General features: G+C 40.2%; 2 protein-coding genes across 6 annotated transcripts in view; one reads left to right on the top strand and one right to left on the bottom strand.

Annotated features, from left to right (window-relative positions):
• The window catches only part of PDGFRL (platelet derived growth factor receptor like), a 21,715-nt gene extending 3,518 nt beyond the window's left edge, over positions 1–18,197 (top strand). Inside the window, exons 2-6 of the mRNA XM_086464410.1 lie at positions 3,876–4,170; positions 11,455–11,606; positions 13,050–13,343; positions 13,664–13,788; positions 18,009–18,197. Coding sequence (XP_086320536.1) covers positions 3,876–4,170; positions 11,455–11,606; positions 13,050–13,343; positions 13,664–13,788; positions 18,009–18,197 — 1,055 coding nt within the window. The remainder of the gene's footprint in view (positions 1–3,875; positions 4,171–11,454; positions 11,607–13,049; positions 13,344–13,663; positions 13,789–18,008) is intronic.
• A 6,260-nt stretch (positions 18,198–24,457) lies between these two features.
• MTUS1 (microtubule associated scaffold protein 1) lies at positions 24,458–114,900 on the bottom strand. Of its 5 annotated transcripts, none has more exons than XM_009955965.2 (15): positions 112,846–114,900; positions 110,396–110,591; positions 98,429–98,611; positions 94,599–94,733; positions 92,414–92,503; positions 91,123–91,170; positions 53,257–53,474; positions 40,074–40,140; positions 31,318–31,532; positions 30,675–30,780; positions 29,605–29,678; positions 29,405–29,500; positions 26,925–27,041; positions 25,515–25,612; positions 24,458–24,674 (listed from the first exon to the last, which is right to left on the bottom strand). In XM_009955965.2, exons 1-15 carry the CDS (start codon positions 114,898–114,900, stop codon positions 24,458–24,460), a joined length of 3,915 nt encoding a protein of 1,304 aa, XP_009954267.2. The 5 variants fall into 5 exon arrangements, with proteins under 5 accessions (XP_009954267.2, XP_086320323.1, XP_086320324.1 ...); XM_086464197.1 differs by having other exon boundaries at positions 98,429–98,605; XM_086464198.1 differs by lacking the exon at positions 91,123–91,170 and having other exon boundaries at positions 98,429–98,605.
• Between the last annotated feature and the right edge of the window lie 29,279 nt (positions 114,901–144,179).

Genomic DNA, 144,179 nt, shown 5'->3' with positions numbered 1-144,179 from the left:
CAAAAGGGATGAAACCAGCCATAAATCCTTTTCTTCTGATGTGCTGGGGTGGGGCAGGGAGAGATGGCCGCAAAATTTGTGAGGCTGGTAGGAACGGGGTTAAGAAAGAACACTTACAGAAAGTAAAACTTAAATTAAAAACTCAATTATTCATGTGTACCCATGTTCACTATGGAGGTGCTTAGGGGGGTTTTAATGGAAGATGGTGACATGATAAGCACATCAGAAACTTGTGAGTGTGGTACCCTACTGAGCACCGTAATAGCAGGCTCCAAGACAGACTCTTTCTCCATGGGGAGAATCATTAGAGGACATGTCTCAATATGCCAATAAAAGGCTGTAGAAAAAAATTGACAACATGAACAAGTGCCATGATTTGATGATACACACCTGAAAGAAATTTCAAGGTGAAATTGCTGAAGTCTTAACTCAGGTGCATAACCTATCAAGTAACTGCTCCTTTCCAGGAAAATGGAAATATGCCGGTATTGTAAGACTTTTTTTGAGGGAGGTACAGGTGCAAAGCCAGATCTCTGTATTCTGTAAATTGAACTTGTGAATAAATAGGCATGAATTACAGAAGAGTCAGTATGGCTTTGTATGGCTGCTTTATTTTTATTTTTATTTTTATTTTTTATTTTATTCCCTTAAGAAGTGTGTTTTCTGTTGCAGATCTGTTGAAGTTCTCTGAAGGACTTTATAAGAGCGTGGCCATGGATGAGTTGATTGAGGTTCTTGGATTCCCAAAGGCTTTTGATAAGCCTGTTAAAGACTCTACAAGAACCAAGGTGCTGTGAGACAAGGGAAGACCTCTTGTGGAGCAGTCACTAATAGGAAACACAGAGTAGGAGTTAGTCTTCGGTTTTTAGAATATGGGCATAGAATTGTTTTTATGCAGTTGAATTTCACAGGGATCTTGTAAGGCATATGCTTTTCAGCATATTTATAAATCTGCTAAAAGAAAACTGTCAGTAGAGTTGCAGAAGGATCTCTTCATTTTGAAAGGCTGAGCAGTGAAAATAGGACTTGATATTTTATGTTGGTAGGTGCAGAGTAACACAAATGAGTCTAACTTCATGTACGCATTGATGGGTTTCTGCTTACGAATTTCTAGCCAGTAATTCCTACTTAGGAAAGTGATCTTGGAGTTACATTTGATTATTCTAGAGAAAGTCAGCTCCTAATACAGCTTTCTTGAAAAGTAATGAGCTATTTAGACAGGAAAGAAGGCATTACTAATATGTACAACTGTGATTTGACCGTATCTTGAACCTGGTGTACAGTCTGCTTTTGTCTTCTTTCTATCACTCAAATGTGATGCAACTGAACTGTTATAAGATGCATATTCTTTACAAGGAAGAATTAAGTAGAGTAGGACTTGTCAGTCCAGAAAGAATATGTTTGAAGGACACTTAAGTTCTGTAAAAGTACAAGGACCACAAAGAAAGTTGTTGGAGAAACAATGGATATTTATTCACTTGATACCAAAACTAGGAGGCATCTACTATTTATATATAATTTGTGTAGTTTTGAAAATTGACCAGACAAATTAATAAAGGAAAAATCCACCAGGGACAATAAAATGATGGCAACTGTGGCTCACAGATCCCTTGAGCGAAAGGTTTTTGGAAGCTAGGATACTAGTATCAAAGGAGCAGAGATGGTTGCCCTGTTCCTGGTTGATATCTGACACTGGCCAGTGTCAGTGCAAAGATGTTGGCTAGGCAGACATTAGGCATGACCCATTGTAGCCTTTCTAATGTAATGCAGGGAAAAAGTGCTCCTGCACCAACTGTTTACCCCTGTAGTATATGCACTGTGTCACTTGCTCGGGTGATGTGCTCTGAATAACTAGAAAAAAACTACTTCATGGTCTTCCCTGGGAGGCAGCAACCACTTCTCTGAAATTTTCCTTTGTTATCATCATTCCCCCAAGCTTGTCAACTTTGCATGGCCAGTGGCATCGCAGGCAAGAGGAAAAATTGGAAGCATAAATTTTTGTTTCACTCTCCCTTCCAGAAACTAGAAAATTTATCTTAAAGTGTCATGATCTTTGGAAGGCATTTCCGTTTGAACTCTTCAGTTTGTGGCTCATTTTAAAGTGCTGGCCCATCTTTGCAATCAGCGTCACCAATGCTCATAATGTCGAACTGGGAAAAATGTTTGTCTTTGTGGCGGCAGAGGGATGTACCTTAGTAATGCTCTGTATGCCTCTCAAAAAAAAAAATTACTCTTATTATCTCAGAGTCCAAAAGAGCTCAAAATGCATTGGACACACTAAGATGACTACAGCATTGCTGTCTTCCAGTTTTATTTTCCAGTTGGTGCGAGACCAGAAGGCAAATGCTCCTATACAGGCAGCCTTTCTCTGCATGCTGAGATCACAGAGTCACAGAATGGCTGAGGTTGGAGGAGACCTCTTGGGATCATCCAGTCCAACCCCATGCTCAAGCAGGGCCAGCTAGAGCAGATTGCCTAGGGCTGTGTCCAGTTGGGTTTTGAATATCTCCATGGATGGATATTCCACAACCTCTCCAGGCCACCTGTGCCAGTGCTTGACCATCCTCACAATAGAAAGCGTTTTCTTATGTTGAAGTTGAATTTCCTGGGTTTTAAATTTGTGCTCACAAGGCTCTCTGCCATTTAAGGGATGTGTACATCAGCCTGGACTTAGAGAAGTGGAAGGCCAAAGCAGTGCAGGGTGTCCAGCCAGGGTGTGAGGAACACCATGGGAGCCATCAGTGGCTGGAGTCTGGAAGTGCTGCTGTTCATGCTGCAGCCAGTACCAGTTTTAGTTCACAGAATCACAGAATGTTAGTTCGTGTTAACTCCGTATACAGCAGGGCTGTTTTTAATTCCAGAGGGAGCTTGTTGATTGATTTGTACAATAAAATACCTGAGCATTTTCATGTGGAAAAGATGTGTTCAGTATGAATTAGCTGTCAGGCACAGTTAGTGGAGCTTTTGGTGTCTGGGGACAGCAGTTTTAGGCTCATCTCACAAAAGATCCATGCTTCCTGCTGTCAGTTAAAGTGGGAATATCTTGATTTTTTATTTTTTTTTTAACTTTGAGACCCCTCACTTTTTCTTCTCCTTTCTGTTTCCTTTACTTTGTTTTTAAAGGCAGCTGGGCATGCCTGTTGTGTCTAGCAGGTAATAAAATCTCTTACCTTTTGCCTCTAAATAAGGTTCTGTTTTCATCTGGACTGTCAAAACAAATGTCTGTTACAGCAAAGTGATTAATTAAATACTGCTGAGTGACTTAAGTGCCATTTGTATTTTCACAGTACTTACTGTAAAAAAATAAAATGCATCACTATCAGTATTTTATAAATTGTCATGAAGTTCCACACTTGCCATTTTTTTTTCATGCATCTCTTATGGTAACATGGTGTCTGAAAAGGTTATGCAGAATTGATGAGTGCATGACATCCTTATGAAGACAGGAAAACTTGTGTAGCTTTGTGTACTAAATGGCAGTGACATAAGGTAGAAATTACTAAAGTACCTGGAGATAGAAACACTCTATTTCTTTCCCTTCCCATTTGTCAAGTTCTCATACCTTACATGGTTGTCTGTTTATGTGAACTGTAAGTACAGATTTTCCACATGTTGTTGAAAACTCCTTTTTTTTTTTTTTTTTTTTTTTCCCCAGGAAAATGGGTCATGCCAGAGACTTCAAAAGCTTATGGAAATTAATTTTTACTCCTTTTTATGCATCCTTTATAGGAAGAACAGAACTTTAGTTATTCTTTGCGATAAGTGTTTGTTTTTGGTTTTTGGTTTTTTTTTTTAGCAAAACCACTATATAACCTTTTTCTAATCAGTAACGTTGCCTTCTTTTCTTGCTTACTTAACTTTTCTTATCTTACTAGTCATTGGACAGCCTGTGAAGAGTAAGCGTCCAAAAGAACCTGGGGAAAACAAAATTAAGCCTGTTAACAAAAAAGTAAAACCCAGAACCCCCAAAATGAAGGAGAGGGAATCTGCTGACTCCTCTTTGAAGTCCCAGTCCATACTGACACAGGTGATGGATAAAGGTCGTTTCCAGAAACCAGCTGCCACTTTAAGCCTGTCTGCAGGAGAAAGCATAGAACTGCGATGTAAGGGGAGTAATGTCACTTGGAACTATCCTTCATACTTAGACACCTTTAAAGACACCAGACTCAGGTAAGCTATTCTTCATTTTTGGGGGGGAAAAAAATAAAGAAATAAAGAACTCTTTTTTTATTTATTTTTTTTATTTTTTTTTTTTTTTACCTACCACTTGCAACACCATTGGGATTTTTTTGTTTACATTTTTACAATCAAGATGTTCCACCTAGTGGTTTCTAATGTTAACGAAGAAGGATGAGCGTCTTTCAGTCATCACCAATTACTACCCTGTGATTTGCACTGTGGAATAGTCTTGTAGCATGTGAACAGGATTTCCTTCAGATGAATTCAAACTAGAAGATGTGGTCCAGTGGGATACCAGTGTGCTGCAGCCACTAACAGGGAACCACATTAGAGCTAGTCTGAAGTAAAACTCTCAAAATGTGTGAGTGTGGATGTCAGGTACACACTACCAACTCTGTTGCTCTACAGAGACCTGCTCCTGGAGGGTTGTACTGGTTGCTAATGTAGCTACAACCTGAAACGCTAAGATTAAGTTCCTGAGGAGGCTCAAACCACATCTCAGCTAGCAAAAAAAATACACCAACTGCCATGATAAGGAGCAAGCGAGAGTAGTCTTTACTTTGTCAGTCAAAGTTACCTTCCTGTGCAAAAGGGAATTGCAAAGTTTGTGATGTGACAGAGTTTAATGCTGAGGATAGTCACCTTGGGTTTAGGAAGACTTTTTCTTTCTAGTGATGTCTTAGTGGAAGCTGCATAAATAGTTAGAGCAGGAAGAGGGACTGAGGACTCCTTCCCCTTTCTGTGCCTCACCAGGTGAATCTCCTGTTACTCTAAACATCTTCTCCAAGAACCCATACAATTGTCTGCCTTCCCAGTTTTTGAGGATAGTACACATAGCTAAATATAGATTAAATGTAGTAATTTAGTGCTGTATTTGAAAGAGGAGGGGCATATAAGGAGATTAAAGATGTCTTCCGCAGGCATTTTTTTGCCATGCATAGTGTTTGTTTTCACTGTCTTTTATGGAGATTTGTGTGTCTGCGAAAGACAAGGAGTGAGGAGACTGGAGCACTGTGGATGATGTCCTACGAAAGAGCTGTAAGGAGCTTTTCTTGGATTATTAGGTGAGAGGCATAGAGATATGAGCAAGCGTACTAACTCCTATTGTCCTTTTCTTCCCAAATTAAGTACAAGTGTGTATGCTTTCTGTAATTACCTGAGGTTATCCGAATATCTGTGATCATATCACTTATTTACAGGTATGATGCTATCTTAAGATCATTCCTACTTAATTTTTCAGATCTAGTCTTCTCCTTTCCCATTCTCTTTTCAAAGAGGAGTGTTGAAGATTGGCAGTTATACACTGATCACTCTAGCATATCCTTCTGAAATTCGTGAGCCAGTTCTTCTGTGAGTGTTTGTTTGCTTGTCCCCTGAAGGCTAAGTTCAGGAACTACACTGGCTGAATAAACCTCTGTAGCTAGTGCAAGGCTTCTGTCGCAGTAAGTTACAGCAGCAAGCTTATTTCTGCTGAGGGCTTATCGCAGCAATATCTCTCAAAAGAGCCTGTGGTTGATTTAAGCTACTACTGCTTTTTCTTTTGCAAGAAATAGTGTTTTGCCTGGATTTATTCCAGTAGGTGGCGTTTATCAGCTGCAATACCAGACCTGGCCTTGCAGCAAGCCCAAGCTGGATGTGCAAACCATACCAACAGCAAGCATGTGTCTGTGGTGGTGGTGGCTGTCGTTTTCAAGTGTATGTTACACTTTGCACATAGGTTGCTGTCATGATTTGGTCCTGTAGGTTCACCAGGTCATGTTATTTGAGTGTTAGCATCTGGCATTGAAGAAGGCAAGGCAAGTATTCACAGTTTTTGGAGAGGAATCCAAATGCTGCTTCATTATTTGTTTGACTGTCTATTCCTCTCTTGCACAATTAAGTACTCTTCTAGTGATTCACATGGGACAATATATAAGTATTAAAGGTAGTTTGGGGAAAAAAAGATACGCATTTCCTAAGTGTGGTGTTTGGCATTTTGTAGTATTGAAGTAGTTTGAGATTTTGTTGCCTCAGCAATTTGCCCTTCTGTTCTCCTTCAAGTTCACAGTATTTGTAATATTTTAACCATATAACAAAAGTTAATAATGTCACAAAATAAATGCTATAAGACATTTTGGCTGGTTGGATATAACATGCCAAAGTGTTTATTTTCTTTTAGAAGTATGTTAGGCTTATATTTAAGGGTCTGTTTTGAAATATGGCGATCCTTGCTTTAGAAAAATTATTTTGAAATAAGTTATTGAAGCAGTAAGGCTGAGTTAGACTTCATGAACAATTTTAAATGTAAGCAGAAGATCCTGTAATTAGCTAGAGAAATTGAAAACGTAGATTGGTAGCACACTTCAGAGTTATGGAATAGTAGTAATTTGTGGAGACTTTGACCACAAAATCTTGTGCAGTTATATTTTCATCACATTTTTAGCATGACTTTGGTAATTATCTCAAGATCTCTGCTGTAGTGCTAATAGATGCATATGAAACAGTAAGCTTTATAAAATGTGAAATATTGAATTTATATTCAATGGTTTTAGAAAGCTTTGAATTTAACTGGCAATATTGTAAAGATAATGTTATTTAGATAGTTCAGTTGGTAGTGTTTGTAAGTGAACTGACAGCAGAAAAGGTTATTAACAATATTGTTACCTTTCAAGAGGAGCTTAGATCTTCCTCACTGCATACAAAAGACCATGCACCAAACACCAACTACAATAGGCCAATTTTAAAATTTTATGAATACATTATGCTCATTATTTTAAAACAAAATGCTGAATATAGGGCAAAGGGGAAAATCAGAAAAATGTATTAGCAAATCATTAGTTTAATCATCTAGATAGATGTATGTCCAGTATCTTCTAACATTTTTTAGTGCGTAAAGACCAAGTATAAGGTAATCCCTTCGTTACCAGTTAGTGAGGTGTGGAGTGAAATCCAAGCTAATTAACCGGGCTCGGCTTTTTTACCTTGGGTTTCCACACTGGCCTTGCTGGAGGTGGGGCACTGGTGCAAACCAGAGCAGCAGCAGGTGGGAAGTGGTTCGGGTCTGAGGAGGTAATAGTGAAGAAGGAGCAGGTTGCTGGCCCGGAGGACAGGTGAGGAGGAGGCGCGGAGCGTCGAGACCCATGCAGTCGCTGGGAACTGATGAGTACCATTCTTTTCTTCATTTGTGTGTCCCTGCAGCAGGAGATGCTCATGCATCCAATTCCCAATTTTAAATAATAGGAGGGGGAGGTACGAATTTAACTGGTCTGGTGGGAATTTTAACAATAAGCAAGGTGGTTTACATCTCCTGCAAACTGCTAACATCCTCTAACTTGACCTGCTACAAGAGGAGGCTTTAAGGGCCCTGGAATCTAACAGAATTGCGGTTGCGGGAGGCAGAAGAGACATAAGGTTCAGGGCGGTGAGGGCATTTGTAGCTCAGTTGGTCAGAGGGTTTGTTAACAGCAGAGGTCCAGGGCAGGAGGTGACACTGAAGAGGCTCACTGCGTTCCGTGTCCTGTCTGTAGTTCTGAGAGAAGAGGGTGTTTTGGTTTGCAAGTAGCTAAATTTAGCATCCACATAATGTATTTCCTATGGGTGGCTCCAAACAGAAGTAGGGATAAAAGCCAGATGTTTTGTCTTCATGCTTGTCACGTTTTTAACTCACCCATGTGGTAAGGAGAATAGAGCAGCCTGGAGGACAATATGACTTTTCTAAGAAAGATGAGATTATAATTAGAAAAGCCATTTCTGTAGTGTTAGTGGCTATGCCTTCTTTGAGTTTGTAGGTATACTTTACAACCTGGTAAACAAAACATTTTTGCTTGCTGTACTAGAGAATCTCAGGTTTTTAACAAGTCTGTAAACTGTTAACATATGCTAAAATTATAATATAGGAGGAAGACTCTTTGGCTGTTTCTTGTTGAGCCAGAGCAGGAATCCTCTCCCCACTAACCCTAACTGGAGTAAATAACAGTACACACTGAAATGATTTGCTTAGCTTTAGAGACTGTTGCATGCAGTGCAACTCTGGGGAGAAAGCTAGAATCGCACGAACTTGGCTCCTGAGTTAAGGACGCACACCAGCTTGCTTCAGGACTAGTGTATTATCTGTAATGCTCTCTTGCCTTGTGCAGCATAAATACACCCTGCAGATAACTTTTTGTCTGAAAATTTTGTGTGCTCACTGAACTGGCCAAAAATCTTGGTGGTGTTAAGGGTCAAAGTTAGCTCGTGCACTTCGAGGGCAGAAGGGCTGGAATGCTGTTTTGTAAGACTGCGTGACAGATTAATGACTGTAGGCTCACCAAAACTGGATCTACGATGTATGAGAAGGATTGAAACCTGAGAGGGATGAAAGGTCTTGTGTTAAACAGTAAGATGATATGCCCCTCGTCTAGTGAGCTTGTATTTGAGATAAGCTCTCTTTTGTCAGTATGAATGTAGCTGCTTGAGAGGAGTTTGCTAGATGTTTTTAGAGTGATGCTATGAACACTGTCATTTTGTCTTTTTCTATCTTTTTTTTTTTTTTTTTTAGCTTCTAAATTTGGCGTAGTTTTTCTGGCAAAGATTTTTTGAACTTCAAATAACTAAAGCTTAATAAGATGAATGTATGGAATAAGATTCTGGTTTCTTTAAACAGTCTTGAAATGTTTGCATATACAACATTTTTACTTTGTGATATGTAGAGCACAGTGAAGTTCTGGCTTTTTAGTCAGATTTCCCGGCATCTAAAATACTGATGAAATAAAAATTATTCTGGAAATATTTGTCAGCTGCAGGATTTACCATTTATAATTTATTTTATGTGGCCTGTTCTGTCTGCTTAATATGGTCAAGTCATAGATTTCAGCACTGCCACTCTCAGTTGCCAGGTTTTGTTAGTGCATGTTTGTGTATGACTACCTCGCTAGGCTATTTCCATTGATTACTGGATAGCTTGTTCTCAGTTAAGTAGAACACACTGTACAATAATTAATTAACTCTGACCTTATTTTTCTGTCTGTTGGGATTTTGAGCTATAGTTCAGTGTCTGCATTAATGGTTGAAGGCAAAACTGTTCTGACATAATGGTTTCTCAGTACGGTTGACATTTAGTGCTGGATGCTTGCAAAACATTTTATGCTGATGTAGTCATGTAGCCTATGAAATGTGAACTGTGAAACTAAATAATAATAATGCAGACTAGGACATGTTTTGGATTTCTCTTCCTGTTGGGTATGATACACAACAGGATCTCTTGCACGAATAGGAATCTCTCAAAGCTTACCGAAAAACTGAAGAGGATTTATAAGTAAAGTAGTGCATATATTAAAAATGAAAATGCTACTACTCCATGATTACATGATTCCAAAAAGTGGAATTGGATGAGGTCATGTGGGACAAGCACATTAGTGGGTAGGAAACATGATTTGCCTGTTTCCTTAGTCAGGCTTCAAAATTGCCCCGTGGTGGATGACTGTAGTAATGGTGTCCAAGGGGTTTAATGGAAAAGATAATTCTCAGTTAGCCCTGTTTGGGTTGTGTATTTGGTGTGATTTTAATTTGTAAGCTTCTAGACTTGGCTGTTGGCCAAACTTTGGGTTATCTGAACTGTTGCTTATGATTGCTGGTAGTACTGCAGACTGCTAGCAGAACACCTAGGGAGTCAGGCATTTTGGGAAGGACGTGTAGCTGGAAGTACTGACTTCACTGTTTAAGCAGTTATTCTGCCTGCAGTGGAAATGTACACAAAACAGAGCATTTAGAGCATACATTACAGGCAGGCAGGTCTATAGTACTGCTGGTACGCAGCGATAAGGTGTTCTAGAGGATAAGAATTTCTTCAAAGTATGCTAATCCCAGAAAAAAAATTATTCAGTTGGGCATCTGCCTTACAGAATATCTGCCACTTTAATAAGAAGAAATAGGATAATAAATATTCAGAGAACCCACAGTTGAATAAGAGTATGGGAGCTGTTCAGACTTCATGCAAGCTGTGTATTTGTCCAGACCCTGTATGAAATGCTGGAAAGAAGTTAGCTATCAAATGTCTGAAACTGGAAAAATCTCTCCTGAATTGGTTAGAACAGAAATGACCTTGTAACTCAATGTCTTCCAAAGGAAAACAGGAGACCTTTGTGTTCTGGATATGCTACCATGTAAAGGCAGGTGCTTGAAAATAACACTTTTAAGGGTCAGAGCAGCAGTGGAGTGCATCAGTACTGCCACACGACTGTCCTGACAGGGTTCCCCAAGGACTGGTGCTGTTTGACCATTGCTTTTGCAATCCATCAAAAGGCAGTGCAGCAGACTGCCAACTATAACGTCATCTGACTGCAAGAAAGAGCCAGAAAAGCAAACCTTAAAATAAAAAAAGAACAAGATGAAATTTTAGCTGCTGAATTTCATAGGTAGGACCTTTGATCCTTAGAAACATATATGTATCTACATATTTATGTATGTGCACATTTACAAATGTCAAGCCACTGAGAGATGTATCTGGGAAATTCAGGAGAAGGAGAAAAAAGCAAGTGAAGTCCGAAATAATCACACAGGCACACAGGCTGAATTTTGTGTAGTTATGTGATAATACTGCCAGTATACCTCCAGCAGTTCTCAGGGTCATGCTCTGAAATAGGCAAGGGGTGATGAGGAAACTCCAGTGAGAGCCTGGATGCCAGTGTGGTGGCTTAGGGCAGAGGCGTAGGCAATGCAAAATGGCTTACTTGCGGAATAAATCCAAGCTGAGGCAGAAGCTTTTTATGATGGTGTTTGCAAGTGGAAACTTGGACCGGTGTGTTAAAGATGGGAAAGCGTTCACACTGAAAGCAGGCATAAATCATCAAAGAAACTCTTATTAAAAGTACCTGCTACTTAGTACTCCTGAACTATCTTTATTATATACCTTTGAAGCAGTGCTACAGTTAGTAGTACCAAAAAAGGACCGAGATGCATGCAGGTTGACTTGGAGTGTGAAAATACGGGATATACATGGACAAACTGAGACAAAACAAATGAACATACTGTCTTCAGCAGTCACAACCCAGTTTCAAAATGGGGACTGAAAGGAATCCAAGAATGAACTGTACAAGACAAAAGCTTGCAAGTGCTCGTGTGTAGCTGGAATCAGTAAAAATACTCATGATAGCAGGTCTTTGCTGGAGCAAAAGGGAAGTTTACAACATAGCTCTGAAAGTGAAAGGTTGGTCCCTTGCAGAGTAGGAATAAAAAAATCAAAAGTAGAAGCAAGCTAACAGAAATGTATGAGGAGACACATCTGTGCTTGTCTGTGCCTTTTGTTTTTCTTCTCCCCAGTATAAAGCAGCTTGACAGGTATGGTCAGCTGATCCTCGCAAACTCCACTGCAGCAGACACCGGTGAATATAGCTGCTGGCTTCAGATGTGCAGTGGTAACAAATGCAGGAAGGATGAGACTAAAACAGGTTCAACGTACATCTTTTTCACAGGTAATTAACTCACTGGGGGATTATTAATGGAAATATATTTGCTAGTAAGACAGGAATAAAGCTACATCAGCAATTTCACTGTAAAGATTTTTCTTCCTCAATTTTCGTCTTTTTTAGTGGATGTTAAGGAAGATGGTGCTGGTGAGCAGAAAATTACTTGCTTAGTGTGATTTATGAGTCCATTTTCCCTATGGATTATGCTAGATGTGCACCCAAAATAATGCATAATGCAATGGAAAGGAAATACCTTTGAAAATACTAACAAACATTCTGAGGATATTCTGCAAAACAAATTAAAAATGTTTAATTTTTGAAAATGTGTCTGGATAAAGAAATCAAATCTGTGCAGAAGATTGATTTTTGTCATGGCATTCAGATGACCACATGGACCCTCCACCCCCGCCTCCTTCCAGTTACCTGCACTGACTTAAAAATCTTGACCTCATTGACCTTGGTAGGGCCACAATTTCTCCCAAGAGTCTATACAGCATGTGGAGAGGCAAAACACTCTTAACAGAGCTTGAGGTTAACTGTAGCCCGAACACTGCATGGATAGGGTCATAGGAGGTAACTGCACAGTTTACTGCTACTTGGTACAACAGAGCTGAAATCAAATGGTTAATTTGTTCTTCTCATGGAAAATATTCTGAATGGTAAAACAACCTTCACTGCCTGATTAGAGCTAAAGCATCCTGGGCTAGCAAATATTTCAGTACAAAATGCTAAGATAGGATTGTTAGTGATATGTTTTGGAGCTAAATTAGACCATGAGACTGTGCAGAAGCCATTTATCAGAAGTGGTTAATGTTCTGAGGATACATTCCTTTAGAAAGGCTGGGATAAATTTTTCAGTCAAGTTGTTATGTAAATGCACATGCTAGAAAGAGGAATTTCAGCTTTCTGTTTGTAAGAAGCATGCCAGATATGGAAATACTCTTTAACTGTTATTCCAAAAGCACTAAATATTTCAGCTACTTAGAGCAGTAAATCAAACATTTTGCCTAAAATCGTATGCATAAAAAGGCTGTAGCCCCACAGAATATTTCTTTCCAGTAGATCTTATCTTTCTAGTGGTGGTGGTTTTTTTCATGTGTTTTACCCTTTAAAAGTGGGCGAGTGAACAGAATTAGATCCAGATGAGTATTTGGAAATTTATTAAGAAGGAATTCCAAAGATGTTCTTAAGACTAAAAAAAAATATGATTACAGTGAAGAATACTTTTTCTTGATTTAATGTTTTTAATGCAAGCTATGTAAATATCTACTCACAAGTTAGAAAAGTGGTTTTGTTTTTTTTTTCTTTTGTGTGTGCATATTTTAAGCAAAAAGCTTTGGAATAATTTTTAATGTTGCTCATAGCTGTTTTCTCTTGTATGTGCTTTCTCTTCTCTCTATTAAACCAAGATGTAAATATTATTCTAACCATATCAACTCTTCTGCACAGATAAAGAGGAACTTTTTGTACCTACTCCCAGTTATTTTGAGATTGTCTACCTGAACCCAGATAAACCTGCGGTCATCCCATGCCGTGTTACTACTCCTTCAGCAAAAGTAACTCTACACAGGGAGTTTCCAGCAGAAGAAATTGAAATAGATGGAACTGATATTATATATGATGTCAAGAAGGGTTTTGTCTACCAGCACCCTACTTCTGATCATAAAGGGATTGTCTACTGCAAAGCAGAGTCACAGGGAGCACCTCAGATTTCCATCAAGTATCACCTACTGTATGTGGAAGGTAAAGTGCCATTCTCTGTATGCTTACACTGACTCTTTGGTTTTTTTTGCTGACATTGTTTAGAAAACAATTTAATTAAAAAAAAAAGTAAAGTAAGTCATGTAACTGCAGAGTTTTATAATCTTGATCAGAAGTATATATGATAAAACTTTGTAAGTTTAAATTCTAGCAGTTTCCCAGTGTGGAAGGGAAAGTTGCAGGTGTACATCACTTACCTGTTGCATTAAGCAAACTGAGGCAAAATTTGACTCTTTAAGTTTTATCAGTTAATTTAACTTCAGAAACTAATTTTCTGCTTCCAAACACTGTCTTTCTGTCAGTTCCCAAGGGCCCGCCCTCAACCACAATTGCAGCAGAAGTTAGTGACAGCGTTCGTGTAATCTGCACAGTCCTTGGGGAGCCAGATGTAGATGTGACTTTCAGGTGGCAGTACCCAGGGCAAGAGGTAAGAGATGTATGCCCTGGCTGAAATGGTTTGTTCTTCATAACGGCAATGCTTTGAGTGCCAGTCTGTCTAGATTTGGAGTAAAGATTCAGGTTGTGGTGTCTGCCTCATGCTAGCTCAGGCATGCTGGCAGGAGGAGGCAGCACATCCCTTCTGAACTGCAGCCCACCTTTCCCTGAGAGCCTAGAAGTAGCACAGGAATGAAGCTGGAGAGCTCTACCCATCTTGGCAAAAACCAAGCCCAGCAAAGCTCGCTCCTCCCTCAGGTTTCCATTCCAGAGACACTTGGCCTCTGGCAGCATTTACAGATAAAAGCCTCAGACAGGGTCAAAGCCAGCCAGCGTCAGGAAGCTTTTCTAGGGCAAGCCACAAAGCCTCACTGATGCCTCTGCGTTTGATATCCCTTCCATCTCCATGGCTTGGGCACATGAATCACTTCAGCACAGAAATTTTAAGCTTAACTCTTGCCTACATCCAGAAGCACAGAAACCTGCTTCTGCCCAGCCTCATCTGAAAGAATCCATTGGAAACATCCAGTGAATCTTAAACTTTGTTGGTCCTTTTTCTTGCACGAAATAAGGTGTATCTGACTAGCATCACTGATGGTTCCCTCTCTTCTCTGTCTCCCCACTCTGACCAGTTACAGTAGGGACTTGTTTCTGAACTAGTCTCAACTATACTGCTGTTTATCCTGAGCAAGCTAGGAGCAAAGGAAGGGCTGCTGGAAGATGGAACCCTTGCCCAGAGGCAAAGGAATCCTCTAGGACCTGAGGGTCTGCATTTGTATTCTGTTTGCCAGCCCTGCTGGTGCTGGGTTGTCTAATAAGGTGCTTGTGTCAGCACTGGTCTCCCTGAGCCAGTGTAGAATTAAGTCATTTAACAGCAGAGGTAATTGCTTAAGTGAGTGAGTGGAGGTCAGTGCTTACTAGGCTTGAGAAAAAATCAAATCCAAAGTCCCAGAAGTTTGCTATAGCCATTAAGAGAGAGACTGTAGCACTCCTGTCCTGTGTGTGCCTCTTCAGGAGAAAAACTAGTGAGGGAGCAAGTGAGCCCAGAAGGGATTTGAACTGCTGGTGAGGGCACTGGGCACGTAGAACCAGTTTTCTAGTCCTTGCTTAGGTTTAGTTTGTTCTTTCACTTTGCCTTCTCCCCTCCACCTCTTTTATTCTTTCTTTTTTTTTTTTTTCCCCTTTTTTCTCATTGCTGCTTGTCGTATTTTCCTGCTGAGACTATTAGACTATTGAAGTCTCAGAGTTTGTGAGCAATTACCAGCTTCTCCTCCCTGCTCTGTCCTGGCTGTTAAACAAGGCAGCCTCAACTGCATTTGGGGAGGGGCTTGGTACTGATAGCATGAATTAAGTCATCTGAAGAGTAACTCACTGGATGGAGCACTGGAAGAGTCTGGCAGAATTCCTGGTGTCTGGTGTCCATTTGAAGTTAGGAAGGAAAGGGCAGATACCTAAACAAGTGGAGAAACTTGCAGGTGTCAGTGAGGTAAAAAGTAAAATGCAAGCACCTCCAGGTCTGGGAGTTGCAGAGCAATAGTGTTTTTTGAGTTAAATGCCCAATGTCTTCCTCTGAATTTAGCGCTTAGCGTTACTTTGAGTGAAATGCATCGACAAATGTCAGTGTCTATGCCCTTCAAGATGGGGCTCTAACTCTGGCCATCTTACAACAATTCACTCTCTTGGGTGGGGAAGAGAAGTGCTCCTGCTGCTCACATTAGCTGTGTTGATTGATATGGTTTTGAGGGTTTTTTTTGTGTGTGTTGTTTTTTTTTTTTAATTTTAAGCTTCCCTTAATATCTGTATTGGACTGCAGTAACTGGCTATACAAACCCCAATTTTATGTCTTTTGTAACTAACTGTAATTACTAAGACCAAACAATTGAAGGAATTAAATTCTAGACTCAGCTTGGACTTCCAAAACTCTCTATCTTAGTAGTGTCCACCCCTTTGCTACCTTTACAGCATTCACAGCTGAGTGGTTGCTCAAGCCTTGTTGCCAGCTGTTCTTGGCCCAGTGGCTTCCAGTGGTCTTACAGCACCTGATGCAGCGCTGGCATGTGCGCTACAGTTATGCCTCTGTAGCACTAATTGATTATAAAGAGCTGAAGACATGCAAATCATCTCGTGTGCTGTGGGTGCTGCGGGTGCTGCGGCTGCCGTGCAGGGCACATGTGCTACCAGCAGAGGACTACACCCTCTCACTGCTCCTGCCTACAGGGGCTGAGAGACGGGCTTTGGCCTGTGGCCTGCATCTGCCCTGGAAAGGGCTGAGCTTATCCACTGGAATAAACAGTCTCAGCTCCAGCTGTGCCTGGGGACAGGGAGGGAAGAGTTGTGTTTGCGTTTCTGCCCCAACGAAATGATTAAGTAAATGTCAGAGTAGAAGCACTGTGTGCTTGTTGGAGACTTAGCATTTATTAAGGAAGTATACATGTACTGCAAGGGAAAAAGGTGGGGGTGGAAGGAGAAGAGAGGGACCATCAGGGATGCTGGTCAGCTACACCTTCTTTTGTGCAACAAAAAGGACTAAGAATTTTGCATTCATTGCTGCAGCTTTCAGTGCAGAGAGCAGTGATAGCTTTTGTTCCTACCCCCACCCAGACTGGCACCTACCTCTTGATCCCTGAGCAGAAGCAGCACTTTCATCCCTGCTTGCTCCTAGGTACATTGCATTGGAGAGACCCTCAGCTCATCTCTAGTCACTAACCTCTCCCTCTTACTTTTCTTCACTCAGTTTTCTGGGTTGTTTCCCCAACCCCCACCCCCTTGCTGCTCCCTGACAGTTGTGTTTGCTCATTCACCTGCTGTGAATGCACACAGATGCTTACTGATTCACTCCTTAATGTGATTCCCTGAAACTAGCTTCAAAGCAAAAGGCAATTAGTTTGAGGAAAAACTGGGCTAGCAGGAGCCCAACCAGGCAAATAACATCTGCCTTACATGGCCTTCACCTTCCCTTTCAGTAGGGTCAGGAAGTTCCACTTGCTGCATTTAAGAACTAAGTTAGGCTTGAATTAATGGTGCAGTAGTACTTGGTTGCAGGTAGCACTTGATTTTCAGGCTGGGAACAGGAGGTAGCACTCTGCTAGGTAGAGCTCTGCTAAGCGGTCTCGTTCCTTCTAAAGGGTTAAGAATTTCTAGATGAGATTACCAGTTTTTCAACAAAAGTTCTTGCTAGCTGCAAATGCCTGCAACTTCCTAGGCACCCCCCCCCCCCCCCCCCCCCGAGTGCACTGTGACTCATCCCCAAGCTTCAAAAAGATCTTCTGTACTGGTCACTTTGCAAGTGCAAGACGGTAGCTTTGGCTCTAGCAAAGTGTCTAACTTGTGCTACTCTTAGCTTAAGCCTTGTAGCAGTCACAGTGGAGAATGGCGAACTCGTCTGTTCCAAGAAGCAAGAGGAGATGGTTTCCAAGCAAAACCTCTCTCTTACCAGTTTTATGCAGCTTATTGGTGTAGCACAAGCCAATATGATTAAAGCTGCTGACTAGCATGATGGATTTTGGAAGGAAAGGGATCTGTGGGCCAGTTTCTCTTATCCGTCGTTTGCAAACTTCTGCGGTGCCAGGGAGTGTTGCTTGGTAAACAGTCCATCAGTGAATGCTCTTACACAAGAGAAAAAAACCCCAACCTGTTAAAATAACAACAAAATCTAAAAAGCATCTTTCTAAGCATCTGTGTTTGTATTTTTGGCTTTGAAGTTACTTACACTTTTTGGAAAGCATCATGTGAGGATTAACTTAGATGCATGGGTGAATTGTTAGTTTGCTTGTACGTTATCTATCTAATGCAGTGTTTCTGAAACTAGAGGAGGGGGAATTGGTTTTCAACACGTGATTTAAAGCCCTTCTCTGTGCTAAAAAAGAACTAGGTAAAGCTTGGTCAGCTAACTCACACCACTGCTGCCTGCCTTTCTGAGACGTGCTGAAAGTCTGAAGATAAGCTCATGCCATTATCCTGACATCTCCCCCAAGATACCACACTGGTTTGAGCAAGGACCCAAGTGCAGCCTTAGTAAGTGGCCCACAACTGCAGCTGAGTTTGTTCATATACTCCAGGCAGAACTTTGGCAAGCAAAGATACACAGGACCTGCACTTAAGAGTGGGAGAACCACTGTAGGATCTTTATGTGGCATAAATACCCTTTGCCAAGTCATGTATTTTCTTACATGGGTGGGTTGTTTTTTTTTTTTTTTTTTTTCTTTTAAACAGTCTGAGAGGCCTGTGATTATCCAAAACTTCTGGAGATTGATAAACAGAGGAACTGGACATACCACAAGAATCTCAAAGAGCGTTCTTGTTGTTGAGGATTTTGAAGCCAGAGATGCTGGAAACTACATTTGTATAGCTCAGAACCTACAAGGAGAAACAACAGTAGCTACTAAAGTTGAACTAAATTGATATAGGAAACGCTTCTGGACGTAGAATGAACTGTATGTTATTTGACATTATAGCCATTTTTCTTCTTTATTAATGTTTAAATGAAGTTTTTCTCTAGCACTGCCTCTTTTCATACACATTCCATATTCACTAGCTTGACAGGCGAAAACAGAGTTCCCTATGCCAAGCAGCAGACAGTTGTGAGTTAATAAAAACTACTGTGAAGCATTAGAACGTGCATAGGGCTTATTAGATTTAGGACTAGGTGCTCTTAGGCTTTCCTTTGCCTACGGTCTTTTTCCTCAAACTCTTTTATAAGGTTAACCCGTTGTATGGTTTGTGCATTTTTTTGTGTATGCAAGAACTGAGAAGATATTAGGTATCCTCAAAAAGTCCACCAAGCAGGTGTATCTCTTCTGGTGCTATGCAATTTAAAAGTTTGCTATGCAATTTAAAAGTTTGCTATGCAATTTAAAAGTTTAGAGTACTGTACATGCTTAAAACAAACAAAACCCCCAAAAACCAAAAAACCCACACAACTTGTTGCAGAATTAGCCAATAAAAAAAGTTTATTTTGCAAGAACAGTTACACTTCTGAATATTATGAAAACATAAATGTGTGTGTGCGCATATATATATGTGTGTGTGTTTCTTCATTTCATATCTGTATAAAGACATAAACATACAAATAAAATTCTCACACCTGGGGAAGAATAATGCTAAATATATATTAAGGTGCTAGAGAGTATCTCCAGAGACTAGTAAGCAGTTTGGTAGAGTGGATTTTCCTTACGTTGTTGCATTCTTACAACCTTCTAATATGTAGCTTACTTAAGAGTTCACTCCTCAATAGATGTAGGGTGTTAGGTTCACTAAATTATGTGGCAATTTATGTTTGCTGAAGGTAAAGCTTTTATTTATTTATATAGTATCATTTACAGAAGAAAAAAAACCCCAATGTAACATTAGAATAATGTTCAATTATACAGCGGAATCTCTTCTCAGGTTAATAACAAGTTCAACTTGATTGTATTAATTTACTTTGGAGAAAAGGAAAGATGTGGAAAGAAGTTTCGTTTACACAGAACTATGCCTGGATAAATCAGGAATTGCTTCTCACACCCTGGGTTTAGTTACCAATGCAAGGAAAGAGCCTTTCCAAAGAAAAGGTAAGAAGTTGCTAACAACCACCTTGTTGGACATTTTGGCAACGTTTTTTCTTCCTAGGCTCAAGCACGGATTCACATAAGCTAGAACTTCCGATGCACATCGGCTCAGCAGTGTAACTGTGTGACAGAAGAAGTCTTAAAACGGCTTGCATTATTTACAAGGCATGTGAAAACCAGCTTATTCTGAGCAGTCCCTTGCTTGCACACTTTGCTGTGCTTCAGCCTGCGTTGGGCTAGAATTCCTAAAGCCGCCTTCTGGTGAAGGCTTGACATAAGCCCTTTGCTCCAGGTAATTCAGACCTTGGAGCGGATGGGGGCAGTGCTGTTTTGAGTAGTGGTATCTGGGAAGTACTCACGTAAAAGTGGCAGTTTTGCAGTAACCGGAATTGTTAGCGTGGCTACTGCAAACGTTAAACAAGCTCACTGAAAGCTTTTTCTTCAGCATGCAGGAACCTAAAACAAGGTAACAGAGATGATAAATATCCATGATAAAGACTAGAATGACTTTCTGCATGACTCATGAAATAGGTTTCACGGAGAACGCTCCCCAGGTGCCTGTAATATTGTTGGCCTCTGGAAACAAAGTAGTTACCAAAAAAAAATTTAAATATAGCCAGCAAATGACCAGCTTTGAAGGCGTAAGAGGGAGGCCCTTGTTAATCTTCTGAATGCTATTAAAAGGTCTGAAGATTGATACACTGTTACCCAAATGACTAAATAGTTGTTACACAAGTTCACAGTAATACCTAAAAGAGGTCATTGTACTTTTTTTTTGTTTTAAGGGAAGACTTCAATCTGACCAAAGTGACTTCGACAATCCCTGAGCTTCTGGATGAGGCTGTGCAACGTGTGCGTTCCTTCTTAGCGCTTCCATTTATCAGAGCAATGTACTTCCCTTTGAACTACAGGACCTGCGCCAGCTTCTTAAATTTCAAAGTGCTTTAGCGCCTTTAATTCAACAGTTGATTTCCTTGAACATCCTAGCAAGTGGGAGATAGTGTCACCTGTTCAGACTTGTCCAGCAGAACAGCAGTTCGTTTGGTAACATCACTTCCTCAGTGACAGTCTGGCAGGAGAGGAAAAGATGACGTAAATCCCTTGCTGCACCACTGCTCCAGCAGTCTCCCTCGGGTTCCGTGGTTAGGGGTACCAATCACATGCCATTCTCAAGACAGACTATAACTACAGAAGCAGTGCCTTTAAGGGAGAATTTTTGGTTGCGGTTTTTTTTTTGTTTTCCCCCTGCAAACATCAAAACAATTCTCATCATCGTAAACTGATAATTATGTTACTATATATTTTATGTAGTTATTATTTTACCAAAAGCCTCCTGGGCAGGCCTTATTCTTTTTATATTGATGCAATTCCACCCTTCTGCAGAAATGAACAGTGACACCAGGTAAGAGAACGAAGCCTGGGAAATGAAATTTGAGTTGTCAGAAGTCACATGCCTAAACCTGCCAGTATTGTTAGTTCTGGTTCCACACCTCAGTCGCCACTCCACTAAGGCAAGGCAGCAGCAATGGACACAAGGTGTTTGTTTCTTAAGGGTTCAATAATTATTTCAACTTTCCAATGACCTTTTTAACTCCAGCTCAGCCCCAAATGATTTCCTGGCTGACACAAAACTACAGTTTTAAAGATCAGTGGTTACTTACTGTCTAGAAGGAATTTCCTGCATGAATTGCACGATGCCAGTTCACATGCAAGTGTCTTTGGTGTTCGTAATGAGACACTTCAAGTATTCAGTTCGCATAAGGAAATGATTCACCTCAAATTTTACAGCAAATATCGTGCAGCTCACACAAAGACCTTTAGGGAAAAGCATTGAAGGGAGGTGGACCATGTTATGAGTAGTTTAAATGGCAACAAGCTATTTTGGTACAGATACAAATGTCACTGTAACTTCCTTTGAAACTTATCATTAGAGTTGGAACTACTAGTTAAAGTTGAGTATCTGAAGAAAATCATTTAATTGCTTGACTAGCACTAGACCTTTGGCATGTATTTATGGTGAGCAGGTCTCCAGCTTTTCCTGAAGGAAACTTCATGCTAAAGGAATTACGAAAAATTATGTAAAAGTTACTGACTCGAACAAAGCCTTTGCTAACATGTGGTATTTAAGTTAAAGCTTGAAATATTAATACTCAAACAGAAAAAAATATTGAAACGATGCTTACAGATGAACAGAAGGATTTAATTCTTTTGGACCAACAGAACAAACACTAAACAGGTGTTTCTGTAGTCTGATTTCTATATACAAGGAGTCTTCATTTTTTTGTAAGAGCTTTAAAGCTTCTGCTTGCAAGAAGTTTAGAGGTGAGGAATCTCCTGCATTGTAGAGGGAAACTATTGACAAAGTAATAGTCTTAGCATTATTCACTGTACTGTACTGTTCCCTACTAGTAGCCTGGAAGAGCTTTCCCCTTCTCTGTTACATGAAGGGGGACACTATATTTGATCTTCAGACATTTGGATGCACTCCTTTTGCATGCTTTGAGGCACTAACGTTGCAACTACAAGAATACAGTTCTCACCCATGGCTGTTCTTGTGACATGACCTGTTAGATTGCTAGACTCTGTGGCTTTTCTCACATAAAAAAATTCCTGAATAAGGTGAGCATTTTAATAAGACGAGTCCTGTAGGATGCCTTTCCTGGCATATGCACGTTAGGTCCCTATATTAAGCCCAGCCGTACTTGACTATTTTATTATTGCTTAATTCTGTAATGTTACCTACATTCTCTTTTTTTTTTTTTTTAACAGCCAACTCAAACTGAATCGCTAATAATCACAAGAAAGCTCTGTGTAACTTCCACCTGCATTAGAGTAGCAAGGGTAGAGTTAAAATTTCTTAAGGGTTAGCTGAACATTAATAGTTTGTGCAGTGAAGCTTCACTATTGCTGTTCTGCTGTGGTGAGCAGGTACTAAAAAGTTGTTAGTGTTTGGAGGAATGTTCCTCCTTAGATTATGAAGATCATTTGACTAATACAAGCAGGAGAAAAACCCTTCAATCAGTACAAAAAATTTATTTTTAAGCATTCAGCCCAAATACATGTCATCAAATCTCTTTGACCAGAGACAATAAGAATGTTCAAGATATACTTTAAGCCAAGCTTTAGCCCACAGAGGTTTTTTCATAGTTAAATTTGAAACCCCTAGAAAACATTTTAAGTACAGACACCACTAACAAGTGGTAGGTGCAGTGCCTTATAAAAGAGAGCGTAATGTTCCACAGAAACTGCACCTTTAACTTGTACATTATGGAAAATTAAGTAAATTTAATGATGATATAGTCAATCACAAGCTTAGTTATATTAAGAGTTTACTTCATGTACAGGCACTGTTAACAGTCTTGCTTATATGTCTGCATTCCTCATTTCTAGCCAAGATTTTTCAAGTCTTGGGTGAAATGGTTTGAAGTGGTTCTCCAGCTGAGTTCTCTACACCTTCCATCCCCTTGATTCCTGTCCCCAAGCTGCTGAAAAGCACAGGGCAGCTCAGCAGATAGGATTTACTGCAGCAGTTCCCAGTACAGCTAGCGAACGGCACTAGCTAAACAGGGGTGTAACCGCCCTCCTGGCAGTGGCTCTGTAAAACCCCAGCTGTGTGAGCCTTGACGGTGCTCTGTAAGGCTGATGTGAGGTTGCGCCGGTGTTCGCTAGGGACAGTGTGGACATCTTAAACAGGTCTGACCAAGGGTGCAGCAGGGCTACGCAACTACCTTGTTGAAGCTGAAGCTCAGCATAAGACGTTTCCAGAAATGCTGACACCTGCAGCCTCCCGTTCCAGCAGCCAGGACGAATTTTTTTCCCTACTCTACAGAATCTCTTGTACGGGATCTTTTGCCAAATGAATGGGAAAAAACACTGATACCCTGCGGTCCAAGAGGGAAAGTATGGCAGAATTAGCAAGATAAATACACAGCTACCACCTTCCCCCTCAGGTGAATTTAGCCAAAATCTGAAGAACGTTAATACAAATGCTAATGCTTAAAAAGGCAAAGTGTGTCACCAGATACACTGGAATTCATAAATTACTTAAGATTCTTCTAGAGAACCGAGTTAAGAATGCACCTAATGACAATTATTGCATTTTTCTCTTTGGCTTTCAAATCTACATCTGTTTTATCCTCAGCAGATGGCTGTAGCAATGGACATCCTGTTTTGGGGAAATAAGTGGTTCCTTTTCAGCAGGTAAAGTGGCAGGTAGAGGCTTTTAAACCTGCAACTCAACTAATAACTTCTGCCCCCAAGGGCTACTGTGGTTCTGACTACACCCCTCTTGACTTGAAAGCCAAAATCCACTGTAAAAAATCTGCAAAAAAAGGTCTCCTCAAACGTCAGAGCCATGCATGGATATTAAACCAAGAATCCATGCGAAATATGGCTGCAATTCAGTTTGTTTTTCAAATTAATTCAAAGTTGCATACTCGAGTCAGCCAAGACACTAATGAGTCAGCTGAAGCAGCTTTTCATGCCATTTTTTTGCTGAACAGAAGCCAGAAAGATGAAGGAAACTGACCCACAGGACAAGTGGCAGTTTCTCCTCATTGCCGGTGAGGGTACTCTGCTAAAAGCATGCATACTGACAACAGCGTTTAAGGAAGTACTTGTCAATGTATAGTCTTCAGCTTTTATCCTTTATTACGTACACAGCAAAGAAGGCAGCAATTAGACACACGCACAGTGTGTTACATCCGTTCCACCCACCGCACACGCACGCACACACACGCACGCACACGCATACACACAGCCTTAAAAAAGTGTCTGTGATAAGGAACATACTATGAAGGTGGTGATCTTTATCTCTAAGCCCCTGAGCTTTTTCTTATCGTTAGGTGAGAAGGCAATGAACAAGTCTTTCCTTGCTCTGTAAGTGCTTTGTGCAACAATGTCCATAGAGGTCATTAAAAAGTCTTTTTGGGAGGAGCAACACAAATGCCTTACTCCCACGTTCTCAGTCTCTTATCGCCATTTTTGCACCAAATAGTTTCCAGTTACATCTAGCGGTCATGCTCGGCTAATATAGCTCGCTCTCCTCTGATTAAAGTTAGGATTGGTTCTGCAGATCACAAATGAAATGCAATCCCTTCTTTCTCTCAAGAGATGTCATCTCGGTGATACTGTGGGACTAGAGAAGTTACCAGAATTTCGTGGGGACTGAAGAGGCACGGATGGAGAACTGGGAGACAGTTTTCTTGGGCTGCATAGGTCGCCATTGTGCAACTTCCACAGAAGTTCTTCATTTTCCATTGACAGGCGTTTGTTTACTTTTGATTCTTTCTCTAGCGACTCCTGTAAAACGGCTTGCTCTGTAGAAAGTTGCCTGCAAACATAAGATTTACATCAGAACACGTAACCCAAGGTGAAGGCTACAGCCCTGAACTTAATTGTTACAGGTGGAAACTGCATAAACCCCACTTGGCTTACAACTACATTACTTCCTTACAAGGAGGATTTAGCATGTTCTCATCCTCACTGGATTTAAGCAGGTAGCTTACAGAAAGCAGGAGAAAGTACCAGTAAGAAACATCCCTAAAGGCCAGAAAAAGCATCTGAAACGCGAGACTTGTCCTACTTACAACAGCAGATGCTTTTAAATGCCCATGCTGGAGCCTTTGGGTCCTGTTGCAGGTTCAGCTCTACACAGAAGCTGCATTTCCGCAGTTTCCTTCAAACTGGACAAGTTTTCCCATCCATTTAAGTAATAGTTGAAGTCAGGAGACCCTCTGACCCATTTTATTCATGTTAAATATTGCTGTTGCTGCTAAATAAAACACACTGGTCTTTCCACTGATCTCAACTGGGGACAAATCACTTGACTGAAGTGGTTAAAAGTAAAACCAGTTTAACTCACAAGCCAGTAGTACCTAAAGAGCCCATCTATCACAAGATGGTATTTCCAAGTTGCTTTTTCTTCCTGAAAATACTGTTTTGGAGCACTGAAGAACTTACTGAGCCTTTACCCCCTTACAATCTGTCCTGCTTGTTCTCCTACATAGGAGCGCACGTTTGTAGAGGTACCAGTGGGGAAGAATGGGATGTGGCCTTTTATAGAGTACTACAAGATCCCAGTCACTAATATTTACACAGAATTTTCTTTCTTGACACAGAAACACCTTCCCCTGGTTTGTAAGAAATCTAAAAGTCCACAGATATTTTTCACCTTGAAAGCTCCATGTGTTTGTCCATACGAGCTTTTAATTCCTCGTTTTCTTGCTGAACCTTCTTTAATTTATCCGTTAAGATTGTGTTGTTCTCCATCTTAGGAAGAAAGGTCACAGTTTAAAATAAAATCCATACATGCACTCAGCTGAGTCAGTACCTCGATACCAGAGACATTCATAATCTGGAGTTCGCAGACCTTGTTACAGGAAGCACAAAACCCCGGAGCAACGCGAGACTGACCTGCCAGCACGGCCTGTTAGTCCGCAATAGTCAAATAGATCCTACTTATACCTTATCCTTGCGTAACGCTGGCATGGTGCCACTTGTGCTGATTAGAGGCCAACACAAGAGGCCCGTATAAGGGATCTACCAGTTAACCTGCACGTTCTAGTGATGGGCAGCAGTTTTAGAAGCTGTTGCAGACAGAAGACTCTAGAAATAACACGCTAATAGGACAAATTCAAGAGCTCCCCTGCGTAAACAGCTGTTCCTTCCCTGATTCCACTTCATTGCTGCAGGATGTTATCAAAAGTTAAGGAAAAACAGGGATTAAATGGTTGGATGGTCCAAAGGTTTCTATACTGTGGCCAACATCTGTCAGAAGAGATGAAGGTTTACTAGTAATTTACTAGTAATCGTAGACCTGGGCAACATGATGTGGTACCATACTGACAACTGACACGAACGTATTCCTTTGTATCCAAACCTCCTCCTCTAGTTCCTCATTAAAATCTTGCTTAAGCAAGTATTACCACAGTGTTCAAAGGCCCCACCTAGGATAAGGGTGTCCTACCACAAACACGAGCGTGCGCAGTAATAAGAAATTCTGCCCCAAAATTGCCTTTTCACGTGGAATTATGCACAGATCAGGAGCGAACGCAGCTAAACAAGCAGCTTAAAGACAACAGCTAAAACGATGGACCTAAGCTGATCAACTCCAGATGAAAACATTTATTCCATTTCATATTTGATCCCTTCTTGGTTAATTAGGATCATTTCCATGTTAATGTTTTCCTGGCAGTGCAATGTATCTTCTGTAATACTCAAGCAAACATAGCAGATAAGGGGTTTTTTCCTTTGGGGGATGGGAAAGAGGAGAGGGAAGAGGAAGGGAAATGTGAAGAGGCTTCCAGATAACCCTGTACTAACTTAGCAATAGTTTATGCAAACCAGTAGTTGTCTTAAGAGGTTAAAAGGTTTTTCAGCATCTGGTGATTCCCTCTCCCCCTTCACATTACAGCCCAAAGCAGATGTAATTGTACAGCAATGTGAGCACGTCCCATCATCATTTCGTGTTTCCTTTTGAACAAAAATTTAATCCTTGCATCTAAGTCTGACCAGCCCGAGTTCATGATCAGAACATAACTCGGACACGGTCCAAACCTGCCAGACCCCAAGGAAAACTCACCAGTTTTTCCATCTTCATTAGTTTTATATCTTGCTGATGGAGTTTCTCATTCTTGATCTCCAGCACTGCCTTCAAACTTTCCAGCTCCTGTTCCAGATACATAATCTGTGGGTTTTTCTGAAAGATTTCCAGAGAGTTTGCTTAGTACCCCAAATTTCAGCAACAATTATAAGTGTTTCTCTGCTATTTAGAAAGAACAAGAAAATAAATACGGTAACAACAGTCACTTGTTCTAACTGAAATCAAGTTGAACAGTTTAGAATTAAAAGAAAAAAAAAAAAAAGATCTGGTACAACTTCCTCCCCTGATTATGTTTGTCCTTCAGTATAGGGGGACAGTTGCAGTTTTCCTTAGAAGCTGTTCAGAAAACGCTTTACGCACAATCACGAAAAACCCTTGTGAGTCAGAGGAAGGCGCTAAAGCTGTCACAGCAAAACTTGTTTTGCAGGAGTGCCCAAAGGCTCCCTTAAAGGCTAGGAGTTCCAAAATCTATTTCATATTACTCATAACCCATCCTAAGAGGTAATTAGAGTAAACATTTGAGGAGTTTTCAGTTCAAAACACACCAGAAATTTAAAGCTATGAACTTGACTGTAGCTGATTTGCCCTGTTTTGAGTCTCAAGGTAGCAGGTTCATAAGCAGAAATTGAAAGTTTTCAGTTTTACATTCTTCTTAAAGCCTAGCAAGGCAATTGCACATAAAAGTCCTGCACTGCTGTACATCTGTGACTTATCTACAATACAGCAAGTCAGGACTTTTTTTTTTTTTTTTTTTTTTTTTTTTTCCAGGAGGTGGAGGGGAGAGCAGGAGGGGGACAGGGCAGGGTCAGATCTGGTTTCCTCAAGGACCTCTTTTTCCAGAGTAAGGAACCATTCAAACACTGCACATTAGAACTTACTCTCTACATTTCAAAGCCAAAGTCACAGGCAAAAATAAGGAGAAATAAAGCAAGTCTCAGTCAGGCAGTCCGAGTGGAACACAAACAGAGATCAATCACCGATTTAAGTGTGTTGTGTAACTAAGTTTATCTTTAAAAACAAACAAGACTTGTTTTAGCATATTTGGGTAAGATTACTGGAGTACCGTGTTGAGTGACAGCTTCATTGCCGCATCAGAAACCCAAGACTCGGAGGAGGCGGCAGACAATTTGAACTTTGTTCCTGCCTTTTGTGGCTTTTACATGGAACCTAGAAGCTAGTGAGGAAAGTGATCCTGAAAAGTTTAAATGCAACGTTACAGTATGTTCAAAATTTATTTTTTTTTTCCCTTTCCCTCCTCTGCCTCTATGGTCTTAAAATGTCTTTTTGAAGTTAAACCTGAGCCACCACATTAGCTACTCATAGTAGAACACAGAGCCAGATAAAAAGACCGAAAGGCCTACCTAAGATTTTAGCAAAAAAGCTGGGAATATCAAGTGGCACTATCTAAGTAACACTGGAGAGTTGGAAATACGCATCTGTCTTCAAAGGGCTAATGGGAATTACGATAGTGCAGATTTGTGTTTAGTACAGAAGAATATACTGGGTCAAATCAGTATTTTTCCATAGAGAAGCCTCAAGCTTACGCCGTCAGGATGCAAAGTGCATTCGCAGCTATGCAAAGGCGCTTGACTATTGCTCCTTTACATTAAGCAACATCTGAGCATGCCCTTGGAACGCAGTTCAAACGCCCCAGTGCAATGTACAACATGTTCTCTTTGGTACCGTCTCTCCCAGCCACAGCCACATATTGTGGCTGCAGATTCTTCTTGCGGCAGCTCTGTCCTGCCACTACAATAAGCGGTAAGAGAAAAAAATAAATAAAATTCCAGTGAAAACTAGGGCAACTTCTACTAGAAGCACCCTAAGTGAGTGGAATTTCTCTTTGTGGGATATGCAACACTACTGGTATTCCAGTTATTTCCAGGTAACCAGAAAGACAAGCGTGTTTATGCTTCACTGTCCCACTGCATGAGAAACCTCTCTCAGAGCACCTTTCTAACCCAGGAGCACCACAGATAACAGCAGCCTTAGGAGGAAAGGCAGGACAAAATCAAAGTTTATCTGAAGGATAAATCAGCAACAAGTATGAATCAATGTTTGAAGAAATGCATTAAAGACTCAAGTACAAGCAGTGAGTTTTGTAGCAGCGATGTAAGCTCACACGGATCGTAGTGCTGTTAGAACATTGATCAACTGTCCAGAAGAGAGCTTTGGTACAACTTTTGCTTACATGTAGGTCTTCAACTTAACTTAGGCTATAACTTACACCACTGACTTAGATATTCAGCAGCTTTACAGATTTATAATGGTGAGGTTAATACACAACACTGTAGTGCTTGAGAAAAAAAACTTGTGGCAGGCAAGCCATTTACATAAAGTATTAGTTAAGTGCAGGAGCCCTATCAGGCTTGATTGCAAACCTTTCGTATTACGCAATAAAAGAAACCCAGGCTTACAAGATCTGCTCATCTGCATTACTTTTGAAGATCAAGACTTACAAGACTGGCTTTTTCTTTGGCTATTTGTTTTTGCTCTTCTATCTTCAACTTCTCACTCAGAGAGTCATTTTCACATTTTAATTCCTCAATTTTTTTCTGAAATGAAAAGAGATGGGATAGTTAGGCCAAGAATTCAGTGCACATCCCCAAACTGCCTTGTAAATTTTAGACTGATGCGATGACCCTATCCCTTAACAAACCTCTAGCAATTCTTGCTTCTCTTTAAAGGAATCTTCAAGTGACTTCCTTTCAGATTCATGGGCACTCTTGAGCTCTGCAACAAATTATTTTTGCAGATTTTTAATACCACATAAGACATGAAAATTCTTTTTGAAAAGCAGCAGCACAAAAAGCCAGCCAATACACATATAACAAAGATGCAGAGGCAACGACAACACAGAAAGAACATTTATCATCAAGTGATCCAAAGCATGTACAAAGTATCAGAGTTATTTGTGCTTCAGATTTGTTGATTACCCCCTCGCATATCCATTTCATTGGTGGTCAGCGTGTCAGTATTGACATCTACACACAACAAATGGATGAATTGAGCACAAGAACCACATCTGTCAGAAGCTGAGTTTCTGAAGGGAAACACAGCAAACACTGAAATTGTGTCTTCCACAAGCTTCTAGAAAAACATTTCCCTTCCTATTTTGGAGATGCCACGCAGTGGAGTTTGCTCTTTGATTGCAGTGGAAGCATCACCAGTTTTAATGATGCAAAAGTATCACTGGAAACTTGGCTATCAAGTGGAGCTGGAGGGAGAATAGAAATCATCAATCAGATGCAATGCAATGCTATTTAAAACTGAGCATGTTCACCACCTCCTCCCTGAAAAACTACCTTTGTCCCAGTATACTGTAAGCACTGCATAACATTTCTCAATATTCCCCTGTCAGTCCGGAAAGCAGACAACCCTGCTCATCCTCAAGTGCAATTTTGAGGTGCTCCTACAACTAGGAGGGTGGGAACAATTATTCATTAACTTGAATTTCAGGGGCAGACTGCATTTCAGACATTTCTACTGAAAGAAAAGGTCATCTCCACTCCTAAATGGTCTTAAAAGTTTCATTCAACTACATTGGGGTCATGGTTACTTCTGTAGAGAAAATGAGACTGGTTCAGTTCCAGAAGACGGAATTCAGCCAATGTGTATTAAAGATAGCTGACCGCCAAGAACAATGAAGTGGACAAACTGATGGACAAGCCTTAATATTTTTGTGACTAGCAGTACTATAGCATATGTACTTGAATAGAAAATACTTGCCTGAAAAAGAGGATTCATATTCCTTTTTCAGCTCCTCTACTTTTTCCGAGTGGCTGTTTTCAAGTTCCAGCTTAAAGTTTTCATGTGTGATATTTAAGTTGTCCACCTGCAATACGACAACATGATTTTTCCCCCCTTATATGCGTCAACCCTTGTTTAAAGTACCATTCCATTGGCTTTATGCAGTAAGTTGAGTACATTTTAAATGGCCTAGGTATCACTTAACAGATGGTCACAGGGGAAGCTAAGCCACATACAACACTTAATAGATGAGAACAATGCCTTACATTTACCACCACCACCAGGATGATGCGCGCATCTGTCGCACACACAGAGTTGTGCAAAGCAAGGCTGCAGGCCAAGTGTATTTCTACAAATCTTAAAGCTCAAGCTGCCGCAAGTGTCCAGTGGAACTTTAGAATCTAGTCATTGAAGTTTGCAGAACACAAGGAATCTCCACCATGTTTAAACACAAGTTTAAGGCCTGGACAGCTTAGCGCAGTAGTATTTTTATAGTTGCACCAAAGTGGAGTTTCACATCAGGTAAATTAACTCCGTTATTAGCAAACCCAGGGTTCTCTGAAGGCTCATTTGTAGCAGAAAGCAATTGCTAGAAAATATTTCTACTTCAACTGTTACAAACCTGCTCCTGGAGTTGCGCTTTGTATTTTTCAGCTTCTTCAATGCAGATACTTTGGAGTTTCTCACATTCTGCAGTGTAAAACTGTTTAAGCCTCTCCTCCAGCTCAGCTAAATCATTGTGATGTTGCTGGTTTAACTTCTGCAAAAACCCTTCGTAAGCAACTTGGAGTTCATTCCTGTCTCTCTCCAATTTCTCACAAGCTGCAGCAGTAGTTACTGAAGATGTCAAAAAGAAAAGAAAAAAGGAATTGGATCAAGTTCAATGCTAATATCACCATCTCCATTACAAGTAGTGAAGATACCGAACACTCTGCACAGCAACACGGTTATACAAATACAAATATACTTTATCCACGAAATGAGCGCTGCCTCCAAGGACACATGAAAAGATCTTTGCAAAAAATATCAAATTCAGTGTTTCTTACGCTGAAAATGAATTGAATCTAGTTAAGCCAGGAACCCATTTAGAAAGCATAAGTTTGTCATGACATAGAAGAATGTCTCATGAGAGACACTGGAGTGCTCCAATAAAAAAAACTAATTGGATTTGCTACTTCACCTAATTTGATCCCACTTCAGTAGCGTATTTGTCAGAGTACTCATCTTTTTGATATATAAACCACTTAGCTAAATTTGAAAGTCTCCTGAAAACCATCCACTCAACATGTTACTCACACTCAGATATGCAGCAGAGAAGCAATCCTAGCCTGACATGGACTGCCATGATACAGAACTGCCAATCCGAAACGTACAGCTAATGTGCATACGCCCAAGATATTTAAATATGCAAGATACAGAACAGTTTCAGGCAGAAAATGCAGAGTATTAAGAGAACAGAAACGCTATGTAATTCTCTTAACAGTTATACTAACACAGGTCAGCTAAGATGACTGCCCACGTTGGTTTTCCCATATTTACAGCTGATTAAAAGGCAAAACAGAAGTTAGTAACTTCTACTTTTACGTTTGAAATTTAGCATTCCCAACTCCACCCAGACAGGCCTGAATAGGAGAAGTCATTTTCCTACTGTTGATAGGACTGGAGCATGCGCCTTACACAGTTCCAGCTGCACCCAAAGCCTGAAAGCAAGGTGAAATAGGACCTTTAACACAAGCGTGTGGTCACTGACCTTCAGTAAAACTGCTTCTATACAGACTCTAGTGCTTTGGTTTAAAATAAATTAGTCAGATGAGTGTCTACTTAAGAGAAATATGAACTAAAACGTTAACTTGATCTTCAATCATACGGGAGAAGTCACACATACATACACTTTACAGGAGCTTGGCACTCTTCCCAAACAGCATAAATATAAACTGTATGTAAAAGCATGGGAAGATTCAAGGATTTTTGTACAGGCAGTGCAGGAAATTCCCATCACAGCTGTGTTTGAGCCTCAAGATACATAAATTACACTCTCCAAGGACCAATTCCCAAAGCAGTACTGGGCTCGGCTCTAGGGAAGGCAGCCTGCCCCAGCAGAGTGCCTGAAGTTACACACATGTGTGGGGTTCCCTCTTTGCTACGGGTCTTCAAGAGCGAGTAACTCGATGAACAATACTTGCACTCTCTTTTAAGGAAACTGTAAATAAATCTTTGCCCTGCTGCCATCACTTGGAACCTGCAGTTGAACTAGAAAGTGTAAGAGAGTGAGCTGTACTGCATGGAAATCAGTCTGCATGTGTGCCTACCTGAATTAGCTTCAACAGCAGGCTTAGCTCTGCGCTAGGTCTGTGTGAAAGATCTGCTGATCAGGAGAGATTTAAGCCAAGCTGTTCATCCCGTGACTGACAACGATGCAACTAAAGGCTCAACTGACACGTACCACAACATTCTCTGCAACCCAAGCAGATTTCACAGTTTTCTATACTTTCTGTACCACCATTGAGAAAGGTTCTTGCTTCCCTATCTATATTCCTTCCACAAACCTCTATTATAACTCCCCCCTTTGGAAAAAAATAGAAAAAAAATCAGTATTCACACTTCTATCACAGCACACTGGCATAGTTATTGAATACATATGCTCTGCATTGTCACGTCTTTGGGGAAGAGGAAACTTCATAGGCAAGGGACATTATAACGCAAAGAACCAAGCAGTGAGCCAAACGGAGGCATTACACAGCCAACCACAGGCAGAACGGATCTGACCATCTACAGCAGAGTAAGAGGAGCGCAGCTGAGAGGCAGGTAACTCACATGCCTCACTGGAGAGAACTGTAGCAAAATGCTTCAAATGATCCACTTCCTTTAAAACCAACAGAAGCAGCAGCAAGCATCCAATTCTTTATTTGTAAGGCCAGAGCCATTCATTTGCTTCCATTTAGCTAAAAGAATGTGCTGCCTATCATTGTCTTATCTTTAAATGTCAGTACGCAGAACTTCAGATGATGCAAAACACTTCAGAAAAAAGCAAACCGCAAACCACGCCTTTGTCAAAGAAAACAGACACATAAGTTCTTGTTCGGCCAGTCTGCAATTCAGATTTACGAGAAGACTAACGTTACAAAGGCAAACAAAAACTTTTAAAACTTGCACTGGCAGTTGAATGTGGTGTTACCTTGAAGGTAATGTCTGGCCTCCGCAAAGCTGGAGGCTGCAATGCTTCCTTGCACATCGCAAGCCTGACTTGAATCTTTGTCATCCAAACAAGGAGCAGAACCACCACCAGTGAGCTCCCAGTATCATGGCAGTGTGAGAAACTGTGCTTGTGAAGCTTCAGCAAAAGCACCAACTGCAGAACCGTCAATTTGAAATGATGAGAAGTAAACCAAAGTTCATTCTTGTAAACCCAAGTTGGTCCCCATACTCAAGATTCAAGTGCCTGCAGCAAGTATTTTGCACAGCCCTATTGATCTCCTGACTGAATCATGTATTTTATAACTGTATGCTGCCTTGTTTTAAGAAAGGGACAAGCCATGAAAAAGGCAACTAATTCCCTAGTGTGGCCACTGCAAGGGGATGCTGCAAAACTCCTAACTAACCAAACTTGGTGGCTGTCCAAGTGTTCTCTCAGAACTGGTGCCTAATTTTGAAGAAAAAAAAAAAAAAAAATTGTAACTGGAACATGTGCTCTTCCAGTAGCAAACACAAAAATCTCTACTTCGACTTCTCATCCACTTCAGAAACCCTTCAAGGGCATGCTTCAGAGTTCTTGTACACAGCTACTGTGCTTCCTCTCCCTTCTTAAAAGTGCTTCCCTCCACAATTCCACATCTTCGTTATGCCAAGCATTACAAGAGACCACAGGCCTTGAGCAAAAAAACAACAGAAGACGAATGGTACAACAGCATTTGAGAGAAAAGTGAGGCCGCAGAGATCATAAGATGAGCTATCCATTTGTCCATTAGGTTTGTTTAATCTCATCTGTAACACTAAACAGTTTTAAGCTTAAGGACAGAGCATATAGAATGGTGTACTTGGCAGCCAGAAGCAAGATTTACTTCTTTGTTCAAACAGCAAAGCCATTAATATTTTTCCCACACTTGGTTGTCCCAGCCTCTCCTCCCAATTGTATAACACTGTATCTCCCTGTATTATTACAACAGGGAGCAAAATTAATCTCTGGTTTTAGGCTTCTTAACACCTGTCGATTACAAACGGAGAGTCTGGTTCTTCTGGGCAGAACCACGGCCTCTGGCAGCCATGGGAAGTTTCTGAGATTTGGTAACAGCGTATCTTCAGATCAGAAATGCTGATTTTGATGCGTAAAATTAACATTCATCTGTAGTAGTTATCAGTGGCCACTTGCACCTGTTTCATTGCAAAGCTTTCTGTGTGCCAGAACCGTAAAACAACTGCCTGCAAAACATAAGTCTGGGGAACCAGCCATGTGGCAACTCCCTCTAGCTGTGCAAAAGGCAGCGGATCCAAACCACATGAACAGCAGCACCAACGGAAGGAGAGGACTACAAAAGTCACCTTATTTTGTAGTATCCCTGAGAAACCTATTTCATATTTTCAGTAAGAGTAGCCAAGAGATAAGACCTTAAATTGCACAGTATCTCCTTCTTTCAAAAATTTTTTTTTCTTATTCTAATCATAAAACGATTTATCATCCAGTTCAGTCCTTAGGGCTAAAAGGCTCATATAAGAACATTCTTCAACTTACATTCCCCTAAAAATCACCATAATCATAGCTCTAAGAAGATAAAACATAATGGATTTTTTTTTTTTTTGAGTCCTAAATTAAATTGTTTTGAAACAAAAGTTATCTTCATAAAAATGTCTAAGTCACTCACTGGTCTAGTTGTGATTTATGAAAAGCCATTAGACTGCCCGCCATTTTGAAACAGAGGTCACTGGGACAGTAAACTAGCAGCATTTTAATAGATGGGGGGGAGTGTGATGTGAAAAGGGGATAATTACCAGAAAACATCAAGTATTTAGCATGGCATTACGTCATGGCGCACAACACTATTGCTCTAACTTTCTATTTCGCATTGCAAGATCTATTGCGTACGTTCCGTTGGTCAGTAAGTCTACTGTAGACACAAACGCTCATTTCTTCTCCATATAATTTTTTTTTTAAAATTGTTATCTAATAATTAATTCACTCTCAATATTGGAAATTCTTCTACCCAAACACGTTTCTCTTGGTGTTACTTCTATAGCGAGACTAACGGTACAGGATGTTTGTAATTTTCTTCTTGGGCAAGTTGAAATGAGGCGGGTAGACCAAAGAAGCATGCGCTAAGCTACATTTAAGCGAATACGGCTGAATACATACGTGAAGCATTTAGATACCTGCCAGGAAATAAGTTCCTGTTCTCTAACGCTGCAAACATGACAGAGCCAGCAGGCAGGCCAGCATACAGCTCGTGACAAGTTAGGCCCTGCCCCAAATAATTGATAGAAATGTCTACCTACTATTCAGTATTTTTTAAGGATCACCAAAACCTGAAAGCCAAATCGGATTCACTCCCTCTAAAACACAATAGACTTTTTTTTTCCCCAACCTCCGAAACATTTTAAAGGTCATTTATTAATAAAAAATAGCATGAAGGTATTTTGAAGAAAATACTGTTTATCAATGGCAACGCAGCAAAGGGAGGGGAGAGAGAGGTAAGGTGTCTGGCTGTACAGGGCACACACCAGCCTCTCCAGCCTGCTGAAAAAGGCTCACGAATGGCAATTTTCAAAGGGCCACAGCGGGCGTGGGCTGAGTCAGCTTTGCACCTGCTGTTTTATGGCAGGACAGAGCTGGATCATGTCCAGCACGGTTGCAAAGAGGCTCCAAAACAACTTGGAGTGCAATTAATTTAGAAAAGCAGTTGCAAACCTCTCAAGAAATTGCAGCTCTTGCAATTTCTACTTACGTAATTAAATAGGTAACTAGAAATAATTTACACGCTAGCTTGCATCTTAATAAGAAGGGTAACAGGTGGCAAACAGGACATCTGTACCTGCTCCAGGCTCCCAGGACCAAGGCGTTTACATTCAAACCACCAAGTTTAGTCTTTGCAGCTGGAGATTTTAAGGAAACTCGAGTTCAGAACCTGACTGTTAATGAATATGAATTCATTTGGGAAAGCCCATCCCCACACACATCATCGTTGCTAATTCTCACACACGTTCCCAGCTATTGGGAGCAGAAAGCAGCGTCCGGTAACCATCCTCCCCACGGTCTGCGCGGTTGCTGCCAAAGGCGGGTTCTGGGATCGTTAACACCTATCTGCATCATTAAACAAAAAGGTATTTTGGTAGAAAGGGTCATACAGAATAACCCAGCAAAACAGACAATTTGACAACAGGCCAATTTGGTTTTGCAAGGTGAATCAAGGAGCTTGGGAGCACATACAATTAAACTTCAAAGCAAGAAGCTGAGGAGTCCAAACCATGCAGAGTGCAAGCTGCAGGAGACCACATTCTTCTCAAACTCAGCAATGTGCAGGGTACACCTGGCTCCTCCTCCTGGACTGCCCGCTCCCCAGCTGCAAACCAACAGGCATGAAACACACAGCAGCTGGGACTCAACAAAACATGTACACGTGTCCACATGGCCAAAATAATATGCAAACTGTACGTAACTTTCTGAGCCAATCTGTGCCTAGATCACACTGTGAATCAAAGTTCGCAGTACTTATGTCAAAATAGCCTACGGAAACCTTAAGTTCAGCTATATCCATTTAACAGTGACAGTAGAAAGCTGATTAGCAGGTGTGTATTTAAACAGATTATTTTCAGCTAAAGCTATTGTTATAAGAATGCTTTTCCTACACCTTGTCAACAAGTGAGGTCTGGCTGGCTTATTTATTTTTCTTAACTTTTATTTTTGAAGCAAATCTTTTTAAAGCCAGAAGGAACTGAAGCCCTTTATAGTTTTTCATTTCTGTACTCTTATTCACTCCCGTTACATGCTGCACAGAGAAGTACAGACAGGCTAGACACGTGACGTGGTTGAGACAAAGGAGCTGCATGAAGAACACTTCACTGAAACCATGGTCTGGACACCTTACAGAGGGAAGCAAGCCTGAGGCTGCCATTCAGATGCTCCTGTGGAGCTGACCCAGTAAGATCAGCTCCGAGAGGGGAACGGCTGATGACCTTGTCCAGCAGCACGCCAGCCAGCATCCCCGGCTGACAGCTCTGCACACTTGGGCATCACAGATCCCTCACGCTCAGTTACATTTGAAGTTTTTTTTCTAGTTATCAACCTACCGAATGGCATATTCTTGCAACAAATGTCCCACAGGCTGTTAATCAAAGCAGGATGGTAACAAGCTTACGGGAAGCTCATTTAAGAGAGGGGCACCCTTAGAAAGAACTGCACTTTCAAAAAACCCAACAAAAAAAAGCCAAAACCAACCAACCAAACCCCAAGAAGTGGTAATGGGCAGAACTGCTGGCTAGCTTTTGGTCAGCCCACCTAAGCAGAATTTTCCCTTTCCTAGTAAGTGACATAGTACCTAGGCTGACAAAGGAAAAATAATATTGAAGACACAAGCACATGGAAGAACAGACTTTCTTGCTCTGAGAGCAACCCTTCTGAAGTCATTGTCATGGTAAGGTAAACAAATGGGTTTGCCCAGAAAGTCACACATATCTACGTTAAAAAAAAAAAGAAATCTAGTTTATAATGTTTATAAAACAACTTTGTAGGAATGCAAGAAGCCCATTTCCACACGAAGACTCTAGTTTTGTTGTTGTCACTTTAGGGTGATAGAAGCGCTGCTGCAGCTGACGGGGACACAACCCTCCACCCCGCTGCTCCTTCCCCTTTCTCTGCTCCGGCACCGGTGCTCCTTCAGCCACGTGCTGAGCCAGGCCAGCCAGCTGTGGCAAAACAGCGCTTCAAGATGCTACTTTTCAGCTGCCTTCGGTCACCGCACGGCTCAGCGCATGGCTGCTCAGGCAGCAGTGCTGGCACAAGGCAGGACAGAGGGACGCACAGGCAGAGGAAGGCCAAGCTCTTTCAAAGCCAGCCCCTACCGAGACCTGCCTGAAACAGCAAAACCGCAATCCAGGTGCTTCATCAGTAGGAAGGTTAAAAGATGCAGCTTGACAGATGCCAGCCTGCACCAAGCTCTAAAAAAGCCTCAGCTTTTTAGTCCTAAACTTCCAAGAAAGAAAATGCTATGTGTTTCTGCAGTGTCTTTGGTACTCTCATCTATCTATTCAGGCTGCAAGGCCTGCTTTGCTTGTAGTACTCCCCATTCACATCCACAATTTTATGTGGCATCAAATAAAGCTCCCACAAAGCTGCATTTTAACAGAATCCTCTAAACTGGAGGACAGTAATAGTGACAAGCGAAGAAGCTGTGCTCTGCTGCTTCAGCTGGGGGGACAGGGAGAGCCCTCCCTCCCCACCACACTTCCAACTCTGAGTAGTTGCCAGGGAATGCCCACCTTATTCATCAACCCTAAAAAATAAACCTGAACATTAAATGCACCACCTGCATGTAAAAGACCTACATTCACACTCAAGTATGGCTGACACAATACTCAACTTCCAAAGCATGTGAAAATAAACCTTTCCAACTTTTCAATAATAAGTGGCATATCTGAAACTGTTCCACACATACTACTTCTGCTTTCAAAGCTTTTTTTTTTTTACTTTTTTAAAGGGGCTTCGTCATAACAGAAGCATGCTTTTATAAAATGCTAGCTTCACTCTCAAGTACTATCATTTTCAATCCAATGACTTTTTGCACTCCGCAACATGATTATGCTTTGAGTTCAAATAACTTATACGAAGGTACCATTAAATGCAGTTAAATCAAGCTTCAAAATTGGCAAAACCAGGCCCTGTACATTATAGTTCAATTTCATATTATAGCTGTCCACGAGAATGAGTTCAAAGATTCAATCTCATTAGCCTGACAGCATTTCCTTCTGTTAATTTTACACCCATTCACCTACAAGCCACTAAGGCAAAATACAGATTTTCCACAGTGTATTTTACAGGTTTACAGATTTTTGCCAGCAAATCTCTAGAATACAGCATACAAGTAAGTTAGGGATCAAACAGAAATACATATACTGTCAGCCATCCTCCCATTTTTAAGAAAGTGAGTGGTTTGGTCATCAGACATATGTTTTGCGAGGAGGCCCCGCTAGGCGCAGTCACATCAGTGCCAGGAATTCGGTGAACCTGGGGTCACGCTGTCAGGGCTCCAGAGAAATGCAGCGATTAAAGCATCTGAGCAGAATTCAGTTTGGGAATTAAATGACTGCCATTACAATACCAGGGCATCTGTCTTTCCACAGATCTGCTTTGCTGCATTTCTGTTCTCATGAAAAATACAAAAAATAAATTCTTACCTAATTCTCCTCGAAGGTTAACCAGTTCTTGAGATAACTCTTTACGCTGTTTCAGTGTTTCCTCCCTCTGCAGAGAAAAAAAAAACAAAAAACAAAAAACAACAAACCCAAACATTTGGTTACTAGTGATCTGAGCAGGGCACCTTCCAATAATTAACTTACATGTGTTCTGTAGGAAAACAAGAGGCAGGAGCAAGAAGCCAAGATATGAATCATTTAGGATAACAGTTCTGCTGTTACAAAATACACAGATGTTCTTCTGTTGTTAAGGAAATTACACTTTAAAACAAAGAATAGCTTTTTCCAGGATAACACTGCAATTAAAATCCTACTTTGTAGCAATTAATTGTGTATTTTATGATGGGTGTAGCAATATAAGCCTCCAGAACAAATCAACTGATAGCTGTCAAGGGCACAGAAGTATGGTATATATGCAAGAGAGGCATGCATTAAATATTTATCTTAAGCTTACTCAAACACAAAACCGAAAACTTTGGTAAATGCTCAGTCTTCCACAAAGGAAAGGCACAGCCCTGTTCAAAGTTGAATACAACCCACCCCGCTGCTCACAGTGCTTCAATTTTAGGACCGGTGATTCTCTCAGTATAAGAAACATCATAACAACCCCACGCTCAAAACAAGCAGAAGCACCCATCTCCCCCTCGGCCCAGGAGCTGTGCCTCCGCCAGCGGAAGGCGGCCGGCCAGGCCCCTCTGCCCCCCAACCAGCACCCTGGGGAGAAGCGCAGGCACGGCCACAGTAGAGCTGCTCCGCGACCAGCACCTCACACCCACGGCCATGGCGCGGAGGTGACAAGGTCCACGCTTCCCGCAGCCGGGGCGCTTTCACCTCGCTGCCGGGCAAGCTCCCGTCCAGCTCCTTTGCCATCGGAAAAGCTCTGCGGAACGAACACCCATTACCCTTGCTGCAGCACACTGAGAATAGAGGCAGAGTTTGCTGCTCGAGCAGCCCATCTTCGAGCTCCGGCAGCCCCCCGCTCGGCCCCCCGGCACTCATTGGCGAGGTGCAGGTGGCGGCACCACCGGCCAAGCTGGTCCGGCCGCGGCCGAGCGGCAAGGCTGGCCGCTGGACCTTGCCTCCGCAGGTTATCCTACTTCCGCGGCGATCGCTCTGACAGCGGCAGATACTGCAGCTTCTGCAATTGGCACAAGCAGCCAGCGATTACTTAAAGCCACAGCCCTTCTTTTATGAAAGGCGAGCCCCAGACATTAGACAGATCGATCTCCGCTTGCTCAAACGGCAGCCGGGACTGCGAAAGGGAACGCTGCCCTTCTCTGCAGATAATGGAGCTTATTTTTAGCCGTTTCGAGCTTGCCGTACGCCTCTTTCACACTTAATTTGTTGATGCAAAAATAAGCCACGGGAGGCCTGAGCTGAATGGCAGAGCCACAGATACAGCAGCTTTGCTGCTGTCAATGCCCAGGCTTGCGTTCACAGCCCTTGCGCATGCAAAGAGCTTGAAACTCACTTTGCATGCTTTTCCTTCAGCTAGAATACATTAGAAAAATTAAAAATAATGCACTGGCCCAAAAATCACTTAGACTTTTCCATCAGCTACTACCCAACTAACCGCGGCAGATGAGTTTGGGCGCTGGCGGGGCCACACCTGCACCTGGTTTTCCTCAGGGAAAACCTCACCTTGACAGCAGGTTCCCCGTTTGCCCCTGGTCACTCTCGCCGCAGCCTGACCCCAGGCTAACGTCGGCGCCCGCTCACCAGGTCGCTCAGTTAGGAGCACCCTGTCCTGGGGGTGGGGATACCCACTCCGTGCCTGCAGAACAAATAAAGACATAAAATACTCTGTTCTTAAGAAAAAAATAGAGGGAACAAGCACCCAGAAACCAGTCATGTATTACTGTCTGACACAAGACTAATCAAAATGAGTGATTATTATACTATGCACTCATCTGCTGCAAGTTATAGGAAATTATTCTGCAGTTGAAAAGGCTGGTTAGAAGAAAGGGCCAGCCCTTTACTAGAAATACTTGTATTTTTGATCTTGTATGGGAGAGATCCCCTTTTAATCACTGGAGTTTAAGCAGTCTTAACAGTTATTTGGACACTGACACACTAGTAGGGGCATTAAGTAGCTGTGTTGCAGTTTTACATCAAACACGTAGAAGCTTTCTATAGTGGCAGTGGTCTAAGACTGAAAACCACGCCTCGCCCTCCGTGGGAAATTCTCAGGAGAGCAGAGAGCTCAGTTATTGAAAGGACTCGCCCTGCTCTTCACCATTTCCCTGCTCAGGAAGGAGAGATGAGTCATCTTGCTCCTGTTCAACACCAGTTCCTGCTACGGACACAGCATCCAATCATGAAAACGTGAATGCAGCAGTGAGGTATTTGAGCTGCACCCTAGCACGCTGGGACACAAACACGTACTGGATTTGCCAGCAAGTAGCTACCAGAGCACTTTTATGTTCACGCTGTAGGCTCCTAATGTGGTTTTCCAAATCATTTACAGTAACCTTGTCCATTACTAAATTAGTGTAAAAACACATTTAGGAGATTTGTTTTTAATACCCCTCTCCCTGTCTAGGTTTGCATATTCATGATTTATTCTAATTATCAAAAAATCATCCTTGAACCTGATTTCTTCCAGCCCACTATCAGTAGCATATCTTGAATTTTTCTTCCTCAGCCTAGTGGCTGGACCACGCAGCAGACCCTTTGGAAACACTAATGTTTTTGCTTAGTGTTTCCAAAAGGCCTACTTCATTTTGTATTTGTTTTCAGTTAAAGCAATCTGATAAGAAAAGGGCATATGAGATCAAAATATACTAAGGATTGACAGAGGCCGAGACTAAAAACCCAATAACAACCCAGGATAACACTGTCTTACTAATTTTATTCACTCCATTTTTTAAAAATTTTTTTCTTGCTTTCTGCTGCTCTTAAGCCCTTTTCATTTTTACCGGTGGTGTTTAACCTTGTGCCTCAACCTTCAGTTTGTTTATTCATAGTTTTGTAATTCAAGAAATCCAGACGGACTTGTATCATTGCCTCCTGTTAAAGAATATATTCAAAAAAACTAGCCAGCCTAAAATAAGAATAATACGTTGCTCATATGGTTAAGCAGCCAGACTGACTAGCAGTTGATTTAGCACACTTATCTGAGAGAACTGAAACTCCAAATACAGGGGCCTCCCCCAGCAAACATGAAGGTTTCCAAGACCTGAAATCTAAGTGCAGTGAAATACCAAAGACCAGTTGAATAATCCAGCAAGGGTCATCTTCAGTATTTAATTCAAAGACTGGTGTGCACATGCTTCCGGCTGGAATACCAAGCAGCCTTCTTGTTTATGCTTTACAAGATTCTAGTTGAAAAATCAATACCAGAAACTGAAAGAGCAGAACCAAGTGGGAGCATACAGGAACAGAGCAATTTTGGCACTGTTCGTTTAGCCAGATAAATCTGACAATAAGGATCACCCTTGCTTAGTTGTCCAGAGATTCAAGGAGGGTCTTCATATGAATTTAAAGCTGGTTTTAGCTGATTTTTGAGTTTAGGCCAAGACCATGTAAGGATGATTAGGTACCTATTTTTCTCATTTCAAAAGAATCTATTGTAGATGCACATGAAATCCAGTTAAGCTTTAGCTAAAACATTCCCCCTACCACAAACGTGGAAGCTGTAGGAAGGAACAAGAACACAGTTTGGGGATAAAATCTTTGCCACAGGCAGTATCAGGGCAGTGCACCTCTGCTATTACATGCTACAAAAAAAATTCCCAGATAAAGGAGACTTGGACATTTCTTGTTCTGTGAAAGATTAGGCTGTTAAAAATCCTTCACATGTTCTGAAAATTTGACAAGTGAGTTCAGGGGGATGTGTGCCCCATAGCAAGAACACTTGGGAAGGTGAGGTAAGCTCCACTAGAACTGGATGGAAAAAGAAGAGGTCCAGGGTAGGGGGTTAGAGAACATGACAGTTTCAAGATGACAAAAATGGCCAAGTCAGGAACGGAATAAATTACAAAATTGGTCATTCATGTTTGTGTTACTGGCAGTTACGGAGACCAGTTACGAGCTTAAGAGCATTCTTCCTGGCAACCAGCTGTTTTTGCTACATCTTGAGATTCAAACAGACCAGCCAGGTCATTTTAGATACAAACGAGGGTGAAGACATATCAATGTCTGAACAGTTTCCATCACTCTTCTTTAAAAGCAGTAAACTCTACAGAAGTCCACGTCCCAGAAGGAACAGCAAAGGTACTTACACCAAGCATGCAAGCAACCAACCTTCCTGGCTACATACCTATACCAAATCTTCACGTCAGAAAGACACAACATACCTCCAAGAGCTCAGGTTATGAGCAGTTCTCAAGCTGGAATGGGTGAGTACTCCCCAAGCACCCCACAGCTCCTTTGCAGATCCCAAAACCAGGAGCATGTAGTTTTATGACAAACTGGCAACTCTTTATTTCCTTGAGAGGATGAGGAAGTGCAACTAGCTGGACTAACCATTGCAGGTTTCCCAGCACAGTCCTGCTGCTGGCCAGGTGAGGAGGCCCTGGTGTGGGTGCCCCATGCTCTGCCTGCAAGTCAAGGCTTTAAGAGCCACAGATAGGCTGTGCCTGGCCAAAAAGCCCTATTCACCTTTTGCAAGTTTTTCCTCTATGTTATGTGCTACAAGTGCTTCAACAGCTACTCGATGTGAAAGAGCAAACCACGGCAGAAATCGGGTTTCGAGTATGCGTGTCCAAATCAGCTAACACCACCCATCTGGTAGCAATTATCCACACATCACAGTTCACATTTTAAACAACCACGCTCCTTCTGGAAACAAAATGTGTGCTCTTTTGGAGCTGCACTAAAGAAAGAAGAATTCACAAGAACCAATACTGAGAAGTTTGCATTTCTATACCAAAATATGGGGGGTTGTTTGTTTTGTTTTGTTAATTTCAAGCAGCTACGTCACACCAATAAGCTACCTAATCACAGTTGCCTAGTCTACCCCATGCAACGCATCTCCTCCTCCAGGAGCTCTGTGGCATTTCAAACCTCTTAGCAAGCTTCTGTCATTTAACAAAACCCTCTCACTCAGTTTTTCATCCTCAGATGAATGTTTCCAGATCTTCCTCAAAATTGTACTAGTGTGAAGCCTTTATCTTCTACATGAGAACAGGTTCAGAACAACTATCACACGTTGCCACAACCGAAAACTGCAAAGCAGTAGTACCTTGCAAAGGAACAGACAAAAGCCACTTCGAGGTCCTGAAATATCCTGGGAAATCGGGTCACGTCGTGGGACTTTTCCCATGACACAAATGTATCGTGCTCATACTGGAACACTCCCTGCTTAAGGCTGAGATGCGACGTGGTCCCTGCCCAGAGAAGGTGGGGAAGGGCCCAGACGATGCGGGTACCAAGCACTCCACAGCACGTGGGCCGGCAGCTCTGAGTCACACACAAAGGGCAGCAATTGTACCTCTCACAGCCAGAACTGGCAGGTGGAAACGGCTCTGAACTGGAAGCCTTCTAGTTTCATCAGCAATACATGTTGTAAACAAGTAATTTCAAGAGTCAAGACTTCTGGAAGGAGAACATTAAGTGTCAAATATAAAAACACTAAGATGCTCTTTTAAAAAGCTTTTTATTAGACCAGACTAAATAAAACTTATTCAGAGCACCTAAACCAGAAAGGAAGCACCCAAATATGTTTTACTGTCACTCACGGGGTCAAGTTAATTTTGTTCCAGGAAAGGAAAGCCTGATTTTCAAAAGCCATTTGCTCAAACCACAAGCACTTACTCCTAAAAATTAAACTGCAAAAGAAATACTGAGCATCTTTAAAAAATAATAATAAATTATGGTTATTTGCAAGCAGTTCCGTAATATGAGTGGTTAGACCTTACAGGAGATGCACATAGTTTGTATGGAAGAACAAATTATCATTTAACTACTTAATACTGGTACAGTCTCAGCTGTCAACAGTTCTCAATACAGGATGCAACTTTCCCATCTGAGCAGATATTCTTCTTACAGACAAAGCATTAGAAAGTGGAGTCTACTCCATCCTTGTGCCGCACCATTCATGAAAAGATGAGCATCATCATTGGCTGTACTGTAGAAATTGAGTCACATCTTTGCTTAAACTCCAGTCACTCATGTGTCATCAGCTATAGCCTGGAGGGAATGATGATGGGGTAATAAAAGGGCCGTTCATATCCGCTTTCCCGTATGGCGTTTGCTTTGATTACTTTGGTCCTTATACTACAGTATTTCTACCAGTTCCTGTTCCTTCTTTGCTGGCAAAACCAAATCCTCTAAAAAAATCTTCTAATTAGAAGTCAACCATTTTAGAAGGTTTGTTTGGGTTTTTTTTGGTGTGATGTTTTTTCTGTTTTTTTTGGTTGGTTGGTTGGTTTGTTTTTTTCAAAAAAACTCACCTGCCCTTCACCTTGCTTAAAAAAACCAAAACAAATGCTTAAAATGTCATTGCTTTTGCATCACTCAGAGGTAAGAGCAAGATGAAGAAATAAGCCAAGGAAGTGGGAAGTGGCAAGGCAAACAGGCTTTACTCCCCCTGCTCAGTGTATATTTTTGAATGGAGGAATAGGCCATTACTGCAGTAAAGTAAAAACACCATTAACCATCTCAAATTAAAAAAAAAAATAAAAAAAATCTACAGTGAAACAACTATTTCCAAATTACTATTGGCATTTATTAGTGTATATGTTGCTTTCTTACCAAATGAAATAAGTATCAATTTTCACCTTGACTTATTACTTCAAAGAAAATTCAATTAAGCCTAAGACTACAACACTTATAAGATCAGCTGACAGAGTTTCACTGTAATTTCTAATATTTTACTTCTAATTTGCTAGATACATTCATGGAGAATCAGATGCTTACTGCCTGATGTTTAGCATGAAACACTAAAGCAGGGAACCAGCCAAACAGGATTCCTGTAAGTCATTTGATATTTAACAAGGTTCTTACATTTGTGGGCTCTTTATGCCTTTACAAGCTTTATATGGGATTTTTTTTTTTTTTTTCCCACAAGCTCATAGGGGACCTTTGGTTTCCCATTTTGAAGAACTGATGTCCACCTTTGTGCAACCGCTTTACAAAGTTAGGTCCAGGTGTAGTCATATGGGCTATTTAACTTTATTTCTCTATTACAGCCTGTTTTCTACTTTATGAGGTTTCTGGAATCTAATTTTAGTTTTCACTTGCCACAGACTGACTTCTTTCCTCCCTGTAAGAATTCTGATCTCGTTAAAAAAATGTTTACCCTACCAAAGCAATTATTTTTTCTCAGTATTTAAGGGTTTTTTGTCTCAGTTAATCTCATCTGAGTATTAGACAAAGTCTCCATCAGATACCATGCAGCTTTAACAAGTTATACCACCACAACTTATGTTCTCACCTGTTTAAAACTGTAATTATCTTTATACAAAGTTCTTTGAAATACTAGGATACAAGATCCTATGCTTGAGCACAATATTACAGTATTTGTTTTACATCATTCCATTGTTAAGGCTGTTTAGAATTTCATCTGCAAAGGCAGAACAAGACAAAAAGAGGGAACCATGAAGCAAAGATGTTATTTTCCTTCTTCCACTAACCCCTCCCTGTCTATATATAATAGAAAATCTAGCCTGCTACTGTCATTAATCCTGCATCTTCTTGAGAAACATAAACTAGGAGAAATAACAAGCTGCAGGACAGGACTCCCAATTGTCTCCAGCTGTAACTCATTCTGAATACCCTGATGTACCCAATAAACAGCTTAACTGAGGTGTCCTGTATAAAGCTATTTCTACCAGAGCGTAGTTTCATAGTAATTAATGGATTAATACCTTTTTCTGGATGTCAGGGCTCAAACACTCAACCTGTTGTCAAAAATATTCTTGTCCATCAGCAGCCATGTGTTACAGGGACCTTGAGAATGAAGTGAAACTTCTTTGTTTTCCAACAGCAACCTGTCAGATGCAAGCTGCCAGAGCCTAGGTTTGCTTTACAGGGGAAGCTACTGTGTTATTTCTTAAATACTCTTCTGAACAGAAAATATTTAAATTCCTCGAATTCAAGGCATTCTCTTTTGACTTCTATTCTGACTTTTTTTTTAATCTGAAGAAACGCAAAAATTTTCTAAATTAAATATCCCTATTCTCTCTTGCAAAAAGTTATGTCTATACACTGCGAAGCCAGATTTAAAGAGCAGAAGTGCACTTTGAAAGAAAATCCTAATGAGAACCAGTCAAGTTTGATATTAGGTTCTAGAAAATCAAAACTATAAATTTAACTCAAAGGCAGCTGCTCTGAACAACAGGCCTGCCAATATATTTTGGATTTATAGGCCAAAAATATGAATGCTTCAAAATTCTTCCTTTTACTACAAAAGGGTTTGGGTTTAGTGATGCAATGTGTATTTCTGCTCCTCTAAGCTGGATATGCATTTCTCATTTGATAAACATAAACACTTTCTGCTGAACTTTGACAAAGGCAAGGACAAATTTTTCCATTACATGTGTCTATGTATTCCATATGGAAAACACTCTTTAAAGTGCTAAGAAGTTCCCCCCCCAAATTAGTATCTTTACTCTTATAGTCATCCACATGTCAGGAAATGCCACTTACAGCAGCTCATACACTAATGGTTAATTTCTATGTCCACTTAGAAATATTGAAGCCTGTTTCAGCCACACAATTTCTAGCACATTACTTGTGATGCTTCCTGTGCCACATCTACAATTAGTGGTATCCACATATTATTGTCGAGGCTCTATAGCTTCTCAAATGGCACTCCCCTCTATGAAGGAAACTTCTTGAAGATGTCACCACAGTCATTCCCAAGTAAAGTTTGAACTGTAAATACCAGTCTTCCCATAACCATACCAGGAGAAACACTGTTCATCTCTGTAGCACAAATTTCTAGCTCATTTCTACAGCAGATTCTGCTGAGAGCTCTTGAAACACTTAGATTCATTTATTAAAGTAGAACAGAAATGGGCATTTAATAATAATTAAATATTTTACCATCTAAAGATTTTCTTAGAGAGCCTGAGTAGTTCTGAATGTGGCAATTTATGCATTAAAATGAGAGGTAGCATTTGTCAATTCACACTTGGAACAGTCACAAAGCTGTTCAAGTCACTCTAACAATAAATTACTTTCCCACTCGAAAGCTAGCCTCCCTTAAACAGCTTTAGAAGCTAAACCAAACATCCATTACCCCCAAACATGTGAAGAATTTATACATGGCAGTGGTTAGAGATTGAGACTCCCCAGCTGCAGCGATCAGGCAGACTTGCAGAGGGCAGCCCTGAGGCAGGGGAAGGGGCTCAGCACCCCCCAGGAGGTGAGAAGTAGAGGCTCATGCAGGGCTCCCCACCACCTCTGTTTCATCAGCTGGTGATGTACCTTTGCAGGACATCATGAAAACAATTAGAGTTTGGGATTTCCTTCCCAAGGGAGCACCTGGATCCTACCCACAGCCATGGATCTCTCTGGCACACCTTCCCACCCCACCCCAGCACTGGTGGTTCTTAACCTCCACTCCTTCCCGCAGTGAACCACTGTGCAGGGGCATACCCATAACACTTTGGGTATGGACAGACCTACAAAACTAGACCCCTAACAATTTATTTTTCTTCCTGACTGGGTGCCTGGACTGGCTTCTCAAGGCCAGGCAAGCACCAGCCCATGCAGACACGAGGGCAAGGGAAGAGAGGGCAGGGCTGCAGGAGTGGCAGCCACAGCCTGACTTACTGCAGACATGCTGAACCATGTATTTAAAGCCTCTGTGAATGCATCTGCTACTGAAGGGACAAGAAATAAATTCAAAATTAATATGCAATATTAATACCAGGGGAAGTTAAAAGATCAACTCAAAAGCAGTGGTGCAAATTTCAGAGCTCAATGCAGTTAAAGGTTAACAGAAGGTGGCCTTTCTTGGCACTTCATCCACTTAATATAAACAGCAGATTTTACCATTTCCTCTGTACTGCCACTTTTCCTTTCTTGTTTGAACTTAAAAAAAAAAAAAAAAAAAGGAAAATAGTTATGAAGTCACAGGAATTACCAGGGGATCAAGAGGAACGCAGTAGTCTAAAACGACTAAGCTTGCTTTTTTGATTAGCCCATAGTCTGACACGTGTTTCTAACACCACTACTGCACATACAGCTGTCTAACTATGTGAAAACTCAGTACAGCATGGCATTCTCACCAGCCACACCATTCACTGCCATCAAGTGTTCTGGATGCCAAGCAGGTTTCTACCCTGCAACAGTAGCTCCTGCGAGGTAGAATTTAGGATTTTTTCATTCGGACAAGTCTCAGTAAAGGTAGTTAAGCATAAGAATTCCCCAGACAAACCATGACAGCTCCAGTATGAAGGTATTATCAGAGCCAGCTGTTCATATTGACAGCTTCAAGATAATGCTTGCAACAAACAAGTTTGAGCTCAGGCACAGTTTTGCGAGAGATTCCTGCTGGGCTAGAAACAGCACAGCAGCATTGCTCAATCTCCTTTAACCCTTCAACAGCAGCCTCTCAACTTCACTCCAGATGGGCTGGCTGCATTTTTTACAGTAGTTGTTGCCAGCAAGTCCTGATCTCACTTGTAGCTATATCTCATTTCAAATGAGCTCATAAGAAGCAACTTTAAACTTTTGCACAGAAATGCACTGGGACCTCTTAGGGAAAAAAAAAAAAAAAAAAAAAGGAAAGCAAACCCAAACAAACCCAATAGCTGAATCACCTTCCCAGTAACTTCAGCTTTATAGGGAGAGCGGGAGAGGCTGGGGCAGGTTTTGTCAAGAGGCTCGGGCTGGGCTGCACTGCCTCAAAATCACCTAACAGCACACTCCAGCTCTCTTCTCCATTTGCACAGGCTGCCTGTCCTCAACCCCATCTCAAACCCCATCTCACCCTTGCACCGGCTCCTATCACACATTACGACAGCCTCATGTCGCTAATCCAGCAAAGAAATGTTCTCTCTTTGGTTGGGTTAGCTTTCTGGTAGTTGCAAATTGAACCAGCCTTCTGCAGGGACAGACCAGCACCAGGGGAGTCCAGAGCAGGACCTTCCTCTGGTCACAGCGAGCTGTTTCATCAGCTTACACTGCACCATGTCACTTGACACATGCTCTGCTGGGAGGAATGGAAGCACAGCTTTGTTCTTCATGTAATCAGCTAAGCACTTTTTTTAATTTTTTTTTTTTTTTTTTAAACCAGAAAAGCTGAAGCTACTGTCAGTTGGCTGTGCAGTAGTTAAGCGATGAGCCCCTGCCTTACGAACTAAAACCTAACTCCAAGTTTCTCCCCAAGTTTACCCAAAGAGTTTGAAAACTACAAACGGATCCCCAAGAGATACTTCAGAAAAATAAACGTATGGCCAGTTGAGATTGTTAGCTATACTAGACTCCACACCTCACCAGAAAGGAAAAATACAACCAACAAAACCAAACAAAACTAAAACAAACCACAAAACTGAAACAACTCTTCAACGTTCCCTAAAACACAGAAATCCTACAGGATGTTTCCCCTAGCTAAATATCAGATCATAAGTATTCCTTACACCACCATGGCAGAGTCCTTCTCACCCCTATGGTAAGTACACAGGCATAAGACAGTGACTCTTCAGCAACCTCAATACCAATAGCTGGTATGAAAGTACATCAACATGTCTCATTTAGCCCACTTTCACATGCTTAGAACTAACTCTCCAAAATTACTAATTTTATACAGTTTGATAGAAATAAAATTTCTTTTTTCTTTCCATCTGCAAAAGAATAATGAAAAGGCAGAAGGAGCAAAATTATGTTTGCTCCACACAATCCTCTTCCCTCTTCCCTTTTTAATAATTATTCCCATTATTCTAAAAAAAAAAAATTTAAAAAAATCATGTTTAGACTAAGAGACTTGTAAAATAGCCTGGAAGAGGCAAATATGTATTAAATATAAAGTATTCCTGAATTTTAAAAAGTTGCAATACAAAAATATTTGAGAGAATAATCTAGGCAGAGACATTTGACTATAAAAGTTACCAAAACCCAAGGTGCTGCTTATATGGTAATTAGAACATGGCACAGAGGTTTAGCAGTAAGAATTTCACATATAAATTTCACAATTTCATATTAGATGATAGGCATCCAAAAACCCTGTATCAAATTGCTTTGAAGATCTTAAATTAGTTCCTTCGCAGAAAAAGCTGTTCCAATCAGGAGTTCAAAAAACCAACCAAACCAAACCCATAAAACTGCTCTTACTGAGTTGAACCACACTTGGACTTAAATGGAGTATTTTTAGATTAAATGAGAGCAAGCAGATATCACACAAGAAAAGAATGTTATGTTTCTGGCAGCATACTAAGACAACTCAGTGCTTTTTTGTATACTGGACTATAAAAATCACCAAAATCAGAACAGCTGAAATTAAAAATTGATACCAATCTTGGAACATTCATTCTAAATGCAAGAGAAATTGCTATTAAAGCCTGCATCAACTGTTGCAGCGTAAATCCATAACTGTTATAGTTTCCTTAACTGCTGATTTTTCTTCTTGCAAGTTTTCAAAGCAGACCAAAATGTTTCTAGTGTAATATCAAACCAATTAGGTAATTATGTACGTCAAACAGACTAGAACAAATAAACATTAAACCACTTCAGGATTAATTCCACTCTAAATTCCAGATGAGTTTCTAAGATTTTTTTTTAATTAAATGCTGATAATTTTAAGACACCATAAATAACGCAGGATTCAATAAATACAACCATTATAACTCTCACTTTATTCTGAACAGCTCAAAAACATAATCTACCCCTTATATACTCTTCTATCCAATGTCAGATAACAAAACAAGGTCATGCAGATTATCTGTTGAAACTAGGCTTTCCTACAAGGGCAGAACTTGAAGTATATACTTGGAAAGGTACTCAACCCTGAAGGACTCTCTGACTACAAACATTTAAAAACTCTTCTAAAACGGATGTGAAGCTGCAAAGAGGCCATAAAACCCCTGTGTCAGGGTTTTTATTTTTTCTGTCCAGCTGATGCCAGGAGCATGTTTACTTCCACCTCCACAGGAAAACAGAAATCATTGGAATGGAAACACAGATGTTATGTATCAGAATATTAATACTGTCAGAAGCCCTTGTTGAGAAAAGTTCAAAAAATTAAAGCCAAAATTGATTAGCTGCGAGTTTTTACCTCAGACTGCAGGTGCTGGATCACAACTGTTAACGCTTCAAACTTCTGGTTACTGCTTGTCAGGAATTTTTTCAGCTGCAGGATGATTCCACTTTGGGTCTCACATTTTGTCTTGTACTGTGTCAACTCGGCTGTTTTTGTGCCAGACGAACGCACATCTGTGGAGCCTTGAGTCTGTATGCATGAGCTCTTGGGACTCCGCTGCTTGCCCCTGTCAACTAAAACAGCAACAACAACAACTAATTAATATGCAGTTTATACTGAAGTCTCACCAAAACTCAAGACAGATGCAAAAGAAAGGAGTTATAAATTCCTATGGACACTTCCTGAAATACTAACTAGAAGAAAGGGTTATTTCAGTAGCACTGCAGCGCAGATATTATCATCTGCCAGGTTAACTTCTAGCACCATAACCTTGTATACAATGTTTTGAACTTCATCCTCACCTTTATGTATTCTGTGGCTTACATTTCAGCATATTCTTCACACTGGGCTCCAAATAACTATTTTCATAAAATGCAAGGTCTCCATCATGCCACCTACCCAGTAACTCCTTTCTAACATAAGAGCTGACCACTTTTGTTTGCAAAATGGATTTCCTATTTCCTGCACTCTAAAGCATTGCTGAACATGAAACCATTTTCCCTACATTTACTTGGTCTTTTTCTTCCACTCAAAATTTTCATTGCAAAAACTCCCCCCTCTGCAGCTCAAGTTTAAACTTTATTGACTAGAGGTCTTGCAGCATTTCTGAACATCAGCGATTCCAGTCACAAGGATGACTTTTTTAAAATGCTCTAAAATGTAAGATATTTCAAGTTTGCCCTGCCACTATTCACGGTCCAAGAATTACATCATTGACTTAATATTCTTAGTTATGTTGCAACCTCAATCCCTTCAGAGTACACAACCATCTCATGTCAGAGGAAACCACATTACATAATCCAGGACTTGATTCATAAACACTGTGGAGGTTACAGGTTTCTCTGCTGCCTTCAGACTGTAAAGGGAGTACGGTACTGCTGCACAGATACGGCCAGCCTTCCCCATTTGATCACACCAGGAACGAGCAAACACTTTTGCAATAAAAGGCTGATGCAATACATAAATATCCCTTGGCAATTTAATGAAGACATCTAAGCAGATTACTTTTACAGTTTCAACTTAACAAGATTTATTCAAGATAAAGTGAAAAAACCTGAGAGGTGAGATTTGGAGAAAATAAAAATAGGATCATGTGGAAAAAACAGGGGACAAACTAACCAACTAGAAGTAGCTGCTCATGAATCCTTTCTGAAGCCAGAGCACCTGGTTTGAAGGCTGTCAGGTGACTGGAATAGTCCCAGTGGTGCAAGGTTCAATCACACAACTGGAGACAGTATTAATAACAAAAGCTTTGATTCTCAGTTAGTTAGTCTGACTGACACATGAACTATTGCTTTAATATATCAGTCTTACATAGCCTTCACTTGTTTTCAAAGCATTTGAAAACAAGTTTCTTGTTCCAAATACTAATGTCCTCTGCGCCTGTCTTACTGAGCCAGGTATAAAGTGCTTCCTGAGCCTATTAATTTTCCAAATAAATCCTCTCTAGGCAAGATTTTCTGTCATCCCTCATAGTTAGAGAGTTGTCAGTGTATTGCTTTATCATGTTCAGATGCTCTTGTATTCTTGAAGATTTCACTACGCTTCTGCTCAGACATGCTGACTGTTAAAGGCTAATTTTGAATTAGAAACATACCATCTTGCAGTTTAATAGTAGAGCTGTTAAAAGGTAAATAAACATGACAATCCAAATCAAAACACAAATCTGTAGAGGAAAGAAATATCAAGCTTGGCTGCCAGTTCTAGTTAGCTTATTTTTTACCACCATTTTAACTAATGTGACCACTTCTTTTCTCACAGTGCAGACATTAATGATGTCCTTTGAGTAGATCTCTTTAAAGAAATGACAGTTCACATTTGAGAGCAACCATGTCAGATTTCCAGCTATCTTACAGAGAATACTGTGTTTACGAAAATACTGATTACCTTCTGAAGCTCCTTCAAAAATCACAAGAGACAAAATCAAGGGGGGGGGGGGGGGGGGGGGGGAAGAGCAAGGACTACAGAATAAATATGTACAGCCAGCCAGTCCTTCCCTGCCCTACTGGCTCACATACTCCTACTTTCATATATTCCACCTCCCTTCCTGAATGCTCCATTACAACAAACAGAGAACTAGAGCACTCTTCTTGATTTAAGGGTACTGGGTAAATTCACTGATAGAGCTGCTAATGTCATCATTTAATTAACTATATGAAATGACTTTTATGTCCACTTGTAGGACTCTGACAGAACTGCATTAAGCCTGAAAAACGTTTGCAGACAATTTTTATTCTGAAAAAAAAAATTACACCATATACTGCTACCTAATGCAGTTATTTCATTTAAATACAGTGATATAACAGCTAGCCACAAGTGACACAAGACTCCAGATATTCACTGTTTCCAGAGTTCAGCCAGCCTTTATCAGTTTGCCAGTTTCACACCATTGCTTTTATCATGGTGCCCAGACTACCAAGTCTTTTCCTAGAAGCTCATTCAAACATCCAACCAAGCCAACCCTGGATACTATACTAAAAAAAGCTCAACAAAAACCATGCACTAGAGAAATTCAGTGACATTCCTGCTGGCAATTTTATCATAGACATGTGCTATACACAGACACTTCAAATGTTGAAAAGCATTTCTTTGCTAGCTTGAACCCTCTGTAGCATGAACTGCCGCTACAGATTAACACCAGCGACACTCCAATGCTTATTTATGGCCTACGTACCTCTGGGCAATGACAGATTGCTTCCAGATTTGAATAGAAGGCATGCTGTGATGTCAAAACAAAAGCCATGCTTTCTCTAAAACAAAAGCATCATGAATCTAATTACTGACACAACCATATCAGCGATGGACCTAATTTAAAAACAGTATTGGTTACCAGCCCAAGTCTTCCTCACTTTGGCCTTTTTACTTGCCACCTTTATGTCAGACTTGTAAAGCAGAACAATTTCCACCCTTAAGTTAGGATCTGGACTCCTCTCCAACAGGCTCAAAAACACCATACCCAGTCTAGCTGAAATGCTTAGTTTCTGAAGACTAGAAATCAGGTTCTCAAGTACCACATGTAGCATAGTAACCAGACAGAACCACCATTTAAGTCCCTATCCTTCTTCATACCAGTAAAAAAACCAAAAAAAAAACAAACAAAAAAACCCAAACAAACAAACAAACAAACAAAAACCCCACACAAACCAGCAATGATTTTACAAAGACTAAGCCTTTTAATCACTGAATCATTCACAGAAGATTCGGTATCTCCCTGGCAAAACGAATACCCCATGACATTGGAAAAGATCCAAAAAATCCTCCCAACTCCCTCTACAGTCGCTACATGGATGGCAGCAGCTGACTCCAGTTCTCTGGGGAGAACGTTAGACCCATCCCAAGCTTTTCCATAAAGCAAACCGTTTCCCGTACGTAGCTTCTCTGCTTAATAGGCGTTCAAATACAAGAAATACACAATGGTCTGTACATCAGGTTGCGCTCCTTAAAGTTACAGTTAAGTGCTGAGGTACTGCCCAGTACTTAACATTGTACTTGGCTGGCTATCTCTGAACTCTCCCAGTACTGCTGGTTTCCTGAGCCTCTCTTGTGCACTGTTGCTGGATTACCAGATGAAACATCTATCACCCACTTTCTGGTTTGCAGAGCCAAATCAAAGCCTACCTTTGCTTATCATGTACTAGGAAGGTCTCTGTAGTAATGTCTATGCTAGATAGACATTACTTTAATTAACAGATCCAATTTCTAAAAAACCTTACATATCTTAAAAACATTCCAAATAGCCTAAATAAGCTACTTGACAAGCACAAGTAGGAACAACCTCACTTCTTTCCCCACACTTTTGCATTCACCATTGTCTTACCCCTAAGCACCTTCTTTTCACATTCCTCATCCAAACTGTTAGCTTCCACAGGTTTTTCCAAACCCATGTATGTCTTGTGTAAGCATTTTTCAAAGAAAAATCCTTGCTCAACATTTTCTCTTGTAGGAAGATGCAGGCTGGTAAAGACTTTCTGCCTCTCCTCCATTTTCTGGAAAGCCTTGTCTACACATGTTAAATTGCTGCTCACTTCTTTGATCAGTAAGACTAGATCAGCCTCAGTATTTAATCGAGCTTCCATTTCTTCTCTTACTCGCTGGATTTCCTCAAGCACAGTTCTTATATCCATGTGACTGGACTTCACTTCTGCTTTGAGATCTTCTTTCACCTGTTGCTGGCTCCTCTGTAGTGCCAGCACTGTTCTGATTTCCTTTTGAGATGTTTCCACATCACGCTTTAGTTCCTTCTGTCCAGCCTGCATCACCTCCTGGCTAGCTTTCACTTCTGCCAACAGAGCAGCGAGGCACTCCATCTTGATCCCACGAGAGTCACGGGACCTCTTCCAGTGTCACAGCTTCCAAGCAGTCAGGGACATTTGTGAGCTGGTAGCAGATTCCCCCTGACAGCAAGAAAGCTAGCACATAGCCCTTCATATGGTATCCTACCTCAATTTACAGGTGCTGCAGTGAAGGTATTAGATAAAAGTCTAGTACAAGGCGAGACAAAGGCACTAAAAATACTTCAATAAGCAGGGCTCTAGAGCCCGAGCTCCTTCTCAGGACTCAGCCAGAGCACTAATCAGTTTAATTGGCAGATTATGCCACACCTGAATTTTTTAAAATCTTTTGCTGACATCATTGTACGTGGGACGTCACCCCAAAAGCCACTCCCAACAGTCATTTGATCTGTGCATCAATCAAAGTATGCTTGGGCATCAGTAACCAGGTTTGTTGCAACACAGTCAAACACTCTGCAAGAACGTAGCTTCCAACACAAAGGCTCAAAAGGAGCCTCAACTGCCTGCAGGAGCTGAAAGCCAAACAGTTCAACAGCATTTAGTTATTTCAATTGTATATTCAACAAGCTCATTATGTACCAGCCCTTCTGCTAAAGTTTGCAGTGAGGGTTCAGGAGTACATCTGCAAGCACCTTGGACATGAGCCCACTCCCACTGAATGCCCTCTTCATTCCCACAGCTAGCAATGCTCTTTTAGCAATCCTTGGAAGAACCCAGATCGTAAGGAAGACCTCTAGTCCACAAAAAAATAAACAGTTACCAGAGCAATACATGAAAACTCACTAATGAGATATTTTTGGTGGATTAAGGAGGCTAAGCCTTTTAATTACCAGGTCTCAGTGTTAACTTTTCTCTGTAAAACCTAAGGCTTCTTATTTTTCAGCACAGAACTCATAACAGGTCTAGGCTCTGTGTAGATTAACGACAGGTAGATTAATGACTCCAGGCTGTTAGCTGTTTGTTACACAGCAATTTAATTACCCAGTCATTGGATTCAGTTTGGAAAAGATGACCAACACAATGTAGATCTTGGTCTACAGAAGGCGTCAGTCTCTGCCTTCAAAGAGGCAAGCCGGTATTCAGCGCAACACCCAGCATTCAGATCAGGACCTGGAGCAGCACACAAGCTGGAGCTCAGGAGAGCTTTTACACCACACCTCTGGCCCTATCATGGCTCCAGGATGCTTGTGGAGATAGCGATGATCCCACAGACACCCCAGAGCAGAGGACCTGGACTAGACATCCGAAACCACAGTAACCCGTCAGCACTGTTTTGGGCTGGGAAGTGTTACAAAGAATGCCCATAGTCCATGCATGCATAGATGCAGGATTTCCAATTCACCACATTACTACTGGCCAAAGAGCCATTCTGGGGAGTCCTGATGGCCATGAAAGCTTACTGCTCACTTTTTAGTTTGCCTCCCACACTAGTCCAGGCATACTCACGGGACCAGGAAGGTATCAGAGAGACATATTCCACACAGGGCACCTCATGGCTTGCAGGTATCTCGTGACTGTCCTGATACCGCAGAGGTATCACAGCTCCTGGTGGACACAAAGCCAATGGCAGAACTTTTTTCTGAGTTTCTGTATCACCTGCCAGAAGGCCAGGCACAGGCTTTCTGATGGGATTTACCCAGCACAGCTGCAGGCTGCAGGTGTAGTTTCTTCCCCCCTCAGCCTCTCACCACATTTCTAGCTATCCTGATAGCTAGGATAGCTATCCTGAGAGCTCCTGAGCCTTATTAGTCACGTACAGTCACCACTAAAGAGCAGTACACAAAACAGACTGCAGAAGCACAATCTGAAGTTCAAATCTTCAGGTAAAATCTTTGCCAAAAGAGTTAGGTATGTGAAGAGACCCAGGTATAAGCATTAGCAATATTTCTCTTCCCTAAACCAATGCCTGCAGTAATTCAGCTCAACAGTGTAACACTTCATTCCAACCTTCATTAGGAACCTTAGTGGTTCCTAAAAATCTCACGAATGGAGGTAAAGCGCTTGAAAAGACTTTGTCAGACACTTCCTGGCAGCACATCAGAATCCAGCTGAATTGATTTCTGCTGGTTCAGGTATGATACAGGTAGAGAATGGGTTTCCCTGTCAGAGAGAGAGGGTATTCACCAGGCTAACTGATGTAACCACCCAAGATTAACCCCTCCTCACAGCCCAAAGGCTGCAGCCTGCTTTCTACATGTGTGCACATCCACCCCAATTGCCAAGCACTCTGCTATAATGAAATACACTGTGAAGAAAACCTGTCCCTGGAAACCAGTCTCTTGCTCTATATGAAAACATTAATTCCATGCAGAATGTAATCTATGTGTTTGGTACATTCCTCACTCAAACTAAGCGGTCTGATCATTAAGGACTCTGGTAATTTGTAAAGGTCACCTTCTTCACATAGCTTCCAGGCAGGTTTCCTTTGCTTTTCTCCACTCCGGAAGAGACTCTTCAATAACTTATCTAAAATTAAATTTGTGAGTAGATACTACAAAGCAAACTGAAAGCCTACAGAGGTTGCTGGTAACTCTGAATTTTAGAACCTGTCTCTCAACAGGAATATTCCTTAGCTAATGACACACAAACAAAAGATTTCAGCAATGCACAACCTTCCCAACTGAGAATTCATCATCTCGGAATTACCAATTTCTGTTGCTGTACATCCCCTTCTGCTCCATCTGAACTGTCTCTATCCTTGATGCATCTCAAGTATCTTAATGTTTTCTCCTGTTCAGGAGAAAAACTCCCTGATTTCACTGACTTACAGAATTCAAACACTGATGAGGATTTCCTCTCAAGAGTAAATTAATGATTAGAGAAAAACCCCCACAACCCTATTTAAATAAAGTTTGGTCTATTTGGGTGGGATGTTTGGGGTGGTTTTTTGTTTGGTTGTGTGGGGTTTTAAGTATTTCTTCTGCTTTATAAAAACACAGTACTCTTTTAGACAATTGGCTACCAGCAAACACAAACCACCCCTATTTCTACAGCTCTAATATTACAAGAATAACATCCATGAAGGTAAAACATCTGAGAAGAGTACCATGCATAGTTTCGAAGTCAAAACTGAAACTCACTAAAACATAGTAACAGTTATGTTTTACAGTGTTAAGTAATACAGTGCATTTGAAATATTAAAGGAAGGAGTTTACAGAGAATCCATTACTTTGACCTTCAGGGTGGTTTCACGTTCTGTACGGCTGTCCAGTTTATACAGCTAGCACTGAGGTTAGACTTAAAACAGCAACCAGATATTTTCACTTCCCAAACACAAAAGAGGAAGCATCTAGTTGCCTCTATATATCGACTTTTCTCTTTTTCAAAAAGTCTGGTTTACACCTAATTATAATTGGTAACTAGACACACTCCCCCGCCACAAAAAAAAAAAACCAAACAAAACAAAGCCAACCAAACAAAACCAAACACAAACAAACAAAACAATGAAAGATATCCCACCCGTGGACTTCTTTACATTAGGCTGGCAAAGAGCTTGAGAACTAACAAGAAAGACCAAATTAAAAATGAAAAAAAAAAAAGAGAGAGTAAGCACTAGAGAAGGCTACAGAACAGAGTACTAGGCTACAGAACAGAGTACTTGCTACATATAATAGAAGGCAACACTTGGACAAGAATATATCCTTGCAAACTAGAGATATACTCATATCTATGAAATCAGCCAAGTTACACCTAAAATACTGAAATAAAGGTAAGGAAATGCTGCCAACTCATCCCACAACACACACTTAAGCAAGTTATGTAAAGCATTACAAAACATGTATCCTGTACAATACTAAGTCATGAAACACTTACAGCTAACTGGAGTTTTGTGCTGGACGAAATTTCTCCAAATACACTGATAAACACTAAAGTAAACTTGAAGTTCTACTTTTTTTATTAGAGCCTGGAGAACACAGACCTACACTGCTGATCTCTGCTCTACATGCTTTATCTTTGCCTCCTCTGAGCAAGCTAGTCCCACTGATGTAGTACTGCGTGACCCACGGGTCTGATTCCAGGTTTCTCCCGTCAGGAGTTATCAAATCTCACACTCACATCTGAACCAACCCCTAAGTTATGTACTAACTTCACCTCGTATGTTAATCTTTACACAGCTAGTTCTGAAGCCTCAAAAAACCTCTACAATTCTCCTGCCATCCTCCCCTGCCACCTTCCCCCCTGCCGCAATGCATACAAGCTATTTGAGCAATGCAACAGAAACACTGATCAACCATTTGATCTCGCGGCTTTGATTTTAAAGTTTTCCTTGTGACAAGCTACAGCACTGCAGAGACAGAAATGTAAGAACACCCATACAAATAAGGAAGCTGTTGGGTTTAATCTGCAGCAGTACATACATTAGCTTTGAGAGGAGCTGGAAATTTGGCTAGCTGTAAATTAACACCCTAAATTCTTTCAAAATTTCTGCTCTGGGCTATAAACCCAGGAAGCAGTTTCCGACAAATATACAAGGAAAGCAGTCACAAAATTAAATTAACAGTGTCTGTGGAGGGCTTGACAGGCTGGACTTAGATGGAAGTATTCCAACCCCCCCCAGTTGCTCCACAGCTTGGTCAACTGTAACTTTTGCCTGCATCCAGCTTGGCAAATGGCAAATGCACACCCTCCTGCTGTGCCTCTCAGAGTCCAGGCTGGTGACTGTACAAACATAGACTCCTGAAGAAGTGATGTTCTGTTTCTAAGTTCTGCCTCAGGCCTGTCTGTATAAGCCTGTGCAGACAGCTCCAACTTGCTCTGTTCATGCATCAAGCACGTCAGTCATGAGCCAGTTCCAGTTCATGGGAAGGAGACTTCATTTTTCAGAAAAGTGCCTGAACAATTTGCCCAACTGAAATTCTGAAGACGACGCTGTACCTCAGAAACTCTCCTAGCTACTTATTCAGCTGGTCTTGTCTCAAGAAGCTGGGGGAAGAGAAACAGCACTTATCTTGCATCTCCACATCAACACTGTCTGAAGACCAAGACAACAACTAAATGCTTTCTAGAGCAGAATCACAGCTCTGCCTTTCCTTTACTCTTACTGTAACTTCTCAAATTTCCCTTCTTTAGGGTCAGCTACTAGCCTTTGTCCAGGAATATCAGCTTATTTTAGCTGTCATCAAATCCTTTTCAAGTTATTCTGAACAAAATAAACAGTAATCATCAAAGGCTTTTAAAAAGGTTGCAGGAACTGTATGAAATTTAACTGCAGGCAGGTAAAACTTGACCTAGATGCTTAAACTGACTCAGCAGGATTAAAACATACACAGCAGAAATCCCTCCACCTTTCTTTGCAGGGGTACAAAGGTTTTTCAGCATATTTTTCCTTAAATGCTGGTACAGCCTAGAGGGGGAGTGCAGAATCATCATATATTATTCCAGGCATTCAGTCTGAAGTACTGTTTCTGAACTCTGTGTCTGTCCTCTCATGCCAACTCATCTGTTGACTTACACAGTATTACAGCGCTGACTTTTAGCCTCAGTACAGCATTTTAAACGCATCCCTTTCCACTCCTCACTTCTAGGCACAGAACTGGATATTCTCTTTATACACATGATAGCAAAAAAGAAAGGGAAATCTCAGCTGTATCTACATACTTCAAAGAGCTCTGTCCTGTTTAATGTTTTAATTGCGTGCTTAACACACATATCTTGCAGCATTGGCCATGCTGGGTTTCAGGACGATAGGAACAAGTCTCTTCTGAAGCAGAACCTATTAGCATGTCAAATGCTTCCCTGTCCGTTACAACGCTATTAGGTAAGAAACCAAATGTTTATGGACCATGCCACAGTCCTGCAGCCTAAAGCTGTTACCTAGAAACTATAACATACCACATGCAGCTCTCTATTAGCTTCCTGCTTGTTGACACAACAAACAGAGCATGAACCAAGGGCACTGTTTCATTATGGCATACTTCACTCAGAAACAGGGGTGGAAGAGGAAACCTGCAAGTAGAGGCGACTGGGAAGAAAACATGAGATAGCAAGTGAGGCCAGTTTTCCAACTACACACCTTTCTATGCAAGCTTTTGCACAATCTCCACAAAAGGCTCAGCAACCCCAAGCAGTCCTTAACTCCATCTGCACAAAGGTTCTTCTGAAGACAGATACCAGCCTACTCTTGACACATATTTCATACTCTTTCAGGCTCCGAAGTGATAACCCACAGAGTCTTACAAGCCCTCTGCCCTGCAGTGTGATAGTCTAGCCTTTTTTGGTTGGGTTATGAGCATGCCCCTGCCATCTTTCTGTGAGGGACAGAGCTCCCCCTGCAACCAGGAGGCATTGGGGGCAGCCACTAATCCAAGACAAGAAAAATACCAACAAGACAAGCATGACATTGCACTAAGGCTCCTAGATAAGCCTCAGTACATCATTTTTCCAGTTCCTACCCCAACTCTTACCCACATGACAGACTTTGAACTGGGTTTCCCCAAAGGTATATGCCTATTAAATTAATCATCCATTAAAGCCTTGGTATTTCTCAACCAAAAACATGCCTTCATTTGAGTGATTAACACTGATGTGCCTTTTTTTCCCTGAAGTCACCTGTCCTATGGAATATGGCTCTCAAGCTTGTAGAAGTGTTTTAGGATGTTGTCAGGTGCACTACTGATCACCTAGAACACAGTGCTTTTCCACCTAGACTAAGCATGTACACACCACACATTTTCATTTGCCAGTAATTTGGCATGATCTGTTACTATACTGATTAAGCATACAGAATGTCCATGTTGCATTAGCCTTACTCACATTTCTGAAGATTATAATTTATGTTTTAAAACCTACATTAACCGTATACTGAAGCTTTGCAAGGAGTTAATTATGATGTTTGTAAAGATACCTAAACTACATCTGAGAAAATGCATTACCTCCCAAAATAAAAGCACAGATAAGCGTTAGCTCTACTCATGTCATCTCTGCAACTGCCCGATTAAACAGCCTGTGCATCTTTTTAAAGAGCAGGTTTTGAAGGGAAGTCGGTGATCAAGACTCTCTTGAACCATGCCCTACACTGTCTTACTGTTGCACGTTTCTTTGTCATCTCACCAGTAGCTGTTTCTTTTCCAGTCTTGATGATGACAACTAAGTTAGTATTGGGTGAGATGATGTCAAATGGCCACACACTTTGCCAACCCTAGTAGTGGTGCATTGGCAAAGTCAGTGATAATGGCAGGAAAGAATTTTAAAACCACTTCAAAACAGCAATGTCCAAATTATCTAGCAGATTAGAAGATTGGAAGGGGTAATCTTTACAAGCCACATTTTACAAAGGACTTAAAGGAGTCCCAGACTTGAACATTAAGTGTGTAATTAATGTATCAGACAGATGTCTGCTCGTTAAATGCATAGTACACATGCAAGCCTGACTAATACTCTGAAATCTCAGCATTGTGCCCATAACACTTTTTACCTTATGTATCACAGGCCTATCTTACACAAGTATGAGTTTTGAACACTTAATATATAAAGTGATTGTCCTAATATTGCATTCACAATATATTTAGTTATGTTTACTGGAACTGTAACATCTAGAATTGAACTAGGTTTTCTTCTAGCTAGTACATACAAAGCATGAATATGAGCCACACATCAACTACAAAGATAAAAATATGAGTAAACCCACCATACATTCAGAGATGACTGCAAACTAACTAAACACATTTGAAATGCTATGCAATTTACAGAAGACAACTCTAACGTGCACCAGCTAACAGTGGGTCAGGGTTGTTCTGGTCATCTTCTGAATACGCAAAAGCAATATCGATGTTTGATTTCTTAGCTTGTTCTGAACTAGAACAAAGCCTGACACATGCTAGTTAACCATATAATGCTATATACCACTGTCTGAGGGAAAATAAAAGGAGAAAGATGGTAGAACTAGTTTATTGAACTAATAATAAAAGCCTAGAGCATGGATGTTTTGATACGAGAGGGACTGGCTATATATACACTAACAAAACAACTCTCCATCCACCTTAAAAGAAAACCACTGCAGAGAGTCATCCATTTTTAAAGACAAAGATGACAACAGGACAGAAAGTAATTGCATGAGGATGTGTTATGGTGTGCTGATGCCTTGGACAATAAGGACCAAGTTAAAGTTTGTGAACTCTATCTCAATCTGTTATCCTTGGTTTAGGTATTTGAATTTTCCTGTACTGGTTCATCACATAAGCCACAGGCCACTTAAATCTTTGAATTCCCTTGCTTTTCAAAGGGAAAAAAAAAAAATGCTATATTGGAAGCTAGCAATTATCTTTACTTAAGGGGTTTACATTTAAGAAAAGTTCTAGTCCGGGTATTGCTCTGAGTAGGCAAAGAGGCATCTGAAGCAGTCCTCTTTTTGCTTATAGTTGCAGCCATGCCTTCTCATCCCTGAAATGCACACCTGCCCAAATAACCAAGCACAGAGTGATGCTGAAGACTGATGTTCCCCACTCCTCTCTGCTCCTACTTCCTCTCCTCCATCCTTTCTCGTTTCCACCTCCTGTACAAAAAGTTGCTCCTTGTTGTCTGGTGCCCTCTACTGCTTCATCACAAGGACAGGACATGGCGTATTTTTGCCCTTCATTCTGCAGCCTCTGTCTAAAACCTCAGGACCCAGAGTCAACTGGGACAGGGAATCCCACAATGATTAGTTCATACCATCTGCAAGCCCTTCCCAGATCCCATTAATTGTCTCCCCAGTGCAAATCCTGATCCCTGCTTCCAACCTCCACATCCTTCTTTGATACACTCAGGCTGACCGTTTCTCTGTTTACAGATACTTAGACATGGGGTATCTTCTTCAGTGGGGACAGTGTGTGTGCGCGTGTGCATTACAGGAAGAAGCCTGCTATACACCCACATGTGCGTAGGAAACCCTTGCACACCACCAGAGAGCAGAGTGATGTCAATACAACCTTTCTCCTTTTCCAGCCTTTCTGAAGATGCCAGCTCTCACATGTGATCAGAGGTAAAATGGCTGAAGCACAGACAGAAAGAAAGAAGCCATTTGAGTTGCAATACTTGAACGTATTCCTTCCTTAATTCTGTAGTCCACCCTACCATGCTTAGTATGGTAAACACAGGGCTGAAAGAAACCTCCAGAAACCATTTACCTCACTCCTTGTTGAGGCAAGGTAAACACTACCTAGACATAAAAGGCATTTCACCAGACTGCTCAACTGTTTCAAGTCTTCCCACAACCCCCCGCCCTGCCTTTTTTTCCAATATATCTTTTCTTCCAGCTCAAACCTGAGCTGACTTCACATAGATTAAATCACTGACCATAATCTCTCTACGTGCCACGTATTTCATGCAGATACCAACAGGCTAGCTGAGAAGTTTTCTCTTCTGCTCTCACACATGCACAGCAGTCTTCCTATGTTCTGGGAAGTCAGATATGTAGACAGCTTAACTATTTTTACACTACTTTTCAATATGCTTCCTTCCAAAAGGGCTGGCAAGCATTATAAGTATGCTAGGGATAAGCAACTAGTAACCGGGACAGACACTGTTACTTGCTAATCCAAGTAAGAGAAATTAACAGACTTAATTTTTTGCATCATAAATTTATTCTAGATGTATGTATCAAACTTGGCTCTAACAATCCTAGGTTTTGACGGCTAATTATAGGAAGAACTCCAAACAAATCCAAATAGGATTCTTGTAGCATACAGAATTAAGCTTTTAAGTTTGAAAGTCACTTTCTAGTTATGTACTATGGAGGTCTACTTTGTCACAATAAAGGCAAAAAAAACCCCAAAACCAACCAACCCAAAATAACTTGGAACTTTAACAGAATCACCAAACTTCGTTTCATCAGTTGTGCCTGCCCCTAATTCAATGTAGCCATTCTTCCTTCACTACCAATACATGAGTTAACTGCCAGAACAGTTATTAGCTCAGCTTAATGTTAGATACAAGAATTTGATACTCCTCTCTATTTTTTCCTGAACTACTTAAAATCTTTGAGAGTAAAAGTCTATGAAAGGCTCAGTAATTTGCAAGAAACCATAATCTTCCCTTGAAAACAACTGTACAAGAGACCTGTAAAATACATTTTTGACCACAAGACTAGCACATTAATACATAACATCATTTCTTGAACAGTATCTGCAGCTATCTTGGATGGAGAGGACAGAGTGGCTTTTAGTTTGAACTCAGAAGCTATCGATCACACTAGCGTGAGCTGATGTTACATGACTGTAACAAATGTCACTGACTAGGCATGGCACTGAAATGCTGCCTAAAGGACATTATGGAAGAAAAAGTAGGACAGGCAGGGGGAATCTAAAGAGCCTCCAGAGCCTTGGTTATATATTGTATTATTGCCTTTGTGCCAAAACTGTTTCTGAACATATCCAGCAACAGCTTCCTGTGTTTATGAAACACTATATCCATGTAAAACAAATAAATCCAGATTTGACTCAAATTCAGTGATGTTCTTTAAAAAGCGAGGTGATAGCACTTCCAAGCAGGTAGGAAGCACAATAATCAGTGCTAAGTTATCCATAATAATCATACTTTATCTACCCAACGATCACTAAGAAGTTCAATTCAACATTTTCCTCAAAATAGATGACTGCAGTTTGCAATTTAAAGTTACAAAATAAATAGCTAACATCCAAATTCTCCTTTTGGTACATACAGATTCACTTTTAGAGAAGTCACAAATTTATGAGTATAAAATAGAGCATAAGACAATTCAGAGATCAATCTAGGGCATGAATTTTGCCCATTGATTAAAAAAAAAAAAAAATTCAGTGATGATATAAGCATGATTAAGCTTTTAGGTTGGAAATGAACTGAGAAAAGTAAAGTTTACAGTAACTGTTCTGACTTCCCAAATCCCTTCAAAAATCGGCCCTAGGGCTCTTAGGAGCTCCACAGAAAATGCTAATGTAGGATTTTCAACATTGTTCACTATAGTATCACCCAATGACCTTGTTTCAATCAACAGCTCGACTGGTTTTATTCACAGCCCAAAATGGCAACCCAGATGGCTGCTCCTCTCCAGCTACACTGGCTTCATTTTATGAGTTCGGGTTCAGTCCCAAATTAGGTGTTTTCCCATAACTAAAAAATAACCAAGCAGTTCCTTTGCGAAAAGCTTTAATCCATACAATCACTTCCACACAACAGAGCAGAGGCATACAATTGCCCTATTTGCAGAGGACTACCTTAACACGTCTAGAAAATCACGTAAAGAAAGTTGCATTAAACTTTTACTGCATGTAACTAGACGATTATCTATTTCTACAACGGTTTCATAGCTCGACTAAGACTCCGGGTTACTCTAGATCAGTACTGTTTTTCTAAGGCACTTGAAATGGTATTTGCACATATTACCTCCAACTGAATTGTTTTGCATAGTGCAGGTTATTTTTTACTTTTATATATATTACTATTCTGTTTTAGTTCAAGCACCTGTGCTACTCATCCTTTTGATTACCCATATTCAACATGATTAACATGAAGTAAAAGTCTCTGCAGAATGAAGGAAAACTTAAGCAGCCACCAAAATTGGAGATAAGCTCACAACTTTAGGAAAATGTATTTTAGAAGGCAGCAGCATAGCATGTTTTAAGGAATACCAGCATACATGTGTCTAAAATTAACCTTGAAGTGTTACTTTAAACCTACCCTAGCCAGTAAAACACAGTTTTCTGGTCAACAGAACAAAATAGCATCTTAATAGAACCACTTCAGCTGCTTCTGGTTAAAACCATCCACATGAATTCCACCTTCCATGCTTCACTGCAAGTGCAAGACAGAAAATATGGCATCTCAAGTGCCCCAGACCAGCTCCAAGTGCTGCTGGAACATCCCCTTTTCAGAAGATAAACGAAGTGCACTTATACAATTCCTGGCAGTTGCCATGTCATAGTCAAGGACCTATTTGAGTATTTCCTGTTATGTCAAATAGTTTTCCTGTTATTAAGCAGCAAAGATGCCTCCCCAGGGACATGCCTAGAACATTGCACACCATTGTTTCAGGAACAGCCTGAGTGTAACCCAATGGAACCCACGTGAAAACACCTTGCCAAGCTGAAAACAAAACTGAGAACAGGGCAGCACCCAGAGCTTTTATTAGCTACAAGACATAGTACATCCCCGCCCTTTGAGAGGTGCACAGTCCTTCTGCTGCTTGCTGGCTGCACTTGGAAGCTAAGGGACTTCTCTTCCCAATGACTCCTAACCAAACTGCACAACTGAAGATCGCTTTAGCAAAGGCTGCCCCACAGGTACCAGTGCTCCCCTCAATGAGAGATTGCTTGCCATGCCTGCTGTGGGGACCAAGCAGTTCCTGTGGAGGAGGTTTAAAAACATTGATCACATCATTCTTTGCAGTTAATGTTCCTCCACTGTTTAAGCTAACCAACAACTACAAAGACAGCAGACTTACATTTTTGTTTAACTGGGTGGTGGGCAGGGAAGGAAAGATGACTACAGAAGTCATCTTGAGGAGCTGATACCTCACGTAACTGTGGTGTTCACTGGGGTATACCTGTAACTTACTGCGAAGACCAAAACCCGTATGTGAGGTTAATCTCTATGAAAGATCTCTAAGGACAAACACCTCTATTTGGGCCACTAACAAATGCAGCAAGAAAAATATTCACTGCACATTACACATGCATCATGTCTTCCTTGACCCTAAGTCCTAGCTGAGAGGTCCCTCCTGAGACACAGGAATACAGCTTTAATAGGGTTATGCTATGTATTTCATACCAGGACTTTTTTTTTTTTTAAGTAGCAAACCATCTTAATTTGATAAGCGAGTTAAGCATGTGATAGATTATACAGGAATCTTTGTGAAATATGTGAACCTTGATTTTATATTGGTTATACAAGTGGTCCATGTTTATGGCTACGAAAACAAAGTTTTCTAGCATTCTGGGTTTTTTGGAGTAGAATAATTTGCAGCTGGCTTTATAACTAAGCTCACTCATTCTTCTGCTGGAAGCATTTCCAATATTCCTGTTTTACTGCTTCAAACATTTGAAAAGGCTTAGCACAAAGTCTATTCTTGTAAGAAGTATAAACATAAAATTTTTAATAATTTACGTGCTTCTGATATTAGCAATATTCACATGCAGATAAAAATAAGGCCACTAAAATATCTGAGAGTCTAAAAATATTATTGAAGACGAAGTCATGAATGAGTATTATTTGTAACACTTTCCTGACTGTTCTACTGAAGGACTGCTAGTTCTCTTTAAGAAAAGGATGAGCTGTCATTAAAAGAATTTCACCACAGATGTTCCTGCTGTCCCGTTTCCTGCCTAACTAAAATTATTTCTATAACATCACATACAAACTGTTTACACAAGCATCTTGAGGAAGAACCTTTACTTGCTATAAGTGTATAAGCAGCATAATACCATGACATGGAGTAGCAAAATTAAATTGAACACAGGATGCAGGGTTATTAGTGGCTTGCTACAACCACTAGCCATCAGTGTAGATGATACCTATGGAAGGTTCATAAAGAGCAACTGTAAAGAAGCATCTCAGCCAGATACAGGTTATTTAAGGCAGGTTATTTCCACATTTCAGTGGACATCTAAATGGAATAGTTTGTGTTTTTTTTTTTTTAAAGAAGATATAAAGATGTATGTTACACTACTAATGCACTCATTTTTTCAGAAGATCAAATGCTATTTTCTTCTCCCTGTAGGACAGAGAACAAACAAAACTCCATGACCAGGAAAGGTAGTGGGGAAGATCATTGTTGGTGGACATGGTTAGAAAAGTGCTGGTGATACCACTGACTAACCTAAATCATTTATAATTCTGCAGCACTAGTTTACCATATTATACTGGTAAAAATAATTGCTAAACCTCATCTTAAATATAATATTTACGTCAATCACATCTTTCTGACAACAACACTACTCCATTGGACTACAGACAGAGGTACAGGTGAAGAACAAACACAGGTACAGACGAAATGAACAAGCTAGCCAGCTTAACCAATGCAGCCTTCACTGAATTTTGTTCTGAGGGAAGACAAGCCAAGAGACATGGGGTCTGCTTGCAAATAACTTTCCAAATAAGTTAGTTTTTGGTACAACATTTAGTGAAACAGTCAAGAACTGTTTGAAACGTCAGCACCTTTCCTAAAGGCAACAAACCTATCATGCCATCCAGCGATTAGAATTTTTACAAATAAAAAATAGTGGAGATGATGCTTCATTACATGACACTAAATTAACAGCCAATCTATAAATAGAAATTGTCATCTCTTGCCATTGATTGCAATGAGAGTGGTAGGCATGGTCCAAATCTATTCAGTACTGCCTCTACAGTACTTAACATATAATTAATTATGTTTGACTAATTGAAGATGTAAGAAACTCTTTCGCCTTCCACCCCCCAACCCCCCCATCAGAAATTTTCTGTGCCAAACAGTGACCCAACCAGACACAAATACTCAAAACGTTGCACTCTAGCATTGAAATGTCACGATACCTTTTTCCTCAAAAAACCCTATTGCTTTATGCCTTAGAAAGTTGAAATTAGAAGGGCTGAATAGGTAGTAACGCTTTGTCTGAATGCTGCAATTCTACTATGGTAACAGATGCATTTGCACAAGCTGCAAAACTAGTAGAGGTGGCTTTTAAAAGTTTTACCACACTGAAGATCCCCTCAAGTAATCAGTACTTCAGGTTTTTAAATGTAATTGTAGCTTCCTGTCACTTTCAAACCCCAACCTACTTCACAGCAATAGAAGTTGCAGCCAGACCCTTTTCACCTATAAGACATACCAAGCAGGAACAAATGCATACTTAGAATATGAAATGGTATTAGCAGAGATAATTTGCTAGGTCTTCTATATTTACTCTCCAATTAACTATTCTTCTATGAAGTTAAGCTTCAAGCAGCAATTCTATTTATTTCATGTTGACAATACTTGAGGCATCCTTCACACATAATTAATCCGTTTAAGCGAAGGAATAACAAAATCCAACATCCCTCACTACAGTGGAGCCAGAATGCAAAAGCTGCCATGATCTGCAGTTCATAGTGCTCTAGTTGTTCTTTCTCCAAAGATTTCTTGACCAAAGCTCCTCATTTACATGCATTTTCACGCTTTATTAAATATATGCACAGTTTAGGTGTTAACATCACATGTAAGTTACTGTTTTGACTATGACTAGGCATATGAACAGTTAAGCAACTCATGACACCTGAGATTCAGAATTCTCCTTTCAGAGCACTGCTTTGCAACGCACAGAAGTAATTTCGTAGTTCTCAATGTGATGAGGCAGAACTTAGGGTAGAAATCGTATTGAAAAAGGATGTCATCTGCTGAACTAAACAGGTCTGATGTCTGCTTGCTGCTAGCAAGGCAGAAAGGAAATTTTTAAAACTGATATTGCTGTAATGACATCAGCTATTGTTTGTCCTCTGAGACTCTTCTTATTCCCAAGGTAATAAGAGATTAACTACGTTTAGTAAGCAACTGAAGTCACCAGAGAGATAAGAGTACTAAGTACAGTTTGTTTAGGGGAAGAAGAGAAAGAGGAAGAGCAGCAAGAAGGGCTGGATGAAAACATCATGAGACAAAACAGTTACCTAAAAGCAACAGTACAGTTCAGTACACAAACCTTGAAAAACTGAACAAAAGGCACAAGAGCTTTGACCTCCATTTGCAAAACTAGTTCCTTGTCTAGAATTTTATCTTTATGCAAGAGAAAACATAAGTAACTCAAAATGACTATTTCGAATCATTTATAAAAGAACGTCTTTCTCTGGCAGTTTATACAGAATCATACAGAGATGATGATTCACTCTGTCACACCACTGATGCATGAAGAGCGTAAGAGCACTTTAGTCACTCTTTGGTAAAAATCCTTAACAGTTTGGACGGAAGCAATGTTATATTTCATCACTGAAAGACTCTGGTTCATCTCCACTCTCATCTACCATGTTTATGAAGTTCTGAAGTGTTGAGACTTCTGTTGCAGTTACTTGCTACAAAAGTTTTACAAGTCACAGGATGGGTAAATAAAATATTTCCTGAAGCATTTCAGTGCTTTTGTTTTGCTGAAGAGGATACTCATTATATACAGCTAACAGTACAGGTGTACTATACTTCCAGAAAAATGACACTTTGATGTCTGTCTACATTTAAAGTGAGAAGAAACTTCTGGGTATGAGGACCTTAAAGTAGTGTAGAGCACACAGCAATGGAAGTTAGACTGAAGGCAACAAGCTGAATGACCTTAAAACACACTAAATTTTACAGCAAATTTCCTCTTGATTTATTCCATTCCTACAAAAAAATTCCGATTTTACTTGGCTTCCCCTAACAGGCTGTATGCTTATGCTACAAGATACTTGAACTACTGCAGTTACTTTGACACCTCCACATAGACAAGATGTAACAATGCAAGCGCACCCCAGCCCAAGAACCCATTTAACTATAAATACAATGACTAATCTAGACTAACTTAACACCAGTGTAGTCAACTGTACATCCAGCCATGCTACATACTGTAAAGAAACTGCAGCAGGTTGCTGCAAAATATCCTCAAGTCAGAATGAAAACTCAAGAGCGAGTTCCAACCTCTTTCTCCCAACAGTGCTTACATCCTAACTTCACCAAGTTACGGCATCACAGAATGTCAGCCAGGACATGGTAACAGAAGAATCAACTTGACCTGTGCTCTAGATTACTTCTAAACTCTGTGTTTCAACAATTGCCATAAGTATCTCAAGGATGCTCTATAGTCGTACAAGGTGGTTGGTCTATGCTATTATTAAAGAAAGCAAAGTATGAAATCCATGACAATGCTTATTAGAAGTGCAATCCACACCAAAACTGGAACTGGATGTTGCTTACATAACATTCATACATATTCACATTCCTACATGGACCCTGAAATTCCTTTTTTCAATAACTCCCTCCCATATTTGTTGACACAGCCCCTAGTATATTCCATCTCCCATTGTTTCTCTTATGTGACCTTGGAAAGAAGCCACATGTCATTTTAATCCAATTAAACCACTACAAGAAAAGACACTCATACTGGCGCTGCAAAAACAAATATGGCTTCTCCTGGCATTTAACAAAAAAAGAACCTTTTACGCTTGTGATACACATTCTCATTGCCTTATCTACTGTTGCTGAGTTTTGTGAACCTGAAGTAATCACTAACAAGCTTCAATGCATTCCACCGTTTCAAAAACCACAGTGTACATATATATACACACACACTTGCACTCTCCACTACAGAATATGACCTGGTTTTCAGATGCCCTACTTTTTTGATATATTCAGCTCTAGCTAACCACTGGTCAGCTTTCTGCTAACACACTGACTGCCTACAAGGCACAGGGAAAGCACAGTGGAAGGGGGAGCCCAGGCAAAAACCTCTCTAAGCTTTCAATGCTATACCATTAGCCTGTACACACTGCATACAGAAAAAACACACAGAAGGTCTATTCAGCACTCCTTATTTAGTGAAGTGCTGCTTAACTGGAACACAGGGCTAGCAATCTATTTCACATGCTGTATCTAACAGAGGCATCCTGCAGGCAGGTTTTGCTTTCACATCCACTCAGATGCAATAAACCCACAAATGGATTCTTACCACTGTAAAATTCCCTTGATATGCACACTGACTTTTTTTTTTTTCCCTCAAAATTATAAACAGTTCAGAATCAGTTAATGAACATTTGGAAGACTGAACATTATTTTTCCCCCTTCTCTTTTAGGATTTTTGTCCCTGGAATACGTGCTATGTGGAAATGTCACATTGTTGGCAACATCAATGACATAGGTATATGCACAAAGACTCCCTTACAGAAGAATTTTTAGCATTGATGTATTTTAATCCTAGCTTAAAGCCATGCAAGCAATCTGCAAACAGAAGCCTATATTACATTTGGATAGTCAGCCTGTATTATATTCATAACTGAATTTATCATCCAAAAGGACCTTAGAAATCAGATTTACTTTGCCAGGTATAGGTGAATGGTGTAAGCTGCTACGTGAAATGCCAGGACAGGAAGGAAAGCTGACTGATAGAACTGAACTCCAAAGAATAAAAGCAAAGAGGGTGGTGTTCAAGAGAAAGGAAACGCCCGAGAGGAAGAGCTTCTGCAAAACCAGTTTATGTAGCTGCTTGCTCCTCCCTATGTAAAATGCAAGAAAAATATCAAATAGTGCAGTGGAGAAAAAGACTTATGTAATATGTAGGCTGCCATCAGTTTTTCTAGATGTCATGTATCTTAGCTAAAACAAACAAACAACAATCAGCTGCCACCCTCCACAAAAATTACACATATATGTCCTGGAACAAAGCTCAGCTTCCATAATCTCGTTCCCATTCCAGATACTTGCTTTATTTGCTTTACCTGATACTGAAGATGAAAATTAGGTCAGATGCAACTGAGAATTTTGTCGGTTTTTTTTTTTGGTTGGTTGGTTTTCGGGTCTGTGCTTTTGTTTTTGGTTGGGGGGTGTGTGTTTAATCACACACACACTTGTTTTGAATGTCTCCAAAACTTCATACTTTCTAGGTTTGTATCGACACAAGTAAGCATAAAAGTTCGCTTGTCCTACTTGCAAATAAGATGCATTTAACATGAAATGCATGATAACAGGTACCTACATATAAGTATTCAAATATTTCTCACAGACAGAAAGCCATATTATGACAGCCTGTATTTATTCCACTTCCCTCCCTGCTTCCCCCCTGCACCCCATCAAGGTATAGAAAAGACAGTGCTCCCAGCAGATAATCATTAAAATGATTAGATAAATATTTAATAGCACAGACTTCCCGATACTATTTTTGGACTTGTGCAAGGAAAGAGCAAATTCCAATTTGCATTTCATAAACAGAATAACCATCTTCCAAACAAGCAGCTCAGCACGGGTGCACACACACACAGACACTCAGAATATAAAACTACTTTGCTCAAAAGTCAGACTTCTCTATGAAATTCAAAAACTTTCATGCCCAGTACCGTTTTTATTTGCTAAAAATAAGCTGCTGTTGAAGTAAAGAAGATATTCCCTCAATGCACGCTCTAATCATATTAAAAAACCACAAACCTGTATGAAATATAACAGTGCTTTTCTTGTAGCCAGAAGGTAGACGAATGTTTCGGAGCAACCCCTTTGCTGTCAGCCGTACTCGCATGTTGGATAAGGAAAATTTCGGGGACCATAACATGTCTTCAGTGCAATTGGAAGATAAACAAGCAAGAAATAGCCTCCATGTACTGTCACATACTATGTTTTTAAATCACTACTAGCAGAAGTGAGCAATTCTTGCTGAAGAAAAAAGGCTTGAAGAAATAATCAAGTCTCCATTCCTTTACAATTTTTCCTTATGCACAGACAAACAAACAAACAAACAAATCAGTAAAAGCAGATATCCACAGCATAAATGCTGCTGCCAGCTTCTCCTCACCAGATGTTGTAGAAACAAAGCTTGTTCTCAGAATAAAATCGACTTAGTGATTCGGAAAACCAGCAGCCTCTGAATTGCATCACAGTGTTGATGCTTAATCTGCTCTGGGACTCTGTGGGCTGGGAGCTAGAAAAGGAGAAAAGGGAGGAGGAGGATGAGGAGGGAAGAGGAGGAAGTGGGTGGTCTCCCCTGCCGAATATATCATCCAGCAATGTCACAGACCATGTAATTGTTCTTTGGAGACTGTTAGAGAGATTATTTGAATATTCCTGGAGGCACATTTCAGTTCTCCTTCCCAGAAGCCTTTCAGGGTGCTTTTTTTTTTTTTAAACAGTTTCTTTCAATTGACTGGAATTTATTAAAACAGATTTATCAGCTAACATTTTCTACTAGAATTTCTTCTGGCATTAAATATTATGTCAACATTTATAGTCTTAAATCCACAAACACGTCTGTTCTCCAAGAACAATTCAGTATTTGAGATTTGCTTAAGGGAAATACTATTTAGCTTGGCAGCTCAACACTGCAGATGCTTCCATTTATCAGAAGAGGACCAAGGAAGCAGGCATCAATTTCATATTAAAACAGATCTCTGCCAGCTGGGTTTTGAAGGCATCCAAACATAGTGGCAAATAAGCAGTGTTCCAGGAGTTCCTTCAAAATAGATGCTGTCTCCATATTTAATTAGTCCTCTTAAAAAAAAAAATAGGTCTTCCTATTTAATGAGCTCAAACGTTTTGCATATACCTTGGCCCCTTTCAGCTGCCACTGGCAAAAATAAAATGAAAAATAAAGTCAGAAACTAGAAAAGTGGAGTAATTGTTTGTATTACAGAGATTAGAAAGTGTCACATTTTTCACCTACAAACATGACTATAAATACATGCACTGGCCACCTTCCTGTGTAAAAAGAAACATTTCACTACCTTGCCTACAGTCAGTAGCTGCCTTGCTAGACAGCCATAGGAGCAGGGACCACCCAAGTATCTCACAGCTAATGCAGGAATGTCGTGGTTTCAGCTGCAGTAGAGCTAATTTTCCTTCTTAGTAGCTAGAATAGTGCTGTGGTTTGAATTCAGTACTGGATTTGGTATGAGAAGAACACTGATAATATACTGATGGTTTTAGCTGTTGCTAAGAAGTCAGGGACTTCTCAACTTCCCATGTCTTGCTAGCGTGCAGGTGCACAAGAAGCTGGGAGGGAGCACGGCCAGAGCCATGGACCCAAACTTGCCAGTGGTGTCATACAACATCATGCTTAGTATATCAATGAGGGCTGGCTGGGAAGCTTCTCTTCCATCACTGTAGTTTCATGATTTTCTCCTCCAAGATCACTAGCCGGGAACAGGCTGGGCCTCAGTCGGTGGGTGACGAGTGACTGCATCGTGCATCACTCATTTGTATATTCTGTTATTACTATTATTATCATCATTATTATTTTAATTTTCTTTTATTTCAATTATTACATTAATTTTTATTTCAACCTATGAGTCTCCTTACCTTTACCCCTCCAATTCTCTCTTCCAATCCCTGGGGTGGAGGAGGGTGAGTGAGTGGCTGAGCGGTCAGGTTCAAACCATGACAAGGAGACAAGACTGTAACAGCTCATACCTTCATTTGGGTTGCTTTAAGAGTTGCCCTCCACAGCCTTTGTATCTTTTTAGAGACAACAGAATTAGGTACTTTTACACTGGTTCACCAAACCACAACCAATGCTCTCTAGCACCTATCAACCCATCCCTCTGACGGTTTTTCCAGTTGCAGAAACAACTAACTCAACTTTCTCTGAAGCAGGTATAACCCGAAGTAAACACAATCACACTGACAGGTCTCATCCCTGCAGTGCCTTACCTGTCCTCTCCATATCAGAAACCCATTACATTTTAATAGCATGTCTTTCTTGCTCAAGATGCATACCATTTTAAATTCTCTAGTGCTTATTTACCACATCAGCCAAAACTAAAATTAGCATTTTGTCACTTTATCCTGGTATCTGGGTATCTCTAGCATCATACAGGCCAGAGCAGTGACAGTAAAGCAGCTCATTTTAAGTAGAGCAAAAGAGCTGCAGAACAGCATCGAGACCGTCAGGCCCGTCAAGCCAACCTCCACAGTGTACTGCGGGAGAATACTGCTGAATGTTTTATGATCATGTACCAAAATATTTATTTCCCAGCACGGTGATGTACCACCAACTCTGAAGTACTATAATATATCTTCAGTCTGCACAAAACCATTCAAAATAAGTACAAAGACAGTAAATTAGCTTTTTTTTGTTTGGTTCCCAGGGCAGCCTCTGCAGACAGCAGGGCATGCATGTCATTACTGCTATGAAATCCGCATCTGTTCTTCTAGTCTGAAGAGCTCTGGCACTAGCAATGTGTGTTTATCTATCTTCCCAACAGCCTGCAGATCCAGACCTTTTCCTAATCCAACATCGCTATCAAAGACATCACCTCTTTTCTGCGCTGTAAGATTATTACTCTTGGAAACCACACTCAGCAGTAAAATAGAAGCAGTTACAGCATATTAGAGTAGCCTTGCTTGTTCAGTGTAGTTCATTAGCCCATGTCATCAAATATTAGATCAGTATTGTCAAATCCTCTCTTAATGAAGGCATCTGGAGATTTTGACCAGGCCCACAGCTAGTCTTCAAACCATTCAACAACTCACCATACCAGGTTTTACCCTTCTGCCAAGGCACCCATAGAAACTCTCTCTTGTTTTCCCTCTGCCCCCTAAGGGAAGAACTGCTCCATGCAGTAAGTGTTCTTTCGTGATCCAAATTTGATGCTCTCACAAAGGCAGAAACAGTCCGATCAGGTTTAAAAACACCCCACCTCCCCAAAACAACAACAACGAAACCCCCACATCCAAAAAACAACCCATCAACTCTCCTCATCCTTGTAATAGTGCCTGGGAGAAAGGTAAAGAACGTCTCATTAAAGAACGTCATCTGTAAAACCAAAGTTGAAGTACCCCACTGAAACTGTAACTTCCTTCCTATGAACAGGAGCTAGAACAAAGAATCTCTAGAGGGTAAGTGTGATGTAATGAACCAGTCTGGAGACTGAGGAAGGAATGAGTCACCAGGCAAAACATGAGCAGATAAAAGCTCTATATGAACATCAAAATCCTTGTAGCAGAGACCAAAACTCCTCTTAGAGATACACAAATAATACTCTCACTGTCTCCTCTTTCCCACCTTTAGTTTGGGTGGAAACAGGCCATGAAGAAACAGATACATCATAGTCTTTTAAAAACAAACAAACAAACAAACAAAACAAAAACCAACCACCTTATGATTTGAGAAAATGCCTTTCTAGCCTCTAGGGTTGGAATACTGCTAAACCTCAGAAAACTAAAGCAAGTCTGCTTTATGCAGAAGCAGACCTGACAGCGGTAATAAAAAGCAATAGATGCACGTCAGTCTCATTTAGCACCCAACACTCGGAGAGCTCTGACAGCAGCCAGCAAGAGGACTGCCCATCCCTATTCTGAATAGCTCCCAGGAGAGATTTAACTCACAGAGAGGTTCCTCTACTGTGGCCTTCCCAGAGCTCTGCATTACACCACAGTACACGCCACCATGGTGGCTGTGCATCTGCTAGAGTTGTTTTCTGGGCTCAAGGAAACAGCATATCCCGGTCTGTGTCTGGACTCCTGCGATGACTATCTAGTGCCTGGTGCCGTCACGGTACAAAGCCAGGGATCCTAACACAGCATGCGAGGAACATGCACTGTCTACATTTCATGCATAACATGAGGATCACAGACAGGTCGTCATCTATCTTGACAGTGGATAAGGGTGATAGAAAAACAGCACCGGAAAACAGCAGAATAAATCAGGAAGTGATATACAGACCAGACAGAAGACAAAAGGACTGACAGATTTTAGTTACTAGCCCCTTACTGCTAGCTTTCCTCCAACTCCAAGGGCAAAACTGGTGATCAACACGGACAAAGGGGCTCTATCCTGTTATGACCATGTAATTCAGTCTGGGTTGCTAAATGCATCAATACCTGATGATGCCATCAGATGGATGGTGGGGCTAGATCTATTTTAACCCCAGCAGATTGAGCATATCTACCACTCCCTGGAAACATTAACAATGTGACAAGAAAGGAGCAAAGGGCACTGGCATCTGTAGGCTCTCCAATTCAGCCTCATGAGGACAAGTCTGTAGTATATGTATGTGCTTCTGCTGTCTCTGTCCCTCTTTCTACAGCCAACGATCACTAAGAAAGCCATCAGAGCACAGTTAAGTGTCTCACTGCAAAGAAGTCTAAATCAGAGGCTAGACCTTTATATCCAAGAAGCACATGTAGAGGACACCTTGCTCCATGTCATAACACAGCATGGGCAGCGTGGAGCAGATGGATTTTACTGGCATGCTTTACTTCAGGAAGAACTGAGAGGTGATTTCTTATGTAAAGAGAGATGCAAGAGGCAGGAGCCTACTAAGAGCCAAAGAGCCATCTGTGTCCTCATTTTTATTTCTGGAAAATGACTGCCCCCTCTCCACTTTCCTGAGACCACCTTGCTCTAGCCAGTGCTCCAGTTTGAAAAACTAACCTTCCTACAGGCAACAATACCCACTGCTGCCATGCCGAATGCAGCTTGCAGCTTTAGGACTTTAATTTTCAATCCTCAAGAAGAAAAAAAAGTAAACTTCTTCCTGCAGAAACTAAAATCTTAAATAATTTATGTTTCTTCTAATACACTTTTAATAGTTATGAATTCAGCAGCCTGTCAAACAGAGGGTGATGCTCCAGTGGATTCCCAGGCAAACAGCTACAGGAATCAAGCTGATCTGTATCTCTCTTGTGCAACAGTGGTAGCACTTACATTGTCTGCACTCTTTCAGAATTGAGAACGGCCACAAAACACTGCAAAAACAATTTCATTTTAACTTCTGACTTAGGGAAGCAGCAAGTTATTTTCCATGGATAGCACGTCCCTTCCAAAATGGTATTTTTGTTAAGACTGCTTCACTCAAAACCCTACAGTGCTTTAAAAAAACCCCTGCTACTCTACAGCAATGAATAACACCACTAACATTAGGATAACATGCCTTAAAATATGAAGCTTCAATGATCTAGTCAGATGTGTCAAAAAAACAACTACCTCTGTGCTAGGCACTTCTGCTGTTCAGGAACAGGCTAGGTGTACACATAAGTCCTTGTGAGCTCAGGCCTCAAAGAACAGAGGAAAAATAAGTTTTACTTCAGGCCATAGCTTACAGATCTATTAAATTCACACAATGCTTATTTATATGCACTCTGCAACTGTTTATCTATGGCCACACAACAACAATACCCAGACAGCCTCTACTGAAAAGCAACATTACAAATAAGGACAATTTAGGCAAGTGTATGTCCTAAGACACACTAATCATTTATCAGGAGATCACAGAGCAAATTAAAGACAACTTGCAACAGGTGTGTTTTGCTTATCTTTGTGGGCTTTGTATGTTCTTCACAGCCCTAGTGTGCAGACAAAAAATGCAGACATACATTCAGTTTACAAGCTGTTTAGCCATCTTTGACACAAGATCCACAAGTTTCATGTCTCTGGAACAGTTCCATAGTCTTTCAAGTATTATGTCAACTTATCTCCTGAACAGGGGTCAACAATATGGGCAGCTACTGTATCTGCTAAAAAAATATCTTAAGAAATACAAAGAAAGAAAGGACTTAAACCTAGAAGGAACAAGTCAGAGGACTTCAAAATAACTTTAAAAAAAATATTGCAAGAGGACATTAAGAGTCGGCTTTGGGATACCTCACACACCTCTCCTCAAACTTAAGGAAGAGTTCCAGCACAATGACACCAATTTACTCACGGTTTACTGCAAACACATAAAACCATGTGCACAATCTAAGGAACTCCAGAGAGTCAAAGCAAAAAAAAAACAAGTCTGAGAACATCAGAGGAAATCCATATCTAGGTTTAAGTGGAGAGGGAAGGGGCAAGAAGACAGTAGAAAAAGAATGAAGTACTAGGATAGCATTTTCAAGAAGGTGATATAATTCGGCATTGCGTACTGCAACTCAGTTGGGAATAACAAAATGAAAATAGTTTCCTATTACTACATGACCACGATAGTCAGTCAAAGCTCTAAAGTCTCTTAAGAAAATTAAAACTTATTGTCCTTTTAATTACCAAAAAAAAAAACCAGTGAGACTTTAGATATTTTAAAATTCATTCAGACAGAATAGTAATAAAAACACCAGCTCTGGCTAATCCTAACCACGCAGTCTATAATTTCAAGGCATTAGGACAAAATTCCATGCTAGAAAATCCTTGAACTCCAGCTCCCAACACTGGGAAATCTTTCTTAAGCATCCCTTGGACTGAGCTGACACAATTTGCGGACAGCCATATCAGCTGCCCCCTCTACTCATGCAGAGGTTGGCCTACTCAATATTTAGATAAGTGTGAGAAAACCGCAGCTCTTGTGTTCTTCTCCCGTGTGGCTCGTTATTGTGAAACATCAAAATAAATACCATGGAAGAGAACTACAGACATTCCTCCCAACATCAGAATAAACACCACAGAAGTGAACTACAAACACTCCCTCCACAGAAAGCCTGCATACTTCTGTGTCACCAGGAGTCTAAAGTAGGCTGTGCAGAGCTGGAGAGCAAGTTGTGCAGATAAGTTTCAAATTAAGTAATAAAAGTCATCTCTGAAATACCTAACTTAAAAGAAAACAAACAGGTCCTTCATTAAAAGCATTAACAGAAGAAACAGACCTCATAGCATGAAAACCATTTGGGTTATGCTACAAAAGGCCTTAATGAATGATGGTTCTATCGCTATGGGAAAAATGATAGGATCCACGCGAAGTCCTCATTGCTGTGGTCGTAAAAATAATCCCAACATTTTCAGTTCACTGATTTGAGAAACTGCCAGTAGAATATCACCATTTGAACAGAGCTGGCCCATGTGTTACTCCACAGCAAGCCCTGAGGTTTCAAAATTCATTGTTTTTTTTATACAGGTATCTGTTGAAGGCACAAGGAGCAGTGCTGATTTTCAGCATGGAAAAAGAGACAACCTTCTCAAAGTGTTAATTTTCAGAAGATCAAGTCTGGGAAGAACACTAGGAACACGCATGCAAATACAGCGATACACTTACTTGACAGCTGAAGGGACCAAACTGGAATACATTAAAACTGTGTTGTCACATGTCTCTGACAAACATACGACCTCAGGAAAACATCACTAATTAAAAAACCCCCAAACACTCAAAAACATATGACTTCAGAGTTTAGGGTGGCATTCTCTGAACATCAGCACCAGCCATTTCACTTTGAAGACTTCTGGAGAGTAATACAAGGACTTAAATCCTGAGATCCAGCTGTTGTACTACACTTTATTTAGTAATGCTGGAAAAGTTTGGCCAAGAAAGTAACTGGGTTTCAAAGGTTATTTCAGGTTTACAGATACTCCCTTAACTCTTCAAAATAAGAATTATTATATCTCCCTAATGAATGCATTTAGTAAGAAACTCAAATTCACAAAGATTTAGATTAATTCTGCATTTAGTTATATAGAAATGGCAAAATTAAGACCTGCTTTTATAGCTGGTTCACATTTAATAGCTACAGCACTTACACAGCTTTACTGTCTGTTTATAAGAACATCCCTTATTAGCCTGAAGGTATTCTAAGGCTACATCACACAAGATAATTAAGCCGTTCAGATAGTCCTCATAGTTCACATGGATTAAAAAAAAAAAAAAAAAAAATCTAAAAAAAAAAAGACTAGAGCTGGCTTTTTATCACCGCAACAGATAGAAAGGCCTTAGAAAGGCAACAAAATAGCCCAATGCACAGTATAGTATCTGCAAAGATCAGTTTAAGCCTGATAGTCTTTTTGCTGCTTTTCGAGGGATAAAGGAAAAAGACTAATTTACACTATTCAACTCATATAATATCCAATGAGTAAAATATTAACTACATAAAACTAATACTGAATCTGACCTTGTTCCTGCTTCACCTCAGAGTTTACAAAATTGTTCCACTTTTTCCTGCAAAATTTCCAGGCTTTTCTTCTGTTGGGAGAAGTGTCTGTAGTTCTCTCTTTTCATATCTGATTAGAATACCACAGCGGTAGAAAAACTGATGAACCCAATTTATTTATAAAAGCTGAAGCTCTTAACAAGAGATTGAGAATTCAGCATCAACACATCTATACTGAAATTCCTGGTTAGAACTAGTCAGAGACGCTACTTCTGCAACATGGAAGACTTGGACCAAAATCCTCACTGCTCAGCTCAGTTCTAACAAGCATTTTCTTGTTACACCCAAAGTGCTTTAAGCACTGGACAAACTATTAGCTGTTAAGAAGCAAAATCTTCCTCCTGGTTTTAACTTCACTGCAGACGGTACATCATATATTCCAGTGCAGAAAAGCAAAGAGCTTTAAAATATTTAATATATTTATCCATCAAGCTGTTTCCTGTATGATTCTTCAGGGAATTTATTTCCCATGAGCTGCAGATACAGTATTAGAAGAAGTTGAAAGAAAAGTAGAGTTGGTCCAACAACAAGAGTTTTACTTCATGCAAGAATTCCACAGACTACCACAGAATACCTTTTTTTTTAATGGGTAGATGAAACTTAAAATTACCGTTTAGACAATACTGAAATACCATTTGTTTGAAAACAGTCACACAGAGCCTTGCAACATACATTCTTTATCAGAAATGTTGGGGTTTCAGGGTGGGTTTTTTGTTTCTTTCTTTAAAAGCAGTTTAAGACATCTGGAATTCTTTTATATGAATAGACTTTCTTCTGAAGAAAAATAATTTTACATTTAATAACCTTGCACTTGCAAAGTTGGGTACTCAAGAAAAACAAACAAGATCTGTCTATATTCTCTAGCAACAATCCTAATAACACTTACATTACACGGCAGGAAGAGTTTATTAAAAGTGAATACTAAGATGAAGCCAAAGAAGAATGCTTGAAGTGCTGAGACAGAAGCTGAGAAAACAGCTTGCTGTTTTCTGCACCTTGCTAGCACCAGTTTCATTTCATAGAATTGCCTCCAAAAGCACTATTCCTTCTGACTTGTTTTTAGCTCAGGTGAGCTCCCCAGCCCTACCTGCTCTGTGACCAATCATATGAGCACTTGTGTTAGAACAGAATAGACTATTTCAGTTGGAAGGGACCTACAATGATCATCTAAGTTCAATTACCTGATCACTTCAGGGCTGACCAAAAGGTAAAGCACATTGTTAAAGGCATTGTCCAAATACCTCTTCAACACTGGTAGACTTGGGCCATCAACTACTCTTGAGGAAGCCTGTCCCAGTGTTTGACCACCCTCTTGGTAAAGAAATGCTTCCTAATATCCTGTCAAAACCTCACCTGGTGCAGCTTTGAACCATTCCCACACATCCTGTCACTGGATCCCAGGGAGAAGAGCTCAGCACTTCCCTCTCCACTTCACCTCCTCTGGAAGCTGTAAAGAGCAATGAGGTCACCCCACAGCCTCCTTTTCTCCAAACTAGACAAGCCCAAAGTCCTTAGCCACTCCTTACAGGACACACCTTCCAGCCCTCCCTCTCGATGCATTCAGGGAGCTTGACATCCTTCTTCATTTGTGGGGCCCAGAACTACACACAGTATACAAGGTGAGGCTGCACCAGTGTTGAATACAGCAGGATAAACACTCTTTTGACTGCCTGGTTATGCTGTATTTGATGCACCCCAGGCTGCGGTTTGCCCTCCTGGCTGCTAAGGCACACATGTTCACATATGCAGCAAGATCTTTTCAAGTTTCCAAGTGACAAGAACACTGCTTGCACACTTTCTTTTACAACTTACAAAAAACATTTGCAAGCAAACTTATCAGCAAACTTCCCCCACCCACCCTCAAACAAAAACAAACCCCAAAAGACCTTCTGATCAGATATGAAAGGAGAACCAGAGCGCTAATAAGCCGCTTGACCAGATATCCCTCATCAGTAGCGTAATTTGCCATACCATGCTGAAGACTACTGATGATCAACTAGGTGAAAGAATTCACTGAAGACCTAAGTACTTGACCTTCATAATGATGCTCATCAGCTAGCAGAATTACAGTCTTCCCAATTTTTAAAGAAAGCTTATGTGTTTTCACATAGTATCATGTATCATTTTAAAACATTGAAAGTTTTCTGTTGTTAAAAAAGGCACAAGCAGTGTGATGTACAGTAATCCCTTGTTTTCCACGTATTGAAAGTGTAAGTATTTTGAGGGTAACCTATTCTATCAAAGAATCTATAACATAAGAAGAAAGGGATGTTTATCCTGTTTCCTCTGAGTTTCGAGAGTGATGACTGAGGGGGTGTTAACTCAACCTTAAAGTGTGCCTCCATCAACTTCTGTTTGAACAAGAATACTGTGTTAGTAAAAGCATCACATCCCAGTGGAAGAGTTTGTGTGAGGAGCCAGCATCCACCTTTAAAAACCTGTTCCAAGAGACAGCTTCATGGACTGTTATATTTATACCTTATTTTTCCATTTGAGCTTGATTAGCACTACTATTCACTTTTCCAATAAGCTCCCTGACTGAAGTTATTCCTTCCCTCAGTGTTATATTTTCTCACAAATGATTAAACAAACAGCCTCTTAACCTCCTCTTTAAGAGGGTAAGACAACAGAATACCAACTTTTCATGATGGATCACATGCTGTTTTTTGATGAAGCTTCTTTCATTTTCATGGCTTTTACAGCCTTTAGTAACTGATTCGACTATGCACACTCCATCATAGTATGAAGAGATGTGACATAAATCACACTGTTCACACTTAATAATACTTTACGGTTTTATCCAGCAGTTGCTCTAGCTTTCCTGACAACAGTGTTGTGCTATAAACGTAAGTGTAACTTGTTATTCATAACATATCATATATCCCTTTCAGGATCACTGAACAACAGGATAAAGCTTTCCAATAAATATTTACATGCTTTATTCCTAAAATGATAGCTTTACCTTTGGAACTGCCAAAAAGAATATTGGCTTTTGCTTGGCTTACATAATTCCAGGGATTACTGTATTGTAACTTATCCTTAACCTTCAATTGATAACAAAGACATGAGATGAGACTATCCACTGCATATACACACTGCACTGTAATATACTAATAATAATACACAGGTAGTAGGTCACATTTTTCTACAGGGAGGGGTGGCAAAACAAGGGAAAGAGCACTAACTTTACACATTTTGAGAGGCAATTGTGCATCTAGTTCAAACTTACATCTCACGAGAGGCGGCATTTTTAGTCTTACTTACATAAAGACATTACAGTACGTGCACATGTACATTCTTACTTGAAGTCAGCAAGTTAAGAAGTATAATAAAACATGTTATGCCCAAGAAGTTAAACTTTGCCTTGGCTTTAAAGGCAGTGCTGAAGGAATACACCACAGTACTTGTAGAAATTACTCGATCCACTGGAATATCACCCATGAAAAATAAAGACTACACAAAAAGAAGCCTTGTGAATGTTTTAACATGAACAAGGAATGAACAGCTGCAAATATGTAAATCTCCAATTTTACAAGCATACTACCAGTATGTTAGGCCTGCTTTGTCAAGAAGATTCTGGCTTTGCATCATTGCTGTAAATGAATGGAAAATGGATAAAGAGCACAAACAGCCAGAGAACAAAAACTGTATCCTAGAATCTTCTGCTATTTTTCCATCCTTGAAGTAATGTGAAAACATTAACAACTGAGCTAAACACTTAATTATTGCCTTAATATTATAATCCATTATCAGAGTCCTGCCATAATAAATTAGTCCTGACTTTTCAGACAGAGCACATGGGCAAGACATAGAAATGAGCTGGACCTCTTCACTGAACGAGGCTAGAAACTGTAGAGTTAACTATGGCTCTGAAATAAAAGAACAAAAGCTTTAAACTAGCTAAAAATCACTAGAACAAAGCCTCACTATAACATCAAGGCTACTGAAAAAAAAAAAAAATAAAAAAAAAAGATAGTGGGCCCCATTCTACATGGTACCAGCTGGCATTATTTCAGTTCATCTCAAAAAAGATCATTTGTCTACTCTTAAAATGTAAGACATTGTACTGCAGAACATCCAAGCAGCCACACTACATTTTTTTATTCTGTAAGAATGATCTGTGACTGTGAAGATGGAAAAAATAAATAAATAAATAAATCTTTCTTAAGAAAGAAAAATACTCCATCAGAAAGTTTTCCATTCGTAAATGGGAAATTATACTAATGCTCTGTACAAGTTAGAAACGTATTAACTTGAAAGTCTAACAAATCATCCAATTTTGGAAGCTGACTCAGTACAGGAAACAGTTCGGGTTTGAGACACACTGAAATACAGCTATTTGACTGGTGAAACTATGATGCTGAAGAGCATTTGCTAAAGAAACATTAAATATTACAGCAAATTTGGAGTTTACAGCTGTGCTTTTACAGCATTGAATATAATACTTCAAGGCTATGTAGCAACATGCTTTATTAGGCTGGAAAAGACGAATCACATGAAAAGTTATATTAAACGAGTAAAAAGGGGAGGGAGCACTAATTACTTCTCCGCATGGAAAAACTGAGAGAACGTGCCACACTAAGTTTGTGGGAAAATAAAGTCTTATATTTTAAGACTATCATAAGTGGAAGAGGAATTTTGTTTTCTGTTTCTAGTCCAGAAACAGACTTTTTTTGCTTATTCCGAGTTCCCTCACTTGAGCCAATCAAGACATTGTCACTAGCTGTATCATCCTGTACACTCGTATACAACAGACTGCATATGAGCTCAGGAAACTTAATGTCAGGCTATACCTAAACCAACATTAGTTCAGCCAAGTATCAATAAAAGCAAACAACAGAATAAGCACTTTATGCGAAGTCTTATGCCTGCTGCACAACAGAAGCCCTGATTCTTGGCAACAAACACTGAGCAAAGTACTCAAGTCACGATTAATATGTGGACATTTGACACCTAAGAGAGTAAAAGGCAAAAGCATTAGACTTACATTATGACTACAGGAAATTAAAAAACATACTGCCACAGTACCAGAGTTACAGGTCAGAACTGATTTACCAGTAATTCCAGACTCGAATTCATAACATCTGCTTGGCTACAGCACTTCTTTCAGAAAGACATCTGCTATTCACTCAGGGGAAATAGGGCTTTCCAGGGATCCTCAGTATCTTTCAAAAAGTGCTTTTCAAAGAGTAATTAATTACAAGCAGCTTTTAATTCAGCAAATACACGCTGATACTCAGGAAACTAATTTAGATTGCCAACTCCCTTGAAAAGACCTGGAAATTGCTGCAAGTAGAAATACAATCTGAAGATTTTTCTGTCTCGTGGCAGATAGAAAATAGTACCAGGTGGCCTGACTGGCATAAACACCAAAAACAAACCCAATATGAAGTCCTTAAAACTCTGCCAGATTTTGGAACGCCATCTGCTGCTTAATCAGCTGCGATTCCTCCTTCTGCCATACAAGCAGACATACACATCAACACACTCAGAAATTTCAACTTATTCAAGTGTCGTCTCAGTGATACAGAGACACCTCACACCAGAAGGGTATCTACCATGAACCATCCAGAAAAACCTGTTATTCTGCATGATTCGTCTATTTGTTTTTTTAAAAGCCACAACACATAAGCTTTAATCATTACTTACCTCACTGTGGCTAAACAGCAAAAACTACATCTAAGTTTCATTGAGATACTTTTTTTTGGTTACAGTTAAAACCTCCTTATGCTTCACCAGAAATAGACAGTGACAGCACAGACTGCATATTCTAAGAGCTGACTAGCCAGAAGATAGTAAGTAGAAAAAAAAAGCCCAAGACTTTTCTCCATATCCCTTGAAATGGAATTAGTGATGGTTTACTGAATTATCTGTTGCAAAACTGTTGTTCCAAGAAATAAAACAATATACTAATATAATGTATAAACCTAATTAAAGTTGCACCACACAAAAATGTAAAAATGCGTTCAGGAAACTCACCAGAACCCAAACTAGATACACTTTGGTGTCCATTTCTTCCTGGAGTACCTACAATGTTAAAAAAAAAATAAATAAGGGGCAGTGGGGGCACTCTTTTTAGATTCTTTTTCACATAAGCTCCTCGAACTTCACAATTGCAGTTTCTTCCTTGTGATGGCTGATGGCACATTCAACATGAAGATTTAGCATTATAATGTTAAACTACTTGGAAAATACATGATGAATCTCCCCATAAGACAAATATTTTTTTTTCCATTACAATCATCATCCTTCATTTAAGCCAAATAGCATGGTTTTATTTTACTCATTCACAGAGTAACACAAATAAGAAAAAACCAATCAGCTATACTGGCACCATAGTAACTTTTTTCCATCTGTATGCTCCAGTTATTTTATTTGTATGAAGAAGGTATAAATTCACAGCACTCTCAAACGTGCTACCAAACAAGTTAGACATAAGTGAAAGCACTGAGAAGGTTAAGCTACCCTTACTGTATTGTTTTAAAGTCACGTGAAAACTGAGCCAAGAACCATATTATGTTGAAGGATATTAATTAAATGAAAGCACTCTTTTGGACTGCTAGGTATAAGTGCAAAAGTCATGTGCAGAAGTTTATAAAAGGTCTGTCAACAACACCTATCTGCTTTCTTCAGGCTTCACAAATAGCGTGTGATCCTATAACAAGTGTTTCAATAGGAAACAATCTGCTTTGTACTGCTACCGAACTTGTTTCCCTCAGCCATGCAAATGGAACTCTGCTCCCAAAGTGAAAATTTTGTCTTACAAAGCTTGCCTGAGGATTCATATCTATTCTTCTGATTCACTCTGGTAAAAATGACTACAATTGAAAGCTAAAGATAAAACAAGCTTCAAATACAGAAACGTAAATATTATCCTTGACAGTCAAAACTCATCAGCATGCTCTCACAGAATCTTGCTCAAATTAACCACAAACTTGGGAAATCTATTCTGGGTTGTGCCTTACAAGTATATGATATCATGAATACGTGAAAGAACATGATTTAACAGACATTATCAAGTATTCTAAGTCCTCACGGGGTGCAAGTTTCAAGCAGATAGTGGACAATGATGCCCTGATTCCTATCCCCCCCAACCCAAATACGTAAGGAACAATTTGCAGAATGAGTCTCCAATACTATGACCTACAAGGAGAAAGAGCAGACCGACTATCTCAGTTACTCTGAAGTCACAGAGCATAGCTGCTCTTTCTCAAGACACAGGGATTCTAAAACGTAAGTGAAAAATTAACTTTATCCAACAGCTGATTACCTCTGGCCTCACTGACTTTCCTTGCAGAGTGCAGCAACCCAGATGATTTTGGTGTGCACTGGTTCAGTGAAGTAGACCTGGCCTTGGCTCCTAGAAGTAAAAGCTTAGATCAGGTTTAAAAGTAGAACTACATCAGCAATTAAAGACATGCCTAATATTACATATTTATAGTTAAGCGATGCACAAATCTACTCCAATAAACACAAAGAGAAACACCTAGAAAATTTAAGCTATATTTAAACTTAGCTTTACTTCACCAGAACTCACATAGCAAGAAATAAAAAGATAAGCTTTAATAAAGCTTCTAAGCAGAAGAAAACATTACTAAACATTTCACTTCAGCACTTTAGATTACTTCAGTCTCAAAACAGCAGCAAATACAACACAGCTATGGAATGATGGACTGAAAGGCACCACTGGAGGCCAGCTATCCAGCCTCCCACTCAGAGCAGGGCCATCACCAAGATGAGATCAGTTGACCATGGTTTTGTTTAGCTGAGCCTTGCAAGCCTCCAGGAAGGGAGGCTCTACAGCCCCACAGGGAAGTGCTGCATCTCCCACCCCACAATTGACAATCATTTCCCCATTGCCACATCATCTGGTACTAGTTTGGCACCACAGCCTTTGTAGCTGTCCTTTTCAAGTTATTGCAGACTGTTATAATATCTCCCCTTACTCTCCTTTTTGCCTGACTACACAAGTTCCCTCAACCTCTCCTCACAGGTCATGTGGTCAGAGACCCTAACTATCTTCCTAAGTCTCCAGTTGATGTTTCCAGTTTCAAAACAACCCTCTTGAACTGGGAAGGCCCCAAAACACAACAGAGTAGTCCAAATAATACTGAGCCAAGTGGGGAATACCAGTTTCTTTTTGGCTACGCTGCTCCTGCAGGTGCTGAAGGCACACTTCTAGTGCCCAGGTCACTGAAGTTGTTGAGCAATGCACAGTTGTGTTGCATGTGTTGGACCCCAACAGAAAGCAGCAGCTTGCCAGACAGCCATATAATTTGTGTTTGCTTCAAAGTGATTTACAGTTTGTGGCAAATACTGTTTCTTTTCACTGTTTGCCATTTTAAAGCATGTCATTGTAGCATGACGTTTGGCGGGCAACCCTTCTATTTATTCTCAATTATGTCAGATACCAGCTTAAAACCTAAGCCTAAAGCAGGAGCATAGTATTTAATCAGGTTTATCCAATTACAATAACCAGTTCGCCACAAAGATGGTCAGAAGCAAGCTGATTATAACTAGGATTTAGGAGAGAGAGAGAGAGAGAGAGAGAGAGAGAGACAGAGACAGAGACAGAGACAGAGACAGAGACAGCAAGCTTATTTATCTACTTCCATTAGGTCTTTAATTTTGGCCAGAGAATGAAATGTCTGTCTGTGGTCTGAGTGAAGAAGCACTGTTGGCTGGTCAAGGGGTCCTGGCTCGAATAGGAATAGGAACCAGAATAGCATTTAATACAAAGTCATAAAGTACATTTAAATTAATGTTTCCTTTAGCACCAGATGATGAAGCACAGTTGTCTTATCTCCATTAAAAATTAAATCAAATCTTTGCTTCCACTTCAGCCAGTAAGAATATTAAGAAAAAGCAGCATGAAGAGCTACGCTGTTTCTGGGACTCTTCCCTTGGAAAGATGGGACAATGTCACTCAACTACGAAAGAAGATACTTTATCTAACAACACCTTATTTAAAAAAAATACCCCCATCCTCCAAGGTTCTTTGTCCTGAAAGCACTGAAGATGAAATCTGCATGAGGACAAGGACAACCATACACTCAGGATAGGTCTACCCTGCAGACCACCAGCCGCCATAGATGCTGTATTTGAGCTTTGTGCTAGAATAGAACTCTTATTAAAACAACGTAAACCCCACACGATGACACCTGCCACGTAGCAAAGCGCATTTAGTCCCTGTCCCACACAAACCTCAGCCATATCACAGTGCAAAACTCCTCCTTATTTGCCTGAAATACCCCAGTCAATTATGACAAAACAAAGGACCTTTTAGCCTTCCTATGAACTCTTACAATGAAGCACTACTGATTTTACTTCCTTGTACTATTTTCTGAGACCACCATTAAATAAACACTGCTTCAGGAGCCAGCCACCTGCAACAGGTAAGGTACCCTAACAGTGGTAACTACAGTTTCACTCTATCTACAAACAGACCCACATACCTTTTGGTGTTGACTTCAAAGAGTGTAATCTAGGTCTTGGGACTGCTTTCAAAGGGACAGATCCCAAAGTACCATTCTGGCAGGCTGGTTTTGAAGACCATTCTCCGTTCTTGATGATGACTGTGGCATTTGCAGCTGCAATACAGAACAACAGATTTGCTCCAGGTAGCATCTAGTTTGGGGAAAATCAAATCCTAAAACAAGTCTGGTTTACCCAAAGTTAGGAGGAAAACAAGCTGAAATAAAAATATTATGACCACCTCTAGTATCTCCAGTACAGACTGATGCACTGTAACAGATCAGTCTATGACTGTTACAAACACTTCTCAGAAGTAGACGTACAGCTTTGAACTATGCATAAGATGGGCATATATATATAAAAGTATATTGATCAAGATGCATAACTAGAAGTCTGATCTTGCTGTACAAAGCAAATGCAGAACACATTTTTAAGCCAAGAAAAAGCACCATCTGTACACAAAGACATTCTGGCCACAGAATGGACTGTTAAAAAAATAAAAAACAAAACTCAGGCAACTTCCTCATGCAACACCTCCCCCTGGTCTCTCTCATTTGAGCTGAGGGTGCTGTTTCAATGATATGGTCCATGCACCACCAGCAGACTCTGCATCCCTTCTGTCCTCCTCACTGGGCACCAAAAAAAGCGTGAGCCCAACTGCATTTGCCAGCTACCAAATAAGTTTTTTAAAAAGGTTTCTGTGGTCTCTGTTCATAACAGTGACCTCCTTGATGAAAGCAGACCTCAGAGGGAACAATTTGCACAACACAGCAATAACAGTTATTCTGCAGGAATCTGACCCTAATCAACATCAGGCGATTCAAACCAATTTGTTTTAATAAAGCATGAGGCCTGAAACAGGCCTTAACTTTTTCTGTAAATCACTGGAGTAAGGATTTTTGCTCAGAGTTCACTGTAAGCAGCTAACAACTGCCTACAAACTGCTCTGCTACTATCTTCTAAATCAGAAGCATGCCATGGAAGTAACACTTCGAGCACACTTCTGGTGCAGGACTAATTAGGGCACTGTTCTGTCTTATTAGAAACTCTAGAGTTGGCTAACCAGGCTGCGTGCAGAAAGAAAGGCAAATTTGCAAAGTTTGGTCACTATACGATCCAAAGATGGTTATTCATAGAATTCATTAGGAGTAGCTACTGCAGCCTTGATGAAAGGCAGACAGGTATATTAAGTGATCTCACCCCATTTAAGATATAAAGGGTTTAAAAACTCAACTCATGAGAAGTATTTCAGTGAAGTATTGGCCATACAGAAATGCAGCTCCAGGTCAATTTCTAGGATCAGCTTTTTTAACTTCTGAAACACTATTTCCTTTATATGCAATTATTCTACTGCAATTCAGATTTGGATTCTTGTTCTTAACCTCAGAGTTTTCAGTATGTTCAAATGATAGTATTTTCAGCTCAGTACTGAAACTGAGAAGAATTCCCTACTGTTAAAAAAATTTTCGAATTTTCAGTGCTCAAACTTACAGCTTGTATGCAAAATATGCTTTTATTAACAACAGCACTTCAAACTTTATGATTTACAAACTTCTCAAATATTACGTCTTTTTAGAGAAAAGAATCATAAAACTCAAGTGCTCATTAGACTAAAAAACCCTAATGCTGCCACAGGACTCTACTGATCCAATGACATCCCATAACAAAGGGCTGAGCTGACACAGCAGGAGAAACACTCTCTTTTCTATTTTTTTCCTCCACTAACACAAGGCAAACTCCTTAACCAAAACAAGCCAAGCGACTTTATCGATTTAATACTGTTGACAGGACCACAATAGTTTGTCATAAATTTCATGACATTCACAGCATAAGCCTCCCATCTTGATCTTTGTGCATCCCATCAATCTAATAAGAAACATTTTAGGTTTACAAACACAGATTTTTTTTTTTTTTTTCCCCTGGCATTACTGTATAGTAGACTAAATGAAAGAATAAAAAACAGAACAGTGCTGTACTCAACATTAGAGTATAAAGTAAATTCATTAATTCTTTCCAATTTGATTCAAAGTCATAAAAACTTCACTTTACTAACGTATGAATTACATGTAACCTAAACTCATTATACTCATAAAACCTGACAATCAGACATAAATCACTCATCAAATGTAAGAAATTAACTAAAGAAAAATAATCTCACAGAAAACCAGCAAGTCAAAACATTGCATACAGTTACCAACCCCCATAAAACAAAATACATGCTTTAAAATAGAAATAAAAAGGAATACAACCTACTTCTTTTCCCAGTAAACGTGGATAACAAAGGAATAATACAAAAGCTGTAAGATCCCACTACCAGCAATGTCAGTAAGGTAATATCATAGTGGCTTCCTGAGTCAGTCGGTGGTGTTAGTGTAGAATTGATGAAAATAATAGGAGAAAAATTAGTTTCTGTGCAACTGCGGAGTCCTCCTGGTATAGTCATTTAAAAAAGATCAAAGCAAGCTTAAAGCCAAAGAGACTGCAGCCATATTCAACCTCTCATATTGCTCTTGCTTACTCTTCGTGAATCAGAGTGGAAAAAATTGCAAGCTTGAAGGCACTGGACAAAACAGATTAAACCAGATAGCAAATCAGGCTAAATAAGGAGTCATCTGTTTGTATACTTAATCTGAATACGCTTCTTTGTTATGAAGCGATGGCCCTTTCCTTTGTTACATGAGGAAGTAAAACAAAGAGGACAAAGCTGCTTAGGAATTCCAGATACAGTCCTAAACCTGAACAGCAAAAGTCAATATGGCTGTCACAGGAACCAAACAGACCTGATTACACAGGAACATGCACTGCATATTTTATTACACATACTCTTACTCCTTTGAGGAATATGTTAGGTCTTGGTTTTTTAATGAAGGCACTACAGGGAAAAAAAAGAACAAGAGAAAATTATGTATGTATGCATATGCGCATACATAAACTATAGACATATGTTAAATCACAGTTCTCTTTCAGTCCATTGAAGACAGATTTAAATGACATCTGGCACAAAGGAAAGGCCTTCACCCAGTCTCCAAGATAAAACAGATGATGCGATAGTAACAGAATATTTGAATGTACTCATTTGAATACGTATAGCTGGGAATACCAGTAAGTCTGACAGTCAGTTGTGTGCTATTTCCTCCATATTTTTGCCACTAGAACTCCTACAACTGCTGGTACAGACCCTTTGTAAAGCTTCAAATCAAACCAAGTTCTGTCTTTTTTCTCCCTAGTTTTAATCAAGATGCATTTCATTCAGGTCATACACCAATGCTTACAGTTACCTTAGAAATGACAGAAGCTTACCCATGCAAAGTTTTACCTTCTAAAAGCAGGTTCACTTACCTGCTTTTGATCTCATCTACAGAGTTTTAAGACAAAACGTGAAAGCAGATATAATCTAGCTCAAAAAGTGCACTTAGTATCAAAAACTTCTAATGTGAAGTTCCAAATATTATGACAGGTAATCTGTTCACACCGTTCAGACTTATTCCTTATTACGCTATATTTAAACACAAGGAAGCTTTTGTTAAGACAACCCACTGGTTTTGTAATGTCTCAGGATGGAAGAGAAGCTGTACTGAAACCTCCACTCAAACAAAAATCCGAGGCTCAAAGCTCCTTCAGGTGGCACTCCTGAAGAAGGAAAGTTGTAAGTTAAGAGGCAAAAAGAGTAAGACTTAGAACTAATAATAATTAGCACAATGAGAATTAATACAGGGTTTTGTCAGACAGGACTCTCTTCAGGGGCATTTTTTTTCAACAAACAGTTGATGCTTGCTAACAGTTAAAACCCATAACCCTAACAGATACTTACAATTACTGCTGAAAAGACTTCGCTCACTCTGTGTGCTGCTGACTGATGAGATGCTAGGTGTTCTCTCAAGCACTGATCTTTTGACAGGCACTTTGGATTTGGCAAGCGCTTTACCGGAGCTAGCCCAGGAGGCTGGAGAATTTTTCACAGAGGCATGCTTCTCTCTTGGCGAAGATCCTACACCTGTCAATTGGCCGGGGGAGGGGGAAGAGGGAGTGAGAGGAAAGGACAAAAGGAGTTGCAAAGAAGCTTGAACAATTGCTTCTTCTACTTATATGCCTACAAGTAAAAAGATATACGTTTAAAAATACATATGAAAGGGCTTAATTACCTCATATTGACATAGTAAAAAAATGCTGTAAATGCAGAAAAACAGTTCCAAAGATTTAAAAGATTCCGTTTTACATTTGCATGCACAAAAAGTCTTTCTTGGTTCTCCTACCTCTGCATATTATGGTTAGCTGTACTGGTGATCCCATTAAAAAAAAAAAAAAAAAAAAATCACCTCTGGCTCAAAGACAATCCAAGAAAGATTCTTTTCTTTGTTGCCCCCTGCCCTCCCCCCACCCCCGATTTGACAGAGCACTCTAAATATCCTTTCAAGGACACCACGAGAATATCAAATTGTGTTGTGCTCACATAATATACTGAGAACTGCCTAGTTCCGCAGAACTAGTTAAACAGCACTCCCTGGAACACAGTTCTTAATGGCCAACTGGTGCAGACACATTTTTGCATTAATTGCTGTTTTCATTTCAGCTCGTTGAATACTAACGCCCAATAGCTAAGTTAATCAAATAGGAAGAGTATCTATATGAGACAGGTGTGCCATCTTCAGGTGGGGCTTTATACTTCTTGCACTACTAACAAAGTAACCACACTTTCTGCAAGAAAATTTGAATTTAGTTAAATTGAGCTTTTAGTTTATTTCCAAAAAGTGTGCACACAGGTTAAAACTACAATGGCCCAATGGAAGTTACGTACACACAGACTTGTCTTGCCAGCACTGAGTTCACTCCTGTCAGCTCTGACATCCAAGATCTTTATGAAGAAGTCCTCTGAATAACTATGGAAGAGAGGTTTTTGTTTTTGCACAAAACCAAAAATAGAGATATGGAAGACGGACTTAACAAAATATTTTTAATAAATATTTTGTTATTATAAGAAAAGATATTTTACAAAATATCTTAACATCTGATGTTGTTGTCATTTTCAAGTTCGACAGTTTATCTTACTTAAAGAGAGACAACTACAGTGTTTTAGGCTTGACTTAGAACAACCAAGTTTCTGTCTAAAGGGAATATCCTTTATTCTTGTCACTATAAACCACATTTCAATTTTGCTTAAGCTATGTCAGAGACTTGAAATACGACAAAATTAGCTAGTAATTCCACTTTATTCAATATCAGTTTTCTTGCAGGATCTCCACTCTTAAACCCCAATAACCAAGAAACCATCAGTTTGCACTAAGATCAAGAAAGCATGACATTAAGGTGATTATATTAAGATTTAGGCAAGAAAACCACTTATGTCCAATGTTTGCTTTTCAACAGTAGGTGGTGTGACAGGATTAAATAACTTGTCTCAAGACATCCTGTATCAAGTACGCAAAACCAGGAACTGCACTAACAAAGGAAGGTTTATGTCCAAGCTATTTCCCTCAGTTCAGATCAGCTCCGCAACAAAACAGAAACCCTACATACAGCGTACACTGAGTGTGTATTATATAATCCTCATCACTGAATAGACCACTCAAGCTTTAATGAGTCATTAAACATGCTTTGCATCAGACCTCTCTTAGGAGGTGCACTTTCACTACGCGCTTGGCACTACTATGCAGAACTGTGATTCTGTACACAGATTTACTGTAGACTGGTATTAAATCTCCAACACAAAATTATCAGCCATATTTTAGAATCTTTTGTAAGTTACTGCAATGGACACCTGAACATATCCAACTCACTAAAGAGCATCCAACCTTCGTCATGCTATGAGAACACCACAAACCACAAGCTCACACTTACTGAAAACACCTCTGAAACTCAGCACTCCAGACATTATATCTGAAATAATTCACGTTTGACAAAACCGAAAGTTCCATGACATCTGAACTTCATACAACAAATCTGACAGCTTTATAAAACTTTCCACACTGTTTTCTAAAAACTTGTTTCATTAATGGATCAACATACCAGAAAAGTAATTAATCCAGACCAGTCAGAAATTCCTTTTCTAAACAGCCTCTTGGCAAAGGTGCAAAAACCAAACAACCCCCCCAAACCAACCAACGAAAGGCCACTATATAAACACTGCATGTTAACTTTGTATGACTTACTAAGTTAAAGCTCTACATTTCAAAAAGCAGCTAGAGGAACAAATGCAGCTTCTCAGCAGCATTTTACCGTTTAAAGATGAGGGGAGCATGCTCTAAATCAGCTGTCAACTCAAACTCATTCCGCGAATGCAGCAAGCTCTAGAACGTCCAGTTTCAGATACATATCAAACTGATCCCCTTTGCTCTTTCCTTAGTTCTTCTACTGCTTGGTGCTTTCCTATAAGGCTTCTATTGAAGTAATTACTCAAGCACTCAAATACATTTTTCAAAAGCACAGCTTGAGGGAGAATTTCTTTTAAGTCATGAATCAGGATCATTAAGCAACTATTCTAGGTGTTACTTCAACTAACAACAATGATTTTACACAGTATTTTTATAAGTACCATTCCCTAAAAAAAGAAGTCACACAGAATTAAATGCAAAGGTTTTGAAGACAGAAGCAGGAAGATATAGTATATAAACAAAAGTACTGAACACAAACACAAAAGCAGGATATTTACTGAACCATTATTACAAAGACAAACAGCAACAGCATCAAAGCAACAGGTTTTCACCAGTTATTTAATCTAGTCACTGAAACGGAATACTAGAAATATCACATTCTTCTACAGTGAAGTAATGAGTTGGCAATTCTTCAGAAAAAATTCTCTATGCAGTAGCCATGTTACTTCAAGTATGTTAAAGTATCACTTGTATAGGAATAGAAATAAGCAAAGAACAAAGCTCAGTTTTCAAGAACCTCTGAAGTCAGATTTCATATCCTTACTCAAATAATCATTGTCTCATATGAATCCCTTATAGGTGGTTATGGTGAAAAATAAATTAAGGCTTCCTTTAAAGAGCACTGGAGCCTACAAAATCAAAATGGAGAGAATAAACACATGCTAGTAGTGGTGAACTTTGGACTTTGTTGACACCAGGCAGATCGTAGAAGGTGATTATGCATTCACCAATTCTGATATTCAATGTCCACCATTTCGAATCAAGTCAACACATTTAACATCTAGAACTGAGCACAGAACAACTGGCATTCACAGAGCTAGAAGACACCTGGAAATGAATGGTTGGAAGCCCCTGCTAAACAAACTTAGGGCAGACTAAGAGCAAAAGGAGTCTTTAAAAGGATACTTTTTGTTGTTGCTGGTTTTGTTTAACCCTAAAGCTAACAGTAATAGTTGATTTGGCCTTTCATTGCCTTATCTCTTGAATAAGTTTAAAAATCCAGAGGGCTCTATTTTAGAAGCGTTAAACTTTTCAGCTTTTAAAAAAAAGATTATTTTAAGCATGATGAAAAAGCCCAGTCTAAGCCTACACTACAAGGTCTTTATAAAGCAAGGGGAGTATACCTTCAAGAAAATACGCTGTTTTGGCATCTATCAAAAGGAGCAAGTAAATCCTGGAAAGACAAACTGAACTTTGGTATTTTTTCCAGCAGACTGATCTTAACATAGTTGTAAGAGCATTTATGGTGGCTATTTTGAGCACTTTAAAGCATTAACAATACTAACAAACTTCTGATGGCTGCAGGCTCCCCAGGTTGCCTGATTAGCTGTTCAGCAATATTAGTTACAAGATATTATGCTATACATCTATCAGTGTTCCTTCAAGGAATAAAGATTGGTTACAGCACGTTTCATAATTCTACCAAAGACCCACAGATAATCTCTTTCTAGTTATCTCTCCCTTTGAAAGTCTCAAATTACTACCAAAATTACCAAAGAAAAGGCAGGAGACAGGTACACTACCTTGCTAGTAACGCCTCAACTGCTAAAACATAAACACGGACAAAGACAGGGAATGTTACATTACTGCTGGTCTTAAAATATTTACATGAGAGAGATTTATTTGTTTAGGGGATAACAGCTGATCAGTTTACATACTAAGACAAAACACCATTCCCCATCTGATGCAGACTTCCACAGTACAGTTTCCATTCACCTGCAATCTTCAGGAAAGTGCTCCTCTTTGGCACAGGTATCAAGACACCAGCAGCAAGCTAGTGCCAAAAACATAACCAGACTATCAGCAGCCATACAAGTAGGTATTCACGTGTTTCTCCTCTTGCAGCTCGATATTGTGAGACAAACTGGAAAACTGATTATCAGTGCTACACAGCATTATATTAGCAATTAAGAACTGCCAAACCAGTCCTTTTCATTCTTTCAAATGCTCTCACTGTCAGAAGAGCAATTGGAGTGTTTTTTCAGGGGGACAGAGAGGGAGAGAACAACATTCACATGTGTCTACTATTACATTTCATTTTTTCCCCTGCCTATTTGGCCTAGTTTTGAAGTGTGGCAGTTTAACTCCTCCCAGTTAAACCCTTCCACGACCAGGGAGACTCCTCCCTTCCTCATCTTCCCTCAGGCTCAACCTTGCATGTGATCTCTCCAGCACCTAGAAACAGCCCTTCTCCTCCCCAGTCTCAAGTCCAAACTCACACCTGCTCTCCCACCTCCAGTACTGTCTGCCATCATGCTGCCTGATGGATTTACTCAATTTTAGGTTTTTCCTTTTGCAGGCTGGACTAGAGCAGTCCGATGACAGGCCATGTCTGCACAGTCACAGTCATCTCTGACAACCCCAGACAGAGCCAGTCTGCAGACAGCAGGCAGTTTTACACCAGCTTCCCAGCAGCTGCACAGTGGTGGCAAAGCTTGCCCACTCCAGGTTTGCCAGGAGACTGTTGTAAGCTGTTTGCATCCTGACTTAAACAAACCAGCCCCAAACGCTAGCTTTATCATAGCTATTGGAAAGTTCCATCTGTTTAGGAGCAGTCGGCACAAGGAGAAGTCAAATCAACATACTATAAGGAAAGCTGAGGCAAAAGAAAACCACTAAAAACATCTAATTACACTTTCCATTATTGTCCAGCCCTTCACACCACACCGCCCTTCAAGTTATGCACTGAGAATTTTTTTGATCGTTGACAGCTTTTATACTTATGTTATCTATAAATATTTTAAGTTTTCTGTTGCAGGGGTTTGTGCATTCCTTGTGTGAAGGAACCTCACTGTACCAAAACATAAATACAATTTTCTTCAGGAAGACAAGGATTCTTATTCTCTTCTCCTTTACCTGTACCCCGAGAGAATTCAGAACTAACCAGTACAAGCAAAGAGTTATTTGAAGACACACCAGCATGTCCTTGCAAGTAAATGACTAGGTACCAAGAAATTCCCCTGCAGGGAAGTGGTACACACCTCACTCCTAAAGAAGAATACTCTTACAGATGCATCCACTTTTCTGACAGCATTGGTATGTCGACGGTTAGTATCAGCCTCTGCAAGTATGATCATGCTTCTTGCTACAGGTATAACACTTCAAAACCCTGATGGGGCTAGTCACAAATCACCTGTAAAAAGTCTGGGAACTTATGTGAAAACTTTAGTTTCCTATGTATGGTCACTGCCAGCATGAGAAACAAAAGCTGACAGGATGAAATACTTCCTTCTGGAAGCTAGAAGTCAATAGAATCCTAGAAATACCACAGACTTTGGAATAAAGATTCTTTAAGTTAATCTTAAAATTATTCCAATCCCCCACCCCCAAACTCCAAAAAAAACAGAGGACCACACCCAAGGATACCAAACCAGAGATGAATTAACTATCTTGCTTTGAAATCATTCATTGTAACTGATCCTGTATTACCTCACAAAACACAAAAAAAAACAAACACCCACAAAACCCTTCTACTTTTACTCATTTCTCATTGTCAATTCCTACTATAAAACTAAGCAGGAAACAGATTATCCCAAATGGGCATTTTCATGCTGAATGCTATGTAAGGCTTGCAAAATATGAGCAGCACCTATCTCATAGAAAGCACTCCTTGTCAATGAAAAGCAACAAAAAGAAAATAGGTGTCAAAGTCATAGCAAGTTTTTCTACTAGTGTATGTAGCCAAAGCTAAAAGCAAATTGACCAAACTGAATTCAGATTACATCATATTACGGCTCCTTTCTGACTTCAAATTGTGAACCTACCATTCTGTACCTGAATGACCAACACCTGGGCAGAGGCTTAGCAGTCAGTACTGGGCACAAAGATAGACATTGCTCCAGGCAGCTTCCAGCAAGCCATTCCTGTTGAGGATAGCCAGGAAGTAAGGGCAAAGTGGAGCATGACCATTACCAGGGAAGTCCAAGTCAAGCAATTGAAGGGATGACCTGTAAGGCTCCTAAGCCCTCACAACTTAGGCTGCTTTCTGAACTCTCACAAACTCATCAGCTGAACAAAAGTCCTTTCAGATACATCAGGTAAGTTTTCCCCACTTTATACTGCAAATTGAAAGTGAACTGCTTATGAGATACAGTCACTATGTAGTGGAGTTCTCTGGGTGAAGATCGAAAAGGGATGACAGACAAGCTCTATGTCATACTACAGACCTTATGCTCCATGGAGATCCATGTATTTGTTTCCTCCTTCATACTCTTCTGAAGGGGAATATGGAAGTTTTAAGTTCACTTTTAACACAGGCTTTAATTACTGTAATGAAGACCTACATATGTATTAAAAAAAGGGAAAGTGGACCCAGTAATCTGGACTCATGAGGACAAGTAACGATCTTGGACAAGTTAGTGTATAAGGAACCTGCTTCTAGGATCCATAAAAGAAGCTGGCTGTTCTGCAAAAGAAAAAAAATAATGAAGAGACTGGTTGAAACTAAATTTTAAGCCTAATTTGTAGACCCTGGTGCATTTCAGATTTGTTCATGAGAAATCTTGGATACCCTTACAAGTAACTCTCCACTCTAGCATTTTGAAAAAAAGTCCTGTTTCAGGCCAGAGAACCTGGAAGTTATGTTTGCCTTTTAATATATTTTGTTTCTTCTTGGTTGCATGTCAATCCAACTTTAAGAGTCACATGGTAGACAGTAGGAATGAAACAAGCTGAAAAGTGATTTGCAGTAACCATGTTTGGTTTAGCTCCCGGTTCAGTGAAAGAACAGAGACTCAATGATTGTGGGAATGCTTACTGGAACTAAATTGTTTTCATTCTGCTTCACTAGTATTGTGAAAGACTATACCAAAAAGTCCTGAATTACCAAGCTTATATACGTTTCCAGCCGTATGAAGACCCATTGAAACCATTTGGTTTCAGTTTTCCATCTGAAAAGCCTTTCTTTGTGCAGTAAACAGCCACCATATTCAATAATGAAGTCTTAATCTGTCACAGCCTGTTCTGGTTTTAACTTTGGAAGCTTCTCTGAATTACACATTTAAGTAAAAGATTAAGCCAAAATTCAACCAACGGAATTTAGCAATTATGAACTAACAAACAAATCAGTATTTCAAAGTATCACTAAACCTGCTGTGGTCTAATGTAACTTAAACATATTCCCAATAGCATATGGGAAATTATTTTTCCCATGCTTCAGTTAGTTGCAGAACACCAGAAAAGTCCTTCAGTATGATCAACTTTTCATAAGGAAAAGGTCTCACTTGTCCAAAGTCTTCTTCAAGGAACACAGTATTCAGACTGTCGAGCTTCACTCTACCCAAGTTTTCATTATTCTAAATTCTATGAAAATACTTGCAAGAGAAAGACAGAGTACCATTGGATTAGATTCACAGAAAAGAGCAGTAAAGCACAGGGCTGTAACTCTGCTAATTGAGTATCAGTGACTTAAATCAGAGACAAAATGGTACCCACAATGTCAGAAATACTGTCAGACAGTGAAAGACATTTTAGTTGCAAAGATGATTTACATGGCTTCCATTAGTTTCCAGAAATCTTTAACAGTAAGTAGGGGAATAATATTTTTGATGCTTTCACATCCCCAAATCATTAAAATTACACATAAGGCTTCACAGAGGTCTCATTGCTAAGACCTCAACAACAATGTGAAGCTTCATACAGTATGAAATAATTTAAAGCAAGAGTATAATTTCAAGGCAGAAGTGGAGATGAAGTATTAGCATAAAGTAAAGCTCCTCTCCCTTACATACTTAAAGGTAAGTTGTAGTGAGCAGTAGGAGAAAAAAAGGCAGTGGTGGGCATTTACATTTTTAGATCTGAAGTAAATAATGTATATCCCTATTTTATACAGTTCAAACACAATTCAAAATGTCCTGTGGCTCAAACTGTCACAGTGCTTCCGTCCAACTGCATGGGCAGTAACATGTGGTTGCTGGGGCAGGCTGACAGTAGAACTTGCAGTGATGTTCCATGGGACCACCAAAGTTCCTTGGCTTCTCCGTCCCCTTCCACTCCTCCCTTCAAGTGAGAGAAAGACATGACTTGTCCCAAACCATAATACCTCAACTATTAGCAGGCTATTACTCCTCTACAGTGGTTATGTACTTCCAATTAGAAGGCTGTGTGCATTTGCTGGGAACAAAAACAATAGTTACTTTTATTTCAGGATTGGTTCAAAGTCCTGAACCAGGGCTCCAAGATTACACATGCCTTCCAGTAAAAAACAAGTAACTTAAACACTTTATTCTGCATCTTGAATTCTAATAAATGTTTTCACTAATTGAGAAATAGCAAAAGGCATAGTACTGCCTGCCATCCAGTACTACAGAAATCTATGCACACCACCATAGAAAAATTAGCCGCAGAGAATTAAGATTTTTGTTCAAGAATGAGTATGTGATTACAGGTCACTCTCTCTTATGGAGAAATGGAGACAAATAGTTATAGAAATCATTTTGAGGTGTCTAGCTTGCAACTGTGACCGGATTTCTAGATTTGCTGCAGAAATGGGGCTTCACCATTTGACAAACACTGAATTTAGTTATAAAGGTGATTTACATGGCTTCCATTAGTTTCCAGAAATCTTTAATGGTAAGCAGGGGAATAATATTTTGGTACACTGAATCAAGTTGGGCTTACCTTTTAGAGAACCGATTTCTAATTCAGCAAAAACTCCCAAGATCCAGGCAAGATATACCAATACTGGTGAACAGTGGTCAGCAACCATTTTGAAATAAAGAAGTTATTTCTATCTTATTTCTGCAAATAACCTCACAAAAATATAATGCTTGACAGGAGTTTTCCTTTCCTTCTGCTGTCTCCTGTTCAGGAAAGGATCAGGGAATTTCCTTATAAGACATGCTTCCTATTGGGTTAGTGCATTACCACTGAAAGCTTAAAGTTTACATTTACAAGTGAAAAAAAGCCCTACCAAAATCTCAATTCCTGCCAAGTTGCAAGGATCTTGGTGTTTTATACAGGGCACTTTCTCTTTTGTTTCTTGGCTGCAGAGGAGTTTCCTGCTTCACACTCAAAATGACAGTGCATAATACAATCCATTGTTCACAAGCTCTTGATTATTCTGGGAATAATACATACACTAATACTTGGAAACATGGACCACTTCTCTCCCTCAACATACATGTGTGAGAAACGACACAGAGCTATACCATCGCTTCTTTTGTTCAGAGTATATAATGGACTCACTACACTGATTTGTCTTCCTACCCAATGATCTAAACACAGCCACCAACTGGTTAAGAATCAGCTGCATTTATGTTAGCACCTCAGGAAGCCACGAGGTTGTTAGGATTTGGACAGTTTTAAGACTCAGCTTGACAAATGCCTGAACAACCTAGTCTGAATTCAGTGCTGACCCAGCTACAGGCAGAGGGGGGCTGGACTAGGTGACCTTCAGAAGTCCTTTCCATCCCGGATTTAGCTAGTCTGTCTGTAGTCTGGAGAAATCCTGACAGCAAACAACTGTACAGCTACTGAGTTAGTTATCTGTGCTGCTGGAATTATACCAAGGCACAAGTTACCGAAGAGTTAAGTGACTTAACTAGAAGAAATCGTTATTCCCCACAGGAAGGCTTTAGCTGCAGCAGACAACTGGGTTTGGTTTACAAGCTGACACTTGGCCACAGTAAGCGTATGTACAGTTTTACTTAAAAACAGATGGGGTAAGCAGGAGTAGATAGGGTTTTACCTGAAAGATGTGGTCACATAATACAGCAGGGCTTTGGTAGCAATACCAAGAAACTCCTACCTTTCCCCATCCTTGCTTCTCCCACCTTTGATATGCGTCAGTACTGTGTTTACCAGGGAGCAAATAAACATGTTTAAGAATTCCCTTGGCAAGAGATGGGGAAGTTAACCTGATATAGTTTAATGCACCAAAACATTGCATAAGCAAAATGAAGGGTAAAATGCGCTAGAAATGGTGGGCATTGGCAGGGGGGCTGGGGACAGGACGTGGAGAAAAAAAAAATTCTCATGTGCAGCACTGACGTTCCAGTCTCATCAGATCACAGGGTTTGAAATGTTGAGGTGCTGCTTCATGCCTTTACCTTAAGCAGTCTTCTTCCAATAGGAAAATTTTGGAAGGTATTCCACTGACTACCATAATATCAACACACAGTGAGTCAAGCAATGACAGGTTTAGCTAAAGAAACTTAGTGAAGGCTTTTATTTTCAACAGCAAATAACTTCTTCTTTTGAAAGTGCATCCAATTTTACTTTTTCTTAATGAAAGGAAGAAGTTAGTCCTATAACCCAGCCATGCTTGCATTTATTTCTAGTGATGGCGTCATACATCTACTCTGGATTAATAATCTAAGGGACAAATATACACCTATATCTATATCCATCTCAGTTCTCCTAAGACCATAATTACAGATAGAAAGCTCTAAATTGGTATTTAGAGAGGTGAGTCTTCCAAGAGATTGGTGGCTTATAGGTAGGTGCCTAGTTCACTGAGGAAGTCCCTCACATTAGCAAGGCTCAAGTCACGGGAATAGCCTATATCTTTGAGGGACTCATCGTATAAAGGACTACAGATACAGATTTTATCATGCTTCACTACCTGCATATAATTGAACTGTTTAATAATCCTAGATTAAGTGGGCTGAAAAAAAAAAAAAAAGAAGAACAGGTTTTACTGGGTACAGCTGGGTGTGCACACTTTCCAGATTACAGTTTATTGTAGCATAGTCATTTATAGCCAGGTTACCTTTACAATTAGCTATATTGCCACACTTGGTTATAAAAAGCATATAACCTACAACAGCATTTCTGAATCTCTACAAAACAGTTACAGAATGTAGTTTCCAGTCACCAGATTTGAACAGCAGGCTACAGACTAGATATGAGATTCCCCAGCCTTTGGTGTTAATCAGTCCAAGCTTAATTAGCAGCTCAGGCAGTAGTCTCTCCTTCAATTATGTTCTCCCCTCTCTAGAAACTATAGAGCTGTACTAAAATTAGGTTTAACAAAATATGTTATGTCCTGAAATAAGGGCTTATTCCCGTTGGAATAGCATACACTTGCTTTTTGTAACTGCTTTGTATCTGAGCTCCGTATTTTCTCCTCCTCACTTTCACATCTTTTGAGTAATTTTAGTTGTAATTCTGCAAAGTACTGTTATATAACCAAACTATAAATAATAATATTTAAAATATTGTTTCTCCTAATAGCACCACACCCTCCTAGACACATTCGTTACAAGATGAGATTTTTACAAGGATGAGGTGTAACCTGCCTTTCCCCCCCACCCCATACTAGCAATTTGCTATTTAGACAGAATCATATTTACCACCCAAAATACAGCTCTGTGCAGTCCTAAAAGTTCTGTCATAAAGTACATTAAATACGATACCTTAATTTTAAGAAGCTAGCTAAGTGGTAGTATTCCAGTGAAAAAATGTCTTACCAGAGCTTGATGACAGAACAGCTCCTTTGTGAGAAGGTGCTTTAATTGTGCTGCTAGTTTTATTTTCACATCCTCTCTTCAAGGGCAACACGGATGGCACCATTTTAATCTTGGGAGCTGATACACTTCGTAGTGTGATTGGGCCTTTCTTCGTTACGTTTTTCTCTTGTGTTGTCCCATCTTTGACAGGAAGCATCTGTTTCTTTTTTTTTAAAAAAAAAAAAAAAAAAACCAAACACACACACAATAAAACATCCACACACACACCAGCACTATAAGAAGCTGAAGATCTTCCTTTCCAGCCTCTGTAATGAAATACTGACCACACAGGTAAGAGATATGCTTAGCTGTTTGCTGTCACATTGTCCACATCTGCAGTTCAGAACTTGAAGAACTGTCTCCTCAATGGCCTTCAGCAACACAAACCTATTAGTTTGAAACTAATCACTGGTAATGACAAACACACTGAAGAGGTTACAGAGGTCATTTTGCATCAGAACTTCTTCCTCCCAAAACTCTAATTAACCCGTTCAATTACATGACTGCACTTAATCTCAAGATTAATTCTTTACCAAACAACTACAGAAGTTGGTGGACTGAGAAGTTAGTTCTCCTGTACAACCTGAAACTTCACAGCCCTTACAATACATTTCCTGTTCTAGGTCTTATGTTACAACATGTAAACAGGTTAAAATCTTTCACATTCAGGTGCCATAGATAAACCAAATTCAGGAGTGGACACAGGACAGGTTTAAAACAACGAGTTTATATGTAGCACTCATCTACCTTTCATACAGAATTCAGTCTATATAGGCATTAATTCATGACCACTCTCACTGGAAAGTTAGGCCTATAATGGTAAACTCATAAGAACATAAAGCTCTTTGTATGCTTTTCTGTGACTCAAGCCAATACACAGCAATTTGGTCATATTAATGCACTTTCCACTTTTGACTCCAAACCTCATCTTCATTTTCAGAAGTTAATCTGTACTTTTCAGAAGAACACTTAAGTTTAGTCCAGCTGATCAGTCTACTGCACTTTTTATATAATTTGCTTTATTGATTTTTCAGGTACCAACAGAACAATTAAGATCACAAAGGTTTCCATCTTGGCAATGGGGTGAATCAAAAGCATTCTCTCCAACCCTCAGCACCAAAAGGAAGGGGTGAAGCAGAATCCGAGCTCTGAAAGACTTCAGAATTAAAATAGACCATCCTTGTCATGTTCATTTAGGTTTTCAAGTTAAATTATTTATTATAATAAATAAATAATATTATTTATTAATTTCTTCTGTAATGTTTCAAAAATGGATAGATACTTCTGTTTTAACTGAAGTAGCTTCCTCCATATACTGAGCTCAACTGGAGTTTTTCTGGCAAATCAGTAGAGCCTGGCAAAAATTCAGACAACGCCAGCTTTACTGGTAACAGCTGCTGACGCTGTTTCACCAATTTAACATAAGCTGCTGTACCCACAAGCAAACAACAGGAGGGACTCCATATAGCATCCAAACTCCAACTCTGCATACCTCCCCAGTTCTTGGTAGAACCAACCCCGAAGCACTTCCTTTCTTTCCCACCATTCCTTTTCTTTTAACGTTCTTCCAGAGTATCTGAAAGCAGCAGATTTCTCCTGACAGGCAGCTGACTCATCTCAAAATATTTCCCAACCAACCAGCACATGCATATCTCCCGGCCACGAAGTTTGCACCTTCCAGCTGGCCAAATGCCCAAAACCAGGTATTTGCCCTCTGCATGAGAAATATTTCCTGGCTACTCTTAACTATCCTAATGAGTCCCAGTTCTACTTCAAATAAACAAACTCCCAAATTATTCAAAGCAGACAGTTAAATTAAGATGTTAAAAATAAAATGCTTGACCAACTTGTTGGTCTTTGGGTTTTGTGTGACTTAGTATTATTGTTAACATATGCACAAAGTAAATTTAAAAAAGTGTAATTTAGTTCTAAAGCCTGTTTTAAAAGAAAACACTGAAAACAGCAATTTATCCTCTAATCTATCCTGTATTTAAAGTTACAGCACTACTAGAATTATCTTGAGAAAGCCACCTATTAAGAGCTCTATTTAGAAAAACCTCACCAAGTTACGCTATGCAATTTTAGCAGTTTGACTAAATTAAGACTTGTTTGCTTTTATTAGAAATCTTACCAACTGCATTGTTGTAAAATGACTTTACAAAAAAAAAAATTTATACCATGGAATAAGATGAGGGCTGAAGACACCAAATCACACTTGAGGCCAAGTGCAACCAGTTTGTAAAACAGTATTTCTTTGCTCCCTTTATTAGGGAAGGGACTTCATCTCAGAAATCAACACTACAGTTATATTTGTAGATACAAAGCCCATTCCACAATTTCCACTCAGCATTGTGCAATGCAGAATTCCCTTTTTCAAAGGTACAATTAAGCATGTAAAGAAAAAAGCTTACCAAAGGAACAGAGTCCAGGTCAAAGGTTTCATTTGCCACATCTTTTAATAGGGCTGCTTCCAGAGGAACTCCCATGTTGCTGCTTTGCTCTTTTTCACCTCCAGCCAGGTAGGTGTTTTGAGCACAGGGCTGCATTAAAGAGTCTGAACTTTCCATTTCATCATTCAGCATCTCTTTCGAGTTCTCTACACACATTGGAAGCCCAGCAGAAACAGAGGAGCATGTTGAATGGGTAGAGCTTGCTTTGCCAATGTCTTCCGGATTCTGTTTTAACGCAGGTGTCTTTGAAGCCTTGTGGGAAGTGTTTCTGGGATGCGTTGTGACATGTATGGCTTGGCTAGTGAAGAGGTGTTTGTTAAGATGTACCTTATGGGGCTTATTCACAGGCAATTCCACTTTAGTATCTTTAGCTAGATCTATTTTCTTTTTCGGCACTTTCATAGAGGGGGACAATTGCCTTGGGGAAGCAACTAGTGAAGATGAGGAGACAGCTGATAGCTGGGGGGACTGGGGAGACTGTTTTAATGCTGCACTGTCTCTTGACGGTAGCACAGGTCTAGACATAACCTTTGGCTTAACATTTTTGAAATTAGGTTTGGGAAAACTAACAATCTCAGATTTCTTCGCTTTGGTTATTGTTGACACAATAGCAGACCTGCCCATTGGTTTTCCTGCAGTTTGACCTGAACTACCTTTAAGCAAAGGCCTTCTACTATGCCCTCCTACGAACGCCTCATTTGGTCTTAGTTTAGGAGACTCGTCTCCAAGTTCTGCCAAAGCTGAAACAGAAAAAGTTGTATTTTTCGATGGTTCTTTAGGGGTTGAAGTACATAGAGCAGAATCGCTTTCCTCAGCCATAGGACTGCAGACCACAAAAGTTGCTTCGCACTTCAAGTCAGGCTTAACAGTCCTCTTTAATTTTGGTACACTGCAAGATGTGATAGAGGTGTTGTGCATATCCTGAAGAGCAGCATTTCCAGAAAGACTCTGTTCTTTGGTTAAGGGTTCACCGGTTTCCTTTGATACTTGCTCTCCATCCATTTTATCTACTGGGAGAAGGTGCACATTATTTATAGGACCACCCATGCATGTTCCAGCATTGAAATTCCCAGTTTCATCATGGTCAGGGGTATCCTGCAAGGATTTTACTTGGTCATCTCCGTTAAAATTAATGAATGGTGATAACACATCTCGCCTATAAGGATTTACACATCCAGCAGCTAGTTTCACAGACTGTACTTCTGTTTCCTGTGATTGTTTATCAGTCTTGTTAGTGTTTTTTAGATAGTGTTCGACACCTACAGGGGCAGGTTGATATACTTCAAGTTCTGAATAGGCATCTGAGCTTTCCGAAGCCAGTATCACAGAAGAGAAATAAGGTGTTCTTTCTGAGCTGGTTCTATCAATTTTCTCTCTTGCACATACTTCAGGAGAGATTAGCGTTTCCCTCAGACTCATGTCATCGTTTTGACCAGGTTCCAGAGTTTCACCTGTAACATTAGTAACATCCACTGTGCTCAGGTGGCAGCATGCTCTGTCATTTATCAGGGACTGCACGTTCTGCTCTGAAGCAGGACGAGGTAATACACACTTCGAGTCAGTCCGACTGTAAGGCACCAATTGTTTGATACACTGATTTTGCATTTTTGCCACAGCAATGTTACCCTTCATTAAGTTTGTTGCTTCTTTCAAGTCATAGTTCAAAGGATACACACAAGTCTGTTCAGTCACGGAAGACGTGCATGCAGCATCTGCATCTCCCAACAGAGCTCCTGTGCAGTTGTATCTACCAGGTGTCTTCTGCAGATGAAGAGCTTCAATACACTGCTGTTTTAAAAGAATACTTCTTAAGTCACTCTTATTTTCAAGAACAGTATCATCTTCATGCTCAGTCACTATACTTTGGTCAGTTGAATTACCGTGTATCTCGGTGGCACAATTCTTTGAGGAAGGTGTAGCTCTGTCATATGCATAGTTATTTCCATTTTCATCTCTTATAAGTAAGGAAGACTTCAAGCCATTCTTTGCTTTGTCATCTGACTTTTCAACACTCATTTCGAAAGCTAAATTTTAAACTGGTTTCATTTTATACTTATTTAAAATCCCAGAGAATACAGACTCTTCTGAGCCTTGCAGAAAAAAAAAGAAATAAAAAAGAGCCTCTCCCTGGAACGTGTCAGCTCTCCTGAAAAATATTTTAAAAGTACTTCTTTACTTTCGTGTTTCCCAAGAAGATTCAAAAGTTCTGGAATTAAAAAGAAATTAAAAACAATGAGCCAAACCAGGATTTTAAGACAGTAAGCATTTTTATGCTATTAGTCTTCAAATCAAGCGCAGCCATTTTGGCCAACTTCCTTAAGTAAATTAGGCTTTCATAACAATGCCATCCATGCATGCTTACCTTCACAAGCCATTTGCACTTCCCTGACTGCCAAGCAACTTCTGAACCCTCTGGTCATTTGCAGTCAGGTGTGACTTCAGGGTTGCATTCTCAGATACTTTGATTGCTCGGCTTCCACACAAGGAAAGGAACAATACAAAAAGATTTGGCTCCTCAACAGGAAAAAGGTAGGTAGGTGAGGAACTACATGATAGAATGAACCATCATTTTTCCCTCTTCCAATAGCAGGTACCCAACGAAAGAGCACGGTTCCTCACACAGTGTGTAGTGAAACTATGAAGTTTCTTACTGCACAGTGCTTGGAAGCCAAAAGCTCACACAGGCTCACACAAAAGCAGGTAAGAAAAATCTGTCCAAAGCTGGATACCAAACTGACTCAAGAAGCTCAGTCACAAGCTGCAAGCAGCTGGGAGAACTCTAGGGAAGAATCACTACACGCTCATCCTGTTCTTATACTCTTTACTCAGCATTTAGCCCAGTTACTGCTAGAGACAGGACACAGCATTAGGTGGATCTTCAGTCTGACTGTGTCTGGTCACACGCATGTTCTTATGTACAAGTTTGCACGAAGGCAGGAAAGTAAGAGAGATGTAAGTCATAATAGTGACAAAATGCTGCTGTATAAGGTTAGTTCTAGAACAGACACCAGAGCAGCAACATAACAGCAACTCTAAGAATCCCAGTGAAGATAGCCTTCAGTGCTCATCCCTTGATGCACATAGCAAAGAGCAGTAACAACCCCAGTGTTGTAGTTTAACCCCAGGCAGCAATTAAGCATCACACAGCCATTCACTCACTCCCCCCACCCCGTGGGAAGGGGGAGAGAAGCAGGGGGGGCAGAGGGGGAAGTAAAACTTGAGAGAAAGACAGTTTAAAAAAAAAACAGAAAAGGAAGGAAAAAAAAATAATAATTTAGAATACACAAAACAAGTGATGCACAGTGCAACTGCTTACCACTCGCCAACCGATGCCCAGGCAGTTCCTGAGCAGCAGTCCCCAGCCAGCTTTCCCCCCAGTTTATATACTGGGCATGACATCATATGGTATGGAATATTCCTTTGGCCAGTTTGGGTCAGCTGTCCTGGCTATGTCCCCTCCCAGCTTTTTGAGCACCTTCAGCTCTTCACTGGCAGGGCATGAGAAGCTGAAAAGTCCTTGGATTAGTATAAACACTACTTAGCAACAACTGAAACATCAGTGTGTTATCAACATTATTCTCACACTAAACCCAAAACACAGCACTGTACCAGCTACCAGAAGAAAATTAACTCTATCCCAGCTGAAACCAGGACAGCCAGACAGCAGTTCTCTGCACTGAAGGCTGTTTTCCTGCCTTTCGAGGAAGCATTGCACAGCAGAGGCAGCTCAAGATCATCAGAGTTGTTTTAAGATATCGAAGTTGAAATAAAGATAAGACATGAAGGTTCATAATCAGCTCTGGAGTTACGCCGTTACACTACCCCAGTGCTGCGGGGTAGCTAACAGGTACATGCACATGGAAACCCTTCAAAGTTACTGGAGAGCAATTGCCTACGTAGCAACAGCCTCCATGTTCTATAAAGACATGATTAGCCAAGTGGGGAAACAATTCCAATGTCATTTCCAGCCCAGCAGAGCCACATATCCTCACCCAAAATCCTACAGAAGCAGAAAGTGCAAGGGTGGGGAGGAAGATGGGGGGCGGGGGACACGACGGACGACACACACAACACACAGACAGACCAAAACAAACTACAAAACCCCAAAAATTGAAGAAGAACCCTTGCAACATATAAGGACAAGTTCCTGGCAAGCAAGACTGTACCTAGGTACCAAAACCACAAGGACATGAATGAGAGAGAAGATCCAAACTGTCCAAAGCAGCTGGATTACCTCCATAGTACGACTCCATATGAAAGGCTCCTACTACCAGAAATGAGCCCAGAGGTAGGAAGAACTTCAGATTTATGAGATGGGGAATCTGGCAGGAAGGGTCACTTTCAGAGCAATAAAGTCTAAATGGAAGGGACAGAGTTCACTGGATCCAACAAGGGAATTGGTCTGAAGATGCGTTCATTGACAAAGGTCAGCTTCCCAACTGAGGAACAGGGAAACTGATCAGGTGTTGAACACCATCACACATCTGGAGTGACACATTCCACTCTCCAAACAACGAACAGGAAGGAGGCAGACACTTGCCATTAAAAAAAAAAAATTTAAAAAATCCATGAGCAAACAGGTCAGTGATGTTTAACTAAAATGCAGACACCAGAGTGTGATGTCCTCAAATGAGGATACTGATATAATGACATATTTGAAATTTGGTGGGAAGAAAGCAGCAGGACATGAACATCAGGATTAAGTATACAGGATGGACAGAATAATGCACACTAATATATTAAAGTCTGAAATTATTTGACTGTAAGTTAATCACAATGAGTAGTGGAGTCCCTACAGACTAAAAATCCAGAGCTAACAGAAAAAGAGAAAATTTCTGATCTGCACTGTCAACCATCTCAACTAGGGTGACAATACTGGTTTCAATCCACAATCCACTGAGATGGGTCAAGGAAGCTACGAGATCATAAAACATAATAATAATAATGGGAAGTTTCTGCTATCTTGATGTTGATTAGGTACACTGAAGAATAATTCCCTGATAATATTTTCATACAGGAATCAATGACTGCTTTGGGAAACAAGTTTGTCATGACAAGAGAAGCAACTCTTGATTTGTTCTCTAACAAATAAATTTAAATCCTCACAGAAACCATATAAACCATTTTGGAAACCACAGCAGGGGAAAGAAAACAAACTTACCAACAAATACTTGGAAAGTGTAAAATAAAGCCATGACACTATGTAGTGAAAGTTAAGTTACTAAAAGCAAGAACGCATCATTCAAAAAGCTGATATTTTTCCTTAAACGTTATTTTCTTCAGCTGGAGACATAGTTTGAATAACTACATTCAAAATAAATCCTTTTTCATACCAACAAAAAGTATAAAGCTTTCCAGACGGGCTGTAGGGCCTGTAAACAGTTTTGAGTACAAAAGCAGCACTCAAATTAAGACTGTCCTAGAATTGCAGGAATTTATGTGCTCACTACGGACCAAACACAGAGTGGCTTCTGGCCCACAACCTCATCTTTACATGGAACTTTAAACATCTGTCTCACACTGAGGGTAAAAAGACCAAGGAACAAGGAAACAACAAGCTAACAAGATCAGACAACCGCCTCCTCTGTCCCCCCCTTACTCCCCCAAGATGAAATGGTTTGGCTATCTTAAAAGTCTCTTGGCTCCTTAGGGCTGGTCTAGATCCTTTCCATACCCACTATTATTCAATCCCTATAGAAGTATGAACAATTTTATTTCCCTCCTTTTCATCTTCCATTAGGAAACCTAAGGCAGATTCGAGAGTTCTTCCAAAAGTCTTCCTTGAAGGCAGGGCAAGAACCTGTCCTGAATAATTTTCCAGTGATTTATGTCAATCACAGAATCAACTGCCGAAAAACATTTGCAAACTTTGCTTTCACTGTTGTTTTGACACATTAAAACTAGTTTCTACTTGTCTGGAGACTTGCCTATCACACAGCTTGCTCACCTAGTCATGCAAAAAACGTTAAGATTCCATTTTGATTTAGCATTAGCTCAGATCCAGGCAGCAGTCTTACCTCTTTCAAGAGCTTGCTCAGTACAGAACACAGGGAACTGCCAATACTTAGCAAGACAGATATCAAGAATTTAAAGAATGACAAGTTAGCTTAAAGTATGCTTAGCCAATAATGCCAAAATTTTGAAACAACACAGGCAGCTAAGTAAACCTTGATCCAGTCGATGCTGAAGAAGCTCCAAGAAAAATAAAAGTAGTTTTGAGTCTGAGAAATGAGGAAGTGCATTCAAGTTACATATACAAATGTGTATATGTATGCATATAAGTCTGCTAAATCAGTGCTCTGGAGTTTCAGATAATGAGAGAATATACAGTAATAAACCACTGATTCGACTGGTTTTAAAGCAAATTTTCACTTTAGCAATCAATACTTTCATAAGCAACTAGACCAGCTTCAAATACAGCTTCATATCCTCATTTAGAGTCCTAAAAGTATCCTGCATAAAAAGGATTAACTATAGCATATAAAAATCTGTAACCTAGATGAACATTAGTCCTCAAAAAATTGACATTCTGTAACTCTGCAGGTACTAAAATGTTCATTAGGCTTACGAGAACACTTCCTGGTGATGAGAGCTACTTTATATTTAAGATCTGCCATAGGAAGCTGAATGAAAAATTAACCTCAGCCAGCAACTCCTCCATAGGAGTGGTCAGTAGCAGATGCACAGACACAACAGTTGCCCTACCCAAGAACATTCCTTCCCAAGAATATACTGTTCCTGGCAACTGATGACTTGGGGAATTCTCTAAACTAAATACTACTAATAAATTCACTTTGTGTTTGTCTTACATCAACAAGCGTTAGGCATGCCTGGCCTCCACAACACCCTTCAGTGCAGCACAAGAGAGTTTAGCTGTTTTGTGCCTTCAGTAAAGCTCAACTTGCCAAATTTCAGTTGTACATTTCACATGCTTACACATTGCCAATAAAGTCGTAGTTACAAGAGCTCTAAGCTTTCTCCTTCCTCAGATAAAAGAGCTTGGGGCAAGAGAAGCATCACTTTGAAAAAAAGGGAAAGGAGCCTGGCAAGCAGATTCTCTTAAAAGGAGAAGAGATCAGCTGCCAGCAGCCCCAGATCCAGAAGAAACACACTACAACACACAGAACTGAGCTCAGAGCAAGATCTTGTCAACCTACAAGGGGGGTTAAAGGGCAGAGGGACAGTGACTCCTTCAGTGCTGGGTAAACAGGAATCAAAAACCCATCAATTACAATAGATAATTCAAGCTACAAGTTTACAAATCACTAGAAGAACCCAGTCAGTTTGTGTTAGTGTCGCAAGGCAGACAGTAGTAATTTACATTTCTCCTGGTAGTCCATCTGGAACTCGGTTCTTTCACCCACACTATGACACTGCATTTACTCAGACCCATCAGCTATGTTTGTGCAGTCTGAACGAAGGGGGGAGGGGTGTTGAGATGAGGAATAAATCTGAAAAGAGTTGCCCAGACATGCAGGAAGGCAGTCTAGAAGTGCTCTAATCAACTGAACATGCTTTGATACCAGTCAAAATGCACCATCAGCACCTGTATTCCAGCAGAAAACTCTATTACATAGTCACAATTACCACTGTCACTGAAGTCAGAAACCATTTAAGGCATTTCATATGTGAACACGTTACACTACAGCCAGTTTACCTGACTCTGTTCTGGAACAAAACATAGTCACACAAATCTGACTTTTTCAGCACGCGCACCTGAGGGCAGAGATGGCAGCATCCAGGACGGAGTCTGCAGCGACCAGGTATCCCTCCCAACATGCTCTGTCCAGTGTTGCTCACACATGTTCCACCAGAAAGCACTGGGAAAACACATAATTTCAGGTAACACTGCATTTGCACAGAATTGCAAATTCAGAGCTCCCTGTGCAGCCTCAGTAGTGTCACACCCTGACGTGAACCAGCCTGTTGCCAAGCTAATTCAAACTATTAGAAGCTTAGCTCATCCTCTTTTCTAAAACAACTTCACCCAAACATTTATAATATTACAGCATACTCCTAGAAACGAATTATATGAAGTACTTGTACGCTAATAGCATTGCTCGCTTAAGAACACAGTATCATCAGTGCTGGCACTGTGAGGATGCTGTGTTTATAACAAAAAAAACAAACCCACAGGGTAGCTAAGTGACATCTGTATGCTTTACTCAAAGCCATTTTAAAAATCAAAATCAATGCAAGACGCGTGCTACAGCAAGTGGAAATAATGTGCAAGTTACATTTGCAAGTAATCACACAGGCACATTTAACTGAAGGAGTAGTATCACTTTCACAGACATGAACCATCAGGTTTTGCCCCCTACTTGGCTATTTGCCAGCCTGCTTCAAGACTGATGCACCAGCATAACATACAAGTGATAGTAACCAAGGAGCATGAATTTTAAGCAGTTAAGTCTTGGCACTAAGGTATGGCAGAAGTGAAGTGGAAAGGCAACTGAGCATACAGCTGGCAGACTTCAGACATCCTAAAGTTGTGTGAGAGGTACTGACTTCCCATAAGATGTTCTAAACCACGACACAGTACCATCAGACTACCCTAAAACATATGACTGATCATGCTCACAGGTACATCTACACTAGTAGCTTCCTCTTGCTAGTGACTAAAAAGTTGTCTAACAGAGCACACAATGCTAGCACTTTCCCCAAACTCATGGCCTCCAGTGATTCAGTCCTCAGAGCACTGATTCAAGGGAAAGCTTCAACTGCTTTTAGACCCTTCTTTTCCTCGTCCGTAGTCATTGCTTTCCTAAGATGAAGGGTCCTTATCTATTTAATTGTTCTTAAACTCTGGCCATCCTTGTTGGCCTGTCTTTAAGGATGTTAGCCTGTTGTCTCATCTTCAAGTTCATGCTATTATTTGTAAGTACATAATACACTCAGACATTCCAACGGATTTACACAGTGTCTTGATAACACAATTTTTCTTCCTTTAATAATTGGCAATTTTTGATTTTTATTGTAAGGTAGTTCTGGGAGAACTCTGTATCCAGAAGCAAAAGACTGGTCTAGCGACTTTTCTTAAAAGTAAATTAAGTCCATCTTTTTTTTTAGATAACCAAGATACTAGATGCCAATTCTAGACACTGTTTTCGATTTGGAGGTGCAACCCCCTAGACCAGGAAGTTCTGCAAATGCACATGCCTTTCCCCCACTCTGTTTTACAGCAACTGACAAGAGGAAACTCACGGAAGTAACAGAGATAAGCATACACTAGCCAGTGACAAACGCAGCACAAGCAAGCAGGTGTGCTTTATTGTTTGAGATTAAGTGCATGATCAAACAAAACCAAAGCATTCGAATGTGCAGACCAGAATACCAACAAGCCTCTCACGTGGATATTCCAGAGCTCTCGTATAGCTCAACCAGGCTCTCAACGTAACTTCATTAAGACAGCATTCATTGCTAGAAGTGACACAGACTACTCACGGGGTTTTCAAAGTATGGTGCAGTACACAACTGCACACATGGTCGTTTATATACTTAGTTATCATTCATTTATCCATTGTCATCATAAACAAAGGCTGTGCACGGTTTTCTGTGAGATCAGTATTCAGTCTGTTACTCTTTAGGAACTTGTAAGAATACCATTAAGTTACTACTTCCCGGTTAAATTAGTTACCAACTTTTCAGAAAGATGTTTTGGGTTGGTTTTTTTTTGCTATTTTATCACAACTAAATAGTTCAGCAGAAGCATATGTTCTCGTACAAGGAAGGATAAACTTTCAGGTCAAAGTGAAAGTAAGGAGCTGGAACTTGAAAAAAACCCCAATAGCACATTTATTATGGCACTTCCTTGCAAGGTCAAGGTTCAAGTCTTTCTTTTTGAAAGACTTGATTGAACAGCTAAGAACAAACAAGTCTGAGACTGTCAGAGCCCTGTGTTCAACAATCCTAATCAGTGTTCAAGTTCTTTGACTAGATAGGCATTACTAATGTTGCTCACCTTCTGTTTCCTAGAATTCAGCTAAACTGATTTTCTCCACTGCTACCATTTAAAGGGTACATTTATATGTTTTGGTATCTTCAAGTTACAATACAGTGAGTCAGGATCATTCACAGGAGTTTTCCCTTTCAGACTGAAATATTATTGGTGTAGGAAGAAAGGTGGTAATAGACTATGAAGATCAAAAATGCTTTGTGAATTCACGATAGGTCTGCCCAGCCACATGCATACAGCAAATTAAGTGAAACTTTAAAGCTGAGCAAGTAAGGTTGGTGCTCTTCAAGAATGACCTCAAGTTTCAAGATAGTCTTCACATATCTAGCAGTTTTCCTGAAGTTTCTCATAATACATTCTTTATCGTCACTTGCCATTTTTTAAGGAAATTTCAGCCATCAACACCCTTGCTGCCCATCTTCCTTTAAACAAACCTCAAACATTCAAAGTAGAAGTTGTTCTGAACCAACCAGCAGTCCTCTCCACAACCTTTTTACTCTCCATTATTCGTTTCTCCTCTTTTACAGAGCTGTCAATCCTCTTAACTTGCCCCATATTCCTCACTTGCTTCTCAGCCTAGCTGAAGTCAAATCTAGTACAGAAGCAAGTAGACAGGGAAGCAGTACAGAATAGCCATTACACCTTGGATTCTCAAGACAAAGTGGGGGGGGGGGGGGGGGGTTGCTATTGGTCTTTTGGGGGCTTTCCAGTTTGGGTTTTTTTTGGTTTGGTTAAGTTTTTAAAACTTTGTTTTTAATATGCCCTCTGACTATTATGGCTACAACATTTAACTAAGGGAAGACTTTTTGAGTGCTGCTAATCCCCTCTTGACTAACAAGTACAAGGCTTTCACAAAAAAGCAGGTACAAAAGTGGTAGAAATACTCTGCAGAAGCAGCACCATGCTGCTAAGGTGGTGAGTAAAATGCCAGTTGTAACCCATGAAAAAACAAAGTTCTTGCTTCCTAACAATGAGCCACAACTTAGTCATTTGTTTGGCAAGTCAGAGCAGAGATGGCTTTAACCATTACCACTGAAATAACTGCTGCATTAAATATTTGCCTTTACAACCAAGTTTTAATGCCAAGCAAACATACCACAATGTGCTGGGCAGGATACACTGAGACTACTTAAGGTTACATGCTGACTTGAAACTTTTCCTATTCCTGAACTATTTTTTTGAAGCATCTGTGCCCCCAGCTCTAGTGCAAGTGCTACAGACATAGCTGACGTTATCAGTATCCTAGTTAGTACAGTGCCTGTATCGATACAATCGAATAGCTAAGGCCACAGACTCAACTGCTCCCATGCACTGCATGTCCTTGCAGCTCTTCACCTAAAACTGAGTAGTTGTTCAGCATCTGGCTATATTTAACACTGACATGTAATATGAACTAGTTTACAGAGCATTTTGAGTACTCTCAACCTAACCTGTAGCAAAGCAAGACCCAGTAAGTACAGCAGTATTATTTAGCTCTAGTGAATTATTCTGTGTAATGAATCTATAACCTGCTTAATTTATTTGAAAAAGCAGATCAACATGGTCTCTAACGACTGGAATAGCAGCATCTCTGCCATGATATCTTTCTGCAGTACAAACTGAAGAACTAATCAAGGTACTTACGATTTCTCACATTAACCAGGTCAGAAGTGTAATCAGCTCACAGTTTTAGCAGACTCAAAGATGCTTGCTATGCAGAAGTGGTCATTCATTCAGAAAAGGCTGTAGCCAGCCAAGAACAGTTTCCACTTACTCTACAAGAAATTCTACCACTGAGTTAGGACTGCACTTTTGCACAGCAACAGCATCACAGTAGGATTTAGTTCTGAAGACGCTGTACTTGCCAAATAAAGAACAGCTGTTACTACACTTTTTTAAAAAATACTGAAGACTACTGATTATAGTGAACAAAATCTAAATGAAACTGCAACAAACTGGTTACAGGAAATAGTATTTTGGTAGCCAAACAGGAAACAGGTCCAACCCAATGATTAGAAGTCCTAAAGGTGCAGGGTTTTTTGAGGATTTTCAGTAAGTATTGCTGAATAGTAGTTTAAATCCTATCAATCCTAATGGTGTAACCAATATTTCACCTTCAGTGTTGCACAACTGGCATCTGGAGCAACTGGGTAATTCACAACAATTGTTCCAAATGCTGTAGTCTCAGGAGAAAAAAAAACCAAACACCACCACATTGTTTTTATGTTCAAAAAAATGTTATGTTCCCTACAAAGGAAACTGTTGCTCACAGTGAGATCAATCCTGCTAGAAGAGTTTATTTTTATGTTTTATTCTTTGTACATTTTTTATTTGTTTGCCTTTCGGTCCCAGGAGATGCAAGGTTCTGAATCCAAGAGGGACTAGCTCTGTAAAACTGAACACAGCACTGCACCTCTGCACCAGCCAAATGACAAGGAAGACACCATGACAGTTTTGCAGAGCTGTTCAGAGGAAAGAGCTTGATTGATGCCACACTATTAGCAGTGTAGCAGGCTGCAGTCCGTGCCCTCTGGAAAGCACAAGTGCCCCATGTTGCTTGACACTGCTGCCACCAGGCTGCCTGCAGCCCCTCAAGGGCTGAAATTCCACAGCAGGACCTGGTGGGTGAAGGACTGGAGAGAAAGGCGAGCTGGGCACACGTTGCCCGAAGGGATGCCAGGGTAAGGTTATTGGTCTCACCCAGGTGATCCAGAAGGGATCCAGATATGCAGGCTGCTGCCTGGCTCCCTGCAGATCCCCCTCGGCTCTGGGGAATGAGCTCCACTTGAGCCCTGAGCAGCAGCACTCCTGCAGAGGGTTCTGCATCTGGAGAACAGCAGGACTAGAAGCTCCCGTACAGAAATCATCTTGTCAGTCCCTCTGAGACCCTGCGGGAATACTGTAGTCTAGCAAAGAATTATAAATTCTTAAGATTCAAGTGGCGCAAATCCATTATTTCAATATTTTTCCTTGAATCGAGTTGCTTAAAATTAGGCATTAAATCCAAATGCTGCTTATTATAGCCAATGTTCGGTTTAAAAGTATAGCCAAGTAAAGCTTTAATCACAGAGCTGAAAAGTGTTTTAACCTCAAATGCTAGCCTCTTAAAGTTCTTCCCATTCAACTGTTGACAGCTTCCCACAAGAGTAAAGCAAATACACATCACCAGATCATTGCAGACACCCTGGAACAACAGTTATACGTTATATGGGAACATTAACTTTGAGTTCAACTCAGGACTTACCAAAATCAATGCCACAGACAGTGACAGAAGTGTTACACACCCGGTGCCACATCCATACCTGATGTTCCCAAGTGAGTTTCAGCTTCTGCTACAGCCTCCCCTTGAGATAAGATACCAGCACAACTAGAGGACATTGCATACACTAGCAAAGTACTGTCTCTGGGCTACGAAGTCAAAAAGCAGCACCCTGGTTTTATAATAAACTAGATCATAACCCTTGAATAACTGACAACCTAACAGGAGCTACATGACTTACAGGCAAAAAATGCCTTTCTCTTCCTTTGGCTGGCTTTTGAGAAAGTCAGCTCTGTCTCTTTTGCAAGGACTGATTACACATTAACTTTTACCGAACAGTCTCCTCAGTCAGATGATTCACTCGTGAACATGGATTAGTTCTCTGGAGTCTCTAGGATTTAGTGCCACATATAAACTACCCAGTCTCCAATATACCTCGCATTTAACCCTTTAGGCTTTGACTTCTAGATTTATTAGCCTGATGGAAGGAAAATCCGAATTACATGCAAGCAGCGACAGCAGCATGATGATTTAAAGGGCATTGTTCTGATCTGGTACACTTTAAGCACTCCTTCTACAACCAGACACACAGTTTGTTAGCAGCAACCTATAAAATACTACTTCTTGGGCTAAAGCACATTTAAGACATGCAAATCTGCAGCTGAAAAATAATCGGAGAACACACAGATAAAGGGGCTTTCCATTACTACCATCTAAAAAAAGTGTTAGTGGAAAAAAATATTGCAACTTCTACATATTCTGCACAGGGACAGGCAACAAAGATTGAAGTTAAATGATGCCTTTATTTTCTTACAGTAAAAAAAAAAAAAAAAAAAAAAAAAAAATCAAAGCTTCCCCTGTTCAAAACTGTAGAGAGCACCAGAATGTACAGCATCACTATGCACAAGCTTCTCCAAAGCTATGCTTTCCAGGCTGTTCCTCCAAGGAATTAATACACATCCATCATTAACAGGGCAACAGAGACACAGTATTATTTCTGGATTTATGTTGGTAACAGACCTTGATTATTTAATTCTGCTAAGTACCAACACCAAATGGCAGCTGCTGGGTCAAACTATCACTTAACAGTACTGAAAGCCATGAAACTATCACCCGTATCAGAAGTGAGTCAGAAACACTAGCATTTTATACAGCAAGTATTTCACCACTCCACAACGCGGGTAGAAAACGCCTACGCAGGGCTAACACAAATAAGAGCACTTGACTAACTTTATACAGCTGATGTTAGTTTGGGACACAGATGAGCAACTCTGCCTCTTGTGTTTCAGGTAGAGAAGTAATAAATTCTTGCATTGGGACGAGCATTTGGGCTGTACATAGCATAAGTGGGGGGGTTTTGTAGGAATGAGGAAGAAGCACTGTTAAAAAAACCAAACAACAACAAAAACAAGTTGCTTAGGTACCTAACAAAAGTTAATTGAACTTGCACAGCTGAATACTGTCCTGTGAAGGGTGACCAACTTTTTTTTCAAAGCAGTCTCAGTAAGCTTAAGTTTGCACGACAGAACTATTTCATCTACCAGCATCAAGTTCACCAAAGCACGTCAACAATGCTGCAGTTTCTAGATTTCCATCTAGAAATCCACCCATTCACAGTGCACAAACAAGGATCCTCACATCCTGCTCAATCAGGAGTCTGAATGCAGTTTGTTGATACAAGTTCTCTGGTAAATGAAATCCCAGAATGCTGCAGCAGCCTAAATTGAGAAGGGTTGCCTACGCAGGGGAAGAGGAGAAAAAAAAACCAACAAAACAGAAAAACCCCAAACCACAGACACACACCCAGTGCTGAGTAATCTGAGAAAATAAATAGGGGGAAAAGTCCTGAAGCTTGTCTTGATAGGAAAATACATCCTAACTGCTGAATGCTGAGGAAAAAAAAGTTGAGCTGAGCAGACTATCCAAGAAGAATCCACAAGAGATCTCCATCTCCCCCAGTTCTCTCACTTCCATGTCTCTAATTTTAGAGAGTATTTATTGGTTAGTGCTCTCTCCCTCCTTCATCAGGTATTGGGGGATATTCCTGGAAAAGGAGACTGTTTCTACCTTGATGTTTTTCCTTCAAATCCATCACTGGGGTTGTATTTTCTTTGCGCCAAGTTAAACATACCAGAGGTGTTTTCACAAGTCATTTGGGTAGTGTACTGCTCACAAATGTCAACTGCAAGCCATTAATGCTGCATTAGGAACTTGCCTCACAAGAAGCAGGGGTGGAAGGGATTGGCACCTGGAAAGCCCATCTATGGCTAAGCCTTCAGAGTTGCAAAGGAATTTCAAATTGTTCAAATTTTTTTTGGAAAAAAAAAATAGAGGAACAGCAGTCCATCAAAATACATCTAAGAATACGCTGAGTGTAATAAGCTTCCTTGGGCTGGATTTCTTGCACCTACAGAGAAGTTCCTAGTCAAAACTAGGTATGCCAAAAGTCAGAAGGGGGGGACAGTCCCCAGTGACTGTGACAACTGTCATACAGGAGGCCAAGGTTCAACTTGCCCACAAGTACGAAGTGCTCAAATTAGTTCTGCTTTTCTGATCTTCCACATGATAGACTGACTGGTGGCTTGAGTACTTCATTTCTGACCCCTGATAAGGCTCTTCAAAAAGAAATCTGGAGGTGGTCTCTGATTTTTCTTAAAGCAGAAAGGAGAAAAAAGTATAGTCTCAAACGATCACATGACAGGTAAATAGCTTCTACTGAGGCATACATATTGGCCTAAAAATCAAGTTGTGTGTCAGACAATCAAGCCTTCCACATCAATAAAAGGGTTAGACTGAGTCCTTTGACCATTTTGCTCACAAATCACTGTATTACAGAGAATAGCAGATGTGAAAGGTAGCAGAAGTAACCATTTTCATAATATTAAACTGCCTTAAAGTCTCCTGAATTGTTTCACACAACCTTCCTCTCCCCACTCAAGGCAGAAGCAAGAGCAACTGCCTGCTTAAGCTCCCAGTTTCTAAAGTTTCTAAAGTTTTTAGGTCTTGCCAGTTTACCACCCACCTCTGTCTTAGTAGTTGCACCAAATCTGGTTTGTGTTTCTCCCCATCATGTCCCTGAATTCCAAGTTTGTGTATTAGGATTGTGTATTGAGAATTTGTGGGGTTTGATTATTCCCTCCCTCATTTCAAATTAAAATTTGGCAACTAACAGATTTAAGCGCTAAAGACAAACTACACTCATTCCTAAATTATTTTAGGTATACAAATCAATAATTCCATGTACTATAAGGAGACTGTGACTTCACATACCAGGTGGTAACACAAACCAAACCCAAGCCAAGCACGTGCTATAGCAGAGAAGCAGCATTTGGGATACTATATGAGCTTTTTATCTCCAGTATATTTGAGAGACACCCAGAGACTCCACTGAAAGAGCCTTACATCTTGAGAATAAAATGGCACTCACATACCTTCAAGCTGGAGAGCGCATTTTGGTTTAAGCAGGGTAATCTTTACTAACACAGGAACCACTGCAGCCACCAGTCAGTGCCTGCTGCTGTTTAACTGCAGTCTCAGGGCACCAGCTTAGCAGCCAATTTTTACATCACCATCCTATCACCTTAAAGCATAGTTCAGTTATTTCGCACAGAATGGACTGGACACAAGGTACAACACTATCCCACTGTGCTTACTTCAACAAGCCTGCTCAGCATCAGCTTCCACATGCAGAAATAAAACGGAATAAACCTCAGTATTCAGGTTTGTTTATATGTCAGGTACCTGTACGTTTGCTCGTAAGACCACACAATGGAAAAATACATTTTAAAAGCTATTTGACAAAGCAATCACAATTCTCATCATAGCCGCAGATTTAGTGCAATAACACATCAGAACTTACTGATAGGGTAACTTGATGAATCTGATACCTATCTCTACCTTATTCTTTGATGCAAAGTATAACACTTAACATTCTACAAGGAGAAAATACCAGTTCTAGTATAGAACTATAAAATACTAGTTCTTTAAATGACACAAAATATATTTAAGATCCCTGTTAGGTTAAGCACTCAACATGAAATACATATGCAAATCAACAGTTAAATCAGTGAATAATTCAGATCCCAAACCAACCACAGGGGAATTGCTTCTATTCTGAATCAAACAGTGTAACAACAAAGTCAGAGTCAGGCTGTGCTAACTGAAATCAGAGCACCAGCAACCACGAGCATCTTCACTGAGCAAGAGTCCACATTTGCGTAGACTCACCCCATGGCCTGGACAGATTCATCTTGCACGTACCCAGAAGGTCAATACATTCAAAATATTCAGTATGGAAGGGGAAACCAAATACCAACTTAAAGAACATTCCTGTGGTCTCACCACCAGACCTCTCTCAAAATGAGGCTGCCAAGTTTCACGTATCTCATGTTACATAAGCCACAAGAGTCTGACAGCCCTATCATGCCATCCCACCTCTGCTGAGATGCACAGAGCCAGCTGAGGTCCCTTAAAGCAGACAGCTCCTCTAACACAAGAGGAACCACCTCAGCAGCTTCTAACAGCTGAAGAGATGCAACTGCAACCATTAGAGCTGCACACTCAAACAGCAGCAAGTACAAGGACTATATCATCATCAGGATGCGGGGGCACACACCAAAACCAGACTCTCCTGACTGCAGGCTACCACACATTTTCCCCCACAAGAAGAATAAACCTGAACAAGTTCACACACTCCTTTAGAAAGCCATAGATGCCTGGAAAAAAAAAAGTTTTAGTCAACATTGAAAGAAAAATCAAGATCCCTCCTGAAAAAGAGTGCCTCAGTAAAAGTCTCTACCCACAGCTGAAATGACTTTCAGATTCCTAACTAGAGAAGGAAAAAAAAAAAGTTAGAAGAGGCAAGTGAGTCACAAGACTACTTTCTGCTTAATACCTACCATATTCAGAAAGAAACAAGATGCAAGTACTGTCATGCTTATTTAGAAAGAATGTATACAGAGAAATACCAGCCACTAGCTCCTTCTCCTGACAGAAGGTACTTGCAGGCTTTCAGATACTGGCTAAGTACTTGAGTGGCAACAGCAATTTTCTACACAGAAGAAGACTCAGTCACTGTACTGATGCAAATACAAATCACCTGCTTTCACCAACTAAAGCCTCATTGGTAAAGCAGAGAGCCAGGCTGACAGTCGAAAGTCAGAAGCCTCAACTGCAAGACACAGGTGGGCACATTTGCTTTTCAGGCACCTGAATGCATTGTCACAGCCAGCCTTATCTAAGGTAGGGTGACCAGGAACACGACAAGACATGCAAGTATCATACAATTGGCCCTTCCCCCCCCCCAGACAGAAGCCCACTCCTGGGCAGCAACAGGTACTATGTGATCACTTCAGATCCCACACTCCCTTGGATCACACTAGGGGAAATGAAGTTAGCAGTCCCCATCACTGTCTCCACAGCCTGTACTCCTTCACTCCATCTGGTGAGGAAAGGATCAGTTTTGGAGAGTTATGAAAAGCAGCATGATAGTCAGCTGTGACAACGGTTTCCCCTTTTCAGTTTGAAAAACATATCTGTGCTCACATACAGACAGAGGTTGTAGGTCAGAGCCCACAGCAGTTTCACTGTTCCCATTCTGTTAAACATTTAAGCAGATTCAGCTTAATGCACTTTTCCAGACGTTCTCGTTTGAGATGTTAGGCCCACTGTGCTATGGGCTAACCCCACCTGGCTCTGCAGGACACCTGACACTGGCCACAGTTCCCACTCTGACTGTTTAAGTGTATTAGACACTATTCCTCACATGCACACACTTCTTTGCATTCACTTTTCACCTTTCAGTGGCAACAGATAAAGATATTTTGTTACGAAAAATCTTAAGCTTTTTGGAAAAGCGTTGTTACCAGTCCCACATTATGGTAACAGAAAAACAGGTGAAGATGCAAGGTATAGAAATGCAGGCATGAAACAAACTAATTCCTCCCTTCCTCCTCTGCCATTTCAGGGTTACAATGGGGGACACTGAAAATGGATATTATTCTTAAAAGATTGTTAAATAACCCAAGAAACAGTATTGTAAATTTAAGATATTACCATTGCACTACAATCCTTCAAAAGCTACTTCTGGGATTTCTTCAGAAATAATTACTACCATTATCTAACAGAGACCCACATGCAGGTATGACTGACAATCCAGCCTTTCTTCCTGCATACCTGTTTCAGAAAAAAGGTAAAAAAAAAAAAAAAAAAATCACAGCAGAGCTAAAAGCTAAGGTGAAGACATGGCTACCTGATTGCCTGACCCAAACCCTTTCAATCACCAAGGGAAAATGGTAACAAGAGGGAGGCAGCCCATTATCACCTGAACTGCAGCTTTTCAAACAGTGGCTGATTTGCCTGTCATTATGTTCAATCCTTGAGCACTGGATGCTTGTTTGTAGGTTAGTTAGTCCTGCCTACAAGTTCAGCTCTATTAAGACAGAGTATTTATTACCATTTAGTAATACATTCAAGTCAATAACTGTGTTGGTTTACATACATTTTGCAATATTACATTAATTTCCTATTTTTTCCCCATTCTAGGCATAGGTCTTTCCCCCTCCCATAAAGGGAAATACATTAGATTTCCTTCACCACCTTCAAAAGTTTGATTAATCTTTACTTGTACTTAGAAATCAAATACTGGTAGCTCCTGTTTTAGTAGCTTAGCTAAAGATAGCTACAGACAAAAAAAGCAATGCCTTAGCATGCAAACATCAATGATCAAAGATCACCTCAAATACTGAGAATACTGAAAAAGCCACTAAGTAGAGTGGTGTACAGGCCTTTTATCATCCCCAACTCTCCATTTTAAGAACTGCAACTTGATGGTTCTTCCCAAACTTTAATAGAAAATGGCACATTATACTAGTTTTGCCAACACATTAACCAGCCTTCCAGGAAATAATGTGTCAGCAACATATGGAAACTACTTGCAAGGGGTTTTTTTGGCATTTCTCTCAGAGACTGGCATGTTTTTAGCATTCATTCTGGGAGCCATTAATGCTTCTGGTTTAGCTGTCAAATTTAAAACACAGGGGAACATTAAATCAATGACAGTATGTGGTTATCATTTGATAGAAGTCACCAAACCTCTCCCACAAAGATTACCAGCTTCTATGTAATTTTTGCAACTAAAAGGTTTACTTTGGACTAAATCTAGGCAAACAACTTCAGAAAGTACAAGTAATCACATTATCCTCTAAGAAGCAAAGAACAAACTGTAAGAGCCACATATAACAGCATGCTTCTGTATTTATGGAATAAACAACTTTGAGTAACACATTTGAAAAGCTGTTTGGAATCCAGCAGCATCTCACACTAAGGCATGGGGGAAAGACAGACACACCACAAACTACCTACCATAGTCAAAGCACAAGCCTTTTAAAAAAAGGTGAGTTGAGGCTGAGTTAATTAGTCATCAAAAACTTTACTCAGTGGCATACATCAGAGCACAAGCATTAAGGGGAAAAGAAAAAAAAAAACCCTGAAAAAAAAAAAAAAAAAAAAAAAGGAAGCCAGACTGTATAGAATCCTCTCATGAGATTTCAACTTGCAAAGATCAGTTCAGCCACGCAGCAATAAAAGGCTTAGGCTGAAGAATTTTCCTTAGACTCTCTGCCAGCACTGCATCAAAAGCTCCCTGCGCTCTAGAAGCATGTTTGACAAGGGCTTCACAGATTTGACAGATGATACTTGCAAAGAGGTACTTTCTGTAACGCTTCAATGAGGGACAAGACCTCTGTTCAACAAAGTAAGCCACTGGTTTGCCTGGCCAGGTCTGGAGCTAGAGGACAATGGACTGGTCCAACTCCCATTTGTTATCAAGGGAGTCATAAGACTTAAAGAGACACAAACCAGTATTTTCATAAAGGTGTGGGCTACCAGAACTCAAATACAGAGACAGGCTACGAACGTACTCCAGAGCAATTACTGTGCCCAGGATTTTTTGCACAGTGCCACTGGTGCTGTATGCACAGAGCTCCACAAGGAGCTGGATGTTCAGAGCTCATGGGCACTGCGACGGCGAAACACTGTCCCTGTGCTCCAAGCCACAAAGAGAAATGCACACAGACATGCAGGTCTTCCCCCCAACCACCATCCTTCCCCCTGTGCGTCCCATATTACAACAAACAGCTACCGTACAAGACAATTTTACACTAAAAAGTCTGCAGAGCAGCCTGGACATTAATTTAATACTAGCCTACCTTCAGATAACCTGAGGAAAGCACAGTTGTTTGCAAAGTCATATTGCAACACTTCAAACAATTATTCATTTTTGCCCTACAGAACTAACAGTTCTCCCTCACCTTTGTTAAGTGATATAAACTGCAGTCTCTTACTCCTGTCTGCTACAGGCAAGGGAAGATGAATATGGTGCTTCCAAAAAGCTAAACTGGAGACTTTCCTTTACTCAATTTAACCACATCATAGATTTACCCTAGAAGTGTGTAATTTGCTATATTACGTATTTACTGTAGCATTCTCAATTAATTCAGCACTGCAGGAAAAGGCAAAAAAAAAAAAAGCTAGGATATACAAGCTATGTAAACAGTGTTAAGGTTACCTTCACCCTCTGAAAGTATTTCCTTCCTCGGGGTATAAAAGAATTGCAATAACTATAAATAAATACATTTTAACAAAGTCAATTTAAATGTGAAATTATAACAGCTATATTATACTCCACTGTAATGTATTCATTATTCAAATTACGACATTCAAGTGGCATGTGCTCACTGACAATGCTTTAAACACACACAAATCACTGGCTTTAGGTACAGAGTTGAAGAGTTAGACAGTTCAGAATAATTTCTCTTTCTGAACAAAACAAAAAAAACCCACAAAAACAAAACCAAAAACTTTCTACTCAGTTTTGTTTTCAAGCTGTAAGAAATGAAAGCAACTTGAAGTCTCCTAAAAGGTCGCAAAATTAAAGAAATTTAAAAAAAAAAAAAACCACCAACCTCTAATACTTCTGAAAAAAAGAAATTAGGAACCTAAGGTCCAAAATGCATTACATGCATCCTGTTGGTGATACCGAAGTACTACAAGAAATTATGCCATTATCTTTGATTATAAATGAGAATTGATAATGCACTATCCTTAAAAGAAAGCATAAAATATTAACTAACTCTTTTTCCTACAGAGAAATATGTGAAAACTCTTACACTACCAAGACATCCTTTAGCAATAGATGCTAAATGAATAAAATGCTTGCTCTCAGAACAGGAAACAACTCTCTCAGCTATCCTGTGTTCCTAGATGACAACCTCTATCAATGAGCTCTGTAGCATTAAAGTGCTTCAAGGTGTCAAACTAATTTGGCAAATGTAAGTCTCCATTTATTCTTTGAAGAGCCTTGCAAAAATTATCTGGATGGCAATAGGCTCCAAACTCCATCTAATCCACAGCATACCACAGCTCCGCTGAGTTACCAGTGGAAGACGACAATACTGGAAGAGCCAAGACTTTGGCACTACACAACTTGACAGAGCACTAAGCACCTGCAGAACAGGAATAGCTATCTGCAGGCTATAATCATCTCTCAGAGAAGAAAGAAAAACACACAGAGAAATGAGAAGGAACTGAAGCAATAAGTATACATCCATTGACTAGGAGGATACTCAGTTTGAAAAGGCTCCCCCTCAGCACCACAGGCATTCTCCATTCAGAGATTCCCTGGGTGGTAAGTCCTGCTGCTACTCAGCTGGCACACAGGACAGAGCAGGGTATGTTAAACACAGTCATCTAACAACCATGTGCTACCACTACCCCCAAAATGAAAACATCACCAGCTGAAGCTTCCACATTCAGGCCATCCCTCCCCTGCTCTGCCAAGCCTGCCATCACCTTGCCATTTCCTGACCTTCCTGAGTCACTACTTGAAGTTGTTACGGCTTGGTCATGACATGATTTCTGAAAAGCTGCTCTTTAAGGTTAGTCAGCTCTGAGCTGTGGGCTGATGTTTCTGCTTTATTACTCCCCACTTTGCTCATGACAATCTCCCTCACTGAGATTAACATGCTTTCACTCTATTTAAATACAGACCAAATATCTCCCCGCAAAAAAGTGATCACCAACCACCCTCCCTCCTTCTCCTCTCCCCTTCAGAATAACTTATATCCAAATTTATCTTCTGTTTGACCCATCCATTCATATTTCATCAACTGATTAAATCCACGTGCTTTCTTGGACAGCTTTCTCAAATTGTTTGCCTACCACTCTGACTGCTACAGTCTTTTCCCTTGAATAAGGATGTTAAGAGTGCTGCCAAAGCAAGCCAACTTAGCATGGCAACACCAGGCAGAGATCACCGTAAGCTTCTGAGAGTTGAGCCAACAGTCTCAAGTACATTGTTCTCCTTCATCCAACTTAACACATGTTTATAAAAGAGCTTTTTTCCTCAGAAGTAAGATTTTAGAATTTCATCTTAAATGGAAGATGTAGTAAAGCTCCTAATAAAAGTTCTCTAGTCGAGGTATTCACTGTCTTACTTCTCAGATGAAACACAGATTATAATTTTATTATCCACCTGTAAAGTACTCAAGAGTAAATTGCAATTTCTTTATTTTGATCTCCCCTTTTCCTCTGAACCACTAGCAGGTGATACAAAGAGGCTGGTCAACCAAAAGCATGACTGTCTTCCCTTCCTGGGATGGCAAGTGAAACAGCTATTTAAGTAGAAATTTCATTTATAATGAAATGTCCAAATACATTGAATTACCATAAAATTTTGTCTCCAACTACTGACATGGATAACACAAAAAAGTAAGTAGTTCACACTAGTTTTAGAGTTGTAGCACTCATGCTGCTGACAGGAGGATGCTTTTTGGCACTGTGCATATTTCATAGCCATTTACTGAGGCACCACTCCTTTAGGCCACATAAATCACATGATAATATGTGATGTATTAATTCTGTGCTGGCCATTTGCAGTATCGTCCTGTTCTTTAGGATATGCAAACATGAGCTCAAGCAATTAACTGTAACACTGGCCCAGAACATTTCACTCCTGTGCTGGAATACAAATACCACACAACTTAATCAGAGTTAAGCAAAATACTAGTTTGTCTGGGAAGTTGTTGCAACCTCAAATATTTATTTCATAGGCTTGAAGTTATGGGATTTATAATTATTTTCATTACACATTCTTAAGTGTGACATTTCACATATACACATGTTGAAAAATTCTCAGACTTGTTTAACTTGAACATTAGATTCGTATAACAAAGCAAAATGAGGAAAGAAAATTGTCTCACTCTGCCCAGCCAGGCTGTTCTCCGCATGCCTTGCATGCTGCTTCATTCCCTTAACTACAGAGAGCATCCAGTCACCAATGCAGCATGGCTGTGACCTGTCCACTAATAGAAAATACTTGGGATACTTGGCAGAAAACCTGGGTTTGCATCATCTGGCACAAGAAGTGGGAAATGCTCCCCCAAGAGGGATGCTTTTAGCAGAGTTCTTGGTAAGCTTAAGGTCAGAATAAAACCAGATTAGAGATGCAGTCCTCGGGTCAAAGATCCCACCTCTATTCCAGACAGGCATCACAGTCCTCTGGATTAAGGTAAAGAGCACTAGACATCTGAAGAACACCAGTGCAATTGCTCTTGGCTTTCTTTAATTTTTTCCATTTCAAGTCATAAGTACTGAGACTTGCAAATTAAATTTGAGCTTTAGGCTCATCAAACCTTTGCTTAACCTTTGTGTTCCAACCCAAAGAGAACTAAAATAAAATTATCCAAACTTTAACAAGTTACCCAGTTTTCAGTAAGTTTCAAATTCCTTCATGCAGATTGGTATCTTTTCAGATTATTTTTACCAGAGTCTACACTAGCTTGTTTATACCCACAGATGAGTGCTTCTATTTAACCTGAAAGTTCTGTAAAAAGTTCCAATACCATCTGTAAAAATTCCCTTCCCCTCAGCTAAATAGGAAAATCGGATCAATAGTCTCCTTTAGCATACCCTTGTTCAGGATTAGCCTTAAATTACAGTCTTTGAAGTTACCAGATCACTGCACTATTGAGTAATTTATTTTATTTCTGGCTACCCAGCGAACTGTTTGAGTCCCGGGGTTAAGCACATGCTGTTCTACTTAAATGGCAATATGCCAAATCTGTTTAAATATTTAAACATTAACCTTAAAGTCACTGGTTTGTAGAAAGGCAGCCGTTAGTCCAAAGAGATTAAATTTGTTCTCCAGGCAGTATCGTTGAGTACAAAGGCCATTTTGCCACTTTCTGAAAGTGATTTCTGGAAGAGCTGAAGAGCATGGAGAAGTTACTAGAGTATTCATAATTGCTTCAATGACAGACTTCTTTTCTTTGCAAGTACGGACAGACACACATTCTGTGACATTTTCCCCTTCTGGCACTACAGATTCATCTTCTGAGTTTAAAAATGCTACTGTTTTGCATTAGAAAAGTAAAAAAAGTTTTGAAGATTTCATAGGCAAATTTTCCTTTGATTATTCTACATCAAAACCCAGCTACCAAACAGTAGTAACCAGTATTCTACGCTGACAACTAGAAGTCAAAATAAAGCAATCTTCAAAAAATTCTCTGTGACAACAAAAAAAAAGCGCTCATGGGCTTTAAAGAAAAAAAAAAAACAAACACAAAACCAAAAAACACACCACACGAAACACCAAAAAAATCCCAAAACCACAACACTGAGCTCATATCTACATTTACAAAACAAATACTACACAACTAAAAGCTAAATGAACAAGCACACGGTTGCTACACTTACTCTTTTTAACAGGCTGTATGATTACAGTTATTCAGTGTTGTTTCGAGGCAGAAAAGTTGAATTTGCCATTTAAGATTTCTCTGAAATTATGCTTCTTCAAACAAAACCAGAACACAAACCACACACACTGAAAGGTTAATAACATTTAAGAGATTCAAGGACCTGCACCTCTGTGCACCGTTACAACTGTTCACTCACAACCAAATATGAAATGGGTTGAACACAAATACTGCATTTTTAAATTAATTTGAGGGGGTGGGAAATCAGCCAAAGAGGTGCAGAGAAGGAACGAGCACACTACTTCGCAACTGTCTTGTAAGCCACCTTCTGCTACCTGGAGACCAGGATTAGTCCTGGGCACTGAGAAACATACTTCTTAACAGCATCTGACTATATTTACATTTGACAAGCATAAAACTAGTTTTGTATGAAGCCATTGGTTGGCAAAACAAAACAGCCATCAAGAACACACTGCAACTGATTCTCTTTTTTCCTAGAAACCTTTTTCCCTCCACAATTTTTTAAGAATCAAGTTCTAGGCTGCCCCTCTACAGGAAACTGGCATTCACTGTGTGTTTATAAATAAGCAGTTTGTACCAGTAGCTTTATTCTGATACCAATCAGATACAAACAAGCTCTAAATATAACTTATGTGGATACTATGGAATGACCTCCACAGAATCAGACTTCTTTTATCAATGATATGCATCCTATTACAGATTAGAGAACAAAAAGACTGATCCCAAAGTCCCCCACCCAGCTTCCACATGGTTTTCAGTAAGAAAGCTAAACAACTGGAAATATCTGAAAGCCTATGATGGAGTGACCTTGTAAAAGATAAAGCTTACTCTGCACTGAAAATAGACCATTAGGGAGGAAAAAACCCCACCACACAGGCTTACTATATTTAGATGACAGCTTACCTACAGGGTACCCCACAGGACAGTAAAGGCTGGAGGCGTGCCCACATGCCAAGCTACACCACTGAAGTGTCAAGCACTCTGCTAGGACTGCTCTAACCACTGCAGTTCATTACCTCCACTCTTCTCAGACAATTTTGGGTACATTACAGTCACTCCTCTCAAGGTTCCATAGTGCTTATTTGTCTAAAATGTGCATTTTTACAAATGTGTCTGTGACTACACATCACTGCAGAGTAAGGCTTACACACCGTCACAACAGTGCAGCGATGGATGGGACACCAACAATTCAGCTTACAGTAGACAGTCCTGTAAAGGGCACAGAGGGAAAGAATTACTATATTGATTGCCACTAGGCTAGGACAGGTGAAAAAACATCCACTGGGGGGGGGGGGGAATAAAAAAATCAAGACCCCAACTAGTACAGCAGGCACCACCGCCCAGTGCTTGAAGCACCCAACCAACAGGCTACAGGGCAAGCAGCGAAGCTGTTACTCCAATACAACAAGAACAAAAAAGCACACTCAATACTTTTCCTGCTAAAGAAATGGCTAAAGCTGCAATACCTCTTTCACTAGAGGCAGCTTTTAGCAAGACTTCAGCAGGTCTAATGATACAGCCTTCTCATCTAGGAAACTGAAGACAGCTGCTATTCAATTATCACCTTGCAATTAAGCTATTAAACGAACCACGAGCTCAAGCTGGCTGAAAACTTGAACCAGATTTACCAACATCTTAAGTGTTGAGATGCAGCACTATTAGAGCAGAGAAGCATGAACAAATACTAGTTATGCCCAATACAGCCATTATGAAACCTATGATAAATTTGTGACACAAGAGACTTTCTTTATGGCATTTGACTTTGGAGCTCATTTGGTGAGCAACTGGACTCTATTACATGAAATCCATAGCACACAAACCCACATAAGTTCAGGGCAACGAAAAAGGTAGTGATGAGTCCTAACCACATACAGAAACTGCTCTGGTATCTTGATCTGTGTGTTTGTGCAATAAGGTAGAAGCAAACTTCTACCATGAGCAGTTTACATAATGAAGTGGATGACCAAGAGCCTTTATAATCCTCTGAGAAAACTGTCAAGCTCACGAGGTTTGTACTACTTGGTATTAGAACATCAAGGAGCTACAAAGGACAAAGAAACCTTAGGTAAAGTAGTGCTCTGCACCAGTCCAAATGAGTATCAGAAGCTATTCATTAGATGAGTTGGTGCAGAGCAAGAACATTTATTCTGCAACTACAGATTCAAGCATGCTAAAATAAGTGAGCTTCCTATCTGCCAGGCAAGCCTGTGCCATCCTTCTAGGCAGATACTGAGAGTGCAAATGCCTAATGGCATCCAGCTGCCCAAGGCCACCAACCCATGCTGACTGCAGAACCAGCCATTATTATCTCCTCACATCAAGGCTCTGGCTGATTATATTACTGTAGTATGAGACAACACCCAGACAGTTCAGTTTCATAATACTCAGCTATAACAATTCCTGAACAGGTCCTATGAACTGATTATGAGCACAAAACAAAGCAGAGGAAACACTGATGCACTACAGGGGACATCTGTAGCTTTGAGATTCTTTTATACCAAGACAGAAGTAAGGACACAACCAGACCAAAACATCTGTGAGGAATTCCTTTCATTTAGGGAAAACTTGCAAAAGAAGAACTCCACCAATCCACCTGTAGATACAAACTTGACAAACTTGACAAAAATCTGATGACCTGCAACTGAGCATCAAATAAGACGACCCCCCCCATCAAAAAAGTGCATGAGAAGTATTCTATTATGTGAGGGAAGAGTACTTCTCAGAAAGACAATGCTGGCAACAAATTCATTAAGTTGAGCCCCATGGTATGTGACAACACATGCTGCTCTATGAACTATGAATCCTATCAGCAGCTTTTCCTCCTGTTTCATGCTGTTGACAGCAGCTGCCAGTAAGAGACGCCTGAAAAAGATGAGATTTCACAAACAATAAAAACAGTCCATACTCCACACTGCTTGAAAGATGAAAGAATAAAGTGCCACCAGTCTGGCTTGTACCACTAAATGATTAAGTCAAATATACAAACCAGTGTTCCCTTGAGTGGAAATCTGCAGAGTGTAGCTCCTGCAAATTTACACCTGAAGTACAACAGGGATGATATGGACACTGTATAGGCTGCCCAGTTAGAAATATGTGGTAGAGAACATACCTGAAACAGGGAGTTGTCCAGACAGCACCAGCATCAAGAAACACCAAAGTTCTACAGACATCTCCTAGATATCTACAATACAATAAAACTATCAAGTCAGCATTAAGGGTGTCTTGCAGAGGCGAAATTAGCAGACAAGCCATGCAATTAGGCAGCATTGCAACAGTGCAATATTGCAATCAATAGACTTTCCAAGATTAGATAATAGTCAAGTACGGAGTAATGGTTTTAAGATCCTTGACTGCTGATGGGAGGAAAGCAATAAACAGTGCACAAATCAGATGAGAGAGCGCTGCAACAGAAGGAGGCTGCTTACGGTGCCAAGAACCACTAGACTAGCACGTCCAGAAGTGGCCTGCATCAAACAGCCATAAACAAGCAATATCAAAGGTAAGGTTTATGCTATCATGCCACACTGTTGAGACGGACTCAGTGGTGACAGCATCAGTGTGAAACCCTTCACATGCTTAGGCAGTGTCCACAAAGAACCCACAGAACCATCAAGAGCTTCAGCTATGAGTCAGAAATAATCATGTACACACAGGACTGAATGACTGATGTCCAAAAGGTGGAAAGGAGCAGTTAAATACAAGCATTCCTTTTCCTCTTCTCCCCAAAGCAACAACTAGGGGGGGATTAAAAACATCAGCACATTTGCAAAACCAAAAGCTGCCAAGCCTCTCAGAGGGAATCATTAAGTCCACATTCAAAGATGGGCAAAGCACCACCTAGATTCAACCAACATATCTACAAAAAAAAGAACACCACACAGAACAGAACACCTGTAGCAAATTGCACTAAGCCTTACACAGAGAACTGTACACGGCACTAAAAACAACAGGGGAGGCTCTCAAGCACACCAAAAGCAGCTGTCCAATCTCCGCAAAAGATTTTTTAAGAAGCCAGATTAGATCTCCATGCTGCGTAACAGTACGAGAGGATAATTTCAGTGCTAATTTCTCAGACCAGCTGACAAAGCTCACTATTTCAGTCCAATGCTGTGCATAATGCATACTCCCAGGAACAAAGATAGAGGATCATTAACAAAAGTTTGTTTTTACATTCCACAAAGTGGAAGCCCTAATACTGCATACACCTTGCTGTAAGAATTAGTTGTTCAAACAACCTGTCCTTTCAGCCTGGTGAGTCTGGGCTTTATTTGAGCTTTAGTGTGCTTAATCGACAGCTCCTCCACCAACACAAGTCAGCTTTCAGACAGATCTGGGCCAACAAATCAAGACGGAACAGTTCATTTTTGATCACATTTAATTAAACCAGTTTCTGGGAAAATTATAAACTGATTTAATTGATAGAAGAGGACTCACTAGAAGCTGTGACTTTTGGGTTTGCTAATTCCAAAGAGCACTATTCAAGTATGAACAGACCCAGTGCAAATCAGCAGAAGGTTTAACAAGTGTTTAAATAAAGCCTAGTAATGAAGGTGCCAGGAAAGTTCACGCTTTGTGACAGGTAAAACTCCGTCAATAGAGTTTAACCTCCAAGCAACATCACTGTAGATGACATGATACTCTAAACAGCACTGCCCGTGGCAGAGAGGAGGGTTAATGGTCTTTCAAACCAAATTTCAAGTCATTCTTCACTTTTTCTCAAAAGAACATCACAGAAATTCAACAACAGGACAGTGTCCTGACACTGTTAAAGAAAGTTTTATGTTCATTCATAATTTAAATGGTAATTAAAGTTTTAATGTTGACACAAATAATCCTAACATTGGGATGCATACTGCGTAACTGTTTTTGTTTACGGGTCAACACGTCCCAAAAGGAATACCTACCCCACTTACTTCCAAACGTTCACAGTGAATGAGTTTGCTGTAAGCTGCCTTTTTAATCAAGCAACTTAAAGGCCAAGAGAGACACGAGAAAACTACCAGTATGGAATACTGCAGCTACAGAGAAGCGATGCTAAATAACACAGAATTTAAGACAGCAAAATTAGTAAAATAAGCAGGAGAAAAAAAAAAGTCAAAAGCATGCCGAATTTTGACAATTTCCAATCCAACAGTCCTTTACACTTCTCTAAAACTGGACACTCGGTTTACAAGTAACAACCAGCTGTGCATGTAGCTTTTGCTCCACGGACTGAAAAATGTACTGACCACCACTTGGCACAGGTTACCAGAATTCCAAAAACTGAAGATAAAGCTTGCACAGACAGACTTCCAAAAAAACCATCTGAAACCAATTCAGACTTCCAAGT

This window comes from Leptosomus discolor, chromosome 4, assembly GCF_034619465.1.
Source record: "Leptosomus discolor isolate bLepDis1 chromosome 4, bLepDis1.hap2, whole genome shotgun sequence".
NCBI lineage: Eukaryota > Metazoa > Chordata > Aves > Leptosomiformes > Leptosomidae > Leptosomus > Leptosomus discolor.
This window is presented reverse-complemented; position numbering and strand designations above follow the sequence as displayed.

Bases quoted from the DNA above. Each gene is read 5' to 3' on its own strand.
- MTUS1 (XM_009955965.2), bottom strand. From the start codon at position 114,900: ATGAGTGTTGAAAAGTCAGATGACAAAGCAAAGAATGGCTTGAAGTCT. The intron at 29,679-30,674 runs GCAAGTATTTTC...AATTTGTTGCAG, and splicing joins ATATGAATCCTCTTTTTCAG to AGCTCAAGAGTGCCCATGAA. The intron at 25,613-26,924 runs GTGAGTTTTCCT...TTTCTTCCTAAG, and splicing joins TAATGAAGATGGAAAAACTG to ATGGAGAACAACACAATCTT.